At 44.0% G+C, this 136,394-nt stretch overlaps 32 protein-coding genes across 32 annotated transcripts; 19 read left to right on the forward strand and 13 right to left on the reverse strand.

Moving 5' to 3' along the window:
* The first annotated feature begins 8,213 nt into the window (after positions 1-8,213).
* On the forward strand, positions 8,214-8,858 carry EDB93DRAFT_1130242 (uncharacterized protein). The gene is made up of 2 exons (XM_041448907.1): positions 8,214-8,449; positions 8,487-8,858. Exons 1-2 carry the CDS (start codon positions 8,339-8,341, stop codon positions 8,772-8,774), a joined length of 399 nt encoding a protein of 132 aa, XP_041310484.1. The 5' UTR covers positions 8,214-8,338; the 3' UTR covers positions 8,775-8,858.
* An 832-nt stretch (positions 8,859-9,690) lies between these two features.
* Positions 9,691-9,924, forward strand: EDB93DRAFT_1080336 (uncharacterized protein; the record flags this gene model as incomplete). The annotated part of the gene is made up of 1 exon (XM_041445527.1): positions 9,691-9,924. A coding segment is annotated over one exon (234 nt), but the record flags the coding sequence as incomplete, so codon positions are not given.
* A 1,155-nt stretch (positions 9,925-11,079) lies between these two features.
* On the forward strand, positions 11,080-14,292 carry EDB93DRAFT_1130246 (WD40-repeat-containing domain protein). Its single transcript, XM_041448908.1, is given in 9 exon segments — positions 11,080-11,266; positions 11,280-12,582; positions 12,643-12,669; positions 12,719-12,914; positions 12,975-13,129; positions 13,178-13,291; positions 13,368-13,514; positions 13,577-13,736; positions 13,793-14,292. The coding sequence occupies 8 exon segments, from the start codon at positions 11,575-11,577 to the stop codon at positions 14,236-14,238; spliced, it is 2,253 nt and encodes a 750-aa protein (XP_041310486.1). The 5' UTR covers positions 11,080-11,266; positions 11,280-11,574; the 3' UTR covers positions 14,239-14,292.
* Positions 14,293-14,601: 309 nt separating this feature from the next.
* Positions 14,602-15,944, forward strand: EDB93DRAFT_1130251 (uncharacterized protein). Its single transcript, XM_041448909.1, has 4 exons — positions 14,602-15,061; positions 15,112-15,129; positions 15,181-15,826; positions 15,886-15,944. The coding sequence occupies exons 1-3, from the start codon at positions 14,705-14,707 to the stop codon at positions 15,661-15,663; spliced, it is 858 nt and encodes a 285-aa protein (XP_041310487.1). The 5' UTR covers positions 14,602-14,704; the 3' UTR covers positions 15,664-15,826; positions 15,886-15,944.
* A 100-nt stretch (positions 15,945-16,044) lies between these two features.
* Positions 16,045-16,573, forward strand: EDB93DRAFT_1101901 (histone-fold-containing protein; the record flags this gene model as incomplete). The annotated part of the gene is made up of 5 exons (XM_041447149.1): positions 16,045-16,082; positions 16,137-16,197; positions 16,247-16,342; positions 16,396-16,436; positions 16,498-16,573. The coding sequence occupies 5 exons, from the start codon at positions 16,045-16,047 to the stop codon at positions 16,571-16,573; spliced, it is 312 nt and encodes a 103-aa protein (XP_041310488.1).
* A 261-nt stretch (positions 16,574-16,834) lies between these two features.
* On the reverse strand, positions 16,835-18,197 carry EDB93DRAFT_102158 (ribosomal RNA methyltransferase FtsJ domain-containing protein). Its single transcript, XM_041444532.1, has 2 exons — positions 17,308-18,197; positions 16,835-17,250 (listed from the first exon to the last, which is right to left on the reverse strand). The coding sequence occupies exons 1-2, from the start codon at positions 17,970-17,972 to the stop codon at positions 17,097-17,099; spliced, it is 819 nt and encodes a 272-aa protein (XP_041310489.1). The 5' UTR covers positions 17,973-18,197; the 3' UTR covers positions 16,835-17,096.
* Positions 18,132-20,750, forward strand: EDB93DRAFT_102145 (Alpha/Beta hydrolase protein). Its single transcript, XM_041444531.1, has 6 exons — positions 18,132-18,359; positions 18,415-18,682; positions 18,736-19,801; positions 19,852-19,899; positions 19,956-20,319; positions 20,376-20,750. Exons 1-6 carry the CDS (start codon positions 18,291-18,293, stop codon positions 20,583-20,585), a joined length of 2,025 nt encoding a protein of 674 aa, XP_041310490.1. The 5' UTR covers positions 18,132-18,290; the 3' UTR covers positions 20,586-20,750.
* Positions 20,751-21,918: 1,168 nt separating this feature from the next.
* On the forward strand, positions 21,919-23,016 carry EDB93DRAFT_1101904 (uncharacterized protein; the record flags this gene model as incomplete). The annotated part of the gene is made up of 6 exons (XM_041447150.1): positions 21,919-22,072; positions 22,126-22,211; positions 22,421-22,456; positions 22,500-22,574; positions 22,628-22,783; positions 22,855-23,016. 6 exons carry the CDS (start codon positions 21,919-21,921, stop codon positions 23,014-23,016), a joined length of 669 nt encoding a protein of 222 aa, XP_041310491.1.
* On the reverse strand, positions 22,957-24,522 carry EDB93DRAFT_1130265 (uncharacterized protein). The gene has a single exon (XM_041448910.1). It carries the CDS (start codon positions 24,483-24,485, stop codon positions 23,403-23,405), a length of 1,083 nt encoding a protein of 360 aa, XP_041310492.1. The 5' UTR covers positions 24,486-24,522; the 3' UTR covers positions 22,957-23,402.
* A 360-nt stretch (positions 24,523-24,882) lies between these two features.
* EDB93DRAFT_1130268 (uncharacterized protein) lies at positions 24,883-27,732 on the forward strand. The gene is made up of 2 exons (XM_041448911.1): positions 24,883-25,258; positions 25,499-27,732. The coding sequence occupies exons 1-2, from the start codon at positions 25,062-25,064 to the stop codon at positions 27,516-27,518; spliced, it is 2,217 nt and encodes a 738-aa protein (XP_041310493.1). The 5' UTR covers positions 24,883-25,061; the 3' UTR covers positions 27,519-27,732.
* A 414-nt stretch (positions 27,733-28,146) lies between these two features.
* Positions 28,147-28,759, forward strand: EDB93DRAFT_1101907 (uncharacterized protein; the record flags this gene model as incomplete). Its single annotated transcript, XM_041447151.1, has 4 exons — positions 28,147-28,278; positions 28,476-28,504; positions 28,564-28,630; positions 28,679-28,759. 4 exons carry the CDS (start codon positions 28,147-28,149, stop codon positions 28,757-28,759), a joined length of 309 nt encoding a protein of 102 aa, XP_041310494.1.
* A 918-nt stretch (positions 28,760-29,677) lies between these two features.
* Positions 29,678-31,289, reverse strand: EDB93DRAFT_1247830 (uncharacterized protein; the record flags this gene model as incomplete). Its single annotated transcript, XM_041452639.1, has 2 exons — positions 29,678-30,976; positions 31,023-31,289. The coding sequence occupies 2 exons, from the start codon at positions 31,287-31,289 to the stop codon at positions 29,678-29,680; spliced, it is 1,566 nt and encodes a 521-aa protein (XP_041310495.1).
* A 1,531-nt stretch (positions 31,290-32,820) lies between these two features.
* EDB93DRAFT_102367 (uncharacterized protein) lies at positions 32,821-33,668 on the forward strand. The gene is made up of 4 exons (XM_041444533.1): positions 32,821-33,058; positions 33,109-33,284; positions 33,340-33,406; positions 33,460-33,668. Exons 1-4 carry the CDS (start codon positions 32,924-32,926, stop codon positions 33,538-33,540), a joined length of 459 nt encoding a protein of 152 aa, XP_041310496.1. The 5' UTR covers positions 32,821-32,923; the 3' UTR covers positions 33,541-33,668.
* A 1,229-nt stretch (positions 33,669-34,897) lies between these two features.
* EDB93DRAFT_1101910 (Septin-domain-containing protein) lies at positions 34,898-36,280 on the reverse strand (the record flags this gene model as incomplete). The annotated part of the gene is made up of 5 exons (XM_041447152.1): positions 34,898-35,020; positions 35,067-35,640; positions 35,693-36,041; positions 36,100-36,151; positions 36,221-36,280. The coding sequence occupies 5 exons, from the start codon at positions 36,278-36,280 to the stop codon at positions 34,898-34,900; spliced, it is 1,158 nt and encodes a 385-aa protein (XP_041310497.1).
* A 662-nt stretch (positions 36,281-36,942) lies between these two features.
* EDB93DRAFT_102430 (uncharacterized protein) lies at positions 36,943-37,552 on the forward strand. Its single transcript, XM_041444534.1, has 4 exons — positions 36,943-37,044; positions 37,108-37,230; positions 37,291-37,344; positions 37,398-37,552. Exons 2-4 carry the CDS (start codon positions 37,137-37,139, stop codon positions 37,505-37,507), a joined length of 258 nt encoding a protein of 85 aa, XP_041310498.1. The 5' UTR covers positions 36,943-37,044; positions 37,108-37,136; the 3' UTR covers positions 37,508-37,552.
* A 538-nt stretch (positions 37,553-38,090) lies between these two features.
* EDB93DRAFT_102462 (uncharacterized protein) lies at positions 38,091-40,269 on the forward strand. The gene is made up of 4 exons (XM_041444535.1): positions 38,091-39,154; positions 39,211-39,303; positions 39,358-39,498; positions 39,550-40,269. The coding sequence occupies exons 1-4, from the start codon at positions 38,445-38,447 to the stop codon at positions 39,935-39,937; spliced, it is 1,332 nt and encodes a 443-aa protein (XP_041310499.1). The 5' UTR covers positions 38,091-38,444; the 3' UTR covers positions 39,938-40,269.
* A 107-nt stretch (positions 40,270-40,376) lies between these two features.
* EDB93DRAFT_1130298 (uncharacterized protein) lies at positions 40,377-41,863 on the forward strand. Its single transcript, XM_041448912.1, has 5 exons — positions 40,377-40,650; positions 40,699-40,857; positions 40,911-41,040; positions 41,095-41,337; positions 41,391-41,863. The coding sequence occupies exons 1-5, from the start codon at positions 40,477-40,479 to the stop codon at positions 41,702-41,704; spliced, it is 1,020 nt and encodes a 339-aa protein (XP_041310500.1). The 5' UTR covers positions 40,377-40,476; the 3' UTR covers positions 41,705-41,863.
* Positions 41,864-41,918: 55 nt separating this feature from the next.
* Positions 41,919-43,000, forward strand: EDB93DRAFT_1080514 (uncharacterized protein; the record flags this gene model as incomplete). Its single annotated transcript, XM_041445539.1, has 2 exons — positions 41,919-42,722; positions 42,779-43,000. 2 exons carry the CDS (start codon positions 41,919-41,921, stop codon positions 42,998-43,000), a joined length of 1,026 nt encoding a protein of 341 aa, XP_041310501.1.
* A 309-nt stretch (positions 43,001-43,309) lies between these two features.
* EDB93DRAFT_102546 (uncharacterized protein) lies at positions 43,310-44,861 on the forward strand. Its single transcript, XM_041444536.1, has 2 exons — positions 43,310-44,549; positions 44,615-44,861. Exons 1-2 carry the CDS (start codon positions 43,619-43,621, stop codon positions 44,767-44,769), a joined length of 1,086 nt encoding a protein of 361 aa, XP_041310502.1. The 5' UTR covers positions 43,310-43,618; the 3' UTR covers positions 44,770-44,861.
* Positions 44,862-45,091: 230 nt separating this feature from the next.
* Positions 45,092-46,980, reverse strand: EDB93DRAFT_1335787 (uncharacterized protein). The gene is made up of 2 exons (XM_041455314.1): positions 46,153-46,980; positions 45,092-46,092 (listed from the first exon to the last, which is right to left on the reverse strand). Exons 1-2 carry the CDS (start codon positions 46,651-46,653, stop codon positions 45,175-45,177), a joined length of 1,419 nt encoding a protein of 472 aa, XP_041310503.1. The 5' UTR covers positions 46,654-46,980; the 3' UTR covers positions 45,092-45,174.
* A 106-nt stretch (positions 46,981-47,086) lies between these two features.
* Positions 47,087-49,270, reverse strand: EDB93DRAFT_1130304 (zinc iron permease). The gene is made up of 9 exons (XM_041448913.1): positions 49,040-49,270; positions 48,889-48,981; positions 48,742-48,828; positions 48,577-48,688; positions 48,485-48,519; positions 47,940-48,436; positions 47,814-47,889; positions 47,555-47,758; positions 47,087-47,500 (listed from the first exon to the last, which is right to left on the reverse strand). Exons 2-9 carry the CDS (start codon positions 48,959-48,961, stop codon positions 47,307-47,309), a joined length of 1,278 nt encoding a protein of 425 aa, XP_041310504.1. The 5' UTR covers positions 48,962-48,981; positions 49,040-49,270; the 3' UTR covers positions 47,087-47,306.
* A 144-nt stretch (positions 49,271-49,414) lies between these two features.
* Positions 49,415-51,697, reverse strand: EDB93DRAFT_1326703 (Cys/Met metabolism PLP-dependent enzyme-domain-containing protein). Its single transcript, XM_041455068.1, has 13 exons — positions 51,479-51,697; positions 51,309-51,423; positions 51,229-51,254; positions 51,131-51,173; positions 50,945-51,072; positions 50,877-50,895; positions 50,800-50,818; positions 50,597-50,751; positions 50,449-50,545; positions 50,331-50,396; positions 50,037-50,280; positions 49,692-49,989; positions 49,415-49,639 (listed from the first exon to the last, which is right to left on the reverse strand). The coding sequence occupies exons 1-13, from the start codon at positions 51,493-51,495 to the stop codon at positions 49,568-49,570; spliced, it is 1,299 nt and encodes a 432-aa protein (XP_041310505.1). The 5' UTR covers positions 51,496-51,697; the 3' UTR covers positions 49,415-49,567.
* A 9,499-nt stretch (positions 51,698-61,196) lies between these two features.
* EDB93DRAFT_1101917 (uncharacterized protein) lies at positions 61,197-62,958 on the forward strand (the record flags this gene model as incomplete). The annotated part of the gene is made up of 6 exons (XM_041447153.1): positions 61,197-61,357; positions 61,535-61,598; positions 61,805-62,087; positions 62,304-62,438; positions 62,589-62,685; positions 62,742-62,958. The coding sequence occupies 6 exons, from the start codon at positions 61,197-61,199 to the stop codon at positions 62,956-62,958; spliced, it is 957 nt and encodes a 318-aa protein (XP_041310506.1).
* Positions 62,959-70,623: 7,665 nt separating this feature from the next.
* Positions 70,624-72,111, reverse strand: EDB93DRAFT_1247842 (uncharacterized protein; the record flags this gene model as incomplete). The annotated part of the gene is made up of 2 exons (XM_041452640.1): positions 70,624-71,113; positions 71,885-72,111. The coding sequence occupies 2 exons, from the start codon at positions 72,109-72,111 to the stop codon at positions 70,624-70,626; spliced, it is 717 nt and encodes a 238-aa protein (XP_041310507.1).
* A 19,084-nt stretch (positions 72,112-91,195) lies between these two features.
* Positions 91,196-91,462, reverse strand: EDB93DRAFT_1080411 (uncharacterized protein; the record flags this gene model as incomplete). The annotated part of the gene is made up of 1 exon (XM_041445533.1): positions 91,196-91,462. One exon carries the CDS (start codon positions 91,460-91,462, stop codon positions 91,196-91,198), a length of 267 nt encoding a protein of 88 aa, XP_041310508.1.
* Positions 91,463-96,712: 5,250 nt separating this feature from the next.
* On the forward strand, positions 96,713-97,199 carry EDB93DRAFT_1101920 (uncharacterized protein; the record flags this gene model as incomplete). The annotated part of the gene is made up of 2 exons (XM_041447154.1): positions 96,713-96,912; positions 97,040-97,199. The coding sequence occupies 2 exons, from the start codon at positions 96,713-96,715 to the stop codon at positions 97,197-97,199; spliced, it is 360 nt and encodes a 119-aa protein (XP_041310509.1).
* Positions 97,200-105,981: 8,782 nt separating this feature from the next.
* EDB93DRAFT_1101921 (uncharacterized protein) lies at positions 105,982-107,102 on the forward strand (the record flags this gene model as incomplete). The annotated part of the gene is made up of 5 exons (XM_041447155.1): positions 105,982-106,136; positions 106,184-106,278; positions 106,335-106,406; positions 106,599-106,622; positions 106,852-107,102. The coding sequence occupies 5 exons, from the start codon at positions 105,982-105,984 to the stop codon at positions 107,100-107,102; spliced, it is 597 nt and encodes a 198-aa protein (XP_041310510.1).
* Positions 107,103-107,454: 352 nt separating this feature from the next.
* On the reverse strand, positions 107,455-109,242 carry EDB93DRAFT_1247847 (uncharacterized protein; the record flags this gene model as incomplete). The annotated part of the gene is made up of 5 exons (XM_041452641.1): positions 107,455-107,933; positions 107,980-108,031; positions 108,340-108,564; positions 108,814-109,056; positions 109,108-109,242. The coding sequence occupies 5 exons, from the start codon at positions 109,240-109,242 to the stop codon at positions 107,455-107,457; spliced, it is 1,134 nt and encodes a 377-aa protein (XP_041310511.1).
* Positions 109,243-110,041: 799 nt separating this feature from the next.
* Positions 110,042-111,097, reverse strand: EDB93DRAFT_1247848 (uncharacterized protein; the record flags this gene model as incomplete). The annotated part of the gene is made up of 2 exons (XM_041452642.1): positions 110,042-110,524; positions 110,573-111,097. 2 exons carry the CDS (start codon positions 111,095-111,097, stop codon positions 110,042-110,044), a joined length of 1,008 nt encoding a protein of 335 aa, XP_041310512.1.
* A 1,389-nt stretch (positions 111,098-112,486) lies between these two features.
* EDB93DRAFT_1239231 (uncharacterized protein) lies at positions 112,487-115,685 on the forward strand (the record flags this gene model as incomplete). Its single annotated transcript, XM_041451614.1, has 17 exons — positions 112,487-112,927; positions 112,988-113,043; positions 113,092-113,210; positions 113,284-113,447; positions 113,512-113,642; positions 113,692-113,709; positions 113,758-113,884; positions 113,920-113,964; positions 114,016-114,176; positions 114,229-114,329; positions 114,528-114,556; positions 114,619-114,690; positions 114,742-114,816; positions 114,869-115,080; positions 115,153-115,180; positions 115,242-115,293; positions 115,363-115,685. The coding sequence occupies 17 exons, from the start codon at positions 112,487-112,489 to the stop codon at positions 115,683-115,685; spliced, it is 2,154 nt and encodes a 717-aa protein (XP_041310513.1).
* Positions 115,686-126,059: 10,374 nt separating this feature from the next.
* Positions 126,060-127,483, reverse strand: EDB93DRAFT_1130321 (uncharacterized protein). Its single transcript, XM_041448914.1, has 2 exons — positions 127,167-127,483; positions 126,060-127,102 (listed from the first exon to the last, which is right to left on the reverse strand). Exons 1-2 carry the CDS (start codon positions 127,415-127,417, stop codon positions 126,217-126,219), a joined length of 1,137 nt encoding a protein of 378 aa, XP_041310514.1. The 5' UTR covers positions 127,418-127,483; the 3' UTR covers positions 126,060-126,216.
* An 8,047-nt stretch (positions 127,484-135,530) lies between these two features.
* EDB93DRAFT_1239234 (uncharacterized protein) lies at positions 135,531-136,247 on the reverse strand (the record flags this gene model as incomplete). Its single annotated transcript, XM_041451615.1, has 3 exons — positions 135,531-135,700; positions 135,738-136,059; positions 136,107-136,247. 3 exons carry the CDS (start codon positions 136,245-136,247, stop codon positions 135,531-135,533), a joined length of 633 nt encoding a protein of 210 aa, XP_041310515.1.
* Positions 136,248-136,394: the final 147 nt, after the last annotated feature.

The raw sequence follows: 136,394 nt of genomic DNA on the forward strand, positions 1-136,394 counted from the left end.
AGGCCACCAATAGTTTCTGGAAATTAACTCTAAGGTTTTAGCTCGTCCAGGATGTCCAGCCGGTGGAGAGTCGTGAAACAACTCCAATATCTCTCGGCGGATCTCTTTATCATTTGGGACATAAACTAATCCTCGGAATAACACCAATCCATCTTCTACATTCCACTCTTCGATTCCTCTTACGCAATTGAACCGGTGCTGCTTTTAACGTTTCTAACGCTTTAGCGACTTCAGGTTCTCGTTCTGTGCATTTTCGTATCTTTTGGAGTAAATGTTTCTCTCCATGCACCAAAACTTGACCTCTTTTAGCAGCTTTTACGGTAAAGAATTCCGGTTTCAAAAGGATGCGATCTGAGTTATCGTTTTCTACCCCCCCTCTATGGTCTGATCTCCGAGAAAGACGGTCTGCTTTGTCATTAACCACACCAGGCTTGTGTTGGAGTGTAAATTCATACTCCGCTAGGAAAAGACTCCATCTAGCTTGCCTTCTGGTCAACTTTTGACTCGTCATGAAATATTCTAGGTTCTTATGATCTGTCCATATTTCAACCGGGTGAGGTGCTCCCTGCACATAGTGCCTCCACTCCTCCAACGCTCTAATGATCGCTAATAACTCTTTATCATGAATGTCGTAATTTCTTTCCGCATCATTCATTGACTTAGAGTAATATGCTACTGGATGCCATAATCCATCTTCCATAAGTTGAGAGAGAACTGCTCCTGTTGCGTAATCTGAAGCATCGGTCTCTATTTTCTTTTTCTTCTCAACATCTGGCATGACTAGAACGGGAGCTTCTGTGAAACGTTTCTTAAGTTCATCAAAAGCTTTCTGTTGTTTCTCCGTCCAGTCCCATTTGACATCTTTTCTTAGCAGATCATTCATTGGTCTGGCTATATCTGAGAACCCAAGTATGAATCTTCGATAGAAGTTGGCAAAGCCCATGAATGCTTGAATATCTTTTACGCATTTGGGAACAGGCCATTTCAATACTCCTTCTACTTTCACAGGGTCCATCGACACATTGCCTTCTTCCACGATTAATCCGAGGAATTCGACTTTAGACTGTTCGAAGCTACATTTCTCAGGCTTCAAGAACAGGTCGTTTTCCTTCAACCGTTTCAGGACTTCTCGTACCACCTTTCGGTGCTGCTCCCTATTTCCATTCGTGAAAGACCATTATATCATCAATGTAGACGACTACTGTTTTGCCATCTATTAGGTCTCTCAGAATTTCAGTTCATCATTGTTTGGAAGGTTGCAGGCGAGTTTGTAAGTCCAAAATACATTACGGTCGGTTCGTGGTGACCAAACGGCGTTTTGAAGGCCGCCTTCCACTCATCTCCTTCTTTCATGCGAATATTATTGTATCCCCATCGTACATCCATCTTGGAGTACATCGTGGCACCGGTTAAAGCATCAATTAGATCTTGAGATCTCGGTAGCGGGTATGCATTTTTCACCGTTTTCTCATTGAGCTTTCTGTAGTCCATCACCGGTCTTAACTTGCCATCTTTTTTGGCCACAAAGAAGAAAGGTGCTGCTACTGGAGATTGTGAATTTCTGATACGTCCCAGTGCAGTCTCGGTTTTCAACCATTCTTTCAATGTATCCATCTCCTTGGGTGATAACGGATAAGGTTTCGCATTTGGCGGAAGATCGCCCTCATCTTTAAGATCTATCGCATGATCCCACTTCTTTCTTTCGGGGAAGCGCTTAGATTCTTCTTCTAAGAATACTCCCAGGTAATCATGAAGCCAGTCCGGTACCATTTCTTCTACCGACTGTTTCTTTTAGTAGCTTCTTCTGCTACCTTCTGTTCCGTGGCAACCGAGGCTTTATAACGAATCCATAGTCTCTCTGGACTCTCTTCGTCTTCTATTTCCTCAACCGTCGCCCTCTTCATCGACATATCTTCTTCATCCTCGTCTTCATCGTCCGTAGGAATCAGATCAGGTACATCATCTATCTTTTTTTGTTCTTTTCTTTTTTCTTTCTTTTTTTGTTTTCTTTCTTTTTTAGTTTCACATTTTACAGGGCATCGAGAAAGTGCAAATCGTCCTGCATTCCAGTCAATCTCTGGATTATGATATCTCAACCAATCTATACCGATAATAACATCATCGCTTCCTAAGTCTGTAACCATGAAGGCTGCTTTCTCTTCTTCATGATCACCAATCTTTAGACCTAGTTCTGCAAAATGAGTCATTGATCCGGCGGCATTTAGCGATCCATCAATGTTCCTGACTGAAATAGGCCTTAATAATTTACGGCATTTCACACTGTTCTTTTCCACAAACTTCTCACTGATAAATAATGTTGATGCACCGCAATCCACAAGTGCTTTTACGTCTGCTTGTCGGTTCTTTCCTTTCAACGTTATCGGAATATAAAAATGCTCAGATTTGGATCTAATATGTACTTCTGATACATCTTGAAACGTAGATAGGATAGAGAAACGATTGTTCGGGTCTAGGTCTGCAGACTTTGACTTCAACCCCTTTAAAAATCCTTGCCTTTGTTAGAAGCGATCCAATCTGTGAACCACTTCGGCGCGGAGTTTTCTTCGACTAACTGCAGCCGCTTTGACTTGCGCTTTTGGCGCACCTTTACAGTTTCTTGCTATGTGGCCTTGCTCTCCACAGCGGTAGCAGGTGAAAGCGCCAGGCTTTCCTTGGGGTTTGGGAGATCCCCTCTGCTTGCCAGAGTCCACATCCATAGCGTCACTGTCTTTGCTAGGACCAGCCTGCCTTGGGTTATTGAAGGTTCTTGGGGTTTCCTTGTTAGGGGTCCACCAATTACTCTTCTTCTTCTCAGCGTCTAGCTCTTCGTAGTTACGTCCAATCTGTATGGAGTAATCAATGAGCTTCTTGAGGGTGTCTTTCTCAGACGCTGGGATATGAGCGAGTTGCTCCTTGATCCGGGTTTGTAGGCCAGATCGGAATTTAAGGCGGAGGTTCGTAGTCGGAGTATTTGGTAAGTGCAGCCTTCTGCTTGAAAGCTGCTGCGTATTCGGGCACTGATGAAGATCCTTGCTTCAGGGTTTCCAACTCCCTGATAGCCTTTCCTTCTCTGTCGTCTTGGCCCCACATGGTCTCGAATTCTTTCGTCCAATCCTCAAAGGATATTGGCTTGGAATCAAGCTCAATGACATATTTCTGCGCCCATTTAGCAGCAGATCCTTTAAGGAAAGACAGAGCAGTTGTAATCTTCTGCCTGTCTGTGATTAACGGCCATTGTGACATGTATAATGCCAACTGAGTGGTGTAGACTTCTATGGAGATCGAATCTTTGTCTCCTGTGAATTCTGTGGGCTTCGACAATTTGACTTGTGAAGTGTTTGGAGATTGTGCGAATCTCTCCAGCTTCTTCTTCAGTTCCTCTATTTGTGAGTTCTGGGTCCTGAGTTGAAGCTCTTGAGTCGCATTCTGTGCTCGAAGAGTGTTGTTGTGGTTGAGGAGTTCTTGTGTCCTTACGTACAGTTCGTGGGTTGCCATTTGAATAGCACTCTGTACGTAAGTTGGTGAACTCTATTGGCATAGCAATGCCTTGTGGTCCCGGTTCCTCTTGGGGTTCTTGAGGGTTCTCCGGTCCCATTTCTGTTTCGTTGACTTCAGCCATAGTGCCAGGTGCGTTCTGGAATCCGATTCACTAATGACTGTTGAAGAGCGGGTCGTAACGGCTCTTCCGGATAGGAAAGATGATGAAAGGGGAGAGGGAAAAAGGATACGTAAATGGAAAGCTAAAGGGGTCCCCAGTACTAACTGGATCAACCTCGTCCTTTAGGGTCAAAGGGTTCTTTAGTCAACCCGACTGACACTTCCCTAATTACTAACTAAAAAGGAGTACGTAAAGCTATGCTTTGTTAAGTGGGAAAAACACTGTGTGCTTCGTGTGTGCTACTTCTCAGTCACCGAAAGGGTACAGGTCTAGGACAAGTTATCACTCTTCCAGCCGAAGCTTACAAGTGCGAGTCTCACTAGAATCCCGTATCTAAATCCTCGTGGTAACGATGGTAGGACTATCCGCAGATGCGACAGTTCCACTAGACTTAACGAAAGGTTCTACGTGCGTATGAAGAAAGATGTAGGTATGAAAGCAACTATAGTAACGTTGAGCAGGCAGGGTCTTGGGCCAGCACTCAAAGTTGTAGCGAGACGCCTAATGTCGTCAACACCTCCGTATACTGGCGGCTGCAATGTAAGGCAGGGCCTGGTATAGGACTACTAACTACAAAAGACTATTCGTAAAAAGCTCAAGCGAGCAAAGGATGGGTTTCAGAAAAGTGGTCGCGACTGTTTAGGTCGGGCAATGGAAAACGTGTGATGATGATGAGAGATGTGCGAGCGGTGTGCAAAGAGTCGGAGTCTCCTATAGTTCAAACCTAATGTCACAACCCAATAACGAATTAACGCTTGGGCAGAGACTAGGACTCAATCTAAGGTTATCGGACAAGAGAGAGAGGAGCAAGTACGTCTTGGATTGCTACAGTGTAGATACAAGAGGTTTGAACTAAGGAACTATCGACCAAGACATGCTACCTATATACAACTATTGAGACAGGAGATTGAAACTGAGTTACAACTACTAGCCAATCATAAAAAGAGAAAGGGAATCGTACCATAGAACATTGTAGAATATTAAAGAAGCATCACGTGACCATATCTTATCTTATCGTATCTAATCTAATCTATTCACAATCAAAGAACTCGTCTTCTTCATCAGTCACATCGAAGACACGTGTTGTGGGCGCTAAAGGTATTTCAGGAATGATAGACGCTTTCAGGGTAGGGTTAGGGTTTGACTTAGGCGCTGTGTATTGGCGCTTAGGAAGATTCAGGAAAGAATAATGGTTTGTTAAAGGTACTCGTGACAGTACTTGACACTCAGTGATTGGTGCAATGAGGGAAATATGGATATGTTGTATACATATTTTCAGGTTTCGGGCTTCAGGTTTCGGGCTTCGGACATTGGGGTTCAGGCCTTGGCACTCACCACTTGGCACTTGGTGATTTTTGTACCATGCTTCGGGTTTCGGGTTTTGGCACTCGACACTCAGTGATTTGTGCAATGAGTGAAATATTGATATGTTATATACATATTTTCAGGTTTCAGGCTTTGGGTTTCGGGCTTTGGACATCGGGGCACGGGCCTTGGCACTCAGCACTTGGTGATTTGTGTACCAGGTGTCAAGTTTCAGGTTTTGGTACTTGACACCTGGTGATTTGTGCAGTGAGGGAAATATGGATATGTTGTATACATATTTTCGGGGTTCGGGGTTCAGGCCTCGGCACTCGGCATTCAATGATTTGTTTAATGTAAATGAAAAATGAGCATGTTGCATACCAGGTTTCAAGTTTTGGGTTTTGGCACTCAATACTCGGTGATTTGTGCAATGACTGAAAAATGGATATGTTATATACATGTTTTCAGGTTTCGGACTTTGGGGTTCAGCCCTCGGCACTCAGTACTTGGTGATTTGTGTACTGGGTCTCGAGTTTTGGATTTCAGCACTTGACACTTAGTGATTTGTGCAATGAATGAAAAATGGACATTTTGCATACATGTTTTTGAGTTCCAGGCTTGGGATTTTGGGTCTCAGGCTTCGGGTCTATCAGCACTCAGCACTCGGTGATTTGATAAATGGACTTTCAAGCTTCAGGCTTTTGGTGTTCAGGTGTTCATGTGTTTGGTGTAAGGAAATAGAAATTTCACACATTTTCACAAGTTTCCAGTTTCCAGTTTCCAGTCTCGAGCTTGGGGTGTTCGGGTGTCCAGAATGAATGTTGCACAATGGGATTCGGTTTTTGGGCATCTGGGACTCAGTAATCTGTGAATGTCAGACAGATATCTCACTACCTTGGCCCACCCATCTATATAACATCCCCCTCCATCGGCCTACCCGTCTATATAACATCCCCCTCCATCGGCCCACCCGTCTATATAACATCCCCCTCCATCGGCCCACCCGTCTATATAACATCCCCCTCCATTGGCCCACCCATCTATATAACATCCCCCTCCATCGGCCCACCCGTCTATATAATGAATATTCCACCACTCCCTTGGCCCATCCGTCTACAAAATAATTCCAGTATGTCAGCCCACCCGTCTATATAATACATATTCCACCACTCCCTCGGCCCACCCATCTATACAATAAACCATTACATCAGCCCACCTGACATTTTCGAGGATATATATAATATCAGCATAGATGGGCCCACCCGTCTCCATTGGAAATAATATCCCTCCCAGCTCATCCGTCAACATCGGGGATATACATAACATTGGCCCATAGTCCGCTGGCCCATCTTATACAGGATATTATGTAGGTCGGGTGACCCGTATAATACGGAATTTGTCACTGAAGGGGCTCAATGTTTGAAGAGCGCATCGTGATGGTGTGGCCATCATTGGGTTCCTGGCAATGCCAAAAAGTATGTTTCAACCCTGCAATCTATTTCTATAACTGACTAACTATGATACAGCTATGCAGGAACATGCTGAAGAACCTTTGTTCCGAAGATTTCATCGACAGTTATTCCATTCATCCCTTTCCAAAATTCTTGATCCGTTCAAGCCAGGCATGATGACTCCCAAAGTAATGCATTTCAGAGATGGCCACTACTGGTGTGTCATATATGGACTAGGGCCTTACATAGCGGATTACAAAGAGCAAGTTTTATTAGCATGCATTGTCTGTAATTGGTGTCCAAAATATGTCTTTCATTTAATATGTATTTACATGGTCACTCATTTTATTCTAAAGGTGTGTTGCAAATCATGAAGATCTTGACGAAGATGCACTGCCCATAGCCACAAATATACAGAGGCACTTGTTGAAGAAGCTCCCTCAGGAGATCTTTGGGAAGACTTCGGAATAGTCATGCAACTTGTGGTAAGCCATTCAGTGTTTTTCTCTCATTTTCATTTACAAAACTAATACTATTTCAACAGCCATTCACAAACAACTTTCCCCGAGCCAATGTCTATTAAATGACATCACCAGATATCCTCCATCAACTTATAAAAGGCACCTTCAAGGATCACCTCATGACATGGGTTGAGAAGTACCTCCGTCAGACACACAACAAATGAAAGGCACGGAAAATTATGGATGATATTGACTGCAGGTGAGCTCAGTTTGTATTCAGATTGCTTGCTTTTTCTTATTGCCATAGAATTGCTGCTGTCACCTCATTTTCAGGCTTGTGACGATTTCCTCAAGGGCGCAGATTCAAGCAGTGGACAGGAGATGACTCAAAGGCCTCAATGAAAGTGAGTCATCATTTTTTGTATTGTTACTACCTAATATTGAATCCTTTAGGTCTATTTACCTGCTATCAAGGGCCATGTACCTTAAGACGTTGTTCACACCTTTTGTGCACTTCTGGATTTTTGTTATCTAGTCCGTCGCAATATAATCACTGAAGACTCTCTACTTCAAATCAAAGATGCTCTCTCTCATTTTCACCGTTACTGTGAAATCTTCAGGACAACAGGTGTCATCCTTCACTTCCCCTTACCTCATCAACACTTGCTCATGCACTATGTTCAAAACATTGGACTCTTTGCTGCACCCAACAATCTCTGCTCATCAATCATGGAGAACAAGCACATTACAGCAGTCAAGGAGCCCTGGTGACAATTGAGCCATTTCAATGTGCTTGGTCAGATATTACTGACCAATCAATGGCTTGACAAACTTTCAGCACTGCAAGTCGACTTCACGTGTCAGGGGATGCTCACTGGCACTTGTCTCTCAGCAGCCAATTCCTTAGGTAAGTCACACATTTCTTAGGATATATATTTCAACTAATTTGCATAACAGTCAGTTCCTGCGCAGATCAACCAAGTTGATGAAGATGTGGGGGCAGCAGCACTTGCACCTGCTCAAGCAGCAGCAGCAGCAGCAGATATGCATGCGCCTGTGCCTGCCCCACCCATACCCACACCACCTCCACCTCCCTTGATCAACATTGATGTGGACCTCAACATAGATGATGGGCCCACAGTTCTACAAGCATTTGTGCAGCTGGCAAAAACCCGCCATAGGTGTCCTTTTTTTTTTCCTGATTTTCAATGTGATACTGAACATACTGTACAGAGGGCAAAAATTGTGCTCAAACCATTCCTGAACTCACTGATGAACTTGATATTCCTTACCTATCTGACCTTCTCAGATGCTTCTTATTTTAACAGACACATCCAGATGATCCCTGTGATCCATCCAATATACCTCTTGCTGAATGCCCCCTCTATCTCAGCAAAATTGCAGTCTTCAACTCAGCATCATCATGATTTTATGCGCCAAGCGATTTGAGTGGTATTGGTGGCATGTGCACTGAACACATCCGCTCTTGTCCCTCCTGGCGAAGTGGGCATTCACACAACGACTGTGTCTTTGTCAGCACAGACTCTAGTCTACCTGGCATTCAAGGTCTCGAAGTTGCACGCATTCACACATTTTTTTTCATTCCAGTAGTGGGGCGAAGTGTATCCCTGTGTTGTGGTTCACTGGTTTGACAAAATCGGCAATGCTGCAGACGAAGACATGGGAATGTGGGTGGTTTGTCCAGGAGAGGGTGCAAACAATATTGCTGAGTACACGATCATTCATATTGACACCGTTTATTGCGCTGCACATCTGATTCCCGTGTATGGCACAGAATTTCTGCCTCCAGAGCTCAAATTTTATCATTCCTATGATGCATTCCACACCTACTACATGAATAAATATGCTGACCATCATGTCTTTGAGATTGCATTTTGATCTAGCTACTTGTACACCATTTGAATTTATAATACTATTTTCTTTCTTAATATGTATTTTCTCTCCTTTGTGTGGCAAACCCAATGGACCGCTCCTTTGCACCTTTGAGAAATTTTGGAAAGATCAAGTTATCACTCCTTGTATTAATTTTTATGCCTTAGCGCCAGCACCAAGGCAAGAAAAGTGGGTTATTGAAGAAAATAAATCTGAGGTTTTACTGATGTGTCAGTGTGTGGCGAAGTAGTATGGATGAGCATGAGCCTAATGCTTGCAATGTAAGTTACAGCTCGAAGGTCAGCTGGTCATACTTCAGGCGTTTCTGAGACGCTTTTATAATTTTTCCATCAGCTGTAATTGCATAGTCTCATGAACCAACACCTTGTCTGAGAAGGGAATGTGTGACAAGGTGTCTGGAAGAACTTTCCTAGGAAGCAGTAGAGTACACTTTAAAACTCCGCATATACCAAAAATGGTACTGCGTCGCACTTCTAAGAAGCTCATGAACATGTTGTGTCCTCTCCATCCTGCTGGACTCCTGCAAAATATACCAGATACCTTGTTTCTCACTTCCATTATTGCAGAATGAGCAAGACATCGGGCTTGTTATTTTTCCACTCACGGTGCTCATGATTGACCAGGTCAGTTCTTTTACCATATTCTGTATTCAAAACTTATTGTTTCAGGCCGAGCATGCATTGAGTTCAGTTGCTGTTTGCAGTGAGGTCATTGTGAAAGTTGGCCGAGATATTAGATTATTCAAGGTATATAATTTTCAGTTTTTGTCTACACCTCATATGCATGTAATGTCTCTTCCAGGACATTTCACTTCATAAATGTTTCCCCCAAGATTGTAATTTCGAGAGATTTTCGAGATGCTGTCCTTTTGAAGAGCAAATTCTCAACTCACCTTTGATGTGTCTGTATTGATGAGGTGCATTGCATTAGCCTTTGGGGTGGTAGCTTTCATCCAGATTATGCCAAGCTTGGAGTCCTGAGTGCTCGTGTACCAACCAATGTACCATTTGTACTTGCATCAGCCACCCTTCCTGAACACATACTCGATGACATCCGTGAATGTCTGCAGATTTCCAAGGATTTCCACCATATTCAGCTCACAGACACGTTCATGAGCCAAGAGGTGTGCAATTGAGAAGTTCAAGACACTAACCTCAGAAACTTCAACAATGCCTACGCCTACCGTGACCACATGACCAATCACTCAATTTAACCATATTAAGTAGTTCAGTACAAAGACGTTGTAACCAAAGCAGAACAAGAATGCAATGTAAAACAAGTGTGCGTGCATGGATGTGTAAGACAGAACAAGTAGCAATAGAGCATAGCAGTGCATAAGACATTCCAAGTAGCAAGCATAAAGACAGGCAATGACAAGTAAAATCAACATCCTAAGGTCAAGTGCACAACGAAACAGCAGAATGAGCATTTGCAAGATTGGTCCAAGCCTTTTTGGAAGCACGGGGTGCCGTGGTAGATGGGGCAGAGCATTTGGATGCACAAGAAGTGGATGGGACCACATTCTCCTTGTCATGCCCATCCCTAGGTATGCTGAATGGCTGCCATTTCTCTTTCGGAATGTTTGCGCTGGCCTGCTCAAGTTCAGTAAGCTGCATGCCCTTCAAAGAGTGTCCGTGAGAATGACAGTCTGATCCGAAATGTGTGGTTTGATATGAATGATCCTCGAGGTCCGTAATGTATGCAGTGCTGTTGTCGTTATTACTAGTAGAAGCAAACCATGAGTCGTAACAGGTATATTGTTGAGTCATAGAATACATAATAAATGAGGTGTAGGGAGGGAGAGATGCGAGTCGTTGACGAGACGTGTCGAATCGATATTGACGCGTCATATTGATATTAATTAGTCACGTGTCCTCAAAAATCACATCCAAGATGTTTCGTTTAGTGGGTAGTATCTTTGGATGGGCATGTTTCATTAAAATAACTATCTAAACCTATTCTACAGTAGTAAAAACACCCCCTTTACGGTCCTCGCCAAACGATTTTATGAGCTTTTGAGGCCGCTGGTGAGAAACTCAAAACGCATGTTGCGAAAGTTCGGGTGGCTATGCATTAAGGTTTTTTTGCTTATCTAAAGTTGAGCTCTGTGTTCGGGATTCTCCTTTTGCACACCTCTTGTCATGAGCTACCAACTTCTTAGAAGCGCAACACGGTACCATTTTTGGTATATACGGAGTTTTAAAGTGTACTCTACTGCTTCCTAGGAAAGTTCTTCCAGACGCCTTGTCACACATTCCCTTCTCAGACAAGGTGTTGGTCCACGAGACTAGTAATCGCATGTGCACGGTACGGCTGCATTACCCCCCCTTCCAGGCCATAAATACGGTTACAGACTTACAGTTGAACTAAGTATGAATGATAACATCGATGTATACAACTTTCGTTGTGCTATAGGGACTGATACATCAATTCTACAGCTGCCAGTGCTTCAACATCGAACATTCCGCATCTTGATTCTCCGCAACGAGACTCCACGACTACCATACACTTCGACACCTTAAGAAGGCCTTCGTAAGCGCTGGTTGCTAATTTCCAAAATGTAACCCGCCAGTGCAGTTATAATTATCCAGGAAGGGAGCGCCGGAGCGTCACGGTCTTGCCTTGGGAAATAGTGGGGATTTGCGCTGGTGTCATTTTTAAAAGTGCCTCCTACTAGATGTTCGGCATCTAACGAACCCCGAACACACCTTAGCGCTCGATATCTGGAGTTCCTCTTACCAGCCTAGTTCTCCTGAACTGTAACTAACCTCGGTCCTTCAGTCAAATGGCGTCGCAGCCGAGCGAACCACAACTGTCGGAAACATTTGAAGGTCATCACGAATGCATATCTGCATTTGTAGTTTTGCCCGACGCACGGCGTATGGTCACCAGTTCGAGGGTCCACGATACACTTTATCTGTGGGAATTGACGACGAAAAGATTATTGAAACGTCTGGTAGGGCACCCCAGTGATGTATTTGAAGTTGTGGTATCACGAGACGGGAGATTGATAGCAAGCTGTGATGTCACTGGAGGGATCATTCCCTGGGACGGAGAAACTGGAGATTGTCTCCTTCATGCTAAAACCACTGAGATCACTACCCAAAACGGGTCCACTGCTCAAATCTACTCTTCCGCTTTTCCGATCATCGTAGCTTACGAGTCCACTGCGGTTTTATCGCTGGACTTTTCTGCGGATGGAACAACTCTGGCGAGCGCGGGCGACCGTACAGTGAAATTTTGGAATACAACTACGTGGCAGCAACAAGCAGCAATCACTCCGAGTCCTGATGCACTGGCAGTTGTATGCTGCGTTCGGTATTCGTCATCCGGCGAATATCTTGCCATCGCGACGGAACAACTTCAAGTTGAAAATATCTTCATTTATAATCCAGAAAATATGCAACTTATCAAAACGCTCAACGGTCACTCAGGTGGCACCTTCACGCTCACGTGGACGTTCCAGGGAACGCACCTTCTCTCAGGGGGCAGTAGAGACGATCCTACCATTCGGGTGTGGGATGCGTCGAGAGGGAACGAGATTTGTTCCTTCCGTGGTCACGCCGAACAGATCAACGCCATTTCTGTCAATGAGTCCAACACCATTATCACATCCACATCTCGTGACAGAAGTGTCCGTCTCTGGCCGTTCCCGATTCAATCCAACGTACTCAAGCTTTCCGACGGCGCGTTTTGTGACACGTTCTCCGTGGATGGCCAGTATGTATTCAGCGTAGGCGATGACCACTGGCAGAAGACATCGCAGTGGCTACTACCCTCGAGGCCGGTGTTGGTATGTTTCCGTTGATTTCTCATGATTTCGTACATCTCATCTCGCGGATTATTAACCAAGACTCCAGTGGATAATGTTATCAGAAAGGCATGTTCTCATTATTGACTCTCGTAATGCAAATTCGAGCATACCGCAGATCAACATTGCCAACACCATGTCCAAGGCCGAGCTCAATGCGTGCATTACTGGGAACTTGTCCGATTTGTCTAAGGCTGTGAAGATATTCACAGAAGCAATAACGGTAGATGCCAGCGTCTACACATGCTACGTACACCGTGCAATTGTTTTTGTACGCCTACGTGAATGGGATGCCGCGCTTGAAGATGCGGACAAGGGGAGTTACGCCGACTAATTCTGAACCCTTTAAGATATACTAACTTGTATCACGATATAGTCTGTTAACATTCAACGCTCAGCGCTGGGCCTTATGTTGAAGGGCATCGCCCTCTATGGAAAGAAACAGATGAAGGAAGCGAGTAGAGCGTTCGATCGTGCGTTGCAGTTGGCGAGTAGAGATTCAACATCCCATCTTCTTTTTTTGATCAAGGTGGGTCTCATTTTTGATACATGCTGCGTGCTTCATCATGATTTGCAGGCTATTGCATTATTCAATGCAAATGAACATGATGAAGCGATCATGCACGTGAAAGACATGGCTGAGGCTTCTCTCAATAATGATGCTGATCTTCGTGCTTGTAATGTCGTGCAAGTGAGTATCAATTCCGGATCGTGTCATGAATGTGAGACTCAGATTGAGACTGATTGTTCTGCGCTTCGCGCATCAGACATACTTCTACGCCGAAATGGCACTCGCTGGCTCGGAGGGCAACATTCACGACAAGGCCATCGAGTACATCACTACCGCCATCAAAATTGCCACTGCCTGCTCACTTGAAACGATGGACATCTCCGTGTATACAGAATTCGACGTGGTACGTTGATGCAATACAACCGACTCAAAGATGGTAGTGTGCTCAGCTGCGCTTTTTTGCAGCTTTTCGGGTGGATGCTTAAGTCATTATGGCAAAAGATAAACAAGTATCGCTGCCTTATACTCTTCCGGGCATCTAACATCGGAGCACTCGAGTGCTATCGATTACTGATGGAATCGTGCGACAAAGATGAGAGAGATAGCTTGGTTGCCTGGTTTGCTAGTGAGTCTATTCAGTCGTATCAACGATGCCGCAGTTCTCAATAATCTTTCACTCAGCTTACATGGGTGCAGACTGTTTTCCGCATGCAGTCCAGACACAATCAGCGACAGAGGCAAGGGTGAGAGAGGACGCAGAAGATGAAGTCAAAAAAGCGAGATCAGAAACAAAATTTGCCGAAACAAACACGGAAAGAGATACAGAGGTGGACAGCGCCACCGTCGCGGATGATAAGAAGCAGGCAGCGATCAAAAAGTGGGCCGCCAGCTTCAGAAGGACCTTAAATGTCCCCAAGGATATGGTTGGATCCCGAATCAGACTTTTTCTATTCTGTTTTTTGTTTTTGTTTTTGTTTTCTTTTGTTTCCTATTTTTTTGGCATGTATTTCTCTCCGTTGGGAGATATGCTGACTTCCTATGTGGGAGCCTTTGGTGAAAGGCGAACGCAGGAGGAGGCCAAACCGCAAGAGTACTTTGGAAGAGATAATGGTATATGTGTATACTAGAGAGTAACGTCAGGACGAGACAGCGGGGAACATATACCTACTCTCAGATTTAAACTTTTTCGCGTGATAGACCTTTGAGCAACCACCAACTCTGAACGAATTGTTCAGTCAACGGTCCGTTTGAATTGACGCAGATAGTGACTCTTGATGAAAGTGCAGCACATAGTATGCCCCGGCCACTTCAAAATATAAATTTTCAATCGGCAGTGTGGATACTTCGAGGACCTAATTGTGATTGGAGCTGATAGTATTAAATGAAGTTTGTGCCAGTGCATCAAGCCTAAGCAAAGGTTCGAGACCAAAATTAACAGAGGCACGTGATCACGACGACGCAGTAAATGATTACGCTTGCGGCTTAACTCAACCGTATGTAAAGTTTAACTTCGACCTTTCTTTGACCTTTCTTGGCAGGATTGCCCGCCATACATTCTAATCGCTACATTATAATTTGCCACAACTCTACATTATGCTTACAGTCATTTCTGCATTTCAACCCAAACGCGCGGGACGCCTCTTTGTGCACACGGTCACCCTCTCAACATCATTTCAGCCCTTCGTGCGGCGCTGCTTCAGAGGCTCACTTGCTGTTTTCAAAACGCCTCTGAATGCAACGCTATTTATCGTGATCGTCTTTATCCAGCTCGCCCTCAACGTTTACAGGTACTTCAAGAAAAATCACCTTCAACAGGCCAAAGACACGAAGAATACAAACCGGAGCCCACGTACTCAATTTGACTCGGAGAGGTTGGAAGCGGATGTATCAATCAACGAGGAAGACAGAGAAGACCCTCACTATGAGAGAAGTTGTCAAAACATCTATTCAGTAAGCACCATATGTATCTGGGACCTCAGATCTGACAGCATCCGTTGCAGTCCCTGGAGTTGCAACTGGTAATATATTTCTCCATACCTCGAGCGATCTAATTATCTGACGAGACGTAGTCGGCTGTATCATTGACGTCCACATGTATAGCCCCTCTGACCCGTGAAGACTCAAACGTGCACCTCCATTCCACGACAAGCGCTCGCACGCGTCGTATTCGTCGATTCGTGTCCCACATTAAGCTGCGCACCGCCAACGAGGAGCCAGCCCACTTTCACGACAAGAAGATCCGAAAAATAAACTCTGAATATCGTGTGAGTCAAATGCAGGAAGAAGAAGCTCTGGTACACGATTCAAGTCGAAGACGGATACTACGAATTTCAAACCAGCCGCTGGTCCGGCAGGTGACTCATGCTGTATCGTCGGTTTTCCGCACCCCACTACGTCTTCAAAATAATACTGCGCCTGCGGCCTGTCACACCCCTGAGTCTGTAGAACGGCCTATCACATTCACGTACCCACCTTATCCAGTCAGCAAGGTGACCGACTCGAACGAAAGGAAGTGGCCATGGCGGACGCGGGGACTGTGCATCGAAGCCTAGGCAGTCGACTCATTGAGATTTCTGTAATTATCGTAGAGGCTTCGTTTGAAATTTAAATTCATCCCTAAAACGCACTTCGAGTTTTCGTGCTCAAAATACTCGTGCACTCGGACCCAGTGACCACCAAACATTGTAGGGGCGTGCACTTCGAGATTTCAAGGTGGTCCGTGCTCACTGCCACTGCTCAGGCCACAGGCCACAAGTACTAATACTGGTATAAAGACAGTGCGACCTCGATGATGAGGTCACGTGACCCGTGCCTACATATAAACACGCCAATCAACAAAGAAGTCGCGTTGTTCACCCTCTTACCACTACCACCACCAAGTGCGATCATCTTCTATTCATCTAACACACCACACACACATACCATAAACTATAATGTCTGGACGCGGCAAAGGTGGAAAAGGTCTCGGAAAGTAAGTGCCGACGATATTTCTCAGCGAGTGTCATATCTAACTAGGCTTGTGTAGGGGCGGTGCCAAGCGTCATCGGAAGATTTTGCGTGACAACATCCAGGGTATTACCAAGCCCGTATGTCCTTAATCTTATGCACAGTCAACATATGTCTGATGCTTTGCAGGCTATTCGTCGTCTTGCCCGCCGTGGAGGTGTGAAGCGTATCTCGGGCCTCATCTATGAAGAGACTCGTGGTGTCTTGAAAATCTTCCTTGAGAATGTGAGTCACCCCACCACTGGCTGGCTGTGGAGCCGTCGGCTGACTGTTTGCAGGTTATTCGTGACTCGGTCACATACACTGAGCACGCCAAAAGGTAAGAATCCAATTCCTGTGCCCAGTGATGGTTCTCACGCTAGTGACTCGCTATTTGTTAGGAAAACCGTGACGGCGCTTGATGTTGTGTATGCTCTTAAGCGTTCTGGGCGCACGCTCTACGGCTTTGGGGCATAAGCCTTTCATATTTATTCTTACTTGTGCAGTTTCGATTTGTTGAGCGGAAAGTTACCAGTTGATGATGACCGAGGATAGCGCTTGTTTCTGGTGTAGGATTTGCGTGATATGTTACTGCAGCTCAATGTTACTTGCTAGGTCTACAATATGATGTACTCTATTCTTGTCACAGGAACACTTATGTGCCATGTACCTGACAGTGACGGGAAGCATGCAAACTGATGGAGTGAATAAGTCGATTGCGAGTTGCTTGCATATACTGTATAGCTTATCAGTCTAGATGTGGGTTGTCGAAAAATGTCAGTTGACTGTGGAGCCAGTCCTGCGATGGGGAACTGTAGTCTGGGGGGAGGTGTGAATCGAGGAGAGTTGACAGTGTTAGATTTCGGCCCCACAGGCTGAACAGACTTGCGGTACCTTTACAATCTGCTTGTTATATAGATATGCGCCATGTACTTGACTTGTGATGAAGCGACCGATGAATATTAGTGTCGAAAACGGTCTGTCTGCCCAAGGATATTGATCAAGTCCTACCCAGCCAGCCGCGACACAGCCAGTAACCTTCTGCAGAGCCAGCGCGGCTTGACTCCGGCTTAATATAATGTACAAGGTGAAAGTTAGGTTCTAGATATTCCTTTCTGAACTCTTGCAATAATGGATGAGAGAAATGCTTCAACCTAGAATGGATATATATGAGCAACTTGAACTCGTTTTCCAGACAATGAAGAACATACAGTAGTATCCCGCCGATGGATGCCTTCCCTCGTTCATCCACTGTCCTAACAGTTAATGCGCCTTTTGCAAAATCAAAAACTGCATGACAGATATCCAAACTCATTTGCGAGTCTCGAATTTTGCTTCCCGAAAAATTCGCAGCCATGTCGCTTAGCACGACATCCGCTGCACCCTCAGGATTCCGTGAACTCTTCAGCGCATCCTTTACAACACGCGCCGAACCCGGAGCTAGAAAGTCCATTTGTAGCGTCTGCACACCTGGTATTGGCCTAATTGGTAGCAGATCCAGTGCAACGATTTTTCCTCGCCTGGTAGTCTCGTTCATGGGTTCTGTGCTCCAGGAACCGCGTTTCTGCACCTTCGCCTCTTCGCATAATCCAAAGTCTTCCGCATCGTCTGCCGCCTCAAGGGTCCACCCGAAATTTTCTGCGACAACTTGGCTCCAACCACCCGGAGCGGCACCAAGGTCCACGACACTGCGCGTGCTAGCACGTGAGAGGAAGCGCCCCCACTTGGTATTAAGCTCGATGAGCTTGTAGGCAGCGCGTGAACGGTAGGATGATGGTGAGGAGAGGCGCGCTTTGACAAAAGGGTCACGAGATTGTCGTGCTAGCCATGCTGTACTCGACTTCTTGTATAAAGGAAGCGTGGGGCGGAATGACATCAAACTAAAACGGAAATCCAAAAAATGAAAAATCCGTTAGCTTTGTAGACGATGATCGAGAAGTGGCCAACGTTGTTTGTCGAGACCTTTAGAACCAAACATCACGGCAATTGAGCCTGGCACATAAGTACTAGTAGCACTTCTGCCAGTGCTTACTTTTCGAAGTGGCCGGAACCCTAGCGATTCTTCTGATTTCTAAATGCTGCGGAGTGCATACGCATTGTGACTCAAGTCATCAATATGTAACAGGGACTGTGGATTCCGCTCTCTTCCTCCCCACGACTGTCCCATCTGCTAAATCTCTCAGCGATTATTGCCATGTCTCGAGAATATGCTCCATATGGCCTTTGGGAGTCCCCCATTACAGCTGATGCTATCGCGGAGGATGTATGTTTCGTAAATCCTTTCCTTGGTAGTATCTGAAAAGTGATCTGCGCCGTAGAGCGTCTCTATGAGCGACATATTTGTGGACCCAGTCGCGAAGGATGTCTACTACATTGAACAGCGTGCATCAGAAGGTGGCCGATACGTGCTTCTGAGCAACAAGACTCAAAATGAAGTCTTCGCTAAGGACTTCAATGCGCGCACGCGCGTTCATGAGTATGGTGGAGCTGCTGCGATTGCTTATAACGGGACTGTGTACTCTTCAAATTTTGCGGACTTCTTGGTCTATGCCGCGAAAGATGGGAAGATCAAACCAATCACACCAGGTGTTTATGTTAATATCCTGGATTACAACACTCTACTAACGTTCCGTGCGCAGAGGACCCGAAGAAGATTTATCGCTATGCAGATTTCTCTGTGCACCCAGTCCACACTGACCTACTTGTCGCAATCTTAGAAGATCATACCGACGACACGCCACAGACCGTGCGCAACTCTCTTTGCGTTATCAATTCCACAGCTACAACTGTCACGTCCTTGGTTTGCACTGAGAATGCACACAGAGAATTCTATGCAGCGCCAACCTTCTCCCCCTCTGGCGATAGACTCGCGTGGCAATTCTGGGAGCACCCAGACATGCCTTGGGAAGGAGGACAGCTCTACGTGGCTGATGTCCACTACAACCCTGCAACCCATACACTTAGCCTAAGCAACACGAAGCTGTTAGCTGGTAGCGCAAGTACAATCAGCGCGTGTTATCCCTTGTGGGCCTCAAACGACAATCTTCTCTTCACATCTGACGAAGGCGAGGAGGGAAACAGGTTCGCAAACCTGTGGGAGTGCACTCAGGCGCACACAAAACCAGTCCTCTCGTCTGTTGTGCAGCAAGACTTCTGCATGCCACCTTGGACGCTTGGAAATTACCCATTCGCGTTCTTGGACGATAATGGCACAAAGGCCATCTGTGTTGCATGGCGAGGTGGCCGAAGCGTGCTGTATGTTGTTGATATCACCACAGGATCCTACACGGAGATCAAAGACGAATTGTTTGACTTTGTAGCTGTCGAACATGTCCGGCGCGTGTCGGACTATACCTTTGTCTTCACAGAATTGCGAAGCAACGCCTCTGGCGCAGCCATGCTCTGTACTCTTACCGGTCCATCATTCGTGCCTAATTTTCAGGTACTCAGATCTACCGCATCGACGTCCGCAGCACCGTTCCCTGAGGGTATCATTTCGCTTCCAATCCCTCTGGAACTCAAACTGGCGGATGACAGGATTGTGTATGCCGTGTACTATGCTCCAAACAACCCAACGTACGCTGGCTCAAATATTCCAAACGAAAAGCCTCCTTGTGTGCTTGGCGTACATGGTGGCCCCACAGGATTAGAAACACAGAATTTGAACTGGCTGAAACAGTATTTCACAAGCAGAGGATATGCTTGGTAGGTCCTGGCGCACCCTGTAATAGGACCACCATGTTTATCGATTGCAGGTTGGATATAAACTACAGCGGATCGTCATGCTACGGACGCACATATGTGTATGTTCATGTCTGTCATCACCTTTCATATGGAGCAGCACTGACGATGCGACTAGGGAGCGCCTTAAAGGGAACTGGGGTATTGCTGACGTAAACGACTGCATTGAAGCAATCCAATCGCCCGAACTGCGTTCCCTCATCGACACCAAGCGTACTGCAATCCGCGGTGGGAGCTCAGGAGGGTATACTGTCCTTGCCTCCATTTCCCTCGCCTCTTCTGCGGCAAGCAAGACGAAGCTTTTCGCGAGTGCCACGAGCAACTACGGAATTTCAAACCTGGAGCTACTTGCAGACGATACACACAAGTTTGAACTTATGTACATGATAAAGCTTCTCGGCGGTACGAAGGAAGAGATACCACATGTCTATCACGACCGGAGTCCAGTGTATTTTTCTGCAAGAATTGAAACACCGTTGCTCGTAAGTCTTTGCGTTGATGAAATTGCGTCCTGATAGGCAGATCATGTTTTCAACAGGTTCTTCAAGGCAATGATGATGAAGTTGTTCCGCCTGCACAATCATGGACTATCATTGATAGAGTCATCAAAAATAAGGGGCATGTCGAGGCCCACTTCTTCGATGGTGAACAGCATGGGTGGCGCACATCAGAGACGATCAAGAGGGCCATTGAGTTTGAGAGGGAATGGTACGAAAAAAGCATGGTGAGGACCTCTGTTGGTAAGTGAGAATGGAAAGGAAGTATAATGACTCAGATAAGTACATGTATGAGCGAAGGGAATTAAATACAGGTTTGTGTGCTACACGCATTCCGTCTAACTAGGCCCACTGATTGTTAAAGAAAACCCGCCATTGATACGTCCACCTGGTTGCGAGATATCAAGATGTGGGAGCTCATCGCGTCGCACATCGAGCTCGAAGGTTCGGGACCTTATGCATGTCAGTAGTGACGGTGTTTGCCGATATGTCGGCGGCACCCGGTCCTATATAGTACAAGCAGTCCGCTCGCCTGCGGACGGGCATGGTTGATTTGTTATAGCAACAAACAATTGTAAGCAATGTCCGCGGTCTCTTTTTCCTCATTGGACGCGGACCACAACGTTCTGATATCACGACGATTGCGTACTCTCGATATCGCAGTGTATAGTTTCCCAAGCGCAAAAACGTCTGTTCGAAGGTCGAGCGCTGCACGTTGCAGTATTAGGCCCTGCGACCCATTGAATGTCGTCGCGTATGCGGCGCGCAGACTGTCTGCGGTTGACAGTCCAATTCGATCGTGGCAAACTGAAAGTGAAAATTATACATGGAAGACAGTGAATTTCGCCTGTTGCAGGAGTTTGGACTTCGACGAAACGTCTGTGCAGTGCCGTGAACGGTGATGCGTACACGCGCATTCCCTACTAACCCTCGGCCTTTTTCTACAGACAAATTCCGCTGCACGGCACATATGGCGCTTACCTTGAGATCGAGGTGATGGGGAGGGGTATTAGGATGCGTTGACATGGCGAGAGCCGCGAGATAATCATGGAGCGAGAAAGGAGTAGAAAGATCAATCGATCAATGATCCTTGACGTGGATGAACGGTCGAACTAAGCGGTGTAGTCCAATGGGGGTCAATGAACAACGGTGGTTGTGTATGATGATAAAGTCTGGGGCAAAGCACAACAGCACCTGCATTGAAAAGTGATTCGGAGCGTTTGATGCGAAGAGACACGATTCGACAAATACAATCAGCGCGCTGAAAGGCATAATACACAGTTCGACACATAAGCATATACAAATCAAAAGTGGAGCTCGCACGTCGACACCATATTGCAAATCGCTCCGTTCTTATAATATGTAGATACAGGTAACAGAGCTATATAAAAAAGTCCCTGTTTATTCGAACAATATTGATTCTTGAAGGAGGCGATGATCCGCTGAATTTGCCTAACCTTAAGAGGTGCGAAACCCATCTACTATCACCTATAATAAAAGAGTATTTACGTGGGAGTTACAGGTGCAAACAAGAAGCGGACTCACCCTTTTCTCTTACACTTTGCAGTTAGGGTACGGCCCGCCATGGTTATCCTTGGCGATACAGCAATTCGTACAGCGGCAATACGAAGTGACAGTGATTTTGTGGTCTTTCGAACAGTAAAACATAAACGCAATGCCGTCGTTATAACCCGCGAGTTTTCCACACTCGTACTGGTCTGCAAGCCCCCGCCCCCCCGTACTTAGTATGCGATCTGAGGTCAAAATACGTATGCTGAAGGTATTCACCAGCCTTGGCGCATGGCTTGCCATTGGGGTCGTCTCGTGCTATAATTGTGCCCGACAGTACTGGCATTGCAGCAGACATCATCATAATGGTGAGTGAGATGTACTTCATGATTGATGCTTCGTGTTCGAAGGATAGGGTTAGATGATGTTCTCTTTCATTGGCATAACAGCGATCACCTCGCTTTTATACACAGACAGCGGGCAACTTTTGCACAGGTTCCACAGAAAAATCTAAATTCTTGTTAATCTTCAGGCCTCATACATCAGCCGATACAGATGAGGTCCTGTTCATCCTCAGCCTCATTGTTCTGCCGTTCTGCGAGCATGGCGGATGGTAAGTAAGTATATTTTATTTTGATGGTAACCGAGACTAATAGATACTGGTAACATCGGGTCGTTACTCCCAAGTCCCACCGTCGTTTGCATCAGGAAAACAACAGATCTCCGTCACGGTCCGCGATCATACTGCTGTAGTTACTACTAATCCTTCATCAACACGCTGCAGTCCCGCAAATTCAATGCTCTCCCTTTCAAGACTTATTTTCCAGTCGAGCAAACTTGGTATCAATCTCATCAATCAAGTGACATCAATTCGGGTCCCGCAGCCTTCGGGATTGTCACCAGAGACTACTGCAAGAGGAGGAGCGTCCCAGAGCTAATAGTTCTAATCATGTTTATCTGACCGTTTGGGCGCCTCCTATTGAGAAAGTGATACAGCCTTGACGTGTATAGCTCGTGCTACAGCCAGACGTGAATTATGCCGCATTGATATCAGAGATGCAGACGCTGCTCGATACCGAGGTGTTTGTGACCCACAGGCATTCCCTTTCGATGCCCGCCTCCGACTGGTGGGCGAGGGTTCTGGGCCTTATGGCTTTGGAAAGCAAAAAATGACTGAATAAACGAGATAGAAATGGTATGATGAGATAAATATCAGGCGTTATTCTAAGCCCCAGACTACTAGAAAACAAGAAACGACGTGACAATGGGAAGTATTGAAGAACAATGATATAGATATCGCTGTCGAGGTGTGTACTCGTTTTGCCGTGTCGTCTTGCTGGCACCGCGACTGGAGCGATTGCTTTAGTCACCTAATATAGCCGCAGGCACTTGTAGCCAGAACAAACGCATGTGGTGTTGGCCTTTGATTGAATAAACACCCTCGTGTTATACTTGAAAGTCTTGAATCGCCAATCTATGCTCATTGAAGAGGAAGCTTCTACAATACATAGACCTGTCTAACAGAATCTTCCTTTGTGCTTCCTAGTGGCTGCGGACCATTATTCTGGACCAGGCAAGATTTCCAGGAGGTCAAGCACTTTTCCGCAGACAGCAACCTCCTTTGCGACCGAGAGTAACGGTTTAGCGATATCCAGATCAACTTCGCTTGGCGGTGTGGCCATCTTCAAGTCTACTGTCGGGTCGTGGCAGGTTGCCACTGCCAAAGCCGCCATAATGCATTCAACTTCGAGTGGTCGTAGTTCTCCGACAACTACAGTCAATTTTTGCAACATTGGGAGATGGAACCCATCGAGTATGTCAATGAATTCCCGCCGATCTGACGTGAGGGGGAGAGTCATCGATTCAAGGCGAGGTTGTGTGACAGTGTCAATTCTATCGCCAGAACCTAGGGAATAATTATCCACTACCATGGTCTCCAGATGAGGGAATATCACTGAAGTGAAGCGCACAGCGTTGACGGAAGTATGTTGAAGGCGGAGATGACGTATATCTTTGCAGGTAAGAGCAGGTCTAGCAGGAAAATCATTTCGACTGAAGATGTGCAGGCAATGGAGATTCGGTGCATTGAACCTCCTGTACTCTCGCAGGAAACATTTCAATGTTCTCAGCCGAGGTGTATCAACATTATCACTCCAGTCATAAATGGCAGGTGACATGATATCCACTGTCTCCCAACGCCCCCTTACAGAAAGCAAGATTTCGAGTAGTCGACAATCCGCTCCTGATTTGTATGGGCGGAGCCACGGCAAGCATCTGGCTTCGGTGTCGCGCGAGTAGCAGAGCTGTTCGGACACGACGCTAAGGCTGAGAGGGCGACGTCCTGAGCGGGCGAGCCAAATCTCCAGTAGAGATGGAAGGAACGGGTTCAATGCTTTGATTCTGCCGGGAAGTGCAACATGAATGCGCGACCAGATTGCCGTTGTTGAATGTGCGATATCTCGCCAAAGGTGACACACCCGGGTGAGGAGTAGGGGAGGACTGGCAAAGTCGGCTGAGATGCATGTGTCTCCAAATGAGAATATACTGGGATTTTCTGGGACATTGTTTAAGACGAACAAGAATATGTGTTGTAAAAGTTCTACTGGCAGGCGATTGATAGGAGGTCTAGTCGGATGGTGCATTCTAGCGACTTTGTCGGAATCTTGTTCGCTGCAAAAGAGAATTGAATGGTAATAATAGGAGTCAGTTGGCAAGGATTTTCAGTTTCCGATTGTTGTTTGCTTCATTATGTAATTCATTTTTTGTAAACCCTAGTTTTATTCTACCGCTGGTTATCGAAGCCTGCATTAGGATCGGATATCTATATCAGCAAGAACAACTTGATATTCGTGGATATGTTTCAGGCGACGCTTGGCGTTGGTATCCGAATGCGAGCGCAGGCTGTGGTAGAATTAAATTAGGGTACAAAGTTAAATTACATAAGTGCAATACTCGAATCGGAAGTTGAAAATCCTCCCGGCAAAGCGGCAAATCGAACCGTAACCCGGATGATGTTCCAAACAAACCTAAACACCCCATATTTTAGCTCCACTTCCAGGTGGTTCTCTCAAACAACTGGTTGCTTATCAGCTCGTGGGTCACACTATAAAAATCCCACCAAAAGCTGACGACCATATTGTTTGAACCACAGGAGTCTTTTGCTTACCACAACAGACCAGCACATTCACCACATCTTAGGACGCTACAGACTCATCACGATGATTCCGCGAATCTCTAAGCGGTATGCTAGCACTGCCAAACCTAAACACAAACCTTGGAAGGCTACAAAGGGTATAACACCACAACGCCAACCCGTATCACCAGAAGAGCAGGCACGCATCATAAAGCGTCGCATCGAGAAGGCCGAGAGAGACGAACGTATGGACATAACCATGGCATTGACTCCAGTCAAGACGTGAGTATCTTTGTTGCGTTGTTCTTCCTTAGTCTGTAACGAGTCCATGGATGCGGCGCCTTACCATGCCAGAGGCTAGCTTTCCAGGCTTAGCTCCATGATGTCATTGACGTTATTCTCGGAACCGTTATCATCCGCGTAACCTTGAGACACGCAGTCTCCATTTATCCTCGCTTGCTCGTATTTCTTCTCATCATGCTCATATTTTTCCTTGGTGCTAATTATTCTCCTCTTCACCAGGTACATGGGAGGTTTTACCCGCCCCCGTGACCTACGCGCTCTGTATTGGTCAAAGGACGGTCCCTACGATGCTCAGAAAAGGTCTTATGAAGCACCCTCTCCTGCAGCTTACACTCCTCACACCGTCTACCTTCTGGAAGCTCGTCATTTAACCAAGCATGGTATAGGACGTGCTGATTCCCTCGAGCATATTGTCGGCGTCTGCCGCGAATGTGATTTCCCAGATGTCCTTGCCAAATATAACTCTGCCCATTCTCCGGCAATCGAAACCATGGACAACGCCCGCTGGCCCTGGGTGGCGCAAGCACGTACAAAGCGTGTCAAGTGGTGGAATCCTGGTGAAGATCCAAAGGAGATCGCGAGGGGGGTTACTGAAGACAGCCAATACAAGGCTGAAGATGTTTCAGCATTCAGCGGCGAGAATGGTGAAGCGGCCGTCAACAAAGGAAGATTGATTTTGCCCAAGCTCACCGTGACTGGGAAACATGTCCGAGCCTTCCACTCATCAGCCCGTCGTCCCTATCCCTCTGAGTCTTACAACGAAGAGCACATCGTTCCCAATTTTTACATCAAGCACAAAAGAGATCGCAAGCTTCAGACGGACAAGCTGATGAAATCATCTGTCACACCTTCTACCACTTCTCCATCCGCCACTGATACTGCTGCTGGCCTTGATGTTGCGGCAGCTGAAGAAGCTGCTCACGATCCGACCCGACAAACTAAAGCTGTGAAAAGACGCAAGCATGAGGAGTCTGCACTCATGGAACACCTCTCCGACTCTATTCTTGGCGACGACCTTGTGGCCAGTACACGCCGCCTTGTCAGCAAGATCCCTGTCGAGCACTACGACAAGGACGGCTATCTTGTGCACCCGAGCGGGTTTGTCGTTCCTGGAAAGGGCCACTCAAGCACCAGTGATGCTGCACGCGCCAAAGAGCGTGAGAGAGATGAAGACGAAGAACGCACTGCACAGACAGCCTCCGTAGCTGAACGTGTCCTCGAATCCGACTTCGATCATGTGCATTCCGCCATGGCGAGTACGCGCCCGCGTTCTCATAAGGTTCCATTTGAAATCAGGGAGCCTGACGGAACGGTTAAACACCCGAGCGGTTTCGTTCCTCCGACTCCCGCCAACGAGTTCAAGTATTCTGACAGCGCCAGTCTTGAGCGAGGCCTCGCGGGTGCTATTAGCAGGCAACGCGCCCGTGATGCGGACAACAAGAATTCCGAGACCATGAAGAGCCGTCGTCTGCATACCAGTGCTGTTGTGCGTGCAAGCGAGGTAGCGCTTCCAAACCGTCTCATGCAGCCTGTACCTGCTCCTGAGATTGCTGAAGCCTTGTCAGGGCTCTCCGAAGGCGAGCCGGACGATCATGTTGGTGCTATCCGCGCCAAATACCTCCCAACCCTTGCACAAGAGCCTTTTTTTCGACCCCTACTGACGTTGACAGTTTCTACAAGACCCCTTGCCAACAGTCTAGTCCGCCTTTCGCGTGCCCTTCCTCGCGGCCTTCCTTTCTATGCGTCCATCTTGCCTGAGGAGCGCAAGTTTTCGGACTCCTTATCTTCGCGCATGCGCAACCTCCGTCTGAACCGTATGCAAGACCTCGCGGTAGCGATGGCACAGGCGCTTTCTGGCGCCCGTGGTGGCTTCGTAGGCATCCGGTTCTCTCCTGATGAACGAGGACGAGGTGTGGACGGGGAGGGTCTTGAGAAGGCTTTGGACTGGGACAAGCGTGTTATTGGTGTCGGAATTGGCAATTGGTTCTCCCGTGCGCAGGAATTGAAGGAGGGATTCAAGATGGCTGCAGAGGAGGAAGTTGTCACTCCGTATACCTCTGAGGGGGTACAATTGGACAACGGTCCGTTCAAGTTGTACGGGCTTGACGACTGGGGTAGGCGTATCTGCGACGAGACGGGCGAGGAGTTTGCGTACCCGTTGAAGTCTGCGCAGGCACACGCGGTCGAGCAAGATAATTCTGATGCGCTTGCGGAGACGAGGGGAGCTGGAGAAACGTAAGGTAGAGTGGAGGCTCGCGATCGTGATGAGATTGTTGGCGAAGGTCGTGTGAGGCAACGGAATGCGTGATGTGTTGCACTACAGACGGCTGGTCATTAAAGATTGTATTTGTATCATACCCATCATTACACTTGTGCTCTTACAGTACCATTCAAGCATTTTATTTACATTCGTTGTAAATGATATTCACTGAACAGTGCTTTGACATTCTAAAGTAGGTTGGTTGTTTTAGCATTTGCCCTGAACTTTCGGGTCTGGGGTGAATGAGTTCAGTCTCATCATGATGTTGAAGTTATGCAGATCGAGAACTGAATGCCCTTCCGAGTAAAGCTAATTAGTACATGCAAGCATGCGTATGCGAGGAATGGCTTCCCAGTAAATCGACCTGGTCAAGGCTTGGTGGTGTAATATAAATTAGCAATTTCAAATTTTCGGCTTGAAGCGCAAACAATAATATTAAAAACCAGAAGATCTCGAGCTTTGCAATGTATAGAAGTCAAGGCTTTTGGCATGCAGCTTGATACATTTTACCGTGACATAGGTACTACCTCGGACACGTGACACGTCCAATCATCATCTTCCCCCATTTCCAGAATGAAGCGTTCAAGTTCTTCAGAAGTATTCCAACATGTCTACCATTCCTACAGGCACATACGTTATCATGAATGCCACAACGCACACATACCTCAATGTGCTCGGTTTCCAGCCCGTTCCAGGTGACATCGTCAATAGTACTGGAAATCACTTAGGGAATGACATGGTGTGTTCACCCCACGTTCATCATCATACGCTTCATTGTATTTTCACAGTGGAACGTGTTGAAAACCTGAGTCATGTGGGGTAACTATACAATCCTATGGGACTGGTGCATTCCTCTCTTTCGATCCATCAAACAAAACCGACACTCCCGCTGGAAGCGTTATCACCAGTCACTCAATTTATCCGTGGAGTCTGCAGCAAAGCACTGCAATCCCGTATGCCTGGTAGTAAGTGTCAAATTAGCGTCCAATCTCTGAGCAAATCAGAGGTTAATCTTCAAACATAGTATCGTAGACCATTACACTGGTAAAGGGCTTGCAGTGAAGGATAATTCTGCCGCAAATGCTGCACAAGTACGCCTCAGACATTTCTTAAATTGCGTCCCTCGATGTTATTTCCAGGTTCTGGAATTGGGACTAACAAACCATGGAAGCCATGATTGGTTTTTCATCGCAAAGGAACCCTTAGCTGGTACCAACTAATTGCCACCTGATTATCGACAAGATTGATGTCCTTGGAGAAGACTCATCTTTCTGGCACTGATGAACTTGACTGAGAAGTGTCGAACGTTGGGGGTTTTTAACATTCTACAATCGTGACTTTAAACGCCTGAGATCGTCAGTGTCGAATACAAGTTCAGTGTTTTTCCTGCCACCTGAGGCATGTACTACTATCTGACCTTATGAGCCACAGCGGACTACGTGGATTACAAAGGGTGATATCAAGCATACAGCCACCTGAGAGAGCACAAGCACTGCGGACTTGATACATTAGGATAGGCGGGAGTAAGCCTGCGCATAAGGGCTATGTCCAACATAGGATCCTCGACCCGAAAAGACAAGACATTTGAACTTGAAAAAGCGCTGCGCAGACGGAAAAGTTGCTTGAAGAGCAGTTTCATCGTTGCACACTCCGATAGATTTGAAGGCAGCCGCTGCAGGCTAGCGCTCTGGTAACTGCTCAGGTTTGTGTCTAACAGTGCGCTTTGCATAGGTGTGCTGCATAGGTGTGCAGCACTGCCAGTGGATGGAGTGTTTCTCCTATAGATTTGCTGGTCATGCACGTCTAGTCCAATGCTCAGATGTTCAAACGTTCAAGTATTGAACAGTGAAAGCTGTGTTCGAAACTGGTTGAGACTGAAGTACCGCGGCACTTGGTGCAGGACAGAAGCTTGTTGGCATACAAATACAACGATGACCCTGACTTCAACGTTGTCAACTTGAAATCTGAACACTAATAAATTGTCAGTGGATAACAACTTTCTTGAACAAGATCAGGATCAGTGGGTATATCAAATCCTCTAGATATAAATAGATCTCTTTATAGGTATAGGATGGCCGCTGTATATGTACAACAAAAGCAGTTCCAAGATCGGTACAGGGCAAGCTCAATTCTCCAGGTCAAGCGTGTTGAATTTGTGAAATTATGCTATCAGGATGGAGGATTCGGATTTCCTGTAACGGGTGGAACTGCTTCACCCGAGGGAAAAGCTTTGAGAAAAGTATCCCAAACTCAGAAGAATAAGTCGTCCGTATGTATTCCTCATCGTGAGGGTATCTCAGTGTGAGAAATTCCAACCTACTATCCGAGTCACGCGGCTTGAGGGCGTGTAGGCTTGCCTTGTCCATGTCATAGTCATAGTCCACGGTACTGAGCGTGATACCAATGCAAAGTTGCTTCAGGCTAGGGCGCAGCTCGACAAATTTGACAACCTCGGTCACTGTAACCCACTGTGGCACAGGTGCTGCGCCAGACATGCTCCCATCCGTCTTGTTGAGTAACAACACCTCAAGGTAGTGCCATGCTTCTGCCATTTCCAACAAGTCATTCGCACTGATGCTAAGACATGATCTCGTGTCAATATCCACGACCCGAAGTTGCCTGAGGTAGAAGAGTGGTCGTATGGTGTCGATGGTGATGACTATATTTGATGACAACCGGCAGTGTATAGGTTCGGATAAGTGTATGTACTGCAGGTTCTTGAAAGCTTCGCGCACATGGAGCGAGCCACAAAGTCCTTGCAGTAGGCTTGGATCAAACTTGGCCTCAGATCGAAGTGTTATCGAGGTGAGTTTACGAGGCCATAGACGTGTGAAGACTTCAACGTCTGGCCAATCTCTGATCTCCAAATCAATGCTGTCAACGTTCTCAAAGAGATTGGGGCCGCGAGATGAACCAAGAATATACTCGAGATCACTGCCAGTGGGCAGTTGCAAACAGATATCTACGATGGACGGTAATCCACCCAGATAAGCTAGAGCATCCTTCGTGATGGTTGGCACGTCAACCGTCCGCAGCTTTGACATTTTTTGGATAGCATGCGACAATGGTAGAACGAAAGGTGCATTCCGTTCGCGAAATAGGTTATGAGGTTTAGAAACCGTGAGGCTTTCAAGTGATGGACAATATGAAGGCAAACATTGGAAGACTGCGTCCAAATAGTAGTCATCTCTGTGGTCGGAGATGTTGATTAATAAATGCTGCAGGTGCAGGCCAAGCAGGGGGGGAGCCACATGGACTAATCCACGTCCGATTTGCAAGCTTCGTAAATTTGGCGTCAGAACCTTGGAAGAGCCACCAATGGTTCGTAGGAACGACTGCGTAATATAATCAGGCTGCCAATAATCCATACCCACTTCTAAAGACCGGATACGATGTGCATAACGAGCAATAATGTCCAACTGAGCTTCCGTTAGGATCTGTGACATAAATGAGACATGTGTATTTCTCCTACAAAAGACTTACGATGGGGTAGTATCTGTCCTCTTGCCGCCTTTTTTGCGGAGCTGGAATGATCCCAGCACATCGCATGAGCGGTTCAACTCCTTTGAAATTGTTCCAGAGGGCATCCAATGCTTGTTCCGAGAACGCGCGACAAGTTAATGCAATCGCGAATAATGTGGGTGTAGAAGATGTGACATATTCGACTGGCCAAACACCAGGACGGTCATCGATGGTGATGTAGCTTATGATGTTAGAGAGAATTTCATAAAGAAGGAGAGCGCGATGCATTGTGTTGACAGAGGATATTGCTGAAGTCATTAGGAGGAGGAAGGTGCAATGTATTTGAGAGGGTGTTTCGGTCCCAAGGACATTTTAAATCGAAACGTGAGTGAAAGCCCACAGGGACAAGCAAGCACAATGGATGGTACATTGGTGGACCATCGAAAAATCTAAGTATGTTAGAACCATTCGTACTGTGACATGCTACAAAGTGGAAAACATCCACTGCTATTCAGTGTTAACTTGCGTCTGAGATGATGTGACATACAGTGATGTTCCAATTTTGAGGTCACCGGTCAAGTATAGCTTGCACAAGCAAGCATCGTGTTGAAGCTTGAAGGTCATTGTCCAACTTGAAATACTATATACGGAAGCCTGATGTAGAGGGTCCTGGCGGTGGTCCTGGCTTCCATAGATGTAAGATGTGCGTTGATGGACACACTCATGTAAGCAGAGTCACTGACTAGTGGGCTGAGCCAATGCGTTGACCGGCACGATGGCTACTGCACCACAAACACATCCTAAGGCATGACAACTCTCACAGGGAGAGAACAGTCTCATGACCCACGATTTGTTTACAGCTTCGCGTTACGGCGTAGGAGGTAAGAGTCAGAGGACACAAGGAGTCTGAAAGACAACTTTAAAGTCCTATAACACCCTGCGGGATGTAGATATCTACGGAGAAGTTGGCCGATCAATTAATCAAGATTCAAACCAGTCGATGATGAATTTAAGGAAAGGCTTTTTTACAAGCATGACCGTGACCAACCTCTAGTGGTAAGAATCCAATATATGTTGTTCAGCGCGAGGGAATCTCGGCATGAGATATTCTAAAATACCCGAGTCACGGCGCATGAGGCGGAGGTCATGTAAGGTGTGCAAGTCAAAGTCAAAGTCAAAATCTACATTATTGGCAGGCTGACCATAAAATGAATGCAGAGTTCCATCAAGCGAGCCTGCAAGGGCACAGCTTCACGAATCTGATGACCCCGGCCGATATAACCCCCAGTGGGTCATCCGTATGTCTTGTTGAAGAGCAGGACGGTTAACGTCAAGACAAGGCCAGGCGTCTGCCAGTACCGTTTGCTTCATGAAGTCATCCTAATAAACGGCCCAGCGTTGTGACGGTAGAAGAGCAGTAGTATGGTCGCGTCATTGTGATGGCGACGGGGTTCGAAGAAATGCATGCACTGCAGGTTCCTGAAAGCCTCGCTGGTGTGAAGCTAGTCAACGTTCCTGCAATGCTAGGCCTGGGTTGAATTTGACCTTATGTCGAAGTGACATCGTGGTGATACCATTTTACGAGGCCATGGCCCTAGAGATCTGAATATGATTTTCGACCTCCACGCCGCCGCCATTCTCCAGCCTGTGTCAAGCCAAAGATATATTCTAGATCCCTGGGAGATGCTTCTTGATGCTGATAGTATGATCTAAGAAACTAGGGACCAATGCTCATGGGAATTCTGCACTATACAAGTGCCATCCCTCTCGGTGACAATGTCCAACCATCGAGGCGTCATAAACTTTGAAGTCAGAGCCAGCGTGACGCTCTTTGAAGTTTGCTCTTCCTTACATAATTAATAATTCCTACAGCGAAGGCGGCCGCGGCGCACGCTTCAAGTAGTCTTTCAAGTATTCCCAACATGTCCATCACTATTCCTACAGGCTCATATATTATCATGAATGCCACAACTCGCACCTACCTGAATGTGTTCTTTTTCCAGCCTGTTCCGGCTGACATCGTCAATAGTGTTGGAAATCGCCTGGGAAATGACATCGTGCGTGTACTCGATGCTTTTCACAAGGCGTTTGGTTGTATCCTTCGCAGTGGAACGTAGCGAACACTGAATTGTGTGGGGTGACCATCCAGTCCTTTGGGACTGGTGCGTTCCTCTCCTTCGACCAGTCAAACAAATCCGACACCCCCGCTGGCAGCGTCGTCACCAGCAGCTCGATTTATCCGTGGAGTTTGCAACAAAACACTTCAGTCCCATATGCCTGGAAGTAGGTGACAAAGTCCCTCTCTACAACGAAAGTAAGGTTAGCTTCTCGAACACAGTATCGTGGACAACCACACTAGAAAGGCGCTGGCTGTACACAATGACTCTACTGCGAACGCGGCACAAGTGGGCCTCGAATATTCCTTGTAAAGCGTGTTCCTCATTGATATCTTTGTCAGGTTCTAGAGGTTGACAATTTAAATAACCCAAGCCAAGCTTGGCTCTTCATCGCAAAAGAACCCGTACCTGGTACCAACTAGTTGCTATCCAATATTGTGATGGTTAAGGTACTCGGAGATGCTGCTCCTGAACATTGAAGAATTTGAGGATTGAGGACGGCATGGTAACTTTAGCATATCATTATGGCAGGTATCTTGTTTTACAGAATGTAAGTTCAATGATTTTTTTCGAGCTAATATCGTTATATTGCATCTGTGGTACTTGCCAACAGTGATATCAGATCCGAAGTTTGGGGTTCCTCTCGACTTCAGGCCGGGCTAAGCTGTCAAGCCTCTGTCGTATGGATGGTGGAACGATTTTGACAAATCACTTATCGAAGGACCTTCAAGTTTCATCGAAGATTCTAGCGAGTTAGTCGTAGCGCCTGTTGGTGCTGCCCACATGCGCGTGCTCAACGTCCAGCTTACTGTTCCTCGCTTCACCGCAGTAGCCTGGTATCGTCATTAAGCATATAGTATTGGTCCTTCCCTTATTCCACTCTATCTGCCCTTCTGAGGTCAGTGTCTACTTCACTTTATATGGCGTCGTTTGGAATCCAGAATGGGAATTTTGCGCAACTGCGAATGAGTGCAAGTACTGCCGATATCGTGGTCTCATCGCTAGTTCAGATGCCGATCGATGATCTCCCGGCCACTGTTCACGCTTCTGGGGACAATCCTATAATGATCCACACGCCTGCTATGTACTTCAATACGAAATTAGTCTCGATTTCTCCATCGGAGTGCTACCCATCTGGAACTGTCCTCAGTGTCCTGCACTGACATCCGTGCTGTTTTCCCTTGGGTGTCAATATACTCCATGCAGGTAAACATGCTATTGTACATGTGTCAAATTCGGATAGCATTCCACCACCACTGAACAGTTCAAAACTCGATGGCAACACAAGAATCTGGAAATGCCGAAAATCGTCATACATCATTACAGAAAGCGGTTTCTAAGCCCGCTGCTTTTTGTCGAAATGAATATACATACTCATCGTCTTGGTGTCTTGTTTCTAGATCGTCGAGGCCATCAGTGACTCTGATGCGGCCTATAGTACATGCAAACCTCATTCAGTTTAACGGATTTCTCATATTATGAGTACTTGAGTACCAATGAACTTCATGGGCGTTATAAAAAATCACTCTCATCCAGATATGCTTTCGAGACAAGGTATCTGGTGCAAAAACAACGATATTATGATAATGTCAGCGCAGTGTACGAGAAGGTATAACGAAACTTCCGAATCAAGAAAGAAAATCAAAGACAAGGCGACTAAAAGAATGTTCGTCGTATGGGCAGCAAGGTACAATGCGGAAGAGAGCGTGGAAGCGAGCGCAAGCGAGAGCTTGGGGTATATGGAGCGAAGATTTGTCCAAAACCACTGGGATCCGATTTTCACCGCCTGGCGCTGCCGCGACCATAGCCAGCTTGGAGGTTGTCGAGCTCGGCCTCCAGCGACTTAATGGCACTGTGTGCCATCTCCAAGTCTTTGTTGAGACGGTCCCGTTCGGCGATAAGCTATGGGATGTGAGATGGTGTTACTGATGAGTTAGAGTTCACTTACGTGTTGCTCCCATTGTCTGAAGCGGGCTTCTTCGGCTTTGACCTGTTCGGTAAAGCGCTTCCTGAGTAACTCTTCCTCCTCCTTGAACTTAGGGTTGTCCACTTTCTTGACCTTGGGCTCCCCAAACTTCCTCGTCTCCATCTGTTGCTGCCTGTAGTTCTCGTAGTGCAACTCCTCCGTGGTCGAAATGAGGTCGAGCATGTGAGTGCGGATAAGTAGGGAGCGCAACTTGCGGAAATCACAGTGGTTTTCATTCTCAACTTCAGCAACACCCCAAAGGTACTCGCGACCCTTGACCAGGCGACCATCAGGGGTCTGGACATCTTCAGTTGAGCCAATGATCGAAAAGGGGATGGCATCAGTGAGCATGCGCGCATGTTCGGCAGCAGTCTCGTCATCGGTTTCAACGGGGGGTTGGTAAATGCGAATTCCCTGGGCGGCGATAACTTCCCGGACGCGTTGTTTGAAGAGGAACAGATCATTTTGCGTGAGGGTGTCTGCTTTCGCAACGACGGGGATGAGATTCACACGAGTGCCGAGGCGCTTCATAATCTCGATATCTAGCGGCTTCAGGCTAAGAATCTAGTTAGGGTCTGATGATGATTCAGAAATATACATCAACTTACGTGTGCCCAGTGGGCCGGATGAAGTAGAGGCAAGCGTGAACTCTGAGGTCAATCTTTTCGTGGCGCTGGGGCTGCTGTTCCTGGCGCATGTATGCCTCATGTTGGTCATCAATGAAGTCAACAATTGGTGACCAGGAATCGCGGTTGTTGACATAGTCACCAAAACCGGGGGTGTCGATAACGGTGAGTTTGACCTTGAACTGCTTTTCCTCAAGCTCAGCCTTAATGATTTCGACTTCAGTTAGCTTGTCGAGCTGTTTGTGGTGCCGCCTGCTGTAGTTTCTAGGAGGAGACAACTCGGTCGTGAAAAGCGTGTTCACTAAAGTCGTCTTCCCGAGACCCGACTCGCCTGGCGCGTAAACAGATAAGCTGAAAGACTCATTTCATCATAGACGCGCTGCACTCACCAACAACCATCATGGTGAAGTGTGCACCATGTTTGGCAACGATTTTGTGCCTCTAAATTGCGTGGAAGGAGATGCACAGTAGTCAGTAAAAATGAGATAGATGTCAGGACAAACTCCTCACCTGGTTGGGGAGGTTGGCGATACCAATGCCATCAAACGAAGGTGCTGGTGCGGATGACATGACTGAATTTAATGCTCTTACTGAACAACGACGACGGCACTGACAGGCAACAATAGCTAGAGCGAAATTGCTTGATATTGCCGATTTGGCGTTGTTTGGCGTTATTAGTATTACTCGGCACACTAACCCTTATAGTACTAATAAACTACTGAGGTAATTCTTCTTCTCTTTCCACCATCGAACTCTCGGTTCCCGGTCTTGCAAACAACGATATTTTTGGAGTTCATGTGGTGGGCAACGCCCGCCAGCAAAAACTGTCGGAATTTCTGCAAGTCCAAACACAAATCTGTCACGTTTGTAGGAATGGCAGCAATTGTGCACCGGCTGTTACCGGCTTGTTACAGAGTCTAGTACTTCGTCTACGATTTATCAGGCTTTTTTGTTGATGACTATGGCTAGGTATTTTCTACAGGAAATGGTATCATGAAATCGTTCAAGCCAGGAACAGTGGAAATCGTGAGCATCCGCGTGTCTTTCGATACATCATTATAACTGCCTATGTGCTGCCAGTGCATGCAGGAAGAATATCATCAAAGGGCCACATATTGTCATATCATGCTAAGTGAATTTCAGTGATGACCTCAAGACCTTGCTTCCGCCCTTTCTGGAGTCGAATACTGTCTCATCTATCTCGGCACCAAATGATGTTCAATTGCTTGCCGAGTTAACCAGAAACTGGCAGTCAAATTTTGGAGAAGCACGACCACACATTCGAGATTGCAGAGAATGGAAGTCTAGCTGTCGAATACAAGGCACGGGTACAAGTGAGCAAGCCGTTTGACATTATCTTGGTTGGTCATTTTTTATTCGATGGCTCATTCACATAGTAATATACCTCCATAAGATTGATGCATCGATGCATTTCATGGCAGGAATGGAGGCGACTGAGCTCATCCGAACGTATGAGATGCACAAAGGAACGGATTTCTATCATCGCCCTCACTGCTCATGCTAGTACTTTACATTATCGATGCGGCTTAGGGATGGTATACGCTGATTTACTTTTTTAGTGATTGGTGATCGCGAGCGATGCCTACAGGTAGGTATGGACGACCATATCACTAGTACGTACCTCATTTACTCATGCCTGCGAGTCTCACGGATCCTTATTTTGCAGAGCCCCTTCGCCGCGGAGATCTTGGCATGAATTTAATCAACAAGCTTGCAGAAGAATTAGTCACGCAGTATAACCTCTTTTACAGGCCACCTGCTCTCATGGCGCCATGACTGATATCATTTCATTGTATCATTGTATGATGTCGATTCCAGTTGTCGATGCTTTTGCTGGCATTTACGGCTTTCCAACGCTACCCCTGTCAGATTAATCTGTAGGATAGCACGTTCGTAGCCTTTGATGCGCTCTCGGACTTATATTCGAACATCATGTATTTGGACTTTGGTTCATTATATATGCAATTATCTTCCTCCCAATGATTCTGTCTGTTTAGCCTGATTTGATTCTTATTACTTATGCTTCGTTGGCAATTGATTGATGCTAAATGACGAGATATTGTCACTGAAGATACGCTAAGTTCTGTTGGATTACTATTATTTTCATCGAAAGCCTTAAATTCGCGAGGAAATGGCCAGCCAGACTACCGTGATAGCATACTGGCATCGCGTTGTCCCAGCAAAATGACAACCAGGAGTATTGGCTGAGCCTGTATATAAGATTTGATTGAATAAGTACTGCGAGTCGCATCTTTTGACCCGACGTTCCCGGGCTCCAAGTCTTGCTTTATGGCTGCATCCGAACTGTGAGAGCTCAGTCATGACCAGCAGTTGAAGAAGTCTAAGGTACGCACCATCCCGAGTATTGACGCCGTAGCATTGACCCACGGAGTACAATAAATAACCAAATGAAGTTCACAATAGCGTTGATGGAACCTGCAAGTCGGATATTATGTCTCACAACATCCCCAAAAGGTAACAGTCCCACAAACACCCACATTTATTGGGGATCCTAGGGGTTTCCGTGAACAGTAGGCTGTGGACTTGTACTAAACAATAGCCCGATGCTGTGGCCCACCACAAGTGGCTAAAAGACGTTGTGGATGATTTGTTATAGGTATTTTAAACCATCCAGTGCTCCTTGACTTTGAATTTGTACCTTCACCTGCACTTGATTACTAGCCTACAAAGCTAACCACAGAATATCGCTGTAATGTCGATCGACGCTGAACATCAGAACCCAGCACAAACCGCCTCAACTGCCGCAACCTCAGACCCGAAGGGTAAAGGCAAGGAGAAAGACATCGATCCTTCTGCTCATCAGGACGTGTCCGACTCTGAAAAATCTGGGGGTGATACGTGGGCCGGGTACCCTTTCGAACGATTCCCTTCGCCACCAGGCGACAAATCTTGCGATGCACGTGTCCCAGATACTACTGCTTCGCTCGACCCGCCTCTCATGGCATTCACCTACCCCCCTCCACCTCCTCTCGCCAACGACCCTACGTGGTTTGCACAGATGGTCTCCGACGTTCATCGCAACCGTGCTTATGTCAACAAGGAACTCGAGCTTGCACGAACAGAGGCTGCTGAAGCTCTGGCCGATGCCACTCTTGCAGACGCCGAGCTCAAGGCTGAGAGGGATAAAATGCAGAATTTCTTGAACCGCCTGGGATCTGTCGCTGGGAAGAACTTTGTGCGCAAGGTGATTAGGAAAGTCGAGCAGTCGCTGGAGGCCCATAGTGACGGCTCGGACAACGAAGATGAAGAGGAACTACAAGACGTAGATGATGAGGATTCGAACGGCAGTGACGAGGGCGAAATGGATCGTCAAGATGCGGAAGAGGAGGATTTTGGCAGCGGTGCTAGCGAGCGTGAGGAGGGCCCGCAAGACGAAAAATATAGCGATGACAATGGTTCTCGGTGCGTACCTCACTTAAATTTGCACCAATTGTTTGTTTCTAACCTGTAGTTTCTAGCACAAGATCCCAGTCTCCACCCGCGAGCTGCAGCCCAAACCACCCTCAACAGTACCTGCATGAGTCTTTTAGCGCTAGCGAAGCCAATCCTTGGTACGTAACTTGATTCAACTCCCGTGAATGTTTAAGTTCTGATGTGTTGTTTAGGGAAAGCTCTGAGCCTCTTCCCGCAGATGAGGGTCTTACTTCCTCTCCAGAGGGGATTTCGCGCCAGCTAAGTAGCCCCAATTGGGGTCGGGGGGACGTCACAGACGATGAGTATTCCAGCGGCGAAGATAACACATCAAGGTATGTAACCCACTTGAATCCAATCAGTTTCTTCTAACGTGTAATTTTTAGGAAATGGACTGCTCTTACGCCCGCGCATAAGAGCTGCAAACGACAACTTCGGGTTGAAGAAGATGAGACCAACAGCCAGGACTCACCTCGGAAAAAATTCAAGGAAACCCCTGCATCGCCGCCTGAAGTGGTCAAAAAATTTCCAGTTCCCACACGATGCTTCTATCCCCCAGAGAACAAGCCGGTCAACACAGTCGAACAAGACCATGATACAGATGAGGAGTACGAGGTGGAGAATTCTCTTACTCTAGAACATGAACCTGTACTACCAACGCCTTATTTGCCTCGACTAAACCCATTGGAGAGGGACCCGTACAGGGTGCGCCAAAATTCGCGGGGGGAGCCCGAGCTTTATGTTCCCGGCAGATGCGCCATCGAACTCCCTTAGAGGTAGATTATCGATTATTATACCATTACTATACCATTATTCCTTCGTTTCACCACTCCAGTACTTACTTCGCTTGGCTACATCCTTATACCTTGATCGTAATTTTCTGTAGTGCGCTGCCAATGGCCTCCATAACCCACGACTGCGAAAGTATCATTGAAGGATAATCGCGAGAGGGAACTAGCAATTACTGACGAAGACCATGTTGGTCAATAAAGATATTTACACACACCACCGGACCTAGTTTTGCAGCCAGGTCACTTTGTGTTATTGGTCTGAATAAATAAGCAGTACTGGGAAGCAGATGGAAGACGTGTGGAAGGGCGGCCGACTCCTGATGGGAATGAATATGGGCTACGGGTTATGTAAGCCGGTTGTGATTGGTTAAGTTTGTTGTCCGACGGCTCACGCCATAAATTAATGCGCCCAAAGTGGTGTGGTTCTCTTCAAACAGTTATTTTCACTTTCACTTGTTTTCCTTCAAAAACTCGCGTAGTTGCTCGAGTTCGAGTATCCGTCTTTTCTTGCGTTCGACCATCATGACTTTCAACGCGACGACTGTCGCCGCTGTTGCCCAGACTACTACTCAGCAGCTCTATGCAAACATTGACTTCACGAAACTTAGTTGGCTTGAGCAGATGTGGGCTGCTTGGTACATCTGGATCGACAACCCCATTATTGCAACGGGCCTCATGAGTTTCTTGCTTCACGAAGTATGTTTTATTATTCGGAGTTCATGAACTTTTGCTCAATGTTTTCAGTTTGTATACTTTGGTCGTTCTATTCCTTGGATTATCATCGACGCTATACCATATTTCCGACGTTGGAAGCTCCAGCCTAACAAGGTCCCCACTCCCAAAGAGCAGTGGGAGTGTACGAAAATGGTGTTGTTCTCGCATTTCACCATTGAACTTCCAGCTGTGAGCCTATTTTCTGACAGTCTGACGTTCGAAACTAATTCTTTCTTCGTAAGATATGGTTATTCCACCCTATGGCAGAGAATTTTGGTATGAGTACTTGGCAGGTTCCCTTCCCTTCATGGACGACCATGTTCCCGCAAATCGCTATTTTCTTTGTCTTTGAAGATATGTTCCACTACTTTGGTGCGTGAATCCTGAGATGTCGTTGCTCTCCTTAACGATAAAGTATTGTTACAGCCCACCAGGCACTTCACATTGGCGTATTGTACAAGCATATTCACAAGATTCATCACAAGTATTCAGCACCTTTCGGCCTTGCTGCTGAATATGCCCATCCTGCTGAAGTCTTCATTCTTGGCACCGGCACCATTGCTGGACCCATCTTGTACTGCTGGTACACTCGTAACTTGCACATTTTCACGGTCTATATTTGGATTACCCTTCGTCTCTTCCAAGCTATTGATGCTCACAGTGGCTACGGTTGGTAGCTATTCATAGTAGCCGATCGTCAGTGCTAACGTGTTTTCCCATAGACTTCCCTTGGTCGTTGCAACACATCATCCCCTTCTGGTCGGGTGCTGAGCATCATGATTTCCACCACATGGCCTTTACGAACAACTTCTCCACTTCTTTCCGGTGGTGCGACCGCATTTTTGGTACTGATAACAAATACCGCGAGTATCGTGCGCGCATCACTGCTCAAAAGGAAGCAATGAAGAACAAGAGCCAATCCGAGCGTGAAGAAGCTGAACGCAATCTTATTGCAGAGATTGAGGCCGAGGGTCAACGCGCAGAAGCTATTGCTGAGGGGAGCATGCCTGCCCCAAAGACTGTCAAAGTTCAGTGACTGGGTTATGGATTTGGATACGATGATAATATGGACGTATTTGCATGATTGCATCTATTCAATACCCCCTAGACGTGCAATAATCAATATATAAAGGTTAATTTGCGAAGTGGAGAAAACCCGATGTGGCCGTGATACTATAATAATCATACTGTGACTGAGTATCTTTTACCTCATCAACCAATCGACTTAAAAAAACAAGGGAGTCCTGATCATGGACAGCGTTCACTCGATATCCTCCGTATTACCTGTCGAGATCCTTGAGCTCATCTTCAATCACCTGGAATGTAGTGAACTCGTCCCAGTCCTTAGCACCAACTCCGTATTCCACAATACCGCATTTCGTGTGGTCTACCGTAACATATCAGAAACGTCATCAGTCAAAGCCTTGAAGCTCATAAGGACCCTTGCTTTTAATGCCACCTATTCTCGACATGTCCGTTCTATTGATCTCGACTTTGCCAGCAACCTCATCACTGCCAACATCCTCCGCCTCTTAAACCGCGCGCTCCGGCAACTCAAATCGCTCACGACGCTTATCCTCAACTTCTCACAGACAGACAACACTGCTGATATCGCATGGATATTCCAGGGGTGTTCCTTCTCGCTTACGACCTTCACCTCATCCATGCGGTGCGACCGCTCGCTGGCGAAATTTCTAGCTATGCAACCGAAGATAACAGAGCTCTGTCTGAGAGGGTTCAATGAGGAGTATGACTTTGTGCTGGAACCTCATGCACTTCCGAAGCTGGGGCATTTTAGGACCGTTCTGTCTTACCCCAGCATTATCGGAGAGGTCTTGAGAGGGAGACCTGTGGAGAGTGTTTCCATGTCGCTTTACTCCAGGGACGTCTGTACGTCCCTCGACACGCTATTATTATCAGCTACAGCAATAAAGAGGCTCACTGTCATGAGCTTCGACAATGACCCTCCCGTCTCACTCCTTCCCCTCATCGCAGACCGGCTACCTTATCTTGAGGCTTTCCATCTTGTGGTTCTCATGACCCATTACACCCATGTTAGTTCTTCATCTCATGCATGGTTTTGTCTCTTTCGTTTGCTTATTGCTTACAGGAAATTCTACTCGAGATTGGCTCGAGTCTCGCGCAGTTCAAGGCCCTGAGATACATCACGTTCATGGCGCCAGGTGTACCTGCTTCCTTCAACGATGAAAAGAGCGTCGCGGAAGCATGGAGCAGAGCGTGCCCAACCCTACAGACCATCATCCTTCCCAAAGGAATGGTATGGTTCCAGAGGGACGATAACTGGGCATGCCTGAAGGATAACGATGATTAAGGCTTCACGGGACGACTAAACCATCACGGTCTTGCATTAGCTCGGTACCGGCCTTGAAGGGTGAAGAAGTGCTCGTTGGGGTTGTTCGTGGAAGGAGGGTGCCCACTTGGGCATGATCGAGATCCTTCATGTGATTGTTTGCTGGCAACGATTCTTTCAAGTTGCGATATTCAGAGGTTGAGCAGGAAGTCCTTTTTTAGATATCCCGACGGCGAATGTGCCGACAGAAGGGCAATTTTGAAGACAGCTCTCCCTGGGACTACTTGTACAGGCTCGATCAGAGAAAGAAGGAAAATATTAACAATACATCAACATCAGTCACAAAATACATTTCGCAAATAAATGTGCATCAAGGCAGATCTACTTCTTCGATCGTATCTTCTCCAGCAAGTTCGAGGGGTACCGATGTGGTCTTGTACTCTCTATCGGGACTCCCTCCATTGCGTTTAAGCGGTCGTTGTGCAGTTTCTTGCGAAACAGGTGATACTCGCATTCCAACTGCATGATCTTGCAATCGATAGGGTCCAGCCTATCGATGATGGATTCTGATAGCAAGACCGGGGGCCAGCCCTTGATAAGCGAGGGAATCATTATGACGTCGTCCTGCTGACGGAGATTATGGTGGTGTGTTGGAGGTGTAGATCTGCTTGCACCATCTGCCGCAGTTTTCGTGTGGCCTTCGTTGTCATCTCCATTAATGACGACCTCGTTGGGCTCTTCCGGGACATTATCTTCAACGCGTTCGTACTCGCATTCTTTGACGCCTTCATGAACACCTTCGTTGTCGCCGACCGTGAACGTTTCCTCGACGATTGCGCTGTCGTATACCGCATCATTGTCCTCGACTCCTTCGTTGTCGACCTTCGTGACGTGTTCTTCGCTGCCCTCGTGGTCTTCCATGAAATCTTCCTCCAAGCGGACGTTGTCGTCTTCTGTGACATTTTCTTTCACGTCTTCGTTCCCTCCAACGAATTGTTCCTCGATGCCTCTATTGTCGTCCTCTGTGAGTTCGTTGTCGCCTACCGCGGCACCTTCCTTGATGCATTCGTCATCTTTTTTCATGGTTTTCTCCTCCACACCTTCTTTGTCGTACACGAAAACGTGATCCATGAGGCCTTCGAGGCCTTCGTCATCGTCCTCTGTGTCGTCTTCCTTCACACTGTCCTTGTAATTCTCCTTGACAGATTCCTGGCCATCTTCCTTGACACCATCGTTGTGATTATCCTTGACAGATTCCTGGTCATCTTCCTTATCGTCCTTCATCAAGCTTTCCTTGGCACTGTCTTGTTTCTCGCTGATTTCCTGTTCGTGTCCTCGGTCATTTTCCACAACAATTTCTTTGTCTGTCTTCGATTTCTTGCTGCTAGGTGGCGGCCCTTTTTCTGCCTTGTATTTAACACGCTTTACGGCCCTGCGAATCCTGCGAATCTGCGTGGCATTCATGGTGGCCCATTCACTATCGGGAAAAATGGTGCCATGCTTTCTGCTGGGGACTGGCGTTGTCGGGTAGGCATCTGTGGTGTCGTTCGATGGGTCAGTCTGCTTTTAGGTTAGACTTAGCCTCATTAACTACTCGTATGTCAATAAGACTTACTTCGACAAGCGTTGCTACAGAGGTGTTGCTCGAAGAGTGCTTCGCAATCTCGGAAGTAGTCGGACTTCTCGAACGTCGACGGGAAATATTAGCGATAAAAGGGGTGCCTCCCTCGTTGGGAAAGACGAGTCCGCTAAGAACGCCATTCAGGAGCCTGATTGATGAGAAACGATAATCGCGAGTTGACACTCTTGAGTCCCCATGTTTCTGAGATCCTTTTGCGTCTTCATTCGTTGGTTTGGTGCTGTGATAGATCACGAAGGCTAGGTGGAAAGTTAAGACAAATGAATACAAGGAAATCTTTCCCAGAAGTTTGAAGAGCGCCTGCGGGACCTCAAATACGACCATTCCAGCCGCGGCCAGCATAGCTGAGACGGTTATCTCTGCAATCCGTCTTGGCTGCTCTATCAAGAACGCTGGCATGAGGACGATGTCGTCAGTCATAATAATACTCCTTGGTTTCTCGAAATCCTAAAGGTCGGGTGGCGGATGACATGGACAGGCAACAAAGCACGTGAATAGAAGGTAGAGTGCGCGTCAAGGTCACGTGCTCAAAAATCACTAAATTACAAGTGGGGTACTAAACGTTAAGGTCAGCACCACTAGTTCCACCATCCTCATCGTCACTCGCAAGCCACAGTTTACAATCATCACACAGCGACCTGCGGCACGACGGGCAAAGCCGCTGCAAGCACCCCGCACACAAAAAAGCCGCATGCGACACGCAGCGATCGCATATCTTAGCCTGACAACTTCCACACGACGCGACAAATCTAGGAAGTTCCGCCATGATCCCGCCGTCCACATCTGACTCTTCTTCGGCGCAGTCATAGCAGAGGTTCGTGCGGTGACATTCTGGACATTCATCGATATACGAGCAAGAGCAGCAGAACGGCCGGTTGCAGCGCGGACAGCGAATGAAGACCCCTGGACTATGTTCTGCACAGGGGTCGCATACCCATACTTCCTGACACATACATGTCACACCACCGCCTGCGCATTCTGGGCAAATCGTTTGAGACCAACACTGCGTGCTGTTGCAACTCCGCCATCCGGGCAGCTCGCATTCCATACAAGAACCGCGCTTCGGAGGGTGAACGCGTGCGGAATTGGCATATGCGCCGATCAGGTCAGGAAGTCCGGTCTTGCTGCCGGGTAAGCCAGGAATAAGCTCAACGTCGATGGGATGACCGCTACACGATGACATGTCCCTTGTGCAACACCACGATTTACACTCGGGGCATTTTTCTAGCTCCGCCTCGCACCCCTGCTCATCTAGGCAGGGGAAACACAAGACCTCCTTTTGATGTCTGCCGCACCGCGCGAGCGGGGGTTCAGAAGATCCCGGACAGTCATCCGACTCGCACGATGCAACCTGACAGCTATTGCAGTGGATAAGATTGGAGTCGCATATAGAACATCGCGGAGAGCCTGGTCGTAAACAAGCGATGTCTATGTCACTAATAATCTCTTGTTGTAAAAGGCGTTTATGATACTTCTACAGAAAGTTGATGTTAATTCGCACTATGGCAAATGTGATGAGTAGAATAAGCTTTACCTCCGCTTGCAGCTGTTTCCATATCCTACGTGCGAGGTCACACTCCTCAACTGGGCTGTTCAACCCACGACAGGAGGTCGACCTCGCGACTATGAATTCATAGATGTCCGCCATGACCGGCATAAGTTCGCATGGGATAGGAAAGCTCATGTTTTGAACCATGTCTACGATCTGCAGATTACAGAACGCGACAACAAAGTGCGTAACAAACTGCGTGGAGAGTCGGAAATGGATAACAGCACTCGATTGGTCAGGAAGTCCTGGCTTGTCTTGTGACACTGCATATCCGAGGGTTGCAATGTGTTTTCCTTCATCGACTGCAGACGGTTCGTTTGGCGAGTCCAAGATCCGGTAGACAGTTTTCATGACCCGAAAGATGTTCATGCGCATTGGATGGTCATAGTCTTTATCGCATGGTGAGATAATCGTCCAGGTAGGCATGCAGAGCGGGTGGGATGGGTGGGTGTAGAAGCAAGACCAGAAGCACACGCTTCTGCGCATATCAATAGGCGTCTAGTCTGATCATCGTAATTTCCTTTCCTAGCAACACGTCTTTGTGGTGCCACCTAGGGAGAAAGTCAGTCAATGCAAGCAGTGAGAGGTTATGTCTGTGTCTGAGTAGTGAGCCACCAATTCTTACGGACAGGAGGATTATTTGACGGTCTTCGTCTTCTGTGCGTAAGGTCGATAGTCATTTTCTGGAAGTGCTTTTGTAGATTGAGGCGCTGATATCGGACGACTGGAACGGTACCCAGAGCTGTGTCGGAGCTTGCGGGTATAGGTGAGCCACGATATCAACTTGCATTTGGATGCCACGCGCATGTTGTGCTAGTGGGGAGGTATGATATAGCCTAGATCAAGCCTAGGTTCCAGCCATGAGTGAACGGCCCGGGAAGCGCCGAAGTTTGTCCAACCCACGATCAAACCAAGCTCAGACAGTGTTGAACAATAAATACACCACATATAGGTAACTGTACAGGATAAAGATGTTACCACTACTACCATCAGCCGGCGGGAACGGCGGACCAATGGAAATCACCTCCCCCCCCATTGGGGCATTTGCAGTAGAGACACGGATGTCCCACTTTCCTAGATAGAAACGTCCTACATAGGGTATCCTACCCCCAATAAGACAACAATCGGATCCAGACACATCACGTCCCCACGAGTGCCATAGCCACCACCCCCGCGCCCAAGCTCACCAACGCAAGCGCCTGTTTCCAAAGCCCGCTACGCCACAAAATTGGGTCCATCACAAAATCTCCCGCAAGCATCTCAACACACGCGGCATACATCAACATCCCTGCGGAAATGGCAGACATGATTCCTTGAATGAGGAGCATCTCCACTTAGAGGCTGCGTCAGAACAGAACAGAATATGAGACATCGCAGTGGTACGTACCGACGTCGTGACCCCGCCTGAATGCCAGGAGACCGATTGCAATGCCTGCAGGGTTGGTAAATGCAAAGAGCATGATAAGAGTAGATCTTAAAATGGCCATATACTTGGTGCCTCCATCGTCCGATGAGGGAAGGGATGCTATCCGAATACCGAGCGATAGTCCCTCAAAAAGCTGGTGAAAAATGATAGCCACGAGGAGTGACGCTTAAACAGAATTTGAATCCGATATCGATCAAGCAAAGCAAATAAAACTACGCACTGAACTCGGGGCCCTGAGTGATCGCTAATGTTAGACCTATGATAACGGAATGTATCATGATGCCTAATTGCAACACCTAGAAAGCAAATTAATGCACGAAGGCTATGAGCAAGTGTAAATACTCACGAGAATGCCGACAATCTGCCGTTTCTTTCCGACTTGAACTTCCTTTATTTCAGAATCAAGCGTATGTGAATGCGAATGCCCATGCTCAACGTGCAGCTCTCGGTCATGTACAATGTCATTTACAACACCCTGTTCGAAGTCTTCTGGGCCATATGATGACGACAACTTGAATCCGCGTTCGTGGTGCGTATCGTGGGAGCACCTGGCTTCGTGTCTGTGATGTCCTTCGAAGAAGTAGGAATCGTGCCTGTGCGGCTGGCTTGTAGACCCATACGAGAACGATCGTGTACGTCGAGGGCTGTGGGAGGAATGAGAATGAGAAGATACAAGATGCGTGCGCTCAGATTGGGAAGCACAGCTTTCTTGTGGCTGAGGCGTATGGTTGCGATGGGAAGGTGTCGTAGAAATAGGTGTCGACGCAGTTGGAGTAGACGACTGTGGAGATTGAATCGGTGAACTGTATGACTGGAGCCGGTCCACGTATGAGGTGGATACATCTGACAGCTGATCAGTTGAGGACTCATTTTGTGGCAATGGATACGCACATTCAATCAAGAATATGGCCAATAGCGAGATTAGTCTGTAGAGCGGATATATTTGTTTCAGGGAGGACGCGAGAAATGAAAGGGTGACGTACACGATAAGACCAGTAAAATCCCCTATCTTCGAGCGAGAGCGTAAAATTGGATTGCTCAAAGCCTCAAAAGAGTCTTGGAGGAGATGAACGAAGGCCGTGGACAGGATGACGCCTAGTAATGTTCAAATCTCAGAAGCTGATATCCCAAACTGAGTGATCGCTCACCTGTTCCAAAGTGTTTTCCAATAAAAAAGACGATGCGAGGTATTTGAAGAAACGTGAGACGCTTTGAGAGTAAAGGAAATGATGATGCTAATAAATGTCACTAGTATCGCGGAGAGTGAGCTACTCGTGAGGATACCAGTGACGTACCAAAGAGAGAAACAACAAATATAATGCACATCGTGCTGATGCGCGAACGTACGAGTTCTACATTTGAATACATACCTAGGCCTGGCGCGGCGTCTGTATTCGTGCAGTAACTTGAGATGGTCAGTTTGGATTTGTTCGACATGTGGCGTACCGGAATATCCGATTGGCTGGTCACCAAATTCAGAATCGACAATAGTCCCAACACCGTGTTGTGAAGTCGTCGTGGACGATCGTGTTCTGTACTTCCAACGCAAGCCCAGATATGCTAAGTGTATCGTGTTTTGCACTTTCAAGTCTAGAGACGTAATAAGTGGGTTGGGAAATGGCAGTAGGGCCAAAGGCCACCATGGTCTTCTATGCTCACTACTTGGGGACCTCACCAGTCACCAACATGAATTTTACGTCATACGCACAGCATTTACCCAAACAGTAGCACGTAAGTTGTCCTCAGGCCATGACTTTTCATTTTTCAAAGGTTCGACTCGTCAAGCTCGGCTTGCAGAGTTGCGTAATGTGAACATGGGCCAAGAATGGCACTTTTGAGTGCTTTATGATACGACCGTTTCGTTCGATGAATTTGGCAGACGTGAGAGATTGTATACAACTTTTTTGGCGAACTTGCCCGATTAGCTACTATGTAAGGAATAGTACCAGTACAAATTTCATTCCTCCTTGGAAATCAAGGCACATGCGTCAAAGCCTGCTCAAAGTCTGCGACGATATCATTGATGTGTTCGATGCCCACGGACACCTGCCCAAACAATCAGTCAGAAAACATCTTCATCAGAAACGTTGGTACGCACTCGGATCAGATCAGGCGTGACACCCGAAGATAGCTGCTCCTCATCACTGAGTTGCTGGTGTGTCGTCGATGCAGGGTGGATGACAAGGGTCTTGGCATCACCAACGTTTGCAAGATTACTAGCTAGTTTCAGGTTGTCGACGACCGTGCCTGCCACACTAGCATGACCTCTGACACCGAAGCTGAGGACACCGCCATAGGCATTTGGGCGGAGAAGCTTTTTCGCCCTCTGGTGATAGGAGTGATACTCTAGGCCAAGATAGGAGACCCATGCGACCTTCTCATGTTTTGACAGCCACCTAAAAACAATAAGAGTATCCCCGTGGATGAGTGCATAAAAAATTACTGAGCAAGCGCCAAAGCGTTTTCGGAGTGCCTCTGAGCCCTCAAGCTGAGCGTTTCAATACCCTGAAGGAGCAAAAACGCAGCAAATGGATTCATAGCTGGACCCAAATCGCGGAGGAGCTCGACGCGAAGCTTGATAGCGAAAGCGACGGCACCAAATGTGTCGTGAAAGACCAAGCCATGGTATCCCTCGGAGGGAGAAGTGAACGACGGAAATTTGCCCGAGCGTGCCCAGTCGAACTTGCCTGACAGAAATGAGATATACAGATGGAAAGCGATCGTGAAGTGAACGCACCAGAATCGACGACAACACCTGCTATTGTTGTTCCATGACCTCCGATCCATTTGGTTGCACTGTGCACTATTGACGATACAGGTAAGCCGCGGATCACCTACGTGAGATATATGCTCACAAACGATGTCTGCGCCCAAGTCGATGGGTCTGATGAGGTATCCTCCCATTCCAAACGTATTGTCCACGATCAAGGGGATACCATTGTCGTGTGCAACCTGTTAGCTTAACATGAGCAAGGGTCGATTGGCAATGATTAGTGTGCGCACTTTGGCTAGCTCAGGAATGGGGGCAACATTGTACTTGGGGTTACCAATGCTCTCGACGAAGATTGCCTTTGTGTTCTCATCGATTGCTGCTGCGAAAAGCGCGGGATCATCGCCATCCACGAACTTTACACCGATACCAAACTTTTTGAAGGTGACTGCACACTGTGAGGGTCATGATGCTGGTAAGATGCCGACAAACGGACCTTTGAACTGGCTGTAAGTCTTCGAGCGAACGTGTTAGTTAGAACAACACCTCGATTCCCTAAAATGATACACTTACTCCTCCATAGAGATATGATCTGTTATCAAGATGTGAATTGAGTTCTGGACCGGAAGGCTGGGCCTTACGTCGAGACGATGTTGTCACCTGCACTGGCTATTGTGGAGATAGCAAGGAATTGTGCAGATTGACCGGAGGCCGTTGCGACGGCCGCAGCGCCACCTTCAAGGGCAGCAATTCGATTCTCAAATACTTCCTAATGACGAATAGGAAGAACTTGGCTGTAGAAAAGGATGGATGAAAGAACTACGTACGACAGTGGGATTCCCGATACGAGAATAAATGTGTCCAGAAGCCCTGCATGAAGTTCCATTAGGATGGATTCGCTTGTATGATCGTGGATGAAACTGACTTGAGGCTGCAAAGGTCTGCAGCATGCTAATTTAAGTGATGTTCAGCCCCTAAAACAAAACTTGGTGTAAAGTGACGAACCTTAAAGTCGTTAAATACGAAGCTAGTGGAGGCGTAGATGGGAACTGCGCGAGCGTTTGTGGTAGGATCAGGAGCCTGACCAGCGTGCAACTGCAGGGTCTCAAACTCCTGAGGCCTTTCCACAGAAAGTCGACCATGAGAGATCTTTGAACGAGACACCATGGACTCACTTGTTGGCTTGAGCCATAACACTTTAATATTGGAATGAGAGATAAGTGGATTGTGTGCGGACTCTGATTGCCCTGCTATAGCCTATATATTGTACTCACAGCGCCCGTCACTGCCACAGTGCTACTGATAGTGGTGGCCGAGTTCAGTTCAGAACCGCGGTTCGAACTCGAAAGATATGAATTTGTCCAAAGTCCGGTCCAAGGTTCGGGCAATGAGAGGAACCGAACCGGTTCAGTTCCCGGTTCACCAGTAAAACAACCGGTTGCTTTTTCCGCTTATGTTACTTTTTATCCTAAGGCAGCAGTAAATTCACACATTCCTTAATTTCCTTTTTCGTCGCTTATTTTCTCACATAAGAGCACCTCACATAAACCTTACCTATTTGGGCTGCCATACACCCCTGGGAATGGCAAACTAATTAGCTTGCTTTTCATCAATCTCTTACACTGCCAGTAATTAGTTGAATAACACTGAATATTTCTAACATGGTAACATAAGATACCAGCAATATCTGCTACTGTATTGGCAACAAGAAATAACCTTCTTCTTTAGGCAACTGGGCATCCCACTTATGATCATTGATCAAACCTTTGTGCTCATCGTTGTCCACAATGAGCTCGAATATCATCTCAGAATTAAGTCTAGATCCACTCATTTCTTTCTATCTATTCCTATAACATTAACTATAGCCATAGCCATACATATATGCTGATATATCATCGTCCCGCTCATGACTAAACCTTTGCACTTGTTGTTGCCTACAATGAGCTCGACTATTCTCACAGTTGCAAGAACTTAAGCATAAAAAGATACTATTCATTATCATGACAAGGCTAGATAATACACAGACATATGTAAATACTTGCAACAAAATAAGCACATAGAAATCAAGAGACACAATAATGGTGTAAATGGACTAAGACCCTATATTAGGAGACCCTTGCAACGTAGCAGCTCGACCTGGGCTCTTTTTTTTTTGAGGACCATACTTCTGACCTTTATCATGGCGCTCCTTGCGAGTCTTCTTCGGTATGTCAATACCATTTCCGTTCACCATGGTCATGACATTCACAACATGAGCTGATATCTGCTGCTGGCAAGGAAGGGAGGTAGAGACTTGTACACCATCAACAGAGTTGAGCAGAGGTGCATTGTTGCATTCTTCTATGCTGTTCTTCTGTACTTCACCATCTACTTCCATCCCAGCATCTCTCTCTGCTCTTGCCTAATCCATTACAGTCTGAAAATGCTGATTATCCCATTCATTAAACTCACTGTCTGTGAGCTTGCAGAAGCGAGTGGCATTCAACTCTCATGCATGGCTCAAAACAGTGAGCTCAGTACGTGAGCTGATGTCCCCTGGGCAGCAGAACTTCTGGAGTGGCCACTTCTTGATGATGACCCTCAGCTTCGCAGTAATGTAGGTGTTGAAGTTTTGGTAATACATGTGTGATACTTTGGTGGGGGCTGCTGCTGCCTCTATTGGCCAAGTCAGATCACAAACAAACAAAAGTCTCAAAAAAAAGACATGAAACTTTTGTAAAATCATCTTGCTAATAGATTTCTTGAAATCAAGAACTTCTTGAAGGTGAGGCTTAGCAAGACCTGACAGTGCAGAGCTCAGTCCGATATGACAAGAAGATGATTAGGTGCTTATCTTGTACTCCAACTATACAGAATACCTTGAAGCACACTGCAATATCTGCAATGGAGGAACCTAAGCATGTATCAAAGAAGTCAGCAGCATGCTTGGTGACAAAGATATGTACTCATGTCAATTCTAGAGCTAATAATGTACTGGCCAATCAATCCTTTTTCAAAGGCAGCGTTTCGACTCGGCGCACACATATTGCTCGCAACGCGAAGTGCCACTTCCCAATCTATCGAGACCGCTGCAATGAGCGAGGCATCAAGATGCACAATCGTGCAATACCACCTACCTGTAAAGCATCTGACAAAGGAGCCCAGCAAACATTAGATGGCTCCCTTGCAACTAAGATTCCCGAATTTACGAAGTCTGGGCTGATGGATTATATTGTCAAGTTAATCGTCTCTGAGGATGAGGTGCGTGATCGTGTTTTTTGATTGATAATGGTGACTTAAGACTTAAGATTACACAGGCATTCCAACTCGTTGATAAGGGACCATTTCGCCGCTTACTCCAATACCTCCGGCCCTCCCTTTCAGACAGGGATATCCCCCATCGTACAAAGACTCGTGATGAAATTCTCGAACAGGCCAAGGTGGCCATCCAGCATGTCAGAGAGAAGCTCAAGCACGTTGACAGTAAAATCTCCATCACCTTTGACTCATGGACGTCTGAACTGGGCGTGCCTTTCCTCTCTGTCACCGCACATTATATTGACTCACCAGATGGGAAACCTCAGGAGTGGGAGTTGAAGAGCGAGCAGCTTGCATTCACAATCATCAACGGCAATCATAGCGGCAGCAACATTGCAAGAATTCTCATTGAAACTATCGACAAATACGACTTTCGCACCAAGCTTGGATGGTTCACCGCTGACAATGCCACCAATAACGACACCGCGATTCAGACTGTCGCATTCACTATTGACCCTTCTGGTAAGGACTGGATTGCAAGCAAGCGCCGTGTGCAGTAAGTCTATTTAATATGTCATTCTATATCTACTAACATCTACTTAGTTGTATGGAGCACGCCTTACACTTAGCAGCCAAGCACTTCGTCGAGGACATCGCTCCCACATCCGCAAGTGCTCTCCACAAGAATGCAACCGAGGATGACGATGAATATGAAGAGACCACTGAGTTTGAGGTCGCTGACACTGTTGGGAAAGCGCTTGCGTTTGTCACGCAGGTAAGTTTGTATCCATTGTCCAACTAGCTCTGTTTGATGAACCCTTCTTTCAGGTACGGAAATCTCCCCAAGCCTGCACCTTCTTCCAAAAGTGCTGTGTCGAGGTCAACGAGCCCAAACTCGAGCTCTTAAAATGGATTTGCACTTGATGGGCCTCACTGTTTGGCATGTTAGAGCGCACCCTCAAGTTACGCAAGGTCAGTTAGTCACCGCTACTGCCCCTACAAAATACTAACTCTATCGACAGGGTGTGAATAGGTTTATACAGCTCGCGGACGATAGCGACGAAGTTCCGAACTTGCAGGGCAAGTCATATGGCACATTCAAGCTCTCAGCCGAGGAATGGAAGATGTTAGAGTTGATGCATGACGTGCTTCAGGTGTGTGCACCGTCATTGATGAATTTAATTTTTTATTAACCTATTGCATTATCAGGAGCCTGCAAATGCTCAGCAAATGTTCTCTGCAACTCGCGAATCCACTGTATGGCGTGCAATCCCGGTGCTCGAATTCCTCCAACAAACGTGGCAAAATATGGCCGCATCTTTGAAGTTCGTTGACTTTTCAACTGCCATTGACTCTGGCATCGCCAATCTTCGCAAGTGGTACCACAAGATCGATGAAACCGATGTCTATTTCATTTGTCTCGGTACAGTGTTTTAATTTTTTGATTAATATAATGCCCTATCTAATGTATTGTATCTAGTGCTTGACCCCAACTACAAGATTGCGTACGCGAAGAGTAAATGGGAGCCCCATGACTTCAACAAGGGCATGGAATGCCTGCAGACTGTTTTTGACAAATACTATCACCAACATTCCTTGCCGGACGCAGAGCCTGCTGTTGTGGCCCCTTCCTCTCTTTCACGCCAAGGCTCGTACGGCCACAGTGATGTGACGCTTAATCCGTGTGCGAGTGACACTGCAAGCCGAAGGCCTCGTCAAGAACTTGAGGACTACCTGGCTTCCCCGCTCGAGGACATTGAGAACGTAGTAGCTTGGTGGGGTGTGAGTGTTTTTTTTGATTCATTATTCCTTACAAGTTGACATAAATGTTCTTAGCATCATTCAATTCAATATCCTACCATCTCTCGCATTGCTAAGGACTACTTAGCTATTCAAGGCTCCGCTGTTGCATCCAAACAAGCTTTTTCAAGTGGCGGGATCACCAGTACTTCACGCCGCAACTGTTTGTTGCCATCGACTTTCGAGGCCCTTCAACTATTGAAGAGTGGGTATCGTCAGGGCCATATTTCCACGATGGCTCAAGCTGAGTTTGCCGCAGCTCGTGAATGCTTTGTCGTGGATATGGTGTAGTTAGTAGTTACTCATCGATTTTTTCATGTCGCGCTCAAATTTTTTTGAAATTGATATTATTGCATTCTGAACTCGAACCGAACGTTTGCGAACACGTTCATAAGGGTCCGGTCCAGTGTTCGCTCTCCTTGCCTGAACCGGACCCAAGGTTCGGTTCTAGGTTCGACAAAACACCCTCAAGAACCGGACCGAACCGGACCGCGGCAGCACTAGTTTTGAAAAGCTTTCAAAGGCATGTTATATTGGGCAAGCTGCTTGGATTCACAATGGTCTTTGAGATCTTTGATAGCATCCACAGTCTCATTCTTTTGTTTGTCTTTTGACATATCATTCCAATGTGCTGCAAGTTCTTTCATGTACTGAGAAGCTTTGAGGCAAGCAGAACCAGGAGGACATTCTGGTAAATGCACAAGACATTGAGCACGACAAGCAAAAACAAGTAAAGACACATGTACCTTCATTTATCTGTTTCACCTCACAGCAAACAAATGCATTCCATCTTGAGAGACTACATGATGATGTGGCCATGCGAGTATGCTGCATAAGCTCTTTGTAATAATACTGAACACTATGACTACCAAATTTTTTATGTAGTAGTTTTGCCTGCTCTAGCACAACCTCGTGGGCATTCTTGAGAGCTTCGGCATATGCAATGCAATGAGCTAGATGTTTTCCCTCCAGAGCAGCCTTTTTGCTGGTGGTATGCTTGTAGCGATCCTTGCTGTGATGGTGCCAGGGCTTCTAAGGCTTTTGAGTAGTGAGTTTCTGCAATTTTGTATGATAGCAGCCAAGCCAGTTTTTGGATTTCATAGTGTGAAACAACAAATAAACATTGAGTAAAGAGGTGAAGAAATGCTGAAATTTTCGTGTTAGCATGAGTTATGTATATAGCTACATGACTTCAAACAATGACATAGAGTGATAAGTAGGAATATGTGAATCAGAAGGTATTGTCACCAGTTATGATCTGTCACAGCCATTGTGCTTCAGTGACAAAAAGACCCCTTCCTGAGATATCTTGAACAAAGTCCTCCCCAGACTAAGAGACTTCCATTGCATGTGCAATACAAAGAATGGCACAAGCAGTGTAACCATAGGATTGCAAATAGCCATCAGCCATGTCACCAAAAAAAGAAAGTGGAGTATCATTATGAGGAGAGGCTTGATAATATGCACCTGTGATTCTACTAAGCTCTCAAATGAATTGATGGATGCAAGATGGGGCACTGATAGCTTGTGACACTGATACAGCAGTCATCATTCTCTATGTATGAGGAGCCTTAGGTGTGACTGATAAATCAGCACCAACTAAGGCTGATGATTGCCCATATAAGCTTGATTTAGAGTCAAAAATGGACCGGGATAGGTAAATTTTACGATTAATAGGACAAGCAAATAGTAGCTGTACTTACCTTGTAAGATAGCCAATCTTATAGTCTCAGTACCATGTGATGTTAAGGACAGTTTGAAGTCAGCTTCAGAGGAATCTCTAAGAAGTTTTCCAATTAAATAGTACAAACATGCAGTAGCCACATGTACCTAATAAGACAGCTGCTCTTGTAGTGTAAACCTGTTCTTCCTCTTTGAGTTTCTTCCCCTTTAGGATCATCCATGCTATGGCCTCAGCAAATGTAGTAAGTTTCTTAAACTTTGCATGGTTATAATCTGATACGGTGTGATGACAATCTTCCCTGCATATATAACTGATTAATACAATACTTGAAGATCTAAAATCATACAGTACATACCATGTAGTGTAGATGGCTGGTGTAGATACATAGACAATGACATAAAATCTCTGAATACCATGGCACTGAAGGTCTCGTTGAAGAACTCCTTGTGCCATGTCTGAGTTAAGAAACACCCGTGCAGCGTCAGGTGAAGGTGTGAATTCATTGATATCCTTCAAAAGTGTTTGAAATTGATTTAATTTTTGAGCATATTCATTCCCCTTCATCAGTACATGCCAACTATTTCCACCATTTCAGCTGTTAAAATGTGAATTACTTCAGAGCATAGAGTCTGTAGGTGTGAATCTGGCTCAACTTGAACCTGCCAATATGAGCACAACCTTTGGTGACAATACTGTAAGTCTTATGCCTTTGATGCTCATTCCTGGGATTTGTATTGAGTGTGGCTCAGGGTGAAATAGAATGGTCTGGTGCTCAAGATGATGATCCTCAGGAGACTGGGTCTTAAGGTTTTGCCATACCATTATCAACATCAACATCAGCACCAGAACCATAATCACAGCCATCAGTAGTGACACCGATAATAAGCCTGCTGCATCATAGTAATGTTGAGGTTGTACCAGGGCGTCAATTGCAACATGACATTAGGGTCACTTCTAGTCTCACATCTCATTCACAGACTGCAGATAACAACAGGGTGGATGCTAGTGCCCCATCTGGAACTGACCAATTCAATATTTCTAGTGACACTGTAGGATGTACATCTAACTGGTCAGCCCTGTAGCAGTGTGCTAAACTACCACTTTCTTCCGGCCTATCAATGGACATACCGATGCTGGAGGTAAACTGTGACAATTCCTTGTGCTGCATCATCCAGCTGAAAAAAATATCTCTAATAATAAGCTTTCAACCTGACCTCAAGCTGTTTTTCTGTGAGTGATGTTGGTTCATGGTCTGGGCAGATCATCTCATAGGGCACATATTTAATAACCATAGATTGCTTCTCCCACAATCCATCAAATAGTCTGTGGTTGACACCGCAGTGACTAACACATGGAATAGACTTCAGGCTGCGAAATCACCTTAGCTGAAGATAGTCCTCCAACAGCACCTTCTCCTCCCACTACCTTGGCTGCTTGACACTGTACAAGGTCACCAATGTCACCATTGCCCTTACATGGCTACATCCAGTGGAACAATTACAGCCCATAACAAGAAATCACATCCAGGTAAGGGGAACCACACTAATAAGAATAGCTAATGTGTTTTGGTGCAGCGTCTCTTTTCAAAGGCACAGTACTTTATTGTGCACACCATGCTGTAAAACATCACTCCAGACAATCTTTTTGTAAAGTTCTACTCAGCGCTGTCAGCCCAGTACATTGACAAAGCTTTCATAGATGGGGATATGTCAAAAACATCAGATCCTCTGTGATTATATCACTCTCAATGCCACATAAACCTGATTGAGAACTGATTTCTTCTGCAGCCATCTTTGATAGGGAATTTTGATGTTGAGAGGGTTTCTTTCCAAACATCGTAAACTGCTTGTGTCTATCGAGATCTGGAAAAATGTCATCAAATGATAACATATTGTGTGCATGCACTGACTGTAGTCCTCCTTCTTAACCGCTATGCTGAGACTCTACAATAATATGATGTTCAGAACCAACTTTAGAATATATGCGGCATACCCTTGCTGAAGACCTACCAAGGCTGAACTTATAATCTAGGCAAACGGAAGCCAAAGTCAGCCAAATTCATGGCGACTGCATTCTCCCCATGATCGGAGCTCCGTGTGGGTGCAAATGGTCCCTGTGAGCTGTTGCTAAATGCTGAGACTGCCAATAGTCCTTCAGTGTGTCCAGGTTGTGGAGTCATGAACTGAGGCTTTAGACTGTGACTGTTGTCAGGTTGATTATCGTGTTGTTTGGGCAAGGCCATTCTGTGTCCTTGATAAGACTTCATTGAAGGCATAGGTGGCTGTTCCTTTCCAAGCGATCTTGAACAGGACAAACTGTGATAATGCTGTGCCAAGGTATGGCGTTCATACGAGAGTCGAGTTGACTTGAGTTGACTTGAGGTAGACTTAAGAATCAAGCAGGGAGAACTGGCTGAACTAAGCTTGTAATTTTTTTGGGGGAGGGATCAACATTGATCAACTACCATTAGAGTAGAGAAATAACAGTTTATATACTCTACATTCAGGTGCAATAAGAAACGAAATAGAAGTGAAACAAGATGAGATGATGAATTGTTAGGATGGCTACAACTATTGTAACAGTGCTTACGCACCAAGTTCCCAACTCTTTCAACCGTCTATGCTTGGTTGTGTTTACAGTTCGGACTGTCCATTGCCAGGGAATTCAACAAAGACTTGTAAGAACTACTACTTATTCGTACTTTGTACTGTAGCGACTATTCTGTGAAATGTATTTTATCGATTACGGCTCACAGTCCAAATCATTGCTGTCATCGAACAAGTGAGGGGCACTGCAAGGGTGGGCGCTACCAACAAAACGCAGGAAAATCCCAAGAGGCAGGCACATTATCCCTGAGACAAAGAGAACAACCGTCTGGCAAGGAGACATGGGATAACTGCGCGAACAATATGTTATCTGACACGATAGAATGCTTAGCGCACCACTGGAGAAGTTCAGTCACAAGCACCCCAATAGCATTTGTCTTGGTGGGCATATCATCTCTCTTGCGAACATACTGTCCAGCACTAGAAGTCAAGATGAGGGCAGGCAAACATTGCAAGCCGTTGTTATAACAAACCTTAGGGTAATGGAACCATGTAAGATTCTTGTGCCATTTCATCCCAGCCAAGGTCGCAAATTCTTTTTCAGAAGTATGCAAAGGAGGGGCAGCATCAAAATCAAGAGAGGTGTTGTAGAATGAACATCTCAGTCCTGTCCTTACTGACAAGAGACTGAGATTTAATTCACTTGTTTAGTTTGCTCCATTGTCGCATATAACCTTAACAATTAGACTCTGCCTATTTCATTTTCTGTCCCCCTCTGTATCTTTGGGATTGATTCCCGACACAAGACAAACATTTACAACTCTACCTTTGGGTGGTCTACCTTGGCTGGTTTCTACACTAGACTTTGTCTAGGGTAGTCTTTATCTTTCCATCCGATGTTTCACAGTATAGTTTCCGACAGTCTGTAGTCATTTCCCGACGACCTAGAAATTAGGGCTAGTACTTGGGTAAGGGGCACAGTGCATGAGCTGAAGGCAAAGCCCTTTGAATCTGCCCTTTGAGCATGGTCTTAACAGCATCTCAAAAGAATCAACTGTGCACCCTTGCCAAAATGCTTCAGATGCGAGCAAACAGAAATCATGCATCACTTCCTACTAGCATGCCCAGCATATGCAAGAAACAGAATTAACATTAATAATGCATTGATATGACAGCCTTAAATTTTATTTTGTGTTGACACACCACCAGGCTGTCTAAATGCTGCCTCAACTTTAAGTGTGTATTGATGTACCTGAGGCCCTCAAATTTAAATGATGTGTTGATGCATGACTAGAGAGCATCAAATGATGCCCCAACTTTTATAATGCATTGATACGACTGGCTTAAATTTAATGATGTGTTGACACATGACCAGTAGGCCTAAAATGCAGCCCCAACTTTAATCATGCATTGATGCAACTGTCTCAAATTTAATGTCATGTTGATGCATGACTTGAAAGAATAAAATGCTGTCCCGGCTTTAATGATGCATTAATACAACTGCCTCAAATTTTATTTTGTGTTAATACACCACCAGGCAGCCTAAATGCTGTCCCAACTTTAATAATGTATTTATACAACTGCCCCATATTTATTTTGTGTTGATACACCACCAGGCAGGATGGCATGCTTGTCACTACCTCCAGGACAAACAATTCACATTCCTGTATATTTGTCCAAAGTGTTGCCAACTTTGTTGAACTAGCATATTATGGCACAGGGTATATTTCACCCCAGTACCTGAAAACTCAAGTAACCCAGAGGCCTTGCATCCTAGGTAAACTAGAGTAAGTGTTCACAAATAATGATGTGCAAAGCCTAGCTTTAGGCTGTGGGCCAAGCCAAACTGAGCCCTTGAGCCATGGCTTTCAGTTGATATAACAGATGAGTAAGATATCAGTAATAGGAGCATAAAGTGATGCCTCAACTTTAATTGGTGATCTTTCATTATTCTTGACCTCTAGTGGATGGGCTCAGGCAGTTGAAGGATACTCTGTGCCTGGATTATGTGCCATATCAAACTCCAAGGTCAAAATACTGGATATTCATTACATGGCTTGTATTAAGGGGTTGGGCAAGAGATATCTTTCCACCATTTCCACCACCTCAGATATCAAACCTACCCTCTTAGACACTCTCACTAGCTGGCGGACTCAATAGTAAATTTTTTTTCTGGTGATACAGCATCCAAAATTTCTAATAGAACATTGAGTTGCTCATTTCAAATATCGCAGGAAAAAGATTACGTCAAGACTTATGGGCTCCATTGTGATCAGCTGGTCATGATGATTTTGCATGCTCTGTCCTCTCAATCAGCATCCACAGAGGTGACCATAGGGAGCTCAGGTGACGAAGGCCCTCACCTCATAAACGAAAATACTGAGGAAGAGGTAGATGATCATGGCAAAGATAAGGATGATGTAATGCACCCTCCTCAGGATTGGGAGGATATGGACTTCATTGATGAGATAGATGAGGATACCATATGGCTAGAAGGCGATCAAACTGTGAAAGAAGGTGACTTAAAAGATGTGGATTTATTGGACAATCAGGCTGCCTATCCTATATTTTTAAATAATATTCAGATACAGCATGCTAAGGCGCTGAGGGAATACTGTACTGATGTAAGCTCTATCAAAACTGAGCTGATGGAAGCCTATCATTTCATCATCCTGTCCATTTTCACTACCACCACCAACCATGATTTATGAGGTCCTCTTCATTCACCCATAGATTCCTTTATCATAGCTATCAGTATTGATATTCAAGGACACTTTGTTCCTCCGCATCTGATCTCCAGTCACCTGGCCAAGTTAATCTACGCTATCATGTTCTCTATTTTGACAGAGGTCATGAAGACTTTTGAAGGTATAGTGCTATCTTACATGAGCAATCACTAAATACATCATACATGTAGAACATTCATGAGTTTCATGAAGCAGTGGATGGAACCTGGCATGTGAACCTCATTTTGCTCTATCAGACAATATTCACGCTTGTGCTATGCCCTATGCATAGGTTATATCACCCTTCCTCGACTTCAGTTCACCACATTTGATGGCCCTGACTTTACATTTGATGAGAAACCACTTTTGGTCACCTCCATGGCCAAAATGTACTATAGCATCTACTGAAAGATGACCTATATACTTGACTTCTGTTTGATACCAGTGATGCTGTGCTACAGCATCTCAAGAACCCAGAAGAAGTTGTTAACCAGCCTCATGAGCATGCCATAGGCTGTGGAATTCTGGCTTCAGAGATGCAGGCCACCTGTAATCTGCTGAAATTTGTGATGGCAAACCACAAACTCTACAAAAAGTACTTCAGTATTGATTCCAGTGGAAATCCTATTCCGCTCAAGGGGCCATGGGAGGAATACCTGTGACAGATTCAAGAGTTTAAGGAGTGCTTTTACTTCCTATTCCATCAGATTCTAGGTATGCTAAAATGAGGTTCAGAAGAAATTCGGACCAAGATCGTCGATACCAGCTTTTGAGAGTGAAACATCATATATCTCTTCCATCACCTTGCATGCATTGGGGACTACAACAAGTCCTCTTGGAACTCTGGTAATGACAAGTTGACTTTGCATTTCTTGGCTTGTCCTTTAGAAGCTGTTCTGAGGCAATTTTAAGCATCTATTGCTAGTATCAGCACTTGGGCTATTAATTGGGTTTTTGCTCCAGAGGACATCGACTCTCATCATCACTGCTACCTACTATCCAGCATGAGGCAATAGTGGACGTCAGAACGACTTTCTTGCATACTCTAGCAAATAACTGCCAAACATCTTCCTGGAAATATTAGCCTGAACATGAGCTCATTAAGACACATTCTTCCTGGAATTGCAGAGCATTGTCAGATCTTTGACATCCTGTCGCCAAGAACTAATGATGTTCTACATAGCCAACTTGGCCATACTCAAGCAACTGGTGACAGAATGTATGCCTGAGCACACCAAGATCATCCTCAACTTACCAATACAATGACTCACCAAACCATGTTATTTTGTGACCTTTGGTAGGAGCTACTGGGTTTTGGGGGGGACGTTCCTGATGCAGAAGTGGCCCTCTCCCTCCAGACATCTTACACCCAACAGTGGTCTGCCTCTAGAAAGACCCTTTCATTGCTATGGAAGACTCCTCCCACTGAAGGTAAATCAACTCAGCTCTAGGTCTAATGATAAATCCAAGGGAGGGACATAAGAAGCTGATATAGTGATCAGTGTGATGCCTAGTCTGCTATGCTTGCAGGGACAAGCACATTTGATACAAGGAAAAGCAAGGAAGATAAATCCACAGTCGTGCAGTGGCTGTGTGAAGCGAGCGATGTGCATGGGAACGCAAAATGCAAAATAGCAAAAAATGTGAAATGTAATGAGCAATGGATGAAGGCTCAATGAATGACTACTAAAAGCTGCTAATAAATTCTGAATCTGGCAATGGACATCATGGGGAAACTCCACTAAGGTAAGGAGTGGTGTAATGTGGTAAAGGGTGAAAAATGCAGACCTATATATGTGTCTCGCTAAGTGAGCCAAGTGTGAGATAATGTATGTAATAAGGTATGTAAGTCAGGGTCCATGCTCTAATATGGTGCCATATTGAATAAAAGCAAAAATACATACTAGGGAGACTTGCTGGACAGTGGATGGATGCTCCTGGATGATAGGGCAATGAAAGTGTGGGAAAGCAAGTGATGTGCGAGTGCAGGAAGGCAGGAAAGTGTTGCCTGATGTAGAGACTTGTGCATCTCACCGTCTGATATAAGGCACTATACCATCACTATTCCCCTATATTCTGGCTCTTATCCAAAGGATCAGTCAAGTGTGTTTCCTGTGCCTCCAACATGCTGCACGTGTGCACGCGTCCGCATCTGCACTTTGTTTATAGCTCCTCGCACTTCTACTGTCCGTCCGCCCATGTCCTCCCTGGTTCACTGGTGAGTACCTTAGTTATTCTCACACGCTGATGTACCTTTGGTCCAAATTCCGTACCCATGCATTATGCAGTTGCATTAGACCCTGACAATAAATTGAGATTTACATTACTCGGCTCGGCTCCGCACTCGCATGTGCCGCTTATTATATTTGCACGTAGTCAATTTTTATCTTAAAAGAAGGAGCGGTGGAAATATCAGGACTCTCTTTTTACGCACCCTTTATCTCTACGTATTCTGACCAAAGGCAGTATCTAGCCTTAAGAATATATTCCCTTCTTGCATCTTGGCCTGGGTCTAAGTCCCTGAAACTCACACTCCGTATCTGCATATTACAACCCTTGTTGTAATGCACGCGCCTCGCATACGCATGCTTTGCATATCCACACTTCACCAACGTGCTTCACCAACACATCACACCAATGCGCCCCACCAATGCATTTCGTCAAACGCGTCACACCAACATGTTTCTCTTATGCACACCTCACCTTCGTGTGCATCTAACGCACGCATCTGCCTATGCACTCACCTAGTTGATGAAAGTTTCCCTCCATTTATTTCAGAAGAACTTCTCTCAGTAGCTGTCCTTTGGATCGAGACACATTCTCGCATCCAGACATTGCTGTAGAGCCCACTCAGGCTTTAGCTTCCTTTTGGCATAGTTATCATTCCTCACCTTCACCGATATGGAAATAGCTGGGAAAAGGCTGGGGAATGATGCTATGAGTTGGTGCTACAAACCTGGGTGATATGTACTGAAGTATAATGCATTGCAGACCTGCAATAGTGCGAATCTCTACACCGCAGTTGCTATTTCCAATCCACTACCTCCATATAGCTATCAATATTTTTAGGATCATCTTGGTAGCATGGAGCATTACTTGGCCAAGCTGAACAACACCATGTCATTAATTGCCCATACATTATTGTTATCTTCTGAAGCCAGTCTTAAGGCTATGTTGCCTGCCGGCCAAGGTGATCATCCACAATGGGAAATTGGTGGTGTTCCTGATGGGGATGGCGGTGCATTAACTGCTCAGATTATTGGATGAACGGTATGTGAATATATGGTATCATCAGATTTTGTGGCTTCACATATACAGTGGCAAGCAACAGCAGACTGCAGCTCCATGGACAAATACTACAGGCTACAAGGTACATTGTCTCAAACTCTAGTCCTAGTCAGGTTTCTCAAATAGGAACAGGCTGATGAACACCCTTCAAAAAGGGTGAGGTGCACTGCCGAGGCAGACAGCCTGGAAGATTCTGATAGCCCAGAGAATGTTCTTGGCAACTCAGATAGAGGTCCTGCCGAAGGATGCCCTTTGAAAAGAATAAGGTTGGCGAGCAGTGTGAATGAATCAGACAGCCCACTGGCAGAAGACCTTGTTGGGACATTCCAATGTAGTGTCAGGCTAACTGAATCCAAGGTGCCCTATTCTATTCTCCACCATTTCTACTAATTAACTCACATTCATTTATGTACCTCTCCCATCATCAGGCACATTGAAGGTTCAACAATTTAGATGGTTAGTCTGAACAATGTTGGGTCTTGCTGCCTAGCTATGTTGTCTAGAAGACAGTATTTGACCCTAAAGAGTTTCTGTACTAAGCTCAAAGCTCAGAGAGAAAGGAAAACTACTAAGACTCAAACTGGTAGTGGAAACTAGTGAAGAGATAACTTGATTATGTAAGCTACAAAATAGCAAACATAAGATAATGACAGTGTCTACAAGCCTAGTCAGGAATGAGTCTCTACAACGTCAAGACAATGTTCATAAAGCATACTGTCCAAAGTGTGATGTGAACATTGTTGGCCCTAATTCTGAGTGACATGCTCATTTTACAAAGGCAAAATCATAGGAAATCAGCTCTGGGGAGAGCCCTTGGCATGTATTCTGCTTCACAGCAGCTGCCAGTGAAGCACTGTTGGGGGGGGTCTAAGGTTTGTATATACTGTGAACCAGACTTCAAGTTTGTTTGCCCATGTGGCAAGTTTTCAAATTATGAGAAGGCAGAAGTGGAGACACCTTGCCTCCTTCTGTACTGGTGATCAGGAGGCCATTAAAGCACATAAGAAGCTAAGGGAAGGCCAGGATGGTCATGAGGGTAGCGTTGGAAGGTGTATGTATATTATGGATCTGGCACCTTTGACACCATCTGTTACCTTAAGTTCTAACCATATTGTTGGTTCCAGAAGCTTCTCCGTGTTCTTGTGTATTTCCATACACTTCAGTTGATAGTTTCATACCTCAAAGTTTCTGCCAAACTCCCATAGAGGTATATATTATAATTATTACTAGTATTTACATTAGTATCATTACTAGCCAAATAAAACATTGGTGTCTGCTTCAGGCTACCGACCATTACTACACATGTCGATGCAGTCATTTGCAAACTGCAGATAATGATACATGCTACTTCTGGTGACCATTCCCATTCCTCAAACCAATCAAATACTTTTTACCTTTGAAAGGTTTGATGTTTCTTCCAAATGCCAAATATGCAGGCAAAAGCTGTCATTATTTGGTGTGCAGTGAAGGTTCAATTGACTGTTGGATCATCCAGCAAATTTCACCCTCCTCAATTCTCTCTAGATCAACTGCTCTCTTGGGCTGTCACCTACATATAAGTATCTGGACTGTAGCTGACCACCCACTGACATTATCATACAGGTTAAGCATGATGTCTACAGATGAAATCCAAGCCTTCACATCCTGCACACTGATGGTTGTGTTTAGCAGAATGCGCTCTAACAGGTCCAGTTATTGATCCAATCAATGATGCACACTGAGAGGATGGCGGATCATTGAAGGAAGGAATGTCCGCTCTAGACGAGTGAAGAGCTGAGGACACTTGACTTGCCCATTGATTTTCATACTGTAGATGCATGAGGCCATGCCTGAGAAGCACTGTGAGTGACATGTTGTGCAGATAATATGAGGTGTAAAAATAAACCTGCTTTCCTGGACTTTCATCCTGAGTATGGACATCATGTTTTCGTCATCCTTAATCTTTGTATGAGCATTATCCAGTTCCTCCTGCATCTTCGAGTATTTTTCTGTCATATGTCCAAGTGTGTCTGCAATTCCTGCCTTGCGGGCCCATGGTTCAACAACTGTCTGTGAGAGCTCATCTCGCTCACTTCTAACATCTGTAAGCAATGGTTTCAGTTGAGTAATGATTGAAGCAAGGATATGAGAATCCAGGGAATAAGGACATCCTGTGACATTTACAAGCAAGTTTGGGTTTGATTCAGTGTTAAGCTGGTGCTCCAGTTCTAAGGCAAGATTGATGGAAAAAGGGCAAGGTGGCAGTATCTTGAGGTCTGGGATCTCCAATCATGGAAATTGAATGCGAGGATCGGAGGACTTGCATGTGGAACAGTCACACTTGCACCAATATTCTGTACAAACAAAAGGTCGTACCCTGTGCAACCATGAGATGCGTGTCTTGGGTTTCCTCGTCCTCACTAAGTCTAATTTTGTAAGAAAGATAGAGAGAGGTAAAGATGTGAGAGGCCTTTGTCTTTGTCCTCATCTTCTTCTTCCTCTACAATGTTGTTGTCTTCCTGATCAGAACTGATTCCATCATCATCTTCATATGCTGGGCCTGTCAAATGAGATCGTAAAGCGCCAATGCCTTCTGTCTATGGGAGATGAATAAGTTAACTGGGAAAGAAAGAAGAAACATGTGAGACACACTGGAGGGATAGAAACAAGACTCGGGCAAGATCACTTTGTGAGTCCAGCAAAGACTCACTCAAACACCATTGGGAATTGTGCACCAGGGGGTGTAACAAAGTTGAGTTTGACTACTGCTATTACAATAACACTTATAATCCTACTTATTTCTCTTTCTTGGAACCATAACTACTGCTTCTAGAACACCTCTAAACCAGTTACCTTGCTGCCTTCTCTAGATTCTTCTAGACCTGGCTAGTTTTTCTTATCTGATGGCCACCTCTAGACTTGGCTGAATCTCTTATCAAGCGGGCTATCCGCACCTCTCTTCTTTCTGATTATCTTGATTGTTGCTTGACTACTATCAACATACACAGTATGGACAGTCTTCTATGTTTCACCTATATTTTTAATCTTGATAGGTTGTACTATTTCCTTATCTGTAACTCCTTATCAGACATAGCACAGCCACAGACTTGTATCTATATAAATACCTGTACTTTGTAGTAGATACCTCATCTTAATCTACTTGGGATAAATCAGAACTACCTGATATCTCTGGTACTTGGTTTAACCAGAACTACCTAGTATATACTAGTAATCCTCTTTAGTGTGTGACCCCAACTCAGTATGAGATAATTCCAGAAGTAATGGGCACTATTGAGTTGAGCAATGAATGGTCTATTGCACAAGATTATTAGTTGTATTTACTACATGACAATGATACACACTATTTAAGAAAAATACCAGGTTTAGGTCCGCCTAAAACAACCCAATGGTTATTTCTAGTGCCTGTCATGAAAAGTGTTGAGTGATGGTGAGAAGAGAGAAAGATGTGGCTGATCAACATTGAACATTAAACGATCAATCAATGATCACATCAAAGTTGAGTTGATCAAATGTTTAGATGATGTAATAATCACTAGTCATTCTAATTCACGTAGTTCATCTCCATTATATATCATATATTGATGCTTTCTACTGTAATAATCTACTTAGAACTACATGCACACTAGGTAATCTACTCTACACTATACAAGTGATCCCAATTTCATGCAATTCATCTCCATTGTGTATCAGTGCTTTTTCTACTGTAATCTACTAGCTACACTATATGTATGAGTTAATCCAATCTTATGCAATTCATCTCCATTGTGTATCATTTTTTACTGTAACCATCTACTCTATAGTACATATACAAATCATATCAGTGAGTAAGTACAAGATCCAACAAGTATTCTACTAAAGTTCTGATATCCTGCATGTCATCACCTTTATCATCAAGTGTCTCAATGATTTCATCATCACTATCATGATCATGCTTGTGCTCATGACCAACAAGGATACCGTCCATACCATCTCTCTCTTCATCGAGATCAACTTGCCCCTTCCTTAAGCCTGGAGAGGCTACCCCACTAAAGCCAGGAAGTGTATATATCTGGAAGATGCAGTCAAGGAGCTGGGAGTTGACCAGCCACTGGTGTGTACAGAATTCTTGAACAGCGAAATGTAAAGGTGAGTCTTCAAGTGATAAATAAACACAAGTGAAGTGCCGGTCTTCATCCACAATAGACATATGCAAATGCTGGACTTTGATATTGCACCTCTCAATCTCCTCCTTTGCATGCTGTATGTGTAGCCATTGTCACATTGTCTTATGAATAGTTGGTTTCACCCACATCTTGTCATGGATGTCTTGCTGTATCTCATGAAGAAGATTGAACTCCTTGAGGAAACTGTAGTACAACACTTTGGACCATTCAAGCAGTGTATGCAGTGGATGGAGCTGTGATGCTACCTTATTATATTTTTTGATGGCTGTGATAATGCGTCTGAAGGGACTTCGAGATATGAGCACACATTTTGTAGGCTAAATAATCACATTACTAGGTGGTCATTGAAAGCCACAAAACACTTACCAATCTCAGAGATATTAAGCTTTTGCAACTCAAATAGACACTGTACTACTAGGCACTGAAGGTTATTGAGGGCACACTGATAGGTGTGCATTGCCATATATTTCATGGTTTCTTGATACTCCAGTGAGGTTGGCTGCCACCGGTGAGTGATACCCATCTTGACCTCTAAGGTGACTATCTCATATTGAAGTGTATTGAGGCATTTGGAGTAGTACCTACATTGAGTTTCAATTTTTCTCATAGCTGACACATTGGCAGAATATGACATGTCCTGTGAGGAAGGCAAAAATTAATAGTCAGATGGCATTGTAGATAGAAACTGCAAGGATACATTGCTTGTGCAAGTCCTTGTGAAAATAAATAATAGATTAACACAAATAACAAAGAAGACATCTACATAACTTACTGCACATCCCTCAACGTATGAAGAAGCTCGACATATGCCATAGTATGAATATCTCACATGTTCTCCTTGCCAAGACCAGCAATATATTCAATCTCGTCTTGATGCTAAGCCTCCAGATTACCAACCTGGATACCAAGCGATGCCTTAGCATCATCAAGGGTAAGAGACTCCAATGTTATAATGTTAATAGATTGCTTGTAGTTATGGTAGATCATCGTGGTGAGGTTCAGGTATTTGTCATTGTACCATTGTTTGAAGAAGAGATCAAGAAAGACAAAGTGGTGATAGATAGTTGCATAGCGGATGACAGGAGCGAGTGCATTAGATGCACTGAAGAAGTGTTCAATGGCTCCAAAGTTCTTGATGCCGGTGCCTTGAATGCCATTCGGATGATTCTTGGTTTGACAAGTGTAGTTATGTGCATAACCATGAAACACATCAACACAAATATAGCAGCCTTGCTGCTCAAATGCTTTACCAAGGATACTGGCACAGATTGTTGATGTGAACCCACAGCTAATGTTGTAGACAGCAAGAGAGCACTCACTGAGGAGCTTGAGAACCTTAGATATAATTGCAAGGGGGTACTTGGCCCTATGTGCAAGTCAGAATCTACAGATGGTTGATCATTGCAAAAACTCACAGTTCTCCACTATGTTACACATGGTGTAATATTGAACTTGAATAGGTCTACTCTCTTATCTCCAATAAAGGAGAGATCAAGAAGAGAGGGTGTTTTGTAGTCTAGTACAAGACTGGCTCCCACAGTCAACCAGCAGAGCCCCTTTCTGTTAGGGAAGTAGGTTGGTGGTCAATCGTCTAGGAGACAGATTGTGCCTATAGCTAGAGGAAAAGGATGTTTCTTTCAGAAGTAAAGCAGTATTCTAATAGGTCATACACTAGAGAGAATCACTAGTGTGTACCAAGGAAGTCTATTAGGTTAAACTAAGTAGATTAAGATGCGGTATCTACTACAAAGTATAGGTGTTTATATAGATACAAGTCTTTGGCTGTTCTGTATCTGATAAGGAGTCACAGATAGGAAAATAGTACAACCTATCAAGATAGCAAGTATAGGTGAAACAGAGAAGACTGTTCATGCTGCACATGTTAATAGTAGTCAAGCAACAATCAAGATAATCAGAAAGAAGAGAAGTGCAGACAGCCCACTTTGATAAGAGATCCGGCCAAGTCTAGAGGTGGCCATCAGATAAAAGAATCTAGACAGATCTAGAGTCTAGATGGTAGCATAGTACTGTCTAGAGATGTTGTTCTATAAGCAACAGTTACAGTTCCAAGACAGAGAGATAAAGTAGGATTCATAAATGTTATTGTAACATACTGCAAACCATATCTGCTACTCACAAAACAAGGCCATGGCGATAGGCAAAAACAAAGATGCCCATTTCATCAAAAATGCTCCACATCTGCTTCTTTTTGTCACTTGCAGCAGCCTTCCAGTTCTTGCTGCAGTCTGATGCAATGTTGTGTCTTGACAGGTCTGCATTGGCATCTTCATCGTGATAGTCAGCTTCCAGTAAGTCCAGGAATGACTTCTGATTGTGCCACTGTATTTTGTGGTTGTACCTCATTGGCAAACTGGTCAACGTAAGTGTGAAGAAGAATGTAGTCGCTCTTAGTATACTGCTGCATATCACCACAATTACATGCACCTTCTGCCATTTGTTTTGCTGAGTTCCTGTCATCAAGAACATACATTCATCCAAAGATGAGAGTGGGCTCTCCCTCCAATTTATAAGTGCAAGGGGGGTAGATATTGAGAACATGCCAGTAGTCAAGAGCTTCATTGATCTTCCTGTCAACACTACAGAGAATGGCTAGGTAGGTATCAAATGCCCCTGATAAGCATGTATAATAGTCATCAATAGGATATCTAGTAAAACATCAGCATCAGTGTAAGAATGATAGGAATACCATGTACATACCTTGTACAAATCACATAATACTTTCCCAAATGTTTCGATACTGAACAAGGGCTTGCGGGCACATAGAAGTCAGAAATGTTCTAAAGTATGTAGTGAAAATGCAAGAGATGGTGCATATGGCACATGACCCAAGTATTAAACATGAACAAGTGCTGTAGTGGGAGACAGACTGTCTGCATCGTGTTGGATCAAGACTTTGGTGTCAAGTGTGAACATGTCCACAACTGGAATGTAAAAGTTATATTCAGATGGTGAATGCGGAAATATCAATGTCCTATGAGTTGAATTTGAAGCTTTCCAGAGAAGAAACAGATCAATAAGTTGAGAAAGAAGTGGGGCCCGGTTTGAATATAGATTTTCTATACATCTGTGCCATGTACAGGAATCTTTATGTGTATGGTAGTTTCAGCTATCTTTTCATCAGCAGGGATGTATGCTACTAAGTTAGAACTCATGGATTGTCAATATAATCTCAGATGGACATGCACAACTATCTCATCTTCATTCCAGGACTCAGGGACTAGTTCCCACTCCCCAAGTGGTCCCTCATCATCAGCATAGTTTGAAGAGCCTGGGATTTGTGAATGAACATCCCCCAGTGCAGCAAGAGAATCAGCACTGAGGCCCAGTAAACTAGTGAGCAGAATATTGAGTGTAGAGAAAAACTTTACCTGTTGTATTGATGCGATAATGATCTTGAGTTGCAGACCTATTCACATGCTACTGCCTGTTGTTCAAGAGTATCATTGCAATATCATCTGTTATACATCAATCCCGTGATATGGACCTTGCGAGAAACACCCTTTTGACATTTTGCTGCAGACATTATGTAGGACGAGGATACCAGAGTATGTCTTCAACATGGTTGACAATCAACAAAGAGGCCACATAGTCACATGCACATTGTTAAATAAAGAACCTACAATGATATACCGGTATATATGCATGGCTATGGCTATAGTTAATATTATAGGAACAGATAGAAAGAAATGAGTGAATCTAGACTTAATTCTAAGATGATATTCAAGCTCGTTGTAGGCAATGATGAGTGCAAAGGTTTGGTCGTGAGCAGGATGCCCAATTGCCTAAAGAAGAAGGTTATTTCTCATTGCCAGTACTAGTAGCAGATATTGCCAATATCTTATGTTACCATGTTAGAAATGTTCAGCGTTATTCACTAATTACTAGCAGTGTAAGAGATTGATGAAAAGCAAGTTAATTAGTTTGCTGTTCCCAAGAGCGTATGGCAACCCAAATAGGTAAGGTTTATGTGAGGTCGAGGTGCACTCAAGAACTATAAACATCTTCTTGTCACAAGTTTTAGCAAGTTCAAAAGCAGATCCCTTCCTGTGACCCTTGCTAAAAGTCATCACACTACTTTAGTAGGTGATGGCAACCAATATCCAGTGTTGCCCTCATAGTTCTAGTATTTCCTTTTTCTTTCATACTATTCTCTACCTATAGTATATAAGCAGCTTACTTAGTACTTGTAGGGCATTTGATCTTTCCCTCACAAATAAACTTAAGTTCGGACAGTTACCTCATCTGAAGCCTAAGTATATTCGACATCACATGTATTCACTTTCTAAGTTTTACTATATTTTTAACTGCTATAAAATCTAAAGTCTATTACCTCGCTATAGTCATTGTCAAGAAGGCCCGATCACCCTCCAGAACCTTGACTTTTCTATCTCTAAAAAAGAAAACCTTACACCTTTTTGGATATTGACAAAAATGCCAATTAGTTTGCACCCTACTGCTTCATCTCGCTTCTTGACTGGGTCAAGAAGCTCAAGCATAGTTTCCCACACTCTTAACCAAGAACTCAAGAGTACTAAGACCTGGGACAGCTTAGCTGTACCTGTAACTACTGGGACTGCCAGCCTTATAGTTAAGCCTCCCTAATTCAGTCTATATAACTCGAATAAGCTGGGATTGAATTCCGCTCCAGCTCAAGGAGCTATGCTTGGTCCTACTATTAGTAGAGAAATATTAGAAGATGATGAAATCCATTTTGTACCTTCCAGTGAAGGGACCCCTAGACCCACCCTTTCAACCTTGAATCCTGAAAGGGATTGAGTACTGCAACTAAGGGAAGTATTTGACTGGTCAGACTCATATGACAATGAGAACCTAGGAGACTCACCAGTATTTCCAAAACCCAAAACAATCCTGAGGGATGAGCTCTGCACTCTTGAACTCCCAATTCGTAAGAAGGGTAAAGGGAATAGACCCAATGGAAAAGGGACAGCTGGATAAAGGTAACCTGCTGGAGTCCAAGTTAGAAAATTGAACAGAATTCAATGAAGAAATGGTCAAATTCAATAGACCTGGTTCCAATGACTCTGACGAGTCTCTTAGAAAACTCTGGGATGATGAGAACCAAAGAGGTCCTATCTGAGTCTAGAACATAGCCCTTTGACAATTCCAAAAGGTTGCCAGAGAAGAGTTCACTGAAAAATGTGAGCAGATGGATGAAATGCAAGAGCACATTCAAGAACTGGAAAAGTGAGTTATTAAAGCTCAATCTCAAAAGAAATGGCACAGAGACTGCTCAAATAAACTATTGGAACTTGTGCTCAAAATGACCTTGCCAATGTTCATATCACTACCACTGTTAACAACTATTCAAAATAATAGTTGAAGACTGAAAATGAATCTGCAAACAAAGACAGCAAAGAACCCCAGGATGCAAATCCCTATCAACAAATTCCTGTTGGGAAGAGTGACACTTGTTACTGAAGGGTGTCATTATTATTGTCCAGCAAGAGTTTGGTTAAATGAGTAATAATCAGGAATAATCCAAGTAACTCAAGCTCCCCGGATTCATCATCCAAATCAGATGAAGGAAGTGAATGATCCTTGATGGAGTCATCAGACGACAAGGATGGGACTAAGTTTGCTGCTATCAAAATAGTCCACAAACATGAGAAAGAGAGCCCCCCACTCACCACTCGAAAGAACCATGTGAAGACTTCACTAAGAACCCCTAATAATGATCTATCTGATGACTTTAGTGCTAACATTTTGGCTATGGAACCAGAGTCAGACCATAGTAGTGACTCAGATGGCACAAAGAGGCAAACAAAAGCTGTCTGATGTAAAGAGTAAATCTCTGCTGGGCTCAGCAGAAATTGTACTACCTAGTCAACAATATTTAGGTAGATCTTAGCACGACCTATGCTGCTATACTTGCAGAGCAAGTGCGTTCAATCCTAAAGGGATTGCTAATTGGTATTAGTAGTAAAATGTGTCAGTAATGCAAATAAAAAAATGTCTGAAGCTGTGAAACAATGTCTGAAGGTAATCCAATGATGTTCAAAGCCAAAGGGTGATGTCCAATATTTTGGACTTTTGGACTTCACAATAATAGGTCAGAATCTTTGTAACAAGTGTCAGATTGCGAGCAGTATGTGCGAGTATAACAAGTGATGGAGTATGACGGTGAACGAATGGTAATATTTCACAATGCAACTAAGAACTATGAGAATATTCTGGGTGATCTGCAGAGTCGGGAAACAGCTCCTTACTACTGGATGATAATTGCTACGGGTCACTACAGAGTATTTAAGTAAGTATGTAGAAATACAGAATACTATAGGTGAAGATAGTAGCAATATTTTTCGGGTCCGATTTCCTATGTAATAAGACACAAGGTGCTGCAGACATGTAATAACACGGTCTGAATGTCAGAAAATGTGCACAGGAATAACTACACACCTAGTGAGGCTAGTTCAGATACCCAGGACACGGTGAACGTTCAACAATTCAGATGGTTAGTCTAAACAATGTTGGGTCTTGCTACCTAGCTACATTGTCTAGAAGACAGTGTTTGACCCTAAAGGGTTTCTGTACTAAGCTCAAAGCTCAGAGAGAGAGGAAAACTACTAAGACTCTGACTGGTGGTGCTGGAAACTGGTGAAGAGGTAACTTGATTATGTAAGCTACAAAATAGCAAACATAAGGTAAAGACAGTATCTACAAGCCTAGTCAGGAATGAGTCTCTATAACGGGATGGACAAGTGCGTGTGAAGTGTGATCGGCTGATGCGATGTCCAAAGGTCCGATGCGGAGTGGCTCAGACATGTGTGAAAGTGCATCAGACATGTGTGCATATGTTTCAGGTGTTGATGTGAGTATGAAAATACGTGGTTCTAAGTCCAGCACCACGACCATCATTACACCAAAGAGAGCATCATGGTAGATTGAACCTGTTAAAGTATCAACAAGGTTTTTTAAAACATGAAGCTTCATTCACTTACAACAGGCAAAGCAAATTCATCCACCTTTAAGAAGTGGGTCCACGAGGTTTAAGAATGGCATGACAGAGCCAAACTCTCAACAAAACAGTTCCTAGGCATGCTAGGGAAATACCTAGGAGGTCACACCTACAGGTTCTATGAAAGAGATATTCTGGATTTTAAGAAAAAGTACACCCTTACCAAATTCTTCAAACAACTATTTAATTATGTGTTCTCTAAGGACTTTCACATGGTGCAAAGACAGAGATTCCTGTATTGTTGACAAGAAGGCTGTACCTCAAGGGATGTTGACGAATGTGAACTGGTCCGTCAGTTCTGGATGAACTGCAAGCCTTATATCAAGGCATCATTAGTTGATAAAGGCTATGACCCTGATACTGTAAGCATGGACACCATCAAGAGAAAAGCCTTATGCACTGAATGAGTGTTCCTTAAGAACTCTAAGGATCCTAATATCCTCATTGCACTTAACCCAACATTAGCTACTGGAGTAGCTGAAAAGGATACATGCCCTGAGCGCCGCATGAGGCATGATCGAAGACCAGACCATCACTCCTAGACACACACATTAATGGCAAACTCAGTTAACACATCTAATGCCCGCAACCCAAATAAATCAAGGCAGCCTAGGGAGCGGACAAAGAGCATAAACTCTTGAATACCACAACAATGCACTAGTCAGAGTAGTGAAATGATTCAGAAAGTTAAAGAACTAAATCAGTGCTTTGAGTGCAAGCAGACAGGTCACTTAGCGAAAGATTGTCCTAAGTATCATAGGCTTTCCCCTTACCAATGATTGTTGACATCCACCTTGTGGTCCAACACAGTTGGAGTCACAGCTGCTGATAATCAGACTGCAGTAGTTGCTGAAGGAACCACCAATAGACTGTTTGTATTCACTAGTTGCAATACCTGATGAAGTAAGTGATCTTGAAAGGTTAGGACATGCTCGACACCTAGTGATTATTTACCGAACCTTAGCAAATCTGAGGCTCACCATTCCTCTAATCACTGATGAGCTCTGCAAGCCACACCGCGATCCAGTTCAGGCTCAATTGTTACAATAACATTTATAAACCCTACTTTATTTCTCTTTCTTGGAACCATAACTGTTGCTTCTAGAACATCTCTAGACCAGTTACTATGCCACCATCTCTAGACTCTTCTAGATCTGGCTAGATTCTCTTATCTGATGGCCACCTCTGGACTTGGCCAGATCTCTTATCAAAGCGTGCTGTCTGCACTTCTCTTCTTTCTGATTATCTTGATTGTTGCTTGACTACTATTAACATGTGCAGCATGAATAGTCTTCTCTGTTTCACCTATACTTGCTATCTTGATAGGTTGTACCATTTTCCTATCTGTGACTCCTTATCAGACACAGAACAGCCACAGACTTATATTTATATAAACACCTATACTTTGTAGTAGATACCGCATCTTAATCTACTTGGTTCATCCTGAACTATCTAGTATCTCTGATACTTGGTTTAACCTGATAGACTTCCTTGATACACACTTGTAATCCTCTCTAGCATGTGACCATTAGAACATTGCTTTACTTCTGAGAGGAACATCCTTTTCCTCTAGCTGTGAGCACAATCTGTCTCCTAGATGGTTGACCACTATAGAGCCTCACATCTCCACAGGCACTTCCCTCCAAATTCTTCCACCTTCCTTACAAACTCTAGCTCTAGTCCACAGGATACGTTTAGCGCACTTAGCTGCACTTGTTTTATTTCGCAGATTTTGCGCATCCGCACTCGCATTGTCTGTGCACTTGTCCATCTGTGCATCCCATATCCTTAAGAGTTCATTGGTGCATTTTCCCATCATATTCTCTTTTCGTCTAATTGTTTTCCACCGCTAATACTCGGCTCTGCGCTTCACACATAACCAAGACCCTATTACATAGTTTGCATATTATTTATAGCCTGTTTGACTCGTCACTTCAGACCTGCACACCTAGTGCCACTTAGTTATTTTACTTATACCCCTCTATTACTTATGTACTGGGTCAATTTTCTGCCCACTTTCTCTGTGTCTCTAGATACTAGGGAATTTTACTCGTTGTTTGCCAGTGACTATCTAAAGTTGCACGCATAAGTTGTCCGCTTTTGCATTAGCATCAGCCAACCTCAGTTGGGGTGTTGACACTCATCTCGCCTCGTCTCTCTTTCGCCTATCTCGCTAGTTTGTACTTCACTCTCATTCGCATGCATTACCTTCACGTCGCACACCTTGCCCTTCACCTTTTGCACACACACATCCACCTTTCATTCATTGCATCGCTCTCGCCTCGCGCTTCGTGCATTGCTCAGTCTTATTACTCTTTTAGTAGTTTGGTGTCCCTCTTTTTATAAGAGAGGTTTCCCTTTACTCAGTTAGCTGCCCTTGGGACGACAATTTCACTTGCACCTGGGTCTAGCTGTGTTTGCTTAGCTTAGCACCAACTTTGACCACAGTTTAGATTCCTCATCTTCACCGCCAACCTACTTCCCTAACAGGAAGGGGCTCTGCCAGTTGACTGTGGGAGCCAGTCTTTTACTAGACTGCAGAACACCCTCTCTTCTTGATCTCTCCTTTATTGGAGATAAAAGAGTAAACCTATTCAAGTTCAATATTATGCCGCACATAACATTGATCAATTCAGCCTCACTCAATGGGGGGATCAAGACACGTACTTGTTGTCTGATAGGCATGATAACAATGAGTACATCATGTACTTCTCCTAGCTGAGTGACCTGTCATTCAACATCATGATATGGCTCACCATCCTGAAAATTCATAACATTGAGTATCTAAAATGCATGAAGGTACCAGATCAACCTGACCTATCAGAAGATTCTTCCACCAATGAACAGAAGGTGAAAGATATGGTCAGTGATTCTGACTCTTCATCCTAGGAGATGTCCAAATGGGATAGCACTGATTTTTGGGGATCTGAGAGTGAGGACTTAATGGCTAACCTGCCTGCCTTGTAATCCTGTGAATCGAGTAACAAAGAAGAATCTATACCTAAAGGTGAGTTCTTTTGTGGAATGGTGAACTACTCCAAAACTGACTTACCTGACCTGCGCTCACTCCATAGACAGGCAGTGAGACCAAAATCTTTAACCCGCATACTGCCTAAGTTGATTGTTGTTGCTATTCTACTCAATGAGAAACCTTGTAGGGCCCTCCTAGATTCTGGATTGTTAATGGATTTTGTATCCAGTACTTTAGTAGATCAGTTAAAACTGAAGTATGACATATTAGAGAGACTCATATCTCTTCAATAAGCTATGTCAGGATCTAGAAGTGCTGTGAAAGCTACTACTACCGTTGAGTTTGAGTACCAGGATGTCAAGAGTCAATGCACCTTTGATATCACTAACTTAGAGTCTTATGGTGTCATCCTGGGCATGCTGTTCCTATTTCAGCACTAAGTCTTAATAAGATTCAACCCTCCAGAAATAAAAAATTACAGTATTGACCCCTTACCAATTCAAGGTGCCCAAACCCAAGTCCTCGAATTATGTGGACTGAGTATTTTGATGGGTATTATCGAGTCCTATATTGAGGAACTTTGTCAATACACCAGTGGAATCTGCAAAGAGGCTATCAATACACCTTTGCCACCCCTGAGAACCATTAAGCATGTTATACCACTGACTGACAAAAATTACACCTACTCATGGCACCAATCAAAGTATCCAAAGGTCCTATGACCCTTATGGTGCGCAAAGCATGATGATTATCTGAAGTCTGGCCTCTGGGAGTTCTACAGCAGCACCAATGTTGTCCCTATGATAATGATGAAAAAGGCAAGCAAGGATGGTGAATTAAGACTATGTACCATATTAGACATCAGACAGCGAAATAAGAACACTCACAAAATAGTGTCCCCTTTACCTGATATTGATATGATACTGTAGAACGTTTCATCTCACCCCTTCCATTCCCTTCTAGATGGCAAAGACACCTATAAATAAATATGTAACATACCAGAAGATGTTCCTAGATCTTTGTTCACGATGCCTGATGGTACTATGATCAGTCATATTATGTAAATAGGGGACTGTAATGTTGGTGCCACTTACCAATCATTGATGAACCATATATTCAGGCCATACATTGTAATTTTTATGGACATTTACCTCAATGATATCATCATTTACTTAGACACAGTGGAGGAGCATGTACAACATGTCAAGGTCATGATTGATTGCTTGAGAGACAACTATTTCTTTCTCAGTGAACACAAACTGCAATTCTTCAAGACAGAACTCACCATACTTAGACATGTCATTGATGATGTTGGTATCAGCCTAGATCCTCATAAGGTGGATAAGATTCTAAACTGGAAGACACCTACCTCTAAAGAATTGCTGATGTAGTTCATTGGCTCTATAGAATACCTTGCCGCTGGGTGTAATGGTGTGCGTATGCATATGCAGCACCTGTCCAAGGTAGCTGCTAAGTCTATGCACTGGAATTGGTTCCCAACTGATCAACAAGTATTTTACATGGTATGAGAATGTGTCAATGCCCACAGGAACACCAGACAAAAAGTGCTTGACCTACCATCAGTACTAAATGGAACCTCCCGGGTGAATTTGATAATAGACACCTCGTTCACAGGAGCTAGGGTGTTCTATCACAAGGTGACCTCATCCAGACTACATATGTCATAATGTTCTGGTCAAGGAAGTTGAACTCTACTCAGCAGAATTACCCTGTCCATGAACAGGAGTTATCAGTGATTGTGGAATCTCTGAAGCATTTTCAATACTTACTAGTGGGTGTGCCTTTATATATCTACACTGACCATAAAGGCCTTGAATGGCTCACAACACAGTCCAAGCTATCTCCAAGGCAGGCCAGGTGGCTAGAGTCACTGAGTGAATTTGACTTCACCATTCAGTACTTACCTGTAGAAGAAAACACCCTAGCTGATGCACTATCCCGGATGTACAGCAATAAACCTAAGGGTATGGTCCAAGCAGCAAGCAAGTGTGTAAGTGTTGAGGAGGAAGATGTATCTAAAATATTGCTCCTAAACTTTATCATGGCCCCAGCATACACCAATTCCCCACTTGTCCTGGGTGTGACTAAGCAGTGGTGATCTGCCCGCCTTATGCAGAAGTTGATAGAGCTACCCACAGAGGGTACAGTCTGCGAAGATGCTGCTCCTGCAACTAACAAACACCACAGGTCAGTATCTCAATGGCAAGGGTTGACTGAAGCAGAAGGCAATGGCGTACCTCAACATGTTGCACCCCACCTTGAGAATAAGGGCATACCCCAGCAGGTTTCACCTGACCTAGGCGACAAGGGTGCACCTATGACAGACTTGCTTGTCATCTCAAAGCTACAGGGCGAGAGAAACACAAAGTCACTTACCGCAAACTCAGTTGAACGCCAGGAGTGGAGGCATCCTCCTGTATATAGAGCTGGGCATCCTGGCATAGATGATGGTTCATTAGTCCTGAAATGGAAAGCAACCAACTCACCTGGCACTACCATGAAGAAAGTGATCCTTCATGTGGGCAAGCCCCCACCAGCATCACTGGAAGGTAGGACAGTAAACCCAGACTGACAAACACACCAAAGTGTGGAATCTCAGTCAAGAAATAAGGATACACAACCTGATATAAGCACCAGTGCCAGTGACATCAGAAGTAAAGAGTCTGGGCAACCACCTGATTGCATCAGTGGCAATACATCCATTGACATAAGCAAGACAAACAGGGACCTACAACTGGACACTGACAGACCCACCAATAACTCTATAATCCCAGTGCACTCACTCCCACCTCACATCACTAAAATAATAGCCCTAAGTGACCCAGTCAATTGATATATTTGACCAAGTGGCCAGAAAATATGTGTAGGACCCCTTCTTTGCATGAATACTAGAAAGCCCAGCAGCATTCAAAAACTTTGAAGTTCACAATGGCTGCATTTACTTATGGGATAAAGGAGTGCACGTTGTAGAGACTCACGTCTCCACAGACACTTCCTTCAAATTCTCCCACTTCCCTTACAAACTACAGCTCTAATCCATAGGATACGTTTTGCGCATTAGCGCACATATTTTATTTCACAGGTTCCATGTACAGCCACTTGCATCGCGCGTCCATCCTCGCATCATTCCCACATCCATCCATCTGTCCTCCCCATGTCCTTAGATGTTCATTGGTGCATTTTCTCGCTATATTCCCATTTTGCTTAATTGTTTTCCCTCGCTAATGCTTGGCTTTGTGCTACGCGCGCAGCTGAAGACCCTATTACCTACCTCGTGTAATATTTTTAGCTTGTTCAGCTCATCACATCAGACCTGTGCACCTAGTGGTGCTTAGTTATTTTACATATACCATCCCTTTACTCTATATTCTGGGTTGATTCTCCGCCCACTTTCTCTGTGTCTTTAGATACAAGAGAATTTTACTCATTGTTTGCAGTGACTATCTAAGTCTCACGCATTAGTTGTCCATATTTTACCTTAGCATCAGCCAACCTTAGTTGGGGTGTTAACAGTAGTCTCGCTTCATCTCTCTTGCTCATGCACACTACCTTCACATCGCGCATCTCGCCTTTTGCCTTTTGCACTTGCATGTCTGCATATCATTCATCGCATCTCCCTCGCCTCGCGCTTTGCGCATCCTATAGTCCTATTACCCTAGTATTAGTTTGGTGTCCTTTTTTTTTTATAAGAGAGGTTTTCCTTTACCCAGACAGCTGCCCTTGGGTCAATATTTTACTCGTGCCTGGGTCTATCTGTGTTTGCTTAGCTTAGCACCAACTTTCATCACAGTTTAGATTCCTCATCTTCAACGTACTCTGCATACCAGATGTAAAGTTAGACCAGTGTCGGGTATGAGAAATAGTGATATCTCATGCCCACTCAATCCTAGTGCACTTAGGACCAGCCAAAACTCTCATCTACCTCCGTGAGAATGTATGGTGGAAAGGAATGTGTTCTGACATCCAAGCCTTCTGTGAGTCATGTCCCACCTGCCAAGTATCTAAACCAAGCAACCACCAGCCATATGGCCTGCTGGAAACACTAGAAGTCCCCACAAGGCTGTGGCAGACTATAGGAGTAGACTTCATAGGTCCTACCAAAGTCCAAGACCCTAAATGACATATTTGATATGATCTTAGTTGTAATCGACCATCTCACATCTATGGAGCATCTAGCAGCCACCAAACAAACCTATTGGGCTAAGGACATAGCTGAGGTAATGTTCCACCTTGTGTACAAATACGGTATGCCTTCCAATATCATGAGTGACAGAGACACACTATTCACGAGTACGTTCTGGCAAAGGTTTCACCAACTCACTGGTGTTGAACTTTGTATGTCAACATCATTCCATCCACAGTCAGATGGTGCAATTGAGTGCACCAACTGTACAATTACTCAGATGTTAAGACAAGCAGTATCACCTAACCAATGTGACTGGGCGAGCAATCAAGTTTACAATAAACTCAGCTTGTTATGATATGACAAAGTACCTGCCATCCATACTCAACTATGGAAGATTGCCACCTCCCCTCATCTGGAACACCAACTCTGAATTTCCAGGTGTTTATGTGTTTGCACAATGCATGAAGGATGCCATAATGAGCGCACACAACTCAATTATAGCCACACATGTCAAAAATACGGTCAACACAAACTGAAGACACATGGAATTCCCTTTTGTAAAGGGATATCTTGTATACCTCTCAATGGAGAACCTCTCACTGCCAAAGGAACACACTTGCAAACTAGCTCCAAAATTTGTAGGTCCTTACAAGATCTTAGAAGATTACAAGAACAACTTCTTGTTGGATCTGCCAGCTCACCTCAAGCAACGAGGTGTTCACCCAGCCTTTCACACTCATCTACTTTGCATGCACGTCCCCAACAATGATCGCAGATTCCCAGAACGGCAACTGGAGCAGATCACAGATATTGGACAACTTGAAGAATGGTCCATGACCTAAATAGTTGACCACCACGGTGTCTTCTTAGATAGATGATCTATAGATGAACACCTACAAAATCAAATATCTCCATGGTCAGTGATTCAGACAAATACCAATGACTGATAATGTGGTCGTTCGTGGGTGGCCTGTTAGTATATCCAAGCTATGGTCAGACAAAGGTACTCTATGATATCAGTCTAGAAACACTAGTCAACCCAGTGATATGGTGTTGACTAAAAGAAACAAAGAAACAGGAAAAAAAGAACCAAGACTAAGCACAATCACTGGTGCTAAACAGAAATGAGAACTAAGACTAGGCACAATCAATAGTGCTATATTCTAAACTTACTATGAAATGGTCGTGCGAAGCTGTATTGGTCACTCCCACAGCGCAAACAGGTAGGATCAAAGGTCAAGACTTGTCAAAAGCTTCCGTAGAACTCTTAGCCTAATATTGAATCTGCTGCTAAGGAACTCACAATGAGTATTAAACAGAATCAGAAACGGATGTCCTTGGATTTCAATACCAAGTCCCCTATTCAATAGCTAAAGCCTATCTGACAAATAACAATCCTGGCTCAGTGTGCTACTCAGATGTGTGAGGTCAAGTGGATAATAATCAACTCCTGAAGTCTCCACACTAAGCTACTCTGAGCCTTTAGCAGACGTAGAGACAACACGAAGAATCAGAGATAAGGCTCAAATGTATTTGCTACAATCAAAAATATGTTAGTATGTTAGTGACATGACAATAAACGAGCACTCAGACTGTTAGCTTTCAATGGGTAGAGAGAGTGAAACAGATAGAGTGAAACAGATCCCAGACTAAAAGAAATAGATCCCAATCCTAGAGAAACAGATAGAGAGAGAGAGACAGAGATACGTGCACACAAACACAAACACTCAGAAAAACAAGAGACTTCTCAAAACAAATAAGCCAGGCCTTGCAGGTTGTTGAGCACAGTAAGCTCAATGGCTCCTACTGTCTCATCAATGTACCTGACAATGTCGAACAACTCTTCGTGGTTGTTGCTGATACTAATCACACACAAACCTCACTCGCAATTTTATTAAGGGTGACTCTGGGAGTCAGATTGATTGCTTTTCAGGCCAAAATGGAGGTCCTTATATAGACAAATCTACATGGCTATGCTAATTTACTCCCGCATACCTAGGTATATTCAATTTTCGTTTTCTCACGTATCTAGATATACTGCATTATTTGTCATAGATCACAATACCCGTGTGAATCGTACATAGGTGAACATGATTTATCAGGCTTAGTCATAGATCAGTTGACTGTGGTAAGAGAACATGGTTTACATAATGTGTTGAAACTTGTTTGTATTTGGTGTTATTTAGAGATGTAGCATATGTCATAAAGCAAAACTGGGTAACACATGTATTTAAAGTTTCCTGGAAGTTCCCACAAACAAACATATGTGGGAAATATTTCTCATGGAAGCTTCAGATGCGTGAGAATCTAGCTGAGTCATCTTCGAGCCAAATAACACAAAATTTGTTCCATGCAAAATTCCTGAAAAATATTCACTAACACCACACGGTCATGCACTGGACCAGTTTGGTGCAGGTCAACGGATTGGGTTCTGATGCACTTTCAATGTTGATTATTCTACAGGTAATAAAGTATGGGCTTTGTATCACCAGGTTTCCTGGCAAGAAGCTCTCACTCAATACTTTGAAGCCATTGGCGCCTATGGTATTGCACACTTGCTGAAGAAAATTTCCTCAGGCACTGGACATATCCCCATGAACTCAATCGATATTGCTGCCATGGAAGCAACTTTTGGGATTATCGACCAAATGTTGTCTGAGTTCTCGCCTCCATCTCGCTTAAGGACAGGTCCATTTATCTATTTAACACACACAGTTGACCTTCCTCCACATCATTCTGTCTGCCAAACACTGCCAATGACCCCATTCTCTACTCCTGCTGTTGACACCATGAACATTAGGGACGTTCAAAGTTGGGCGCCCACGCCCACCGCCCACACCCACGACCCCCCTCGCCCATATACCACTACCCATTTTGTACTTGAACGAATGTATTATATAATCAATGATAACTTAACACTGTCCGAAACCACATTACACTCAATGGCACGTCTCCGAACATCACACGAGCAATACCTTCACTCATATCTCTTGCTTATGGTTCTTCGTACTTTGTGTCAGCCAGATATGACACTCGAAGAGGCAGCAGTACAGCAGCATTGTGACTTATCTTGCATTCTTGCTATTCAACAAACTCGTTATCTACAAGAGCGCTCCCCTGTTGCAAAAGCCAGCACCCTGCACATTGCTTGGGAATACGCAAAATCTCCATCTGATCATAATCACTTTATTCACATGCTCCGTGTTTCTCCAATGACGTTTCAAGTCCTGCTCAATCTAATTGAAGGTCATCCGGTTTTTTTCCAATAATTCCAACAATGCACAGGCGCCTGTTCAGACTCAGCTTGCTGTCACTCTCTATTGAATGGGTAGATATGGCAATGGTGCCTCGGTACTGGACATTGCTCGCCTTGCAGGAATTTCTGAGGGTGCAGTAGAGTTGTTCACGCAACGATGCTTCCGTGCAATTCAATCTCTGCATGACACTTTTGTATGCTTACCAACTGCTGAAGAAAAGGAGGTTGAGAAATCATGGATAGATGACTGGCTCAAATTCCAAGGAACTTGGAGGGAAGGTTGGGTGATGTATGACGGAACAATTGTTGTTCTGCATACTAAGCCAGGCCTCAATGGAGATGAGTATTACACACGAAAGTCAAACTATGGACTGAATCTACAGGTACTATATCACACAGTTTTTTTAAATAATATTGAAGTGCTTTGACAGGTTGGAAATTTGCCGTCCAATCTTCGTATTGTGGACTATGCACATGGCCTGACTGGTTCTGCCCATGATGCCTCTGCCTTTAAGCATACTGCAGCTTCAAAACATGCAGATTGGTTTTTTAAAGGCAATGAGTTTGCCTGGGTAGACTCTGCATATCCAGTCAGTAGTCATACCATTCCAGTCCACAAGCGTCCTGCTTCTCTCATCCCCGAGAATGCTCTATTTGATAGTGCAGTAGCCCATCTCCGAGTACGTTCTGAGCATTGCATGGGAGCTCTGAAAGCGCGCTGGCAATGCTTGCGGGGGCTTCGGGTGACCATTACATCAAAGCACCATCATCGGGCAGCATGCGACTGGATTACGGTGGCCATTATCCTGCATAACCTTGTGATAGATGTTGAAGGAGGAGTACAAGGGGCACACTTTGCTGGGATCCACACTCACACTGATGAACAAGAAGATAGAGGATTGCCTGATATCCTTCCAGGTCAAGTGATTGGGAATAATGGAGAACTGAAGCGACAACAGCTTGTAGAAGAGTTGATGGCATTTCGACAAATGTAACAGAAGTATTTGTTGAACTACTATTAACAAGTATATATAATAGAAAGGTGTTAAGGAGTGACTAGAAGTTAACCATAAGGCAAAAAAAATTATCAAGAGGCGAAGGCAGAAATTATACCGAGACTCGTCAAAGAAATACCCTAATCCCAATCTGGCCAATCTGGAGAGTAACGAGCACGCTTCACAGGCTCAGCCTTGTCATGCATCAATTCACGGAGCTTTTCACGATACTCGTCAACATTCCAAATACCAGCCTCGAACTCTTTGAGCAGCAATTGGTGTTCTTGAAGCTGCCTCTCTGCTGTAGCACGAGCATTAATAGCATCTAAACTGGCCCTTATATATATGAGTAAGGTTAATTGAAATATAAATAAATAAAATGTACTTCTGCATGTCAATGAGTGTCTCGTCAAGGGTACGCTTCTTCGGCACCTTGGAGATCCGTTGTCTCGCTTTGGTGAGACTGTCTTGTAACATTGACGAAGATTTCGGGGCTCGCTTAGTTGTTGGGGTAGGGGTTGACTGCGAAGATGGGGGAGGATCATTCTCCTTGTCGTCGACATCATAAAGAGGTTGAGAATAGTCAGAAGGATCTACAATAGTATCGAAAGGAGACTCAAAAGATGGGGAGATTCCACGGTGTGCAGCCTCGTTCTGAAGGGCTGTGTGGAGGCTCTGGATCTGTGAAAAATTCTCCGATGCAAGTTCTGGCCCTTCGTCATCACTTGGAGGCTGGTAGTGCACAGTCTTCCTGCCATGCGGGCCGATACCAGTGGTGATGGCTATTGGAGTGACATTCGGACGAGAGGATAAGATTCGATGAAGAACAGGAAAGAATTTGAATTGCTCAACAATCTCATCTGTGTCATGTTAGAATTATTCTGGCGGAAAATAAGTAACATACCCCAAATACACTGTGCTTTCGGAGTTGTGGTTGTGTTGGGTCCATCAGCAGGGACATAGCATTCGAAAAATTCATTGTCGGAGACATTGCCATTCACATCAGATTGGACCCCTTCACCAGTTGTTCGGAGACGTCGAGCATGCACCTTGTATTTTTTTGTTAAGCTGAGCAGAATTGTAAGCTGAAAAATAGTGAGAAAAGCACAGCACTCACTACTCATACTTTCGTTTGACTCGGTCCCCCATTGCGACAGCATTCTGGCTGTGCAATTGCGGGAAAACGGCAGCCGCCATGCGCTGATACACCATCACTTTGCTATCACCTGACGTGTTCTGACACAGAAACATCATATCTCGTATCATATATGACAACTTTGACTCACTTACTTCGCCCTTCTTCCGTTTGCCTAGAAGCATGACTCTGTTCTCCGATAGTTCAATCTGCGCCAATAGCTGCCAGACCAAGTCATCAGTCCAGACAATCTTCGGGATTGTGACGCCGTTATCCTTCTTCTTCGCCATATGCGCAGATCTGATTGATGGTGAGTGAAGGTAACAAACCAATAAATTTTCAGAATTACTTTGTATTATCTAATTATGCAAACTACATTTTAGGTGACGACGTGTGGGCGAAGGGGTCATGGGCGTGGGCGGTGGGCGTGGGCGCCCAACTTTGAACGTCCCTATTGACAATCCAGCTGATAGGATAGAGCCTGGAGAGTACTCCTCTACTCCCAGACCCTTCAGGTCTGGTCGAGGATGTCCTAGATATTATTATAGAGGGAGAAGAAGGCATAATCACTCTCCTCAACAGCAAGAGCATGACTCTAATGTCCTCAGTGCTTTCATGCGCTTCTTCAGTGCCAAGGCCTAAGCCAGTAAGCACCTTCCAAGGCATTTCCCTGCTCCTCATTCTTATTACTGCCATCAATTAGAGGAATTAGCAACTAGAAAAGAGGTGCATGCCTTCAATCAACAGATTAGAGCAAGTATATGTACTCCCTTCCCCCTTACCATCCTCCTAGTCGAAATCTCACTATCAACTATCATTGTCACCAGAGGGATCTTCGCTCCGGGTCCGAGCATCCCTAATGGGCACCTTATGCTGTTGGTGCACCAGACAAACATTCATCCACAGCTGCTCAGGTTATTGCTGATATCACCAGCAATGCTGAGGTGATCCTTGCCCCTGCTCTCGCCTCAATTGTTGCTACTCCTGACCCTAGACCAGATATAAATGAAATTATAGCAGCAGCTAAGCAACTCAATCTCAAGCAAGCTGCTCATTTGCCTGGACTCATCTCTGAGAACATTTTTGATAGACTAATTCCTCTCGCCATTCTATTGAGCAATGTGCTCATCCTGTTCTTACTCCTAGCTGCTTTTGCCTTGATGAGTATACCTCACAAAGTATAATGAGCTCAAATCACCTAAAGAAAAGGTTATCTCAATGGACATGACCTAGAGGACATATATGATTCTTGCTAAAAGCCATCACACTACTTTAGTAGGTGATGGCAACCAATATCCAGTGTTGCCCTCATAGTTCTAGTATCTTTTTTTTCTTCCATACTATTCTCTGCCTACAGTATATAAGCAGCTTATTTAGTACTTATAGGACATTTGATCTTTCTCCCACGAATAGACTTGTATTTGGACAGTTACCTTGTCTGAAGCCTGAGTATATTCGACATCACATGTATTCACTTTCAAAGTGTTACACTTCCTCTTGTATTTAGTTTTTGTGCACTTGTTTGAAAATGTATTGCATTGCAATTGTGATAGGTTTAACTTATATCTTCTTTTTTTGCTCTTATTTTCAACTTATCTGTGCTTAATTCACTCTTGTTGCAAGGAAAAAAAAACATTTGCATTTTAACCAAATAAGACAATTAAGTAGGTAGTGAGAGTGATAAGTACTAGTAAATCGAATAAGTGTGAAACTGAAAATGAAGCAAAACATTGAAACAAACAAAACAAATGGTATGATGACATTAGTACAAAGTCTCAGCACTGCTAACAAGATGGTAACAGCAACAACTTGAACTTTGAAGCATAGTACAAATGAGCTACTAGTAGTAGTAGTCAATTGTGAGACAGTAGATAGTAACAAGAGCAAAGAACATTACCTCTAGAAAATGTAGGCTCACTCATCTTCAGATTCATTGTCCATGTTCATTCATGTACTATGTCTCTTTATGATCAGATTCTGTGTGAGCTCTAAGTTTTGGAAAATAACTGAGTCTAGTAAGTAGTTGATAGACATGATATAAGATCTAGTGTATGCACCCCAATTGGCATCTGAAAACACCAATAGAACACTACTCTCTTTATCCATTGACAGATTAATGTCTACTGGAGTCTTGTTGTTTTGACTGTTGCCAGTGGTGTCAATATTCCTCAGAAGCATACTTCTTTTGAAAAAGAGTTTGATAGCATGTTCCATCTAAACATAGAGTAAGTCAACTGAGGAGAGGAAAATAATACATGCTGCTGCTGTACCCAGAGCGAGAGTATCCTTTGAGTGTTCAGTCATTGTATCATTCATTCCTGACAGGCTAACAGCACCAGACATGGTATACAAGGGCCTGCACAAGGAGGTCAGACTGGAATGGTTTGGACATTTATCTGTCCTCTGTGATGTCCTCTATGATGTCCCCAAACAAAAAGCAGAGCCTTTTGAACAAGGCTGATGTGAAATCCTAATGGTCCTAATTAGTATTGAGAACTTCCTGCAAGACCATGAAGTTTGCAAGCACAACAAGAGCCACATTACTGATGGTATTGCGTCACTCTAACAACCACTGGAGGGTCTAAAAATGATCAGATTTATATTGTGTACAAAAAAAACATATGAAGGTAATGACAGGCCCATCTGCTGTAATCATGTGTGGAAGAACATTATCTGATAGGGTCCATACTTCATCTAAATCACTAACACAGCTAATGGCAGTAGGAATAAACTTTCTTGTCCACTTGTTTGCTATTTGACAACCCTTTGGAAGATGCTTCATCCTGAATGTAGAATGTACAATTGCTTTGAAAGGAGTAGTGATAGTACAATGAGAATCAGTTCCAGTGGTAATGGATGATTCGGACTTCAGCCAGTTCACCGGAGAGGCCTTGAGCATGGTAATGATGTTGGTCTAATAACTCACAATCAGTAAAACATAGTAGTGAGAAAACAAAACAAACTGTAGATGTCAACTGATGCATGGACACATAATACAGTAACTGGATCCCATCTCAGACAGGTAGCCAAGGGTGACAATGTACCAAGACAGACAGGCCATCCCACATGGGCCCATGGCTGAAATTGTACCAATATATATGGGTGGGCCAAGTGTAGCTGATTGAAAGGGATGGGCTGATGGTAGTGTGTATCCAATTGAAAGGGATGAGCCAAGTGTAGTGTATACCAGATGGAAAGGGATGGGCCGAATATAGTGAATGGAGTATACAATGGAGACGAGTGGGCTGAGGTATTATTAGGTACAATAGAAATGGATGGGCTGAAATATAGTCGGCTGGAAAAAAAAGTGCCAACTGGATCTGGTCATAGGTAGGGCTATAGCACCAGTCCATGCGATGTTACCGGTTGTCTCACTTTGTAAAACAGTCAATATTTGAGTGAGATATTTACACATTAATATTTGATGTTAGAATACTGGGTAGTAAAATACCAGCCAGAATACACTAGCCAACCTGATCTGGTCATAGGTAGGCCTATAGCACCAGATCATGGGATGCCACTGGTTGTCTCACTTTGTAAATCGGTTAAAATTTGAGTGAGATATTTACACATAAATATTTGATGTTAGAATACCGGGTAGTGAAATACCAGTCGGAATATACCAGCCAACCAGATGCGGTCATAGGTAGGCTTGTAGGGCCGGATCATGGGATGCCACCCGGTTGTCTTACTTTGTAAATTAGTCAACATTTGACTGAAATATCTTCACTTCAATATTCTGAGTTACAATACTGGGTAGCAGAATACCAGCTGAGATAAAAAGATAAAGCTGACCTGATCCGGTCATATGTAGGCCTGTAGCACCAGATCATGGGATGCCACCAGTTGTCTTACATTGTGAATTGGTCAACATTTGACTGAGGTATTTTTGCTTTAATATTCTGTGTTACAATACCAGGTAGCAGAATACTGGCTAAGACACAAAAGGCCAACCTGATCCGGTCATAGGCAGGCTTGTAGCACCGGATCATGAGATTCCACCAGTTGTCTAACATTATAAATTGGTCAACATTTGATTGAAATATTTATACATTAATATTTGATGTTCCAATATCAGATAGTGTAATACTGGTGTAGAATGCCAATTCCCGCTGGGCTCAGCAGAAATTGTACCACCTAGACAACAAATATTTAGGTAGGTCATGTTTCAACCTATGAAAGTCTGTCTCAACTCTGTTGTGTTCTCCTAGCTTGTGTCTCTCCTTCTGATGAAAGAGAGAGTCTTGAATATATATATGTGTATGTGTGTAAAGGCTTAGCCAAAAAGTTAGAAATAGCAAAAGTTGTATAAGTCAAAGTATACAATCTTTTGTAAATAGAATAGAATAATGAAAGCTTGTATAATTCAGAGTATACAATACTTCAGAATAGATAAGATGAAATATCTCGAGCTTACTTCAAGAATGTAATGTCTACACTTTTATTCTTACATACTCTCACATGGTTTGAGAGAAGAATAATAAATGTGAAGTTGTATTACATGGGTGAAAACAAGGGGTTTATATACCTTTTGAAAACTCTCTTACTAAGCATGACTCATCACATGGATTGGTAAGAATGTGGCTTACAAACCAGGTGCTGAATCAGCTCCTTACAAATGTATAGTGTAATCTTACAAAACATGACTGAAAGATCATGAGTCATTACATAGATGTATCATGCAGTTTGCTGATAGAAATACCATTTGGCAAGGTGATTTTTATAGACTGTCTCTTGAGGCAAAGCATATTTACATCTTAAAGGACTTGGGTCACTCACACTTTGTAGAGCCCAGCCTAGAATTACTCTTTACAATGTTCAATGCAGTAAATACACAAGTGGTTTAGGCAATTATAGAGATGCGATGAAGGTAAATCAACTCAGCTGTTGGTCAAATGATAAATGCAAGGGAGGGACACAAGAAGCTGATATAGTGATTAGTGCAATGCCTAGTCTGCTATGCTTGTAGGGACATGTGTGTTCGATCCAAGGGAAAGCAAGGAAGATAAATCCACAGTTGTGCAGCGAGCGATGTGCGCGCAAAGCGCAGGAATGCGAAATGCGAGATAGCGAAAATGTGAAATGTAATGAGCAATGGACGAGGGCTCAATGAATGACTACTAAAAGCTGCTATTAAATCCTGAATCTGGCTATGGACATCATGGGGGAACTCCACTAAGGTAAGGAGTGGTATAATGTGGTAAAGGGTGAAAAATGCGGACCTATATATGTGTCTCGCTAAGTGAGCCGAGTGTGAGATAATGTATGTAATAGGGTATGTAAGTCAGGGTCCATGCTCTAATATGGTGTCATATTGAATAAAAGCGAAAATACATACCAGGGAGACTTGCTGGACAGTGGATGGATGCTCCTGGATGATAGGGCAATGAAAGCGCAGGAAAGCGAGTGATGCACAAGCACGAGAATATTGTGTGGGAAAGTGTCGCTCAATATGGAAATAGCTGGGAAAAGGCTAGGGAATGATGCTGCAAGTTGGTACTGCGAATCCAGGTGGTATGCACTGAAGTATAACATATTGCAGACCTGTAATATTGCAAATCTCTACAGCAAGATAATGAAAAAACATAGAGCAAAGCAATAGTGAATGCAATGCAAGTGATAGAGTGCCAATAGTTACTGCATGTAGGCTTATTGGAAGTTGCTATTCCGATGCTCAGAAAATAAATTCTTACTGCAACTACTTCAAAATAGAAGAAAGTGTATATGTGCTCCATATTGATATCTGCCAGACCCATCATTTGTATAATCAGAATCTGCTGATCTCTGTCTTTGGATTTCATCAGTTATCTCCCCTCAAAATCTAGGGCCTGTATCTGGTAAAAGGGTGTAGTCCAAAGCTAAAGTGCATCAGGTCTAATGCAGAATGGCTTGGACATGTGTGGAAATGTGTTGAACATATTTAGAATGATTCAGAACAAGTAACATGTGACACAAATGTGAAAAATGCTGGTTTCAAGCTTAGCATAAGAACCATCATTACAGTGTAACACTCCAGAAAGCACTTTAATAACATGGTTGTATTAGTAATAGAGCATCAGTAGTATAGATAGTGGAAACTTTACTTGGATAGCACAAAGTCTATATTTTTTGAGCATATTATCTTTTTTTTAGCAGTTTTTTATGTTATGCAGCCTGCAAGACATTCTGCAGCTAATTGGAGGTTTACCTAGGATAGGTCTTCAAAGTATCTAGAAGGTCGACATGGAGGATGAGATAAACTGAATATGACCATAGATATTTAATCTCTTGAGTCAATAACATAACTCATTAGGAATACAGATAATGATTTGAGTCAAATTGTTATATTTTATATATTAGCACTTCTTATCCAGAACTTGGACCACTAATCTGATGAGATCTGACTTCCCTATCCAACATCTAGATCCGCTTAGACATTTGTTTGCACTTTCTGTTTATATCCTGTATATAGCTTATTTCCATATTTGATATTTCTTGTTCTTACTTCTGTTATGATTACTAATCCATTAACCTATGCTTCATTTCCGACTCATGCTTAATAAGTGTATTCATTTCCAGTAGACTTTGTATAAACTTTATACATGATCTTGGACCCTTGCTTACTAATCTTTTCATTAGTTACTTAGTATATAAGCTCATATACATGTCCTATAGTAGAGCAGTTCAAATATCAACTTAGATTGGTCTTATTCCTCTTTCTATCATCTGGACTTAAGTTTAGTGGACTCTTGTCATACTCCAAGACTTCAGATTGATTCCAATAGTCTAAACATCTCTAGTTCTACTTTCAGATAGTCTATCTATGTTAGTTTCTAGTCTTCCAGATCTGACTATGATAGTTAGGAGCACTCTAGATTAACTTCCTTTATTGTCTGGACCTATCAGATATATTACCCTCTATCCTTTGAAATATAGGGCAGTACTCAGGAAAGTGGCACAGCACACAAGCTGAGGCTAAGCTCTTTGGATCTACACCTCTGAAAGTTATGACCTTAACACAAATACACTCACTGTTCACTATAATTGACTGATAAAATTAAGATGAAAGGAAAGAACCAGTGTTGAATGCTGTTGAGGCATTTAAACCATTGACTCATGCTAGATTTTGATGCTAGTGGAGAGAAAATCTTTAAGAATGCCTAGTGCTAAATGATGTTCTTAAAATTGACCTAGCTCACTTGTCAGTATGATCCTTTTCCTTCTTCACCTAAAAATACAATTAGTGCAAACCACTACTAACAACATATTCCATACAATCAGAAGCTACCTAACAATATAGCCACTGCCTATACCTTGAATATTACAAATAAGGATATTAAATGATGTGAAGATGTTTGAACTTTGTCTATATACAGTTTGGAGAAACTCAAAAGAGCCAAGTAAGGTCCAACTAATAACAGGATACTAGAAACCACTTCATGTAAGCTTTATAGTGAAGTTTCAATTCATTACAATACACTTACAATGCTATTGATGTCTGTTATGACTGGGATAGTTCTGCTGTTGCCGGTCAAGATAGACCTGTCGGGCGAACAGTTCGTCGGCCTTCCTAATACAAGGAAGGTTTCTGGTGGTTCCTACTGCACGAGCCGCGGCTTCTATGCAGGATCAGCGGCGAGTGGTTTTAGCACTTCTACTGCAATCAAGGGTTTCAGGCTAAGACAGTGAGTGACTGTCTTAGAATCAGAGTTCAGGCTACTGAGGGTGGAGATCTTAGTAGATCAGGTTTCAAGAGGAAAACCCAGTAGATAAAGTTAAAGAATATCTCTATGGTACATGGGGTTTATATAGGTACAAAGGGCGCGGCATAGCCGCGACAAGAAAGGTAACAAAGATAGGAAAAAGAGTACAACCTATCAAGATAGCAAAGATAGATGAAACCGCCATGCGGCGCAAGATAGTATCTATGTTACAATCAGTGAAAGAAGAGAAATACGGACAGCCCGTTTGATAAGAGAATAGCTGAGTCTAGATGCGTCTAGAGTCGGCGGCATGGTTACAAGAAAAGAAAAATGAAATAGGAGTAAATGTTATTGTAACAACGTCCTTCAACTTCTTCTTTACTGAGTTTAACTTAGGTATTTTCTGCTTGTTTCTGTTCAAATTGTCCTAATATATATATATATTACATCTCAGTTCATAGCATGAGCCCTAAATGTATGAAATTTTGTGATATGTGTCAACAGGGCCTCAAACCATTATTCTTTCCTGAATCTTCTTAAGCGCCAATACACAATGCCTAAGTCAAACCTTAACCCTACACTGAAAGTGTCCACTAGTTCAGAAATTCCCTTAGTGCCTACGACACGTGTCTTCGGTGTGACTGATGAAGAAGACGAGTTCTTTGATTGTGAATAGATTAGATTAGATACGATAAGATAAGATATGGTCACGTGATGCTTCTTTAATATTCTATGATGTTCTATAGTATGATTCCCTTTTCCTTTTTATGACTGGCTAGTAGTTGTAGCTCAGTTTCAATCTCAGTTTCAATAGTTGTATATAGGTAGCACATCTTGGTCGATAGTTCTTTAGTTCAAACCTCTTGTATCTACACTGTAGCAATCTAAGACGTCCTTGCTCATCATCCTCTTTGTTGTGATAACCTTAGTCCAAGTCCTAGTTTCTGCCCAGTGTTAATTCATTATCGGGTTGTGACAATTACAAGGACTATAAGAAGAAGACTGACTGCATCAGAATGAACTTGTTACAATCTATTTAAAGGGAAGAGTGAGATGCAGCAGCAGATACACATAATTTTAACTCATTTGTCCATTAGTACAAGTTTTTTTAATTTAAATTCACTTATAGGTCCTTTGAGATGTCAATATGTAAGCATTATTAATGATCGTGCTAATAGAGTCATGGAAAAAAAGCATAATTATTCATGTTCTATAATAGATAGATCCAAAAGGGCTAGGCTTCTATCATATATTATATATTTCCTATCTGGACTCTTCAGATTTCTGAGTTTCCAGACCTCCAGATCTCCATTACCAATCTATTTCTTCTACCATCTTTTGTGACTAAAGTCTTACTAAGTTTCCCTTGGGTCAAACAGATAGACTTTCTCTCTGTTGTACCTCATCCTACTGAAGACCCCAACTTTATATAGGTATCACCCTTTCTATTAGTAGTTAATCTCTGACTCTATTTTCTATGCTCCACAACACTTATATTGACTTCAGAACATAGTTCAATGATATGCTAACTATTCTACACAGTGCTGACTATATACTATAGTGCTTTCCAAGTATTATATAAACCCTGTATCAATTTCCTATAGTTAGTAGTCTAATAATTGTACTTTAATTGAAAGATTAAGAGCTGGCATTGGCCACTGTAAGGTCCAGCTATCCCAATTAATTTGATAAAACTTGAAGCTACATGATAATCATAATGTCTCTATCAAATATATCTATGGTTTTAGCTGCTGACTCAAGTGACAGTCTAGGTCACATGAAGTTACAGGCTGCATAATATTGTGTATGTGAGACATCCATTCACTGATAATATTTTCATTGATTGATATCTCTTTTCTGCAGAAAATCATATATTCATTATCTCTGAGTATTTTGTAAAACTACCTACCCCAACCTACAAGAACATTCTCATGTCCTTACATACATCAATTGATACAGCTTTTACATTAATCAGCATCAACACATCTTCGGACATCTTATTATGCAGATGAATTCTACATTATGAGGAGATGACCAAGGCAGGTCCATTCATACAACTCTGGAATACTAAGGTCATGTTCTTATAATCAGAATATAAGGCCCTTAGCAAATTGTAACATGGTGCAAACCTCAGCAAAGATCTTCAAATAATTATACTCTTATTCATTACTGAGGAGTGCTATCACCTGCCATCAGCAAGAAGACTAGGGACGAGGTAGCCTACTACTGGAAGTGGCTTTGCAAGCATAACAACTCTGTGTTCAGCCCTGTGATGGAATTCAAACACACTTGGTTATCATCCCTTATCATGACAATCAAGGTCTGGCTTCATCATGATGATAAATGATTTAATATACTAAATAGCAATCCTATACATCTTGCAACTGTAGTGTGTTTCAGTTTTGATTTCAATTATAACATTGATTCACCTTGAAAACAGTGTTTAAGTCCCAAAATCAATCAAGATGGTCTTGGTACTGTACAAAGCATTATTAGCTGTGTACTTAGTGATGTGTCCAGTCTGGAGCTGAAGTACTTTCCATATTATCTAGAATATATGATCATGTATCTTCACCCCTACTTGTATTTGTATCATTTGTAGCTAATATACAATCATCTGGATATCTAGAGGATCAATCCATAATAGAATTTATGATATTTATCACACTATACACAAATGATGTAAATAATAACATTGCATGAATGATGTATGAGCTAGGTCATCATGTCATGTATGACATTAGCCCTGGTTCATTATGTTATTTATGTCTATGTGTTTTAATAGTAATTTGTTAGTATAATGCTGCATGCAGCATTATTTAGTGTAGTCAGATTGTCAACTATAGATGAACAAGGTGTGCTATTGCATAAACAGATAAAACATTAATTCCTGGTTGTCCATAAGTACAGCCATTAATATGCAGAATTTGGAGGCACATCTCTATGAGTTACCCATCTCAGATTTGATTGTATCAATGAAGTAAGTTACCATGGCAAATACACCTTAAGGCTCCAGGATTCCATTGATCTTATTCTCATATCTCTCAGCCTGCAGGGGAATTTTTTACTCACTACTGAATTGGTTTGCAGCTTTCTCTTGCCATAATACCGCTGGCACCCTAATTGTAAGTGCAGGCTGAGAAGTTTTCTTTGGCACTCAAGAAACATCACCCTGAACTCAAGGACGTCTGGGGTGATGTCCAGTCCAGCATCCCTATTGTCATACCAGAGAGAGCTGAACAGCCTGCTGGTTTGAAGGTCGTATTACTTCCATTTCAGCAGGAATCATTCTCTCCTTTCTTCTCTGTTTCTGTTTCCTTTCTACTATTCCTTCACTCACTACTATCTATGGTGACACCTGCTATGTTGTTGGTGTTGAAAATGGACACATGAAGACATTGGTGTCAATGTGTTTACATTCGACGCCAATGCTGCCTCAGCTAAAGATGATATCTATTGGATGCAGAGACATCTGCTGGTTGCATCTGATTGATGATGGGGGCAAATCTATGCATTTTCTTCATCTAAACATGTGAGCATGATATCCTTGTACGTATGTACAGGTACAATGGCACCACCATCAACTAATGATTTAACAACCAGGTAGCAAGAAGCCATGAAGCTCTACCAAAAGATGAGAAGATCGTTGTATGACATAAATGTTAGCCATGTTTTGGTTACACTATGAAAAGAACTGGAGCTTATTCAGAGACAATGCTCAGATGATGCTACAAACATAAAAGAATAGATAATCAAAGGTATATGATGATCAGTTCATGGAGACACTGTCAATAACTCCTTTTACTAATGCCTCTTCTTCTATCAAGGTCTTTAACAAGGTCTGGAGCGTCTTTTTGTCCACATGTTCAGGATCAAGCATCCGCAGGGCTTCATTCATCATGTTTGCATGAATGAGGGAAGTATTGATTAACAATATGTTGTGCGATTCATTGAGAGAAATGTCATCGTAACTGAAGGCATTTATGACTTGCTGCACAGCAACTAGGGAGAAGAGTGATTCCAGGATGAAGTTATTATCTCCAATTAATTGGTCATCTGCTTGTGCTGGAGTGAAAGGTGAATTTTCCTGATATTCAATGATAACATCAGGAGTATGATCAGAAGGGGTGTTTGATGATGTTGTTGGTGGTGGATCACTCTGGCTCTGGGTTTCAGGCTATTGTTTTCCGTCCAGAACAATCTTGTCCCCTGTTATTGAAAGTCTGATGCTAATCCAAGAAGATATCCTCCATGTCAATTATTTTATGATAGCATCAAAGCTCCTTATTCAACTAATTAATATGAATCTTTTGGTCATGAACCCAGTGTATCAGATGATTAATATGTCTTATATACTATTCCTGCTTCCTCTTATGTTTGTCCAGTACTCTTTTATAATTATCTCTGAGATTATCTATGATATCCTCCAGCTGAATAATGATGTCCTGCAGCTCTGTTGTGGGTTTACTAAAGAATATGACCTCACTAAGTTGTTATAATGAGGTCAAATTGTCTCACTTGTAATTATTTATATGTAATGACAGTTTGTATTAAATAAATTAATAAATACCACATGTATTGAATCTCATATGTCTTGAAATTGTGATATGTTAGTTCTGATATATTTGTTGGACCAATTATACATCTCATATATTTTATAAAATCAAAAATTTCATCTGTACTTAAGGACATGATTGAGATATCCTCCATCTATCAATTTACTGGACTTTGATGATGTTAGTGACAATTTCACAAGACTAATCAACATGTACATCAGACCGTGGATTCAAATTGCATCTAATAGTATCCATAAATTAATAGCAGAGACATTTAGCTTTTTCTCTACTAACAATAACTATATCTGTAAGGACAATATAATCAAACAACAACAGTTGTAGAAACTAAGAGAGCTCTATGAACCAAGAGTGCAGGAAAAGACATAAAGTGAGACATTAGAAGTTTGAAGACATACAGTACAACCAACTTCTTAACCATCTGAAGAATCATATGTCTATCTTAGGCACTAATGCTGAAAGTAGATAAGGTAAAGAGTATATGCACAGTGAAGATGAGGAATCTATACTGTAAGGAAAGTTGGTGCTAAGCCAAAGAAACACAGATAGTCCTGGATGTGAGTAAAATATTGACCCAAGGGCAGCTGTTTGAGTCAAGGGAAACCTCTCTTATAAAAAGAGAAACACCAAACTACAACTAGGGTAATGAGACAAGATATGCACAAAGTGTGATGTGAGAAATGATATGCAGACACGCAAGTGTGAAAGGTGAAGTGCAAAGTATGCAACACGAAGGTAGTGCATATGAGCGAGAGCAAAATATAAAAGAGTGAGATAGATTAAGGAGAGAGGAGGTGAGACAACTGTTATCACTCTAACTAAGGTTGGCTGATGATAAGGCAAAGGGCGGACAACTAGCACACAAGACTTAGATAGTCGCTGCAATTAACAAGTAAATTCTTCTATAGCTAAGTACACAGAGAAAGTGGGCAGAAAATCGACCCAGAACATAAGTAATAGAGGGGTATAAGTAAAATAACTAAGCACCACTAGGTGCACAGGTCTGATGTAACGAGCCGAACAGGCTATAAATAGTACATGAAGTAGGTAATAGGGTCTCGGCTTCATGCACAGCCGAGCATTAGTGATGGAAAACAATTAAGCAGAATGGAAATATGATGGGAAAAATGCACCAATGGATTTTCAAGGACATGGGAAGGATGGGCAGACAGGTGTGTGATTGATGCGAGTATGGATGCATAAAGCGCGCGAATACAGGAGGCCATGCATGAAACCTGCAAAGTAAATTATGGGTGCTAATGCGCAAGACGTATCCTATGGATTAGAGCTGGAGTTTGTAGGGAATGTGAAAGAATTAGGAGGAAAGTGCCTGTAGGGATGTGAGTCTCTACAATGACATGGAACAAAAATGCCTATGAAGGCTGAATGAACTATGTTTATGTTAGAATAGATGTGATTTGATTTATGGCAAGAATTATAGTATTAAATGTCACAAGCCTTAAACACCATCAGGCTAGGTTTGAAAGGAAGGATGAGAAGTATGAACAAAGGGAATGGTTGAAATCAGGAAGAAGGGTGTTTGGAAAGTAGTAAAGCTGTGCTAGTGCTTATTGGATAAGACAGAGGAGGTGCTTCTTCATTCATTAGAGTAGTAGTAATTGTAGTCTCAAGTATGCTGCATTTTCTTAGCTCAAATAATGCATATGGTTATACTCTCATAGTTGATCTACACTTGTTTGATGTACTTAGAACATAGTTAGTATGTAATAAAATACCAAAAGTATGTATTTTTTATTATTCTTATTTCTCCACAATCTATAATTAGCACAGCCTTTAAATTAGACCTTTCCTTCAGACAATGTTTGTAGTACTTTAATCCATTTTGAAAAGCTTTATTCATCAGACAATACTACAATCTTTGTTTGTAGGTCCACTGGAGTCCAATTTAAATCTAACATCAGGGACTTGGTCAGTGACAGTCTATAGGTCTCATATCCAATCTCTAACTCTTTTGGCAGGTTTTCTTATTTTCATATACAATGTTTGAGTATATATTGAGAATAGGTTAGTTATGATATTTATAATCATGTTATTCTTTACACCTTCTGTACAACATTTTATTGTAGATAATGAAGATCTTGCAACCATTAATAGTGACTGGAATACAATATAATTGTTGAATGTACTTAAATGTCTGTTATATATTGTATATCTTCTATCCAAACCCTCTAAATTTCTAAATCTCCAAACCTCTAGATCTCCATTACCAGCCTATTTCTTCCACTATCTTTCCTGTCTGAAGTCTTGCTAAGTTTTTCTCATGTTAAACAGATAGACAGAAAGTCTATCATACTTTGTCCTATTAAAGATCCCAATCTCCAAATCTCTTTCATTGACCTCTGGTGAAGGTTCAACAATTCAGATGGTTAGTCTGAATAATGTTGGGTCTTGCTGCCTAGCTATGTTGTCTAGAAGACAGTGTTTGACCCTAAAGGGTTTCTGTACTAAGCTCAAAGCTCAGAGAGGGAGAAAACTACAAAGACTCAAACTCAAGGTGCTGGAAACTGGTGAAGAGGTAACTTGATTATGTAAGCTACAAAATAGCAAACATAAGGTAAAGACAGTATCTACAAGCCTAGTTAGGAATGAGTCTCTACACCGGATCCCTGTGGCTAGTCTGTATCATCTATCTGTTTACCTTAACCTACAATTTCCTGTAGTTACATCTTCAAATTTTCCTTTCCTCATATTGTCATATTACTTAAGGGTCTTATATGAATGTTGTACATAATGATAATACTATTATAAATGGTAAAGACTTCTTGCTAGTCCTTAAATACATGGTCTCCAACTTTTCTAGTTTTTATAGGAGGTAATGTGATAAGTTCTTGGGAGGGTTTAGTTTGTTGTCCTCTTCTTATTTATCATGAGGTAAACTGTATTCTGAATAATGAATATAACAGATATGTTGCACCCTAGTAGGTCGTGTTTCAATTTATGAAAGTCTGTTTTAACTTTGTCATGTTTTTCTACTTTGTACAAGAATGCACCTCACACACGCAAGAACATATGACACATGACATTGCCCACTCAATGGATCCTGTCCTGGTACATAAGCAAAGGGTGGTTGTGTGTTCTTTCAAACTTTGTTAGTTGTCAATATATCAGTATGAAGACCATACAAAGACTGCTTGTTTTGTGAAATAGATTGTGCACAAAAACAATGATTGAATTGCTGATGGGACCATAGATATTTCTATACTATGTAGCTATTCAAATTGAGTGCATGCTAGTACCAGAACAAAAACCAAACAAGTACCTATAGTATTGAACTAAAAACTTCTTGAATGATTGGCAAACCTCTGCGCTGCCATTCTATGTTAGAATCTTTTCACATTTGATGCGCAATTGCATCACACCGCATCTGTGCTTGAACACATGCTTCTTCATTAGGAGGACCTTCAGCAAGCACACCAGTATCATGTGCTCCTGGATTGAGATTGTGATTGTGATAGTCTTCTAGATTATTTGGATTGTGAACACATGTACAAAGCACAATGCTGGAGGAATTTGAGCCTACACTTCCATTGTATAGTTGGGTGGAAAAAGGAGAATCTTGAATCAGCTTTTGAAGACATCAAATATACACTTGACAACATTGTGAAGCATAGTATGTCATAAATTGAACAGTTCTTTGTGGTTACAGGGCCTTTAAAACAAAATTAGTACACAGTAGATCATCAGATAACTGTTGGCATGATATACACTAAATTTGCCTGGCCCCATTCAGCCAAATGATAGTGCACTCCACAATAGGAGACCAGAAGTTTGTTACATGAGGCAAATCTAGCATTGGCAAGATGTTATTTGCCAACAGGGATCTTAAGATCTGTAATGTAAGCAGTGTGATAAACATATGCATCTGCCACTGATCCCTCCCAACCACTTAACAAGTAGTAGAAAAACATATCAAATGAGCAAGCCACAAGACAATTTTGCATCAAAGTGCCTTTATAGTTGCAAGCTCCTTGATACTATTTGGCTAATGGGTGACAAGTGATATATGTGCTGCCAATAATGGCATTCAAGGTGTTTTCCTGAAATCTCGCTAAGCTTGGTAAGCTCAAAAAACATTACCTAAAGTAGTTGCCAGCATGTGCTAAGATTTAGATTAAGTCAAGTACGGTGCACCCAGTATGTCATTGGAGTGCGAAATGCAATGCCTGCACTACAACCATGACTTCATCGGTCTGCACACCTGCAGACCCTCTCTCAGAACCTCATTATATCGCCTCATCAGGATAGGAGGAAGTGGATGGAACTGCCAGGCCGCTGCTAGTCATGGAAAGGCAAGACAAGGAAGGGGAGGGACCAATACCCATGACTCATCACCCACCACCATTTCCTGACAGAGTGTCCCTTCGCACACCAACAAACTTGTCGAATTCCTTACCTGAGCATCCAGCTGATTGTGCAATTCTATTTGCATCCAAAAGCAAGAAATCCTCCAATCATCATGGCACCGAGTTGGGTCAGTGCATCAGGCAAGGATAAGGGGGAGATATATGGTGTAATTGCAAAGCTGGTCTTCCAAAATGACTCTGTGTACTCGAGCTTGTACGCTGCCAACCCTATCAAGTTCCATGACTCTGTGGCCTATTGCATTACATGGTAAGTGTCCCTGGCTATCTATTGTACTTTGTGTGGATGATGTGAAGTCTGTGGAATAAATTCCATGATGTTCGTGATGGGTTTGAGGCTACAGGGGCGGGCATTATGCCCATTGATTCAGAAACATCTGAAAACTTACATTGTGAGTGTCCTGCTTACATTGGAGAGGGCATCACTGATGAAGGACGACGGACTCAGACCAAGCAGCAAACGAGCAGAATGAGAATGCAATGGTGAAGACTGACTACTACATGCACAGACTATATGTATGTGGGTGCCTCGAGGCCCTGGCACCCTCACAAGATCCCTAGGAGCCTGAACCTCCCTACTACAATGTCAGAACTTTTTTCATGGCATTTTGATGCCTTAATGGCATGATTCTATTGTGATAAAACAGTCAGCATTTTGATGGTCATCACCATCACATCATGACACATATTTCCATACTTGTCGAAATAATAGGTCCAAACTTCAAAATGAGTATTTGTAAGCATGGTGTGATCAGTCCATTTGCATTTTGGCAGGCATTTCTGTAGCATCAAGATGCACTTTGAAATGAGCTTTGTGAAATTTTGATGTCACCTCAATGGTTATTCTGACTATATTATAATACTCATTAGGCTGATCTAGATGGATACTCAAATCATTTCGAATGAGAGCGTGAAACAATTAAAATGCATTGTGTCGATATTTGTATTTACAGTCATAATGATAGGTAGAGTGACTATGCCTGACATTGTAACAACTACCTCATCACCAAATCAGAGCCTGTGGATTCAGAAGCAATGTGAGGCAGGCCACAGCAGCATGTACTCATCCCAGATGTGGCGCAAGATGGAGGCCAGTAATAACAACATGATACCTAATAATGACACAATATTGAGTGATGGGCAGGCTACCAAAAGGCATAAAGCTCACCAGTCACATTCTGGAAGACACCATAACACCAGTGCTGTAGTAATGTAGTAACTGTACAAAATGTTGATCAATGATGACGCGAATTGATTTAAACTAATAATAAAGGATGCTTACCACTATCAAAAATCAACGCTCGCAGTTCACATCTCATTGTCAATGGCCACCTCAATAGCAAAATGCATCTGCCTAATTAAATGACAGTGTGAGATTAGCACCAGTGGTGCATGAAAGGAGGCAAGCAAGTTGTCATTAAGTGGCTGAGATGATGGGTTGTCGAGTCAGAGAATATGCAGATTCGGGATTCGAATTCAGACGATGAATTCAAACACAGATGGCAAATGTCAAAACCTTAATATCAGCATAGAACAATGAACACAGACAACGAGGGAAATATGAATATCTAAGTCTTGCGGGAAGAGCAGCAAGGAGGCGCATCTGAATCTAAAGTCTTGCTCTTTCTTTGACCCCTTTTCCGACCCTTCACCTCAGAAGAAATGGACTCTCCACCGGTATTTTGCGGTACTATAGTGACTGGGATGTTAGTAATCTGAACAGGGGGGGATATAGGAAGAGAAACAGGAGCAGCGGATGGTCCAGAAAATGCATGTTGGTCCACAGTAAGCTGGGATAATGTATTCACAACAGTTTGGGTGAGGTTCAGGGCAGGTGTAACAACAACCACTGCTGGTACAGGAATATGAGTTGCAGAATGGCCCGGGGCAATTGGAGCTGCCATGTGATTGTCATTGTCTAAGCATGCCATGACACAATCTAGTGAATCACTGAGATCCATGCGAGCATCAATGACATCTTGGCTGACGTCACGCGATGCCACATCAATGTCTTCAAATATGTAGTTGTTGAGATTTTTGATGATTCCTTGAACATGTGAATGGCTTCATTGAACAACGAAAAATCTCTTCACTGTTCAGAAGACAGTTGAGTAGGAGATCGAGGAAATAGTCCCAGTGCCTGATCTGGGAAACTGTTGATCAGGAGACAGGATGAAAATGAGCTATTGAGAGACATCATTTAGTGGCTGATTTGTATAGACCGAATGTTCAGAACATACTGCAGTCACTCCACATGTGATTAAATCAGGTGTAGAACCTTTCAGTTTCCATAGCTTTAAGTAAGGGTTCGGGCCTCTGCTACATCCGGGCTTGGAATATATTGACATTTTCCCACCAATTGTGATCTTGATGAACTATAGGTAAAGATGAGGAAGTGTCTCGGGAAGTGTGCGGGATCATACCTTTGCGATTACAAGCTAGTTTCCGAACACCTTCTTGGCATTGACCTTTAGATTAGGGTAGATGATGGGCGCATCGAGTACATTGAAATCCTTTCCCTTCTCTGCTACCCATTCAATTGCATCCACCATCTGCTCATCAGCTGTGCAATCAAACAATGCAGCAAAATTTTGAGAAGGCATCTCAAGGATACTCCCGGCTACAGACCGCAATGTATAGATGTGTGAGGAGCATACTCGCTGCATTCCGCTGCAAAACTAATACAGACCAGTCAGACCTGAGTTGAATAGATCAAGATGAAATGGATCTTGTTTATGAAATGCATGGTTGGCATGTGAGGGTGCAGTGTATGGTCAATACACCCATAGAGCTCTGTGATAAGCACAGCCTTTTCTACCGATGTCTTAGCATAATGAGACAGACTTCATATGTCGATGGGAGGATCAGGACAGGGTAATTTTAAGATCAAATTGTCAAGCATAAACATCTCAACAGTGAGTGCATACTTCTTTCTCCAAGTCCATAAAGACCTTTTCCAAGGCTGATATATCAGAATTGCCAGTTGTAGCTGTGGATGTCATTGAAGTCGGGACTGATGACACTGAAGATGCATTGGATACCAGCACATGGCCATGGACACCTTTGCGAGAACATCGTGGCTGCTGTGACTGGAGGACATGGTTTGTCACATTTAGGTGTGCATTACAATTCTCCAACTGACCCTTTTGAAGCTGAAGGTACTGAATATACTGACATTGACAATCAGCACAAGCAAAACCATGAAGAAACCTTGAATGTACCTTCCAGTAATGTTCAAGAGTGGCACCCTCACTTGGCGGGGCAACAGCTTTGTCTTCATCCTCTGAATTGGATGGGAGAGAATTCCCTGACAAGGATTCTGAGGCAGATGGAGAGTCATAATTGGAGTCTGGCATACTCTTAGTGAGCGATATTATGTAGAACTGACTCGAAGAACAAAACCTGCAGTAGTAGCAGTGGGGATATTCACAGTGGGGACTTGGAGAGTCGATGGGATGCACTTGAGAATTTAAAGGTTCGGGAACTCCGAGTCAACAAACCGAAATACATAATGACATGAGATGCTTGAGATGTACTGACAAGCTTGTGTAATATGACAGCCTTCAGTTGATATAACATCCATGTGTTAGGCTGTGAGTTCTGAATCAGGGTGCTTGTTATTACTTCATCGTGAACTAAGGAATCAATGGTTTTGATTAAACATACTAATTATTCATCCAGTGATGTGTTCGACAACCTGTGATTCTATCCGAGTCTGTTAATGAATCATTGGCAGTGCAGTGTGGTGATGGCGAGGCGAAAAAACCCTTGATGGACTTGACTTGTTATTAATAATTGTCATTGGTCCCATTATGATGTCGTTGCTCACCCCAAGCCTCAAGGGCTGTTTTCTTAGCCTGAACGGTAGACTGATTCAGAGGAGCACGTCAGTAAAGTGTATCATGGATGAGACAAACTGACATCATGGTATCGGTAATATATGTTACTGTACAGTAACCAAAAAACAACTATTACAGTGTAATAGTGTATGACGTGGATTCAGCATATGCAAGACAGAATCACAGAATACAAATGTGAGAACAAGTAAAACACAAGCGAGGTATGAGGCAACGAATCTACCTACCAACAATGAGAACAGTCAGGATATATGTATGATCATTATGTGTCAGCATCATGTCGAGTAATGATCCTAACCTATTTGGCCCTGCCCTTGCCCTTGCCAGACCTCTTTCCACCAGCCTTGGACTTAGACTTAGACTTGGACTTGCCATCATCATGTTGCGCATTGTCACATGCACTGGAAGCTACACTAGGTTGTGCAGAGTTGCCACTGACTGTAACAGTAGCATCGGGATTGGTGCAAGGGCGAGTGTTCGACGAGGATGGTTCATTGCCAGGTCCAGGGGAATCTGGGTGCTCTGCACGCTTAACACCCCTGGCAGACTTTGTGTACCATGCCAGGTAATGAGAGTGGGCAGTAACTCCTGATGCTGCCATCAATGAGTGGAACATACGATCCCAAGCAAAAGGGAAGGTGATGGGAGAACTTTCTAAAGGTTTGATGTTGCATGTTGGGTTTACCTCCTGGCAGAGGGAGCCCAGCTGGATTTTCACCAAGCTTGCACCCTGCTTGATCATAGCGTTTACGGTGTCCATGTGTGGGTCAGGGTATAGTCTCTGTAAACATCAGTTAGTGCTGAACCGAGACACTGAAGAAACACTTACACCGTGTGCCGTGCATGGCCCGGTCGTGAGGCTGATGTTGATGGGTTTATCTCCTCTTACCCATACCCAGATCTCCACATTCTGGAGACTCAACCACTGGTGATCGGCGATGGTGATGGGGTCTGTGGGCTTCAAATCTGGGGATTGAAGCTCGATGAAGGGGCCGAGCTCGCAAGCCGGTGTTTCTTGCAATAGTGTATTCCATGCAGTAGATGACTTTTGAGGTGATTGGTACACTTTGGTTTCTTTAATGAGGGCCACAATGACCATGAGGACTTCCGGCTTGGCAAGAATTTGCTTCCGGAGTTTTGTCATCAATGGATCTGTGTGCTGAGAGAAGGCAGATTCTATGATAACAGGGATAACCTCTTTGAGAGGTCTGCGAGGATTCCCTACAACTAAAGACATTGTCATATCCAGAACAGTGGAGAGCTCCTCCGTTTTCACTTGGGCATTCATGAATACAATTGCATCCACGAGGGCACGGTTAAACACCAGAGACTCTAGGAAGCTGTCAAACCACATCTTGAACACCATGCATGGGACTTCGTATATACGGCTCAGCATTTCCACAAGAAGATGGCAGTTGATATAATTATAAGTGAATCTATAGATGATCAACCATTGTGATAGAGACATTGAACCATCACACTAAAACCTTACCTTGGTTTCTGTTCAGTTGTTCAGATTTGTTCCATGATGGTTGTTATTGCCTCGAAATCTTCGGCGTGAATATCTGGGAACTCCTGATTACATGCTCAGGTCCTTGCGCTGTCCATCAATCTTATCTAAACATACTTCGACTTCTTTCTCAGAGTTTGCAATAAACTTGAGCACTGCCTTGCATCGACCTTGAAGGTAAAGTAGAATGTCAGTTTCGATTGATTTAGTTGGGTCGCTTACAATACCTATTATAGGTAAGTCTCTATTAGCTGTTTGGTGCAGAAGGTAATCTGAATAATAATCCACTAGGGATGGGATGCTAGCAGATGTAGAGGGGGTTGTTGCAGGAGCAAGAATGTTTCTGTTTCCCTGGATTTCTGGTGATGCTGCCTTGATTCTGTGCTGGGCCACAAGGCTGCCCTTTGCTGCTGGTTCTTGCCTTCTTTTGTCACTGAATGGTGATGCTGGTGATGATATTCCCTTTGTCTGTGGGTTCAAAATCTTGAGCTTAATGCTCTGTTTGGACTCCTTGCAAGAGGAATGACTTCGACCAATATTTCTGCTGAGCACTGAATCAACTGACAGCTGTAGTTAGTATGATGTTACAAGGAGGAAGGTCAAGGACTTTGCCACCACAAGGCCTCATGGCTTATGGAGTCGTTGATCTTGTTTATCATTATTACTAAGCTGATTTTCAAAGATTTGTATGACAAGCTTAAGTGTTATCTTGGATCAAGCATTTGAACCATACTAGCCTTGTATTTCATATCTGTGCCATACTTTTGTTGTAGGTTTAAATATGCCAAAGGACTTACAATGTTCATCAGAAGAAGTTTTGTGTGACATATGTGGTGTTATGATTCAAGTTTGTGGGCTAGTCTCACATACTAAGAAGTGCAAAAAGCAGGAAAGGTTAAGGATAGAGCAGATCGAGCTCACAGAGATCCTTCAGGAAAGTTCAAAGACACGTAAGTACTACTTCAAAATATGTCACACTTGAATCATGATATTCATCTGTGCTGCAGATCATTGCAAAAAGTCTTGCCAACCTAACAAGCCTGTGCCAGGTAAGCTCACCATAACTTCAATGATCTCATGTTGACTTTTAAAATGGTTGACAGTCGATTCAATTTCAATCTGGACCGTACATGAAGGACCACCTACTGCTGGTGGGAACAATGTCTCGGAGGACATCAGTATGTTCCCAGATTATTGCTAAGTTTGTGAGTCTCTGACATTTGTACACCAGGAATGCATGGAACATCACTCCAGAATCACCAATCAGCGGATTTCAATCCAGGGTCCCCTTACTTTCAACAAGATGATGCCGGTTTTGATCCCACTGCCCTTGACCTCGATGAGGCAGAACTGCAACCTCAAAAAGATGATATTAAAGTGGAATATCACCCACACAGTAAGATACCATCAATCATTCATCATTTTGCGGACTTTTCCCACTACCATTCTATGGAAGATTCTGTGCCTCATAGCACTTCTCCATGGGAGCCATTCCGAACACAGCTAGACTTTGAGGTTGCAGCAATAGCACTTGAGGCAGCCATGACTAAGGACCAAACCAACCAGCTCTTTTCCCTCATGCGCTGCTCTGCATGTGGTAATGAGGCTTTCACATTGCAAAGTCACAATGAAGTCCATTTATTTTGGGAAATGGCTTCTGAACGGTTTACACCAGTGAGTCTTCTCTAGCAACACATATGATCAGGCTCGTCAACATCATATCTACAAGCACAGTTTCAGAGCAGTGTAGTATCTGTGACATACCGAAAAGAAGTCCACAATTTTAACATGTACTGCTGACCCCTTTGGGACTGGGTGCTCGACCTGCTGTGAGACAGCTGCTTCACAAAGCATTTTGTGTTTGATGCCCAACGTTTGTACAAGTACAATGGAAGATGCTTCACAAGCTTCTTTGATGAGCCCTGGACTGCCAACACATTTTGGGATGCTCAAGTATGTATCTACCTTCACTCTTAGTCTGTCATTAATAGATTGTAATTCATTTGTTGTATCAGTTGCGACTTCACCAGATGCTCAGCCGCTCACATTCATTCTTTACACCAATAAAAGCAAGTTGACATCCTTTGGAACTCAAAAGGGCTATCCGATCATAGCACAAATTGTGAATTTGCCTGTTGAAATTCTGAATGGTGTTGGTGTGGCTGGTGGTCGTGTCATGGGTTGGCTGCCAATTGTAAGTATCCATGAGTCTCCCACTTGTTCGACCTTAGACATTCAATTACGGACGATTTCATTAGGTCAATGAAGATCAAAAGGATAGCGGAAAAGCAAGTTTTGTGAATTTCAAGAATGTGGTTTGGCATGAGTCATTTATGCAGCTCATCGAGTCAGTCATACAGCACTCAAATACTGGTTATTGGCTTCGACTGTGGGGACCTAATATGATGCCTTCTTTGGCCAATAATCTTGATTCTCAGTGCTGACTATGAGGAACAGTGAGTACCACATGTTTCATTGCATTGCTTTAATGATGTCTCTCGTAGATGCATCATGGCCTTGATTCATGGATTGAAAGGCAAATTCCCTTGTCCAGTTTGCCTGGTCCCTCAAGATATGCAGCCCATCCACACAGAAGAACTAAGACTATGCACAAGTGCTGGGTCTCAACAAGTGCTGAAAACTGCAAGATTAGCCAAAACAAAAAGGCCAGAGAGGATCACCTAAAAGCATTCTCACTGCGTGATGTTGAAGTAAGTTAGTTTTTCAACTTGCGAATTTATTACTTCCATCAAGCCCTACAGAATATTTTTTGGAGGGTTCCTTATTGCGATATCCATCGCACACTCTCGTGGGATCGAATGCACACTAATAATGGCAGATTGTGGAGTGACCATCTGTGGGTGGAGCTTCAGTTTTGGATCACGGATTTAGGTCAGAATGCGGCCGTACAGATTGATTCAAAGTTAGTCTTGTTATTCACTTTGCTACACTTAATAAGTTGGTTTTGAATTTAGCTTTGACACCTTCCAAAGATGGCCTGACTTGAAGCACTTCTCGCACATCATGAAAATCGACTTTACAGATAATGCAACCCACAAAGATATATCAAAGGTATGTAAGTCCTCCAGAATTTCACATTTCGTGTTCCTAAGGCCACATCAGTTGGTAGTATTTGCAGTGCAGAACATCCTTACATGGGCTGAAAGCAAACTCGGCTACCTGCTCTTATGATGCATACGCCGCTTTGTTGTATTCAACATGTATGTGGCACTGGAGGTTCACACAGAGGATACCATTACTGCCAGAAGAGAAGCTTTGTGTGAATTCTCAATGCTGCTGGACGTGAGTTCTCATTCTCAATAATATTTTCTGGCTGATGTGTTTAATTGATGATTCATTACTAGGAATATATCGCAAAATCAGATCCAGAAACTGGGAAGAATTGGAACTTTCCAAAAAAGCATTCAAATGCACATGTGTTCAACGACATCCTGGCGAAGGGCGCCACTTGAAACTACAACACAAAGCCTAATGAAAGGATGCATGGGCCATTGCGTGCTATCTACCTCTGGTGGACAAATTTCAAAAATGTTGCTACCCAGGTCTGTAGACAAAATTTTGCTCAATGCTATGATTCGCTGATCTGAATCATAGATCCTTCGATATGACCACTGGCTGCTGACATCAACATCAATGCATTCTGAGGTTGATGACCTGGACCAGTTCACACACCAGAACACCATTGACCCTGAGGCAGGTGAAGACATCAAAGAAGTCGCAACTCATACATATTTGGGCACGAAGCAAGGCAACCAGTCTTTTTCACAGATCGAGCAGGAGCATGCAGCAGACATCGCTTTTTCTGGGTTTTGAATGAGGTTGAACAACTTCTTGAACAAGTTCCTGCCTCAATATGGAATTCCCTTTCCAGATGGGAGGCGCGTACATTTTTGGGCTGATGACCAGGTAATAATCTAGCTGGGCCATTTTACTTAAACAATGTGATTTACTGAGATCCTTTTTGCAGGTTACGGTATTTCAATACTTGCATGTGAATTATGAATCTATGGTCGACTGGCGTCTAAAATGAGACTTACTTTGATGCAACCCATCTTTCTTTGGATGGCCCAGGTATGATTGTATCATAGTGAAGACCCAAGACCAGCCATTTTTTGCGTGTCTCATTTACATGTTTTGCTGTTCAATCGGCGAGATTGTCCTTTCCCTTGCCCTCATTCATCTGTATAACGTTGCCATCGGCCATTGCCGCAGGCAAGATATAGATTTGGGGTTATATCGTGTGCAAGCCAAACCTTGCATGTCTTCAAAACTCATTTCCATTGAGTCCATTATTCGAGGTGCTATGCTTGCCAGTGACCCTGCTACAGCTGGGGATTATTTTGTTGTGGACACCATTGATACTGACATCTTCCTCCAAATGAAATCATTACAAGCCCATTTTATTAACTAGATATGCTCGACATACGCTCTGTGACTCAGGGATTGCTATCATAATGATTTCAAACTCAGCTAAGGCACATCGAAATCTGATTGTGATCACAATGACAATGCACAATCGGCTGCATTAAAACATGTCAGCATTTTGATGTTGGTAGGGAATTTCCGACAAACATCTCATTAATACTACTAATAAAATTTGCAGGTAAAGTTGAGAACAAATTCCCCTGGTATAACGACCTCTACAAGATTTGGGGTGCTGAAGATGAGGAATCTAAACTGTGAGGAAAGTCAGTGCTAATCTAAGCAAACACAGATAGTCCCGGGCACGAGTGAAATCATTGTCCCAAGGGCAGCTAACTGAGTAAAGGGAAACCTCTCTTTGTAAAAAGAGGGACACCAAACAACTAATAAAGTACTAAGGCTAAGTAACATGCAAAGTGTGAGGTGGGAATGATGTGATGTGCGAAAGGCGAGTGCGCAAGTGCAAAAGGCAAAGGACAAGGTGCACAACATGAAGGTAGCACGCGCGAGCGAGAGAAATAAAGGAAAGACGAAGCGAGAACTAGTGTTAACACCCCAACTAAGGTTGGCTGATGCTAAGACTAAGATGGAGAACCAAAGCACACAACTTTAGATAGTCACTTGCAAACAACAAGTAAAATTCCTAGTATCTAGAGACACAGAGAAAGTGGGTGGAAAATCGACCCTGAAAATAGAGTAAAGGGATAGTATATGTAAAGGTAGCTAAGCGCCGCTAGGCATGCAGGTCCGATGTAGCGAGCCAAGTAAGCTAAATATAGTACGCAAGATAGGTAATAGGGTCTCGGCTACGCACATAGTGCTAGGCCGAGGATTAGCGATGGAGATAATTAGTCAAAATGGGAATATATTGAGAAAACGCACCAATGATCATCTGTATGCGGACGATGCTAACATGGATGTGCAGTGTGCGCGAAGTGCAAGTGGCTCTGTGCAGAATCTGCAAAGTAAAATATATGAAGTGCTACTGCGCAAGATGTATCCTTGGGATTAGAGCTGGAGTGTGTAGGGAAAGTGGGAGAAGTGTCTGTGGAGACGCAAGGCTCTACAACAGTGGGAGTGTGGATATGATAGTACGTGATGAGCGATCCTCTGCACGCTATTTGTCTTGCATGTGCTCAGGTTCATCTTCCTTGGGTTCTATAGTTTCATTAGCCTCTAATACTTTCGTTGTCTATTCCAATCATTTTTGTGATGGATATGCAATCTTTGCGACACAGATAGTATGGTATCATGCAAAATGTGGCAAAGCGAAGCTTTGATATTGTGCCATCTGGCCCAGTGAGCATATAGGAATCTCCTTTTGTGTGCTGCACAACCATCGTTGGTCCGAGATAGCGCAGCTTGGTTTTCTTGCTGAGTTCATACTCAACTTTGGAGTTGTGGACAAGAACTAGCATGCTGGGTTCGAAGTCATACAATTTGATAGATGCATAGAAGTGTTTCTCAAAATTGTGGACAGACTTGAATCGCACTTTGACTACCTGATCTTTGATTGTTGTAGAGACTCATTCCTGACTAGGCTTGTAGATACTGTCTTTACCTTATGTTTGCTATTTTGTAGCTTACATAATCAAGTTACCTCTTCACCAGTTTCCAGCACCTTGAGTTTGAGTCTTTGTAGTTCCCTCTCTCTCTGAGCTTTGAGCTTAGTACAGAAACCCTTTAGGGTTGAACACTGTCTTCTAGACAATGTAGCTAGGCAGCAAGACCCAACATTGTTCAGACTAACCATCTGAATTGTTGAACCTTCATTGTGTCAAGATTGGTGTAGAAAGCTGATTCCTACTGGGCTCAGCAGAAATTGTACTACCTAGACAACAAATATTTAGGTAGATCTTTAGCATGGCCTAGTCTGCTATACTTGCAGAGCAAGTGCGTTCGATCCTAAAGGGATTGCTAATTGGTATTAGTAGTAAAAATGTGTCAGTAATGCAAATAACAAAATGTCCGATGGTTCGAAACAATGTCCGAAGGTACTTATCCAATGTCCGAAGCCAAAGTGCGATGTCCAAGATTTCGGACTTTCGGATTTCACGATAATAGGTCAGAAACTTTATAACGAGTGTCGGATTGTGAGCGGTATGCGCAAGTATAACGAGTGACGGAGTATAACAGTGAACGAATGGTAATATTTCGCAATGCAACTAAGAACTATGAGAATATTCTGGGTGATCCACAGAGTCGGGAAACGGCTCCTAACTACTGGATGATGATTGCTACGGGTCACTACAGAGTATTTAAGTAAGTACGTAGAAATTCAGAAAACTACAGGCGAAGATAGTAGTGATATATTTTGGGTCCGATGTCCTATGTAATAAGACACGAGGTGCTGCGGACATGTAATAACACGGTACAAATGTCAGAAAATGTGCACGGAAATAACTATGCACCTAGTGAGGCTAGTTCAGATGGACAGGACATGGGATGGACAAGTGCGCGTGAAGTGCGATCGGCCGATGTGATGTCCGAAGGTCCGATGCACCGGATCCGATATGGAGTGGCTCGGACATGTGCAAAGGTGCGTCGGACATGTGCGCATATGTTTCGGGTGTTAACGTGAGTATGGAAATACATGGTTTTGAGCCCAACACTGCGACCATCGCTACATCGGCTTTGCATTTCTGTAATTGGTGCGCACGCCATGCTATAAGGTCAGCGGTGGTAAATGCACCTCGGCTCGGCAAAGGAGCGAGAAAGGTAGCTTCAGCTAGGTCAAACAGAAAAATGGGCTCAATGCCATGAACCATGAAATAGGGCAATAGGCCTGTCGTGCGATGAATAGTAACGTGCTTGGCCCAGAAAACAGAATGAACCACTTGGTACCATCGCGAGTCGTCACCATTGCAACTTTTGATGATGTCCTCCCAGACATCTCGGTGTTGTCTTTCAACTATACCATTTGCCTGCAAGATGTGAATCGGGTGAATCCCGTATTTGCGCGCGAGTTCATCTACTGCGAGTCTATCCATGGGGCCATTGTCAGTCATGATCTCAGTGATTGGACCCCATCTGCAAAGGAGTTCTTTGAAAATAAAAGTGGTTAGTGTTTTGGTATTCTCTTTGCACAATATGCACCATTCCGGATACGATGTTAGCGTGCAGTGCGCTTGCACAAGATACTCGAATCCATCTGCTCTGGGCATCTTCATCGTGTCAATGTGCACTTTGCAAAACAAACCTCCTGGTATCGGAACCGTCAGGCGGGATATGCAACTTTCACATCTGGCGAACCTGACAATCATGGTATGTTCGCGCATACCACTTAATGTCTTCAATGATGTGCAGCCACCAAAAGTGTAGTAGGAACTGCACACACGTGGTGTAGACGCCTTTATGACCGAGGTCATTGTGCACTTCCTTAAGAAGGTGATATTGCTTGCGCGGCGGCGCTACTAGCTGGTGCTTTCCATGGGATTCTCTTTGCCAGAGGTTGCCCTCGAGAACAAAGAAATGCACGGCGTAGTTGACGACACTGCAAATTTGTGATCTGAAAGGTCAGTGGGTCTTTCGCGCGAAATATGAAACTCTTTGGTTAAGACAAGCGACACGTCTAACGCTTGCGTGGCCTCTGAGCAAGGGATGATTGGTTCTGGTTCTTCTTCTAGTGCGACATCTAGAAAGACACGATGTACTGGTGTGTGCAAGTCAAAAGACATGTGCATGTTCTGATGGGCATGGCAGACAAGTTCCATGCAACTGCTCGCGACATGTTGTGTTCTATCATTTAATATCACAACTCCGAATGAATACGCACAATCTATCCAATCTTTGTGGTCATCATCCTCCTCGAGAGGATCCTCATCGGCAAGTGGCCTCCTTGAGAGACCGTCGACACCTTTGTGTTTTGTCACAGATATGTGAACAAGTTTGAATGAAAATAATAGAATGCCTGTGATCCATTGATTGATGGTCATGTTAGGCTGCAAATCCAGATTATTGATCATACCTTTGATATATTTCGCATCTACTTCAATGGTGAGATTCTTGACTCCGAAAATGAATATGCGAACTGCGTGAAGTGCGCAAAAGAGTCCATAGAGCTCTAGCTTCACTTGTGAGTATCAGCTTTCCACCTTGTTCAACACTATGCTGCCAAAACGATTAGGATATTGCTTGCCATCTGCGCCTACTTGCAGCAGAATGAACCCAATTGTGATGTTGGACGTGTCAATGGCAAGGATGATTTCACGCTCACTCTCATAATCGAGGCGGCGAAGAGTGGGAGACTCTAATACTGAGTCCTTGAGTGTCTGATACGATTCGCGTTCTTCAGGTCCGAAGATGAACAGAACATCTTTCCTGGTGAGATTAGTTAGCAGGCATGCCTTGCATGCGAAATCGCAGATAAAAATGCAAAGAATGCTGCAGGTTCCCAAGAAACTGCGGACTTGCGACTGGTTAGTAGGCTCTGGCCAATCTTGTATTCTTCTGGACTTTAGTGTCTTCGGGTATGCGACCCTCGAAGGTACACTTATGTCCGACGATAACTGCGCTCGGTGCAGCAAGGACAAACTTTGTTGCGCTGACTGTAATGCCGACGTTTTCGAGCTGCTGCAAGATGCAATGCATGACAATTAGGTGCTCCCAGATGAAGTGATGTATGCTGGGGTTTTCAGGTATGGTCTCATAAGTACCGTCTGCGAGTTCATATCGCATCTCAATGGACTTGACCGCGATATCATCTATGAATGGAAGTGTGTGCTTCGGAATCTCATCCTGTAGAATAAAGGCTTCATTGCCTTGAAAAATCTGCGCTGCGTTAGTATGACCTTGTGGTAAAGTGGTCAGCCTATGTGGGCCTAAAGGCGTGCTGAAGGTAGTAAGATTGTGCGACTCTTTGTGAAGCGCGCACTGGTCATATCCAGAGTATAACTCCATCATGCCATATATCACGTAACCCGCAAAAGATTCTGCGAGGTGTTCAACGAAGGGGGGTACTGACAATGCGAATTGTCACAGTGTTGAGTGGCTGCAAATTGTGAACGAGGCAGAGCGATTTGCCGTCGTTCTTGACTATGCAAAACCAGCGTGAGCGATATGCGGCCATTGAAGGCTCATATATTCCCGACATGATTTTCTTCTTAATGATGCACGTGACTTCATCCATTGTGGATGGCGGGACCGGTATATTGCACTGCGACCATGTCGCATGTGGTACTGTCGGGATTTTATACGGCAGGAAGTACCTTTCATCAAGGCAGCCACACTCAGATGCTTCCCAAGCAAACATGAGTTCATGCGTGCAGACTAGCCAGCATACTAGCTTAGCTTCCTCTGGCCATACCAGTTCATGGGATCAAAATTCAACTTATCCACGCGTACTCGCATGAGGCGGATACCTGGAACAAAATCCGGGGGGTGAGTGAGCAATGGAATTAGTCCTACTAGAGGATCAGGTGGTAGTTCATGAACGACACAATACTCAGGCGGAGTAGCCACGAGTATGCTGCAAACTTTCTTTGTGACTGGTTTGTATACCAGCGCATGGATAACAGGATCATATTCATAACATGCATTGAACACGGCTATGTTCGCGACATGGAATGCCATGCTGGAGGAGGTTAGATGTGCGTATAGCACAGACTGCGGAAGAGAGAAACGAGAGTGCGAAAAGAAGATGGGAACGAGAGATGATGACAAAATTAATGAATGTGATGTAGCAATTTTGCTCCTTAGTGAACAAGAGTGGTTATCATCATGTGATGCGAGTGAAGAAACATTAGTGATATATGAAGAAGAAAACGAGTGTGATGGCCGAAGTGAGGAGCACAAACACTCCATAGTGTCTCCTGCATATGCTGCGGATCATTGATACTTAAAAATCCTGACGCTCAACCTCGGCAACATTGATGTGCAAGGCGCGCTGTGTACCGCGACTTGGCAGTTTCTGACCCAAGGGAGGGTTGGGATGCACATTTCTTTGTGCATGTTAGGATCCATTAATAAAATGTCCTGCACTCCGCTAGGGAGGTCAAACGTGTGACAAGAAGTGAGAGTGAAAAATGGGCGGCCAAGCAGAACTTCAAAGTTCGCGTGCTCCGTTACCTGAACCTGGAAGTACATAGGACCTCCTCTGAAATCGAGTGGGATATTTTCGATGACGCTGAGCGTTGAATCGCGCGAAGTGTTAACCGACTCCATGTGCATGCGGTGATCTGACCACAGACCAACTCCAACTGATTGCCATACTTCCCTTGGCATTACAATGACTTCCATGCCCTGATCTAGGACACAGGTAAGTGTCCTGCCATCTACAGTTGTTGCACGAATACACCCCAGCGACACGAAGTGGTCTGCTACGATGTGTCCATTGTCGCTACGCGAACGCACATCTTCATACTTGTGCATCCAATGATGCGAGATGGGGTGACTTGACAGTTCATTGACTGAGACTGTTGTGACAGTGACCTGGCGATTGGTTGACATGTCATGGAGGTTTTTCCAGATGTTGGACAAAATGGCTAAAACATTGCACACAGGAATGCTGATGGTGACATCTAGGATCTGGTCAGTAATGCGCTTTTCGGCACCTTTGTCCTCAAGCAGACAGGTTAAACAATAAGTGCCTGAAGGCGCAGGTGCTACTGCTGGGGGGGGGGGGGGGGGGGCAAAACGTTAGTGGTCTTTTTCGTGGAAGATGAAGATGATGTTTGCGCGCTTGTGATCGGCACGGGCAGGTACTACTATAGGTATTTTGGCTACCTCTTTGCCTTTACTGGACGCTGCTTGAATAGCCAGGGAGATGATTTCCTCCTTAACTGTTGGCTGGCGCAATGCCGGACCTGGTCACGATCACGTCTTGCTAGGGATAGCAATGCCAGTCGAAGTGGACATTTTTCTCCTTCACCTTAGCTTTCGCTCCATGTTTCTGCTCTACCTTTGCCTTTGTGTATGCTAGGGCTTGGGTTGCGCGCTCGAGTTTGCGCTCATTCTCATCTTTATCGGACTTGGACTCAATGATTGTATGTATGAACACAGATGGATCAACATCCAAAATGCATTCTACCTCAGCTGGTGTGCGGTACCATAAACCTACATGAGCGCTGCTAGCGTCCATGCTCATCTCGCTTTCAATCATATGATCTATGTGATCCTTCGACAATTGTTCGCATCCGACGATGTGATTGCTGTTAGGCATGATGAGCTTATAGTTCTCATCCAACTTACACTTCCCTGCATTGAGGTATTTTTCGCGTTCTGGACAATGCACGATGAAATGGTCAAGATTGTCACAGAACATGCAACCATCTGTACACTTGAGTAGTGTGAGGATGCTGATATTCATGCTTGGTCACTGAACCTTGCATGGGCTGTTGCGCTGGCATCGACTGTGACCGCAGGGAGTAAACTCGCTAATTATCGCCACATTGTAGACATTCTTCCATGGGTAAGGGTCCTCATGGTGATGGTCTGGGAACTTAATTAGTAGGTGAGTGCGCGTGAGCATCTGGACATTGCTAGGCAGTCCTTCTAAGAATATGTGGTCATGTTCCACCAAGCCTACTCTATCCTTGTCTAAGAGCGGCTGCATTATCTTGTGGAAATCGCGATAGTACAAGCTCAACTCATCGATGGATGGCATTGGCATCGCAGTGTACTTTCATGCGACTGCACTCAAGTCATTGACGGTGTAGAGCCTCACATCTCCACAGGCACTTTCCTCCAAATTCTCCCACTTTCCCTACAAACTCCAGCTCTAATCCACAGGATTCATCTAGCACATCAGTGCACTTATATTTTATTTCGCAGCTTTTGCGCACAACCTCACAGGTTCACGTGCTTCGCACATCCGCACTCGCATTGTCCGCGCACTCATCCATCTGTCCATCCCATGTCCTTAAATGTTCATTGGTGTGTTTTCCCATCATATTCCCTTTTTGATTAATTGGTTTCCATCGCTAATACTCGGCTCTGTGCTTCGTGCGTAACCGAGACCCTGTTACATACCTTGTGGACTATTTTTAGTCTGTTCAGTTCGTTACATCGGACCTGTGTGCCTAGCGCCGCTTAGCTACTTTACTTATACCCTCCTATTACTTATGTTCTGGGTTGATTTTCTGCCCACTTCCTCTGTGTCTCTAGATACTAGGAATTTCACTTGTTGTTTGCAAGTGACTATCTAAAGTTGCGCGCTTCAGTTCTCCGTCTTAGTCTTAGCATCAGCCAACCTTAGTTGGGGTGTTAACACTCGTCTTGCATCGGCTTCCCTTTGTTTTTCTCGCTCACTAGTCTCTTGCCTTCGCTCGCGCGTGCTACCTTCATGTCGCGCACCTCATCCTTCACCTTTCACACTCACACGTCATCGTGCGCATTCGCCTTTTGCACATTGGATTGTTCCCACCTTGTGCTTCGTGCGTTACTTAGCCTTAGTACTTTATTAGTTGTTTGGTGTCCCTCTTTTTACAAAGAGAGGTTTCCCTTTACTCAGTTAGCTGCCCTTGGGACAACAATTTCACTTGCACCCGGGACTATCTGTGTTTGCTTAGATTAGCACCAACTTTCCCCACAGTTTAGATTCCTCATCTTCAACGGTGTAGTGACGATCGCCTTCACAGCCAGGGTACATTACCTTTACTTTGCATATAAATGTGTCATAGTCGCTGACCTTTGCTTCGGGCAGACATGCCCAAAGTTCTTTGTTGGCAGGCGTGAGGTACTGAATGATCTGCTTGATGCGATCAAGACCGGTGAGACTGGCCTGATCAGCATGTTCTTCATATGCATCTATAAAATCTAGGAGGTTAGTGGTGGTGCTGTTGAATTTCAGCACACAGTCAGTGCCGCGAATAGGCATGTGATAAGGCATAGTCATTGTGACTGGCAGGGCGATGGGGGCAATTGTGGGTGCGGGTACTGGGGCAGGTGCGATATATGCGGGTTGCAGTGCGTAAGCACTTGAGAGAGTGCCAATTACATGTCTGTTAAGTATTGAGGCGGGCGGGTTGAGGACTTGAACTGTTTCAGGCTTGACAGGCGAATCTGACTCTTCTTCTTCTTCGCACGGTGGTGCGAGCATATCTATAGGTGTTAGTGCGGTGAATCTCGCTTTTTGCTCCGCTTTAGGCGTGCTGTGAAATGTTCCAGGGATGTTACCTCTAGGTGCATCTATGGATGTGAAGTCGTCAAGTGATTCTTCCTTGATTGATTCTTTGGGCGAAGATGTGATAGGTGATGGTTGTCATTCGTTTGTGCCGCTGAAAAATGAAAGTCTCGGACACGGCACGTTGACAGTGGATTCTTCTGTGGGTGGTATGGTAGCGAACAGGGAACCTTCCGGTAGTTCTTCTATGGCTTTGTCAATGCATGTGATAATATCCGCGCGAAATAACCGGTGCATGTTGGGTCTGAGTACTCTATCAGATGTCACAGTAGTGCCCCTCGCAGTGGGCTCCAGTTGAAGATGAGGAATCTAAACTGTGGGGAAAGTTGGTGCTAATCTAAGCAAACACAGATAGTCCCAGGCGCGAGTGAAATTGTTGTCCCAAGGGCAGCTAACTGAGTAAAGGGAAACCTCTCTTTGTAAAAAGAGGGACACCAAACAACTAATAAAGTACTAAGGCTAAGTAACGCACGGAAGGCACAAGGTGGGAACAATCCAATGTGCAAAAGGCAAATGCGCACGATGACGTGTGAGTGCGAAAGGTGAAGGATGAGGTGTAGCGACATGAAGGTAGCACGCTGCGAGCGAAGGCAAGAGACTAGTGAGCGAGAGAAATCAAGGAAAGACAAAGAAAGACTAGTGTTAACACCCCAACTAAGGTTGGCTGATGCTAAGACGAAGATGGAGAACCAAAGCATGCGACTTTAGATAGTCACTTGCAAACAACAAGTAAAATTCCTAGTATCTAGAGACACAGAGAAAGTGGGTGGAAAATCGACCCTGAAAATAGAGTAAAGGGATAGTATATGTAAAGGTAGCTAAGCACCACTAGGTGCGCAGGTCAGATGTAGCAAGCTGAGTAAGCTAAATATAGTATGCAAGATAGGTAATAGGGTCTCGGCTGCGCACATAGCGCAATGAACATCTAAGGACATGGGGAGGACGGATGGACAGGTATGCGGATGATGCTAACGTGGATGCGCAGTGCGAGTGGCTGTGCGCAGAATCTGCAAAGTAAAATATATGAAGCGCTACTGCGCAAGACGTATCCTTTGGATTAGAGCTGGGAGAGGGATTGAATCTGAGGTGAGGACGGCATGAAACGAGATAACAGTGTTTGAATTCACTACAGTACCACAAGGAGGTGTGCCCAATAATAATAATGATCATAATAGGGATGGGCAACACCTCCAAACAAAGTGTGTCATTATGTAAGCATGGTACTACACCATGGCAAATATCTAGTGTAGGGGCCAGAAGTATTTTGGGGTGAGTTCTGCCAAAAAAACGGCAGAACGGCAATTGGCAGAATGGCAAAAGTCGGCAGAATTGTTTTGAGGGTTTCTGCGTGTTCTAGTAAGATAACAGCAAAAAAATTATCTAAGCTATTGCATGGATGCTACACCCCTGATGTCAACAGTGCATTGATGTTCCAGCCTGCCTCTGTGCCTTGTGACCCATGGCCAACCACATCAATCTCTTCGACAAACCCTGCAGGTGTAATTCCTTTATTGACTTTCTCCAGCTCATCCCAATCAATAATATCTCCCCCCAAAATATCTGGGACTTCGCCAGTACCTTCTTGCAAGCCTCGTGACTCCAGCATCTCATTTTCAAATCTGTCAAATTCTTCGAGCAGCTCCTCATCTGTGATTGACTCGGGACCTGCAAGAAATTCGTTGTCTGAGTTGCGAGAGGCACCAGCGAGTGGTGGCACCCATGCAAACGACCTTTGAAGTTTGTCTGCCAAGGCTGTGTCAAGTCCATGCTCTGGCCGAGTGTGCATATGGGCGTGTTTGCGATGTGCTGGCTTGCCAGCTTTGTGATCCACCTTGTGCAAGAAATTTGTGTAGCTTGCCCGGAGTTTGCTCAGAGACTTGAAAGTCTGAACTGATAGGTTGCAGCGCTTCACAGATTGTACCCCACCCAGACCTGAGAAATAATGCTCGACATCAGCAGCATGAGGTACGATTGAGTGGATTATGATCACAAATGCCTTCAATGGACAGTGCTCGGCACTGACGGGGAGGGTTTCACACCAATCGAGTGCGTCGGCCTGCCCTCCCGAAAATACTCCAGAGCATTTGTGATAATCCTTTAAGTCAGCAACGAGCATTTTTGCAAGCTGTTTGCTCCATCGCCACTGTTTAGCAATGTCGAGAGCTACCTCCACCATAAATTTGAATGAACGTCCGTTTATGGCTTGCGAAATTGCGAGTTTTTGGCACATTGGGTGTAAAAATAGCGTGAGACTGTGAGTTTTTGTGTTCATTGCAAAAAAAACGCTAGTTGAAGACAGCCTTTGCATGTTGCCAGAAGTGAACATTATCTCCTTCTTTGATTGGCAACTGAGAGATTGTCTTCGCAAGCCAAATTAGCCCAAGCATGCAGGAAGCGAGTGATGAATTGTGGGACTTCTCATCTCCAATAAGGTCAACAATTGGCTTCATAACCTTGATCCCTTGTTCAATGGCAGGCCAAAACTCTGCATTGCGGAGGACAATGGTGACAATATCTGGGGCAACAGGTGAGAGGCCTCCGATCTTCTTCTGTGCATCTTCCCACAGACATAAATGGGAAAGTGATTGTCTATAGTTCATTTAATTCTTTTCTCTAACTGATAGTAGTCATATTTTTTCGCACCTATGATCACAGACACTCATTGACTGGAGAACAAGTGCATACCAATGAGACTTGCAGTTTTTCTTCAATCCACGGTTGATGCCATCCTTTTTCGCCTGTTCTTTCAACTGACCACCCCAGTAGTGGGACCCATTGAAGAATGTCACTACCTGAGTAGCTTTTGTCACATGCCGCTTCATAAATGGGTGTGCACATCATCACAGTGGGATTGTCAGTTGTTGCCGCGATTATGTTACATCCATCTCCGATCTCCATTCTTTCCAAAGCTTTCACTGAGACATCAAGGAGTTTGTCTGCAGAACCTCGGTGCCCCGTCATATCCTCAAGGTTCAACACAACTGGAGGCTGATTAACTTCAGCAGCCAACGACCCATACAAGCTTTGTCTTATTTTATCCTCCCACCCATCAAGCAAATATGTAAGCTTTTTACGTTCCTTGAGATGTGCAATGTCCTTGATTTGGACGCGCGCAACTTCGCTATCCATAATTGAATGTGACAGCACATAAAGTGATGGTGCTTGATACAAGGGCCAAATTTCATCAAGGAAGTTAAGGAAAAACCAGTTCTCCGCAACCAAGAAAGGTATATTAGCATGAACAATGAATCTGTGGGTTTAATATTCACGCAGTCAGTACACAATTAATGATTTGTGACACTTGAACTCACCGAAACAATTTGAAATTTGCATGTGTTGCTTGCTCTGGAGTGACTGGAAGATCCACAAATCCGAAGAGGTTCTTCTGTTTCTGTGGAGCTTTAGCTGTGTCTCCTGAAGTTGATTGGAATGAAGAAGAATCTGTATCCACGATAGGTGGGAGTAGTAGTGCTTGATTTCCATTTTTTATAGCAAGATAGTTGCGGACTTCTGTGCGAGCATGATCTGGAGCCATAGGGCAAATATTCATGGTCAAGAATATGCTTGAGATGTTTGTCAGTCGCGACCTTCTATAGACGTCAAACAGTAGTTGCATTTGTAAAAATAACGGTTGGATGAATTTTGGACTTTTTGATCCTGGATAAAGTGGTTGGTGATGATTTTTCGAGTAGGGCGGCCCGTAGACTTTTTCGAGGACATATTGGCATGCACAGAGGCTCAGATACACTTATTCGAAGTCAAACATATTCTATTTGATGATAGTACAAATAAGATTCACATTGACTTCTGCCGACTTCTGCCCAATGCCCTCGACCTACTGCTGGCAATTGCCATTGGCAGAATGGCAGACTTCTGCCAACAACACTACAAATATCGACACCTTCCACGTGTCAAGGACTGAGTGCAGGGTGGTGACGAGGTGTGTTTAAATAATACAATTAGCATTATAAATGAGAATTATAAAGTTTTTAGAGCAAAAATATTGAAACTCGGGCCTGGGCTAGTGCTGCCACGGTCCGGTCCAGAACTATGCACTTTTTGGTGAGATGTTTACCAAATAGGGGTGGACAGGTCCAGCTCTGAACCACGGTTCGAACCTGAACCTTTTCAAACCTGACCAAAGTCCGGTTCAAGGTTCGGGCAATAGGGAGAACCGAACCATTGGTCCAGTCCATGGTTTGAGGACTTACAGAATTTCAGAACCGGTTCTGAACAGGTTTGAACCTGTTTGAACCTGTGGCAAGTTAGTATATAGTTTGAGTTGTATGAGTGGCTGAAAACAGACAAACAGCAACACCCTGTAAAGTTGATGGGATATCAACTGTCATTTGAGAGCTCAGTGACGCAAAAGTGGGCCCGAGGCCAGCAATGAACGTGACATAGAGTTGCCCAGGTGTCGTTGCGGAGAATCCTTTTACAGGCAGTAGCATGTTATGCCAACTGCAGCTTGGTCATAATGGGCATGTTGAGTCCATCAGAAGGAGACTTGTCCCTTGCACAGGGCAAGCAAATCGGACTGCAAAGCACGCTCAAATTCAGTGCTGCAGTTATCAACTTCATCAGATCATCTCTATAAAGTAATCAGCAAACGCACCTCCTTCAACTGGAGCTCTTTCCTAGCAGCAATATAGACCTTTGCACCATTCTGTATGAGTGCTGAGGCAATAGCCTTGCCAATGTGCCTATCATGGTGACGATGTGACAAGGGGAGAGAAACGGTGTTTGTTTGGTCCGGTTCTCGGTTCGAACCCTCACTGAACCAGAACCAGACCATTATTGGACCGAACTGATGGTCCGGTCCATGGTTCTGCTTACTGAGAGAACCAAACCATAGGTTCGGTTCTCGGTTCTCTTAATTTCCCAGAGAACTGGACTGAACTGGACCTGTCCATCACTATTACCAAAGAAATAGAATGTGTATTCAAGCCAAAATTGGTTCCAGCATCCGGCACAATGTTCTCCGCCTTCGATCTTGCTCCCAACATGTGCGTTTAGGTTTCTCAAACTCATCAACATCTCGAATATACTTTCAGGAACATGGTATGTCTCTGTTCTCTCTGCAATATCAGGCATCTAATCATCCAAAATGACTGAACTAGCCACAAAAAGACCAGCAATATAATATTAGGTGAGATACTCATCTTCCCCTTGTTGAACTGACGCTATGCCGCCCACTATTCTCTCAGATGATGAGGGCAAAACTTGTGTTGCTGTACGTCCAGTCCGCAAAACCAAACCTACTGCAGCACTCCTTCATTCAGCGGAACTGGCAACACTTTCCTTCCAGAGAAAGGCTGTCCACAACTTTCATATTGCTGAAGCTGCGTGATGCATCAAACAAGCAGAAGGTACTGAACTGTCATCTGTGGCAGGCCCTTCACAGCAACCAACTTCCACCACATCTAAGACTGCCGCTGCACCACCAACTTTGCATGTCCCCAACCAGATGAAAAGAGTTCATGTTGACTTAGAGGAGATTTTTGAGGACGATGAGGACAACAATGATGTAGAGATGCAGGAAAGTGCATATTTTAATCCGAAGCGTGAGTGCTACAACCTACTTCTAACTGAACATTCTTATTAATTTAAAGCATCAGCAAAAAAGAAATGTATTGAGGAAGTGGACGTTGACAAAGACGTTGACAAAGATGGTATCCCCATTGATGTTGACGTCCAATCAATTGTTGATGCATCATCGACATGTGAAGGTAGAATGGCTGATATTGAACAGTTTTTTGGACCAGCATTCGAGCAGACAGGAGAAAATGGGAAGGTCAAGAAGCATTGGAAATGCAAGAGCTGCGCGTAAGATTTCAGCCGTCAATGTTGCTGACATACTCACCCATATTTCATAGGAAAGGCTGTGTTCTTGTAAATGAAACTACAACTCTTCATCAGCACACAGAAGCAAACTTTGTGGTATGTACTCATTGATCACACTGAATATAAACTAACAAATACTCTTACAATAGGGAAAATATCAAACCTGGGCCAAAACCAACAAATTCAATTCAATGTTGCCCGGCGATGTCAAGGATTGCAAGGCCAAGCCCTGCCTGCTCAGCAGGCCATCACTTTGCATCTTACTGAACCTAAGCTTGCAGAGTGTGTGGTTCCATACTCCGACAAGCTGTTCAAGACTGCAGCTGTTGAATGGCTCATAGCGACAGACCAGGTGTGTCTATTGCTCGATCAGAGTCTATCACTAATATTTGCTGTGTTGAGTCCATCCAAGCCCTCGAACATCCAAAATTTAAAGAGATGATTGATGTGGCTGCTCGTGCTACCAATGGCATAAAAATTCCTGGAAGGAAGGCAATGCAGGCGCAGATTATGCACATGTTCAAAAATCACTTAATGAAGCTCAAGGCAACTTTGAATGTGCATCTTGCTTTCTGTCTTCATCTGATATATATTTGAATGGGACTTAGAGTGACGCTGTTTACAGGGCCATCAACATTACCTGTGATGCATGGCAAGCTGGTAATACTAATGGTTATTTTGCCATGACAGGTCATTGGATCCAGGAAGACAATCCCTCAACATGGAAATGTGAGAGTGGGCTCCTCAGATTCATTAAACTGAATAATGCGCACAATGGAAAATGTCTTGGTGGTGCATTGTTTAAGGTGTTGAACCATGTTGGCATCATGCACAAGGTATCTTGACTTGGATTCCAAATGCTTCACTTCATACTCATATATTCCATAGCTCGGCTATGTCACATGTGATAATGCTGCCAATAATAGCACAATGCTTGATGAGTTTGCATGGCTTTATCATCAGCGGCACCAAAAGAAGTTCCCATGGTGTGAACAAAGGATAAAGTAAGTTCATTTACAACATATACTTTGTACTATCTAACAGTATCACGGTAGTTGTCTGGCACATGTTGTCAATCTGGGAATACAGACTTTAATTGCTACATACAGTAAATCTCCACACTACTCACCACATGATCCCAAGGCACACAAACCAGACACTTTGAATAAAGGCGAGCACAATGAGATAGGACTAGTCCATAGCATTTGTATCAAGGTAAGTCTAGCTGATGTCTTTGGTGCACTGAATTAACTAACACTAACTATTTTTAAAGGAACACTCATCAGAAAAACGGAAGGAGCTATACAAACGTGTTCAAGAAAAGACCAATGTATCCCCAACCCAGCTTCTACTCGATATGAAGGTTCGCTGGTCATCGACCTATGTTATGCTCAATTGTGCCAAGAGTAGCGAAGTGCATGTTGATCTTTTTGTATACAAGATGGGGTTACAGGAGCGGGATCTTATGAGGTGTGCTAAGATTGATTATTTAAGACTTACAAGTACAGAGTGGCTTCATGTCAGCCAATTTGCCGACTTACTTTCAGTGCGTGTATGATTTATTTCATCCATTTTTGCCTAAGAGTTTCTGGCAAGTACACAAGCATTGCCCAACAGGCATTCTCATTGGATGCAGGAACTACACTACACCTAGTGGTTCCTGCACTCGAGACACTCTACAAAGCATGGTCCTCTCATGCAAGACAGCTTAAGTATGTTCATTTTGAACTTGCACTGGATGCTGCTGCCGACAAGATTGATGAGTATTATGAGAAGACAATGAAGACTCCTGCATATATTATGGCTATGAGTTCATCCATCTATTTATCGCATTCACTGTGAATCGTGATTGCTAACTTTGACATACAAGTACTCAATCCAATAGGCAAAATGGCTCACTTCAAGAAAAACTGGCCTAAAGATCTTCAGGAAGATGTCCTTGCCTGTGTGGAACGAGTGGTAGGTCAAATGATGCTTCATATATCTTTTCATATCTGACAGATTTAAAAGTTCGAAGCTCACTACCTTGAAATGGGTACAACTGCATCAGCGCAAGACACTCACGTCAAACAAGGAAAAGCAAGTCGTCTCAAGAAACTCATTCGCGAAATGCAAAGCTCGGATGAAGACGAAGACGTTCCAACAATAGTGCCATCAACTTGGGCTAAACCATGGCAGGCCGATTTCATGAACTATATCAACACATTTGAGGCACCACCTTTGCCTGGCATGAGCACGATTCAATGGTGGGGTGTACGTTCATTTTTTTTACTATTTGTTTCATATTCCTCACCTTTGAACAAGATTAACGGTCAAAGATATGGGCCAGTATGGTCCTCGATTGCACGTGACTATCTATCTATTATGAATCGTCTGTTTTCAGTGAGCGTGCATTTTCTCAAGGTGAAATAACTATTAGCAAATAACACAACTGGCTCAAAGGGGATGTCGTCGAGGCCCTTCAATGTGTCAAATGTGCTATCTGTCATGATCTTCTGTTTCGTGAACCAGGGCTGTCGTCTGTTGTGGAGGAGGAACTTCAAGTTGATGAGTTCGAAATTGAGGGTGGATTGGGGGAGAAGAGTGAAGACACGGAGAAGGCTGAAGAAGAGGGTTGGGATGGTCTATTGCTTGATGATGATGGTGACTCGGATTCGGAATCCAATAGTATTGACATTGAAACCTAGTACATATGTGTGTAGTATATTTCTTGCACCAATATTTCACATTTCATGTGCTCAGGCCATGGCTCGAGCCAAAGCCAGCCGTCAATCATAGCTTTGGCCTGGCCTGAATATTCTATGGGCCAAAGCCATGGCTTTCGAGCCAAGCCAGGCCAGAACAACACTAGGCAGAAGTATCCATACACCCTTGGATATTGTAGAAGGCTATGTATTCATACTCACCAGCTATTCTCAAGGCTTCTTTGTATTCATACAGCCCTTGGGAGCCATAGTGTGCCTTGACACTGTTCTTTTGGGCATATCTTTGACCAAATTATTGTGCCTGCCCTAAATACACCAAACACCAAACACTCTAGGAGGCAAAAATAGATAGTAAAAATAGATGGTAAAAATATCTCAAATCAGTGCAAAGTTAGAACCACCACATACACCCGCATGCAACATATCCCAAATAAGCATAAACATCCAGGAGAGACAGTAAAAATAGATGGTAAAAATATCATAGCGGGCGTGGTCATGTGGTCAATGCAGTACTTGTATAGCTTGACGATGGACAACATATTTCACCTAGTAGTAGTCTACTGACTAGGGACACATAGTGGGGTGAAAAGCAGGAAAATGACAAAAATGTGCCAAAAAAACATACAGCCCTTCTATTTAATGCTACATGGTGGTTGTGGCGGGTAAGGGTGCTTGTTCTGCAGTCGTCTGAACAGAGAGAAGGCTGGGAACTATGTCCTACAAGAAAAGACAATTGTCCTACATGGACTGGCGAATTGCAGCCTGTCGCAATGCATATCCCACTGCTCCTTCATGCTGCATTGTTCCGTCATCTAACCTGGAAGTTGCCTGTTCCTCCCAACAACCTGCATGCCACTCAAACAACGCTATTATACATCGCATCTCCTCCTGCACAAGTTCAACCTCCTCCACCCACCTGTTTGCATGAGCTTGTGCTTTGCACCACTCGAATGCGCATTGCTATTTCTGGTTAGAAAAACTACATTAAATAATTAGCAACTCTCACCTTCAGAAAGTTCTTCTTCACCTGCTCCATGGCACTGTTTCCAGATCCAAGATACAGCCATGAGCCTTCAACCTTCTGACACCAAGCCTCCTGCCTGCACCTCCAGTCATACCACAAATGTCCTCATCCTCGAGCTTTGGGAACTCGACTTTCCAATCAAGTCGTAGGAGTGCATCTGCCAAGGCATCTAGTGCCCTCCACACTGTGCAATACTTTGTTGTAGCAGCGGCGATTTTCACCTCCACAGTATCAATAACAGCGTGGGATCTCATGTGTGCTTGCTGATTCAGTTACCCAGTTCTTCTTGAACCCAGTAAGATGACACTTTGGTTGTAGGTGTTGCCGCAGTCTCTGGAGAGTGTCATGTGCCTGGGCATGGCATAACTTCCACTTGATATTACACAGGTTCACATCGCAAGACATACCCGCCTTCACAACTGCAGACAGCATCCATAGTTTGATGGCAGTGAGTAGGCTCCTCAAGGGTAGTAGTATCTGCAGCATCAAAGATGTCGGCTTGAAGTCTGGCAATGCTGGGAATATATAGCATTTGGATTTGGATCCACTGCTTGATACAACGGTGCAGTGCATTGGTACGTTGTTGCATAGTAGACAATTGGTTATCAGTGGCGTGGATTCCAATGTTCAAAGCATCTGTTGCAAGTCAACATCTGAGGTAAAATGATTTGTTAAGCCCAGCTTGTCAGTGTAAAACTCAGACATACTGTAAAGCCTCTAGGTCAATCCCAGCAGTGATTAATATGCCAGGGGAGACATCTGTGTGGAGGGAGGTGCCGATTCCTCGTCTTAGTTGGTGGGCTTCAAGCTGAGAAAGCTCTAGTCTAACAGATGCCTGGGTGATAACTGTAGTGCACAAGTTAAAGAATGCAAATATCATACAAGCAAAAATATACCTGATGCTTTAATCTCGAAAGGGTTTGGCTTTGAACAATCAGCCTCCCAGTCTTCTACTAATTTCCGCCAAGCACTAAGACTCGAAGATGAAATAGCTTCCTTGAAGTCTCGAAGATCTATGGCATGCTGATAATGTTCTGGAATTGCCTCCTTGAGTTTTTTGAGGAGCAAAGGACCTAATAAACTATCAGAGGCAAGGGTACAATCTAAGTGTAGTCCATACCAAAGTTGGACACTTTACAGTCAATTCCAATCGCCAAAATGGTCATCCAAGATGTTGCGTCTTAACCCTGGGCCCATTTCCCATGTGCTTGTAGCAGCAGGATTCATGTTGGACCATCCACATTTGATGGCTTCACCATCAGTCCTCGCCATGCCTTTGATGAGGTTGAGAGAATATGAAGTTTGACATGCTGCAATGTGCGCCGGTAGATGAAATTTGGGAATGACAAACTGGTAAAATTTTCGAGTCGGTTGCAAAATGAATCTGGGAGGGATAGTGTGACATCTGCTGACACAAGTGTTTACTCCATTGACAGGCAATATTATATGAGACATTGAGAGCCAGAACCTTGTTAGAATGTTGCATTGTTGAGAAGAATAGGTAATCCGTATTTGCATACCTTTCTCCTTTTTGGAGATCTCCGACTGAGGATGGATGTGTAAGGTTATGATGAGCGCAAATGATGGCGCCAACACCTGTGGCAGCAAGTCCCCGCGAATTCTTGGTGTCAGCAAGATTAACAGTGTTATGGCTGGTGCAAGAACTTTTCTAAACACAAACTCAGTGAATGTCTACTAGGGCATGATCAACCTCACCTCTTGCACCTGGCTGGCATAAGCGTCAAGCACATTTTTGAATCCATTGTGTTCTACAAAGTAAGCCCAGCCCTTGCTTAGGCTACGGTCTGCCTGCTCAGAGGACTTGTTGCGGCAGCATAAGTAAAAATTGGCATCCATTGCGAGAAATAAGGCATAAAGCCATCTACATTCCTTGAGCATAAATATATGAATCAAAACAAAACAAAAAAGCTTACTTGCATTGGTAGCAAGATAAGAAATAGAAAATGAGTGTGATGGATGAAGCGAGGAGCACAAACACTCTGT

The sequence above is a fragment of the Suillus bovinus genome, assembly GCF_016758785.1.
Source record: "Suillus bovinus strain UH-Sbo-P2 chromosome Unknown EDB93scaffold_11, whole genome shotgun sequence".
Classification (NCBI taxonomy): Eukaryota; Fungi; Basidiomycota; class Agaricomycetes; order Boletales; family Suillaceae; genus Suillus; species Suillus bovinus.

Bases quoted from the DNA above. Each gene is read 5' to 3' on its own strand.
- EDB93DRAFT_1130242 (XM_041448907.1), top strand. From the start codon at position 8,339: ATGTGCACTGAACACATCCGCTCTTGTCCCTCCTGGCGAAGTGGGCAT. The intron at 8,450-8,486 runs GTTGCACGCATT...TCATTCCAGTAG, and splicing joins CTGGCATTCAAGGTCTCGAA to TGGGGCGAAGTGTATCCCTG.
- EDB93DRAFT_1130246 (XM_041448908.1), top strand. From the start codon at position 11,575: ATGGCGTCGCAGCCGAGCGAACCACAACTGTCGGAAACATTTGAAGGT. The intron at 12,583-12,642 runs GTATGTTTCCGT...TTATTAACCAAG, and splicing joins TACCCTCGAGGCCGGTGTTG to ACTCCAGTGGATAATGTTAT. The intron at 12,915-12,974 runs AGGGGAGTTACG...GTATCACGATAT, and splicing joins CGCGCTTGAAGATGCGGACA to AGTCTGTTAACATTCAACGC.
- EDB93DRAFT_1130251 (XM_041448909.1), top strand. From the start codon at position 14,705: ATGCTTACAGTCATTTCTGCATTTCAACCCAAACGCGCGGGACGCCTC.
- EDB93DRAFT_102158 (XM_041444532.1), bottom strand. From the start codon at position 17,972: ATGTCATTCCGCCCCACGCTTCCTTTATACAAGAAGTCGAGTACAGCA. The intron at 17,251-17,307 runs GTATGTTCTTCA...TATCCATTCTAG, and splicing joins TCCATCGGCGGGATACTACT to GTTGAAGCATTTCTCTCATC.
- EDB93DRAFT_102145 (XM_041444531.1), top strand. From the start codon at position 18,291: ATGTCTCGAGAATATGCTCCATATGGCCTTTGGGAGTCCCCCATTACA. The intron at 19,900-19,955 runs GTATGTTCATGT...CGATGCGACTAG, and splicing joins TGCTACGGACGCACATATGT to GGAGCGCCTTAAAGGGAACT. The intron at 20,320-20,375 runs GTAAGTCTTTGC...TGTTTTCAACAG, and splicing joins GAATTGAAACACCGTTGCTC to GTTCTTCAAGGCAATGATGA.
- EDB93DRAFT_1130265 (XM_041448910.1), bottom strand. From the start codon at position 24,485: ATGCACCATCCGACTAGACCTCCTATCAATCGCCTGCCAGTAGAACTT.
- EDB93DRAFT_1130268 (XM_041448911.1), top strand. From the start codon at position 25,062: ATGATTCCGCGAATCTCTAAGCGGTATGCTAGCACTGCCAAACCTAAA. The intron at 25,259-25,498 runs GTGAGTATCTTT...CCTCTTCACCAG, and splicing joins GCATTGACTCCAGTCAAGAC to GTACATGGGAGGTTTTACCC.
- EDB93DRAFT_102367 (XM_041444533.1), top strand. From the start codon at position 32,924: ATGTCCATCACTATTCCTACAGGCTCATATATTATCATGAATGCCACA. The intron at 33,059-33,108 runs GTGCGTGTACTC...TATCCTTCGCAG, and splicing joins ATCGCCTGGGAAATGACATC to TGGAACGTAGCGAACACTGA. The intron at 33,407-33,459 runs GTGGGCCTCGAA...TATCTTTGTCAG, and splicing joins CTACTGCGAACGCGGCACAA to GTTCTAGAGGTTGACAATTT.
- EDB93DRAFT_102430 (XM_041444534.1), top strand. From the start codon at position 37,137: ATGCATTTCATGGCAGGAATGGAGGCGACTGAGCTCATCCGAACGTAT. The intron at 37,231-37,290 runs GCTAGTACTTTA...TTACTTTTTTAG, and splicing joins TCATCGCCCTCACTGCTCAT to TGATTGGTGATCGCGAGCGA. The intron at 37,345-37,397 runs GTACGTACCTCA...CTTATTTTGCAG, and splicing joins TATGGACGACCATATCACTA to AGCCCCTTCGCCGCGGAGAT.
- EDB93DRAFT_102462 (XM_041444535.1), top strand. From the start codon at position 38,445: ATGTCGATCGACGCTGAACATCAGAACCCAGCACAAACCGCCTCAACT. The intron at 39,155-39,210 runs GTGCGTACCTCA...TGTAGTTTCTAG, and splicing joins AGCGATGACAATGGTTCTCG to CACAAGATCCCAGTCTCCAC. The intron at 39,304-39,357 runs GTACGTAACTTG...TGTGTTGTTTAG, and splicing joins GCTAGCGAAGCCAATCCTTG to GGAAAGCTCTGAGCCTCTTC.
- EDB93DRAFT_1130298 (XM_041448912.1), top strand. From the start codon at position 40,477: ATGACTTTCAACGCGACGACTGTCGCCGCTGTTGCCCAGACTACTACT. The intron at 40,651-40,698 runs GTATGTTTTATT...CAATGTTTTCAG, and splicing joins TGAGTTTCTTGCTTCACGAA to TTTGTATACTTTGGTCGTTC. The intron at 41,041-41,094 runs GTGCGTGAATCC...GTATTGTTACAG, and splicing joins AGATATGTTCCACTACTTTG to CCCACCAGGCACTTCACATT.
- EDB93DRAFT_102546 (XM_041444536.1), top strand. From the start codon at position 43,619: ATGGTGGTGTGTTGGAGGTGTAGATCTGCTTGCACCATCTGCCGCAGT. The intron at 44,550-44,614 runs GTTAGACTTAGC...GCGTTGCTACAG, and splicing joins ATGGGTCAGTCTGCTTTTAG to AGGTGTTGCTCGAAGAGTGC.
- EDB93DRAFT_1335787 (XM_041455314.1), bottom strand. From the start codon at position 46,653: ATGCGCAGAAGCGTGTGCTTCTGGTCTTGCTTCTACACCCACCCATCC. The intron at 46,093-46,152 runs GTAAAGCTTATT...AACTTTCTGTAG, and splicing joins GGAAACAGCTGCAAGCGGAG to AAGTATCATAAACGCCTTTT.
- EDB93DRAFT_1130304 (XM_041448913.1), bottom strand. From the start codon at position 48,961: ATGTATTCAAATGTAGAACTCGTACGTTCGCGCATCAGCACGATGTGC. The intron at 48,689-48,741 runs GTGAGCGATCAC...GAACATTACTAG, and splicing joins TGGAAAACACTTTGGAACAG to GCGTCATCCTGTCCACGGCC. The intron at 48,520-48,576 runs GTACGTCACCCT...TCCGCTCTACAG, and splicing joins GATTTTACTGGTCTTATCGT to ACTAATCTCGCTATTGGCCA.
- EDB93DRAFT_1326703 (XM_041455068.1), bottom strand. The intron at 50,281-50,330 runs GTGCGTTCACTT...CATTTCTGTCAG, and splicing joins AGGTGTTGTCGTCGATTCTG to GCAAGTTCGACTGGGCACGC. The intron at 49,990-50,036 runs GTAATTTTTTAT...TATTGTTTTTAG, and splicing joins AACGCTTTGGCGCTTGCTCA to GTGGCTGTCAAAACATGAGA.
- EDB93DRAFT_1130321 (XM_041448914.1), bottom strand. From the start codon at position 127,417: ATGAACTATAGACAATCACTTTCCCATTTATGTCTGTGGGAAGATGCA. The intron at 127,103-127,166 runs GTTGCCAATCAA...GTCTTCAACTAG, and splicing joins CTTGCGAAGACAATCTCTCA to CGTTTTTTTTGCAATGAACA.